The sequence below is a fragment of the Nelusetta ayraudi genome, unplaced genomic scaffold, assembly GCF_046127955.1.
Source record: "Nelusetta ayraudi isolate G7.1 ecotype Tasmania unplaced genomic scaffold, CSIRO-AGI_Nayr_v1 ptg000004l, whole genome shotgun sequence".
Lineage (NCBI taxonomy): Eukaryota > Metazoa > Chordata > Actinopteri > Tetraodontiformes > Monacanthidae > Nelusetta > Nelusetta ayraudi.
Genome location: NW_027466054.1, coordinates 15859227 through 15996884, shown reverse-complemented (window position 1 = coordinate 15996884; position 137658 = coordinate 15859227). Strand labels below are relative to the sequence as shown.

At 45.2% G+C, this 137658-nt stretch overlaps 10 protein-coding genes across 18 annotated transcripts in view; 4 read left to right on the top strand and 6 right to left on the bottom strand.

Annotated features, from left to right (window-relative positions):
• Window positions 1-18229: 18229 nt before the first annotated feature.
• Window positions 18230-20911, bottom strand: rps15a (ribosomal protein S15a). Its single transcript, XM_076038153.1, has 5 exons — window positions 20803-20911; window positions 19850-19987; window positions 19589-19668; window positions 19249-19334; window positions 18230-18365 (listed from the first exon to the last, which is right to left on the bottom strand). Exons 2-5 carry the CDS (start codon window positions 19980-19982, stop codon window positions 18272-18274), a joined length of 393 nt encoding a protein of 130 aa, XP_075894268.1. The 5' UTR covers window positions 19983-19987; window positions 20803-20911; the 3' UTR covers window positions 18230-18271.
• Window positions 20912-22035: 1124 nt separating this feature from the next.
• On the bottom strand, window positions 22036-26909 carry notum2 (notum pectinacetylesterase 2). The gene is made up of 11 exons (XM_076041196.1): window positions 26564-26909; window positions 26245-26297; window positions 25830-25925; window positions 25649-25709; window positions 24998-25128; window positions 24790-24892; window positions 24255-24443; window positions 24063-24163; window positions 23632-23779; window positions 23471-23518; window positions 22036-22556 (listed from the first exon to the last, which is right to left on the bottom strand). Exons 1-11 carry the CDS (start codon window positions 26866-26868, stop codon window positions 22253-22255), a joined length of 1539 nt encoding a protein of 512 aa, XP_075897311.1. The 5' UTR covers window positions 26869-26909; the 3' UTR covers window positions 22036-22252.
• A 6759-nt stretch (window positions 26910-33668) lies between these two features.
• On the bottom strand, window positions 33669-36153 carry coq7 (coenzyme Q7 homolog, ubiquinone (yeast)). Its single transcript, XM_076038141.1, has 6 exons — window positions 35968-36153; window positions 35203-35381; window positions 34518-34632; window positions 34168-34307; window positions 33990-34058; window positions 33669-33885 (listed from the first exon to the last, which is right to left on the bottom strand). The coding sequence occupies exons 1-6, from the start codon at window positions 36038-36040 to the stop codon at window positions 33808-33810; spliced, it is 654 nt and encodes a 217-aa protein (XP_075894256.1). The 5' UTR covers window positions 36041-36153; the 3' UTR covers window positions 33669-33807.
• A 13555-nt stretch (window positions 36154-49708) lies between these two features.
• On the top strand, window positions 49709-75481 carry abcc6a (ATP-binding cassette, sub-family C (CFTR/MRP), member 6a). The gene is made up of 31 exons (XM_076038130.1): window positions 49709-50230; window positions 52829-53005; window positions 53324-53449; window positions 57859-57996; window positions 60497-60619; window positions 61657-61718; window positions 61828-61959; window positions 62897-63103; window positions 64607-64784; window positions 64948-65109; window positions 65190-65282; window positions 65847-66050; window positions 66592-66738; window positions 66816-66903; window positions 67473-67542; window positions 67637-67763; window positions 67858-68034; window positions 68704-68871; window positions 69098-69281; window positions 69377-69461; window positions 69572-69689; window positions 70108-70315; window positions 70570-70880; window positions 71164-71363; window positions 71497-71623; window positions 72005-72106; window positions 72221-72367; window positions 72460-72618; window positions 72823-72989; window positions 73134-73328; window positions 74115-75481. Exons 1-31 carry the CDS (start codon window positions 50189-50191, stop codon window positions 74221-74223), a joined length of 4533 nt encoding a protein of 1510 aa, XP_075894245.1. The 5' UTR covers window positions 49709-50188; the 3' UTR covers window positions 74224-75481.
• Window positions 75482-75818: 337 nt separating this feature from the next.
• cep20 (centrosomal protein 20) lies at window positions 75819-78595 on the top strand. The gene is made up of 4 exons (XM_076038118.1): window positions 75819-75945; window positions 76565-76762; window positions 77164-77248; window positions 77584-78595. Exons 1-4 carry the CDS (start codon window positions 75861-75863, stop codon window positions 77711-77713), a joined length of 498 nt encoding a protein of 165 aa, XP_075894233.1. The 5' UTR covers window positions 75819-75860; the 3' UTR covers window positions 77714-78595.
• A 3829-nt stretch (window positions 78596-82424) lies between these two features.
• On the top strand, window positions 82425-104709 carry myh11a (myosin, heavy chain 11a, smooth muscle). 4 transcript variants are annotated; one of them, XM_076038075.1, is made up of 42 exons: window positions 82425-82576; window positions 85721-86085; window positions 86177-86333; window positions 89250-89277; window positions 92393-92492; window positions 92624-92650; window positions 94396-94488; window positions 94604-94667; window positions 94817-94915; window positions 95022-95165; window positions 95250-95345; window positions 95473-95591; window positions 95678-95830; window positions 95911-96084; window positions 96166-96339; window positions 96468-96582; window positions 96811-97004; window positions 97178-97299; window positions 97397-97466; window positions 97581-97741; window positions 97922-98030; window positions 98153-98284; window positions 98402-98608; window positions 98704-98841; window positions 98972-99095; window positions 99221-99392; window positions 99504-99716; window positions 99844-99988; window positions 100102-100308; window positions 100415-100519; window positions 100649-100801; window positions 100949-101410; window positions 101516-101728; window positions 101809-101970; window positions 102185-102313; window positions 102403-102491; window positions 102574-102697; window positions 102778-102986; window positions 103072-103180; window positions 103301-103473; window positions 103770-103798; window positions 104279-104709. In XM_076038075.1, exons 2-41 carry the CDS (start codon window positions 85744-85746, stop codon window positions 103792-103794), a joined length of 5832 nt encoding a protein of 1943 aa, XP_075894190.1. In that variant the 5' UTR covers window positions 82425-82576; window positions 85721-85743; the 3' UTR covers window positions 103795-103798; window positions 104279-104709. The 4 variants fall into 4 exon arrangements, with proteins under 4 accessions (XP_075894190.1, XP_075894179.1, XP_075894160.1 ...); XM_076038064.1 differs by having other exon boundaries at window positions 103770-103802; XM_076038045.1 differs by lacking the exon at window positions 103770-103798.
• Window positions 104710-105539: 830 nt separating this feature from the next.
• On the bottom strand, window positions 105540-109860 carry LOC142896427 (nuclear distribution protein nudE homolog 1-A-like). 3 transcript variants are annotated; one of them, XM_076038098.1, is made up of 9 exons: window positions 109686-109860; window positions 109207-109312; window positions 108949-109102; window positions 108333-108481; window positions 108113-108249; window positions 107599-107772; window positions 107432-107517; window positions 107014-107174; window positions 105540-106920 (listed from the first exon to the last, which is right to left on the bottom strand). In XM_076038098.1, exons 2-9 carry the CDS (start codon window positions 109290-109292, stop codon window positions 106827-106829), a joined length of 1041 nt encoding a protein of 346 aa, XP_075894213.1. In that variant the 5' UTR covers window positions 109293-109312; window positions 109686-109860; the 3' UTR covers window positions 105540-106826. The 3 variants fall into 3 exon arrangements, with proteins under 3 accessions (XP_075894213.1, XP_075894221.1, XP_075894204.1); XM_076038106.1 differs by having other exon boundaries at window positions 109207-109308; XM_076038089.1 differs by lacking the exon at window positions 109686-109860 and having other exon boundaries at window positions 109207-109634.
• Window positions 109861-110332: 472 nt separating this feature from the next.
• Window positions 110333-115329, bottom strand: LOC142896408 (pannexin-1-like). Its single transcript, XM_076038033.1, has 6 exons — window positions 114676-115329; window positions 113284-113405; window positions 112549-112748; window positions 111823-112324; window positions 111575-111731; window positions 110333-111491 (listed from the first exon to the last, which is right to left on the bottom strand). The coding sequence occupies exons 1-5, from the start codon at window positions 114854-114856 to the stop codon at window positions 111588-111590; spliced, it is 1149 nt and encodes a 382-aa protein (XP_075894148.1). The 5' UTR covers window positions 114857-115329; the 3' UTR covers window positions 110333-111491; window positions 111575-111587.
• An 855-nt stretch (window positions 115330-116184) lies between these two features.
• marf1 (meiosis regulator and mRNA stability factor 1) lies at window positions 116185-132500 on the top strand. Of its 3 annotated transcripts, none has more exons than XM_076038020.1 (27): window positions 116185-116309; window positions 116830-117042; window positions 117602-117850; window positions 118646-118805; window positions 118971-119185; window positions 120544-120661; window positions 120746-120918; window positions 121881-122414; window positions 122925-123079; window positions 123192-123353; window positions 124009-124195; window positions 124310-124488; window positions 124600-124680; window positions 124769-125008; window positions 125154-125273; window positions 125380-125558; window positions 125655-125875; window positions 125959-126101; window positions 126218-126351; window positions 126449-126651; window positions 127182-127409; window positions 128072-128311; window positions 128400-128651; window positions 129087-129147; window positions 129320-129421; window positions 129515-129634; window positions 130074-132500. In XM_076038020.1, the coding sequence occupies exons 2-27, from the start codon at window positions 116884-116886 to the stop codon at window positions 130250-130252; spliced, it is 4794 nt and encodes a 1597-aa protein (XP_075894135.1). In that variant the 5' UTR covers window positions 116185-116309; window positions 116830-116883; the 3' UTR covers window positions 130253-132500. The 3 variants fall into 3 exon arrangements, with proteins under 3 accessions (XP_075894135.1, XP_075894121.1, XP_075894127.1); XM_076038006.1 differs by having other exon boundaries at window positions 117602-118510; XM_076038012.1 differs by lacking the exon at window positions 121881-122414 and having other exon boundaries at window positions 117602-118510.
• A 2877-nt stretch (window positions 132501-135377) lies between these two features.
• Window positions 135378-137658, bottom strand: part of bmerb1 (bMERB domain containing 1) — a 16088-nt gene continuing 13807 nt past the window's right edge. The window contains exons 4-6 of one of the 2 annotated variants that reach the window (XM_076037986.1): window positions 136817-136931; window positions 135840-135922; window positions 135378-135741 (exon numbers count right to left, since the gene is read on the bottom strand). In XM_076037986.1, the coding sequence (XP_075894101.1) occupies window positions 135623-135741; window positions 135840-135922; window positions 136817-136931 (317 nt within the window). In that variant the 3' untranslated portion in view covers window positions 135378-135622. The remainder of the gene's footprint in view (window positions 135742-135839; window positions 135923-136816; window positions 136932-137658) is intronic. The other variant, XM_076037995.1, reaches the window with a different exon arrangement.

Sequence of the window (137658 nt, the reverse complement as noted above, 5' to 3'; positions counted from 1 at the left end):
AGGGGCAGTTTAGCCGACTGTCTCAATTATTCATTCAATGATCGATTCAACTCACAGAGCGGCGAGGAAGGTTAGAGGGGGGAGGGAGAGAGAGAGCGTGTTAAAGGATGAGAGAGAAACGAAAAGTTCCGGTTACTTGCTTCTAACTTTACTTTTTTTTTTCTTTCGTTTATCTCAAATTTCCTTCAGGTTCCATATTAGGAAAAAATGTTTTCTGACAACTGAAATGTCAGTGAACTCCATCCTCGTTAAGTGTCTTAAAACTGTGCAATCAGCCCTTTGTGAGGTCACGAGGTGCACTGACACCTCCCTCAGGTTTTTTTTCTAAACGTGTTGAAGGTAGTGTTGAAAGTGTCACTTTTAGTTGGATGCCTATCAGTTTTGTGGGAGGCTGCAAACAAAGGGCTAAATTGCGGTTTTCTTGAGATGTATCGCATGGAGGTTTTTCGGAAGGCTGCAGAAGATCTGAGAATATGCATCAGAGAGTTCAGACTGCAGTCAGTGGAGGTTTGGCTAGAACTGAGACGGTTGGTGGAACCTCATGGTTTTGGTGAAGAACATCAGAGCAGGACAACGGGCCCAGCCGGGTCGCCGCAGAACTATTTCAGCTCTAAACAGAATTATCTGGACGTGTTAGCCTGACTTGAACAAATCCAGCTGGCTTTGGTCCAGCCAACACAATTCATCCTTTACTTTCCCTCATGTAAACATCATTAGCGCTGCCGTCTTTGCTGATAGACTGGAGTCTGTGAGACAGTAAAAGGCGGTTGTGTTTATTGAGTCCAGATTAAACTGAGCAAACACGATTTGCCTTCCTCTCTTTATTTTTATGACCGTATCTCCGGTAGAGCTGCTGACTGTTGAATCCTCTGACCTGGCCCTCGCGCCCAGCCGCCCCCCCCCCCCCCCCCCCTCCCTCTCCCCTCCCACCACCCTAAAGTTTACCGCGTGTCCGGCGGGACGGATAGCGACGGATCCTCTACCTAAATGTCACCAGGACTGATTGCGGGTGTGTTAAAGTGCGGCGACGTCATCGCCTCCACGGCTGCTGCTGCTGCTCCACGTCGGCCTTGTCTGCCTTCACCCGCTGACATTTTCCGCCGCCCGTGTTTACGCGGTGCGCGCACGCCGGCCAAAATGCCACGGCGAGATTTATGGCTGCCGAGCGCGAGCTGCTCGAGCGCGGCAGAGGTGCACTAGAGAGAGAGCAGGTGGCGACAGAAAGAGAGAGAGCGAGAGGAGAGAAGAGAAGAGAAGAGAAGAGAAGAGAAGAGAAGAGAAGAGGAGAAGAGAAGAGAAGAGAAGAAGGGAAGAGAAGAGAAGAGAAGAGAAGAGAAGAGGAGAGGAGAAGAGAAGAGAAGAGGAGAGGAGAAGAGAAGAGGAGAAGAGAAGAGAAGAGAAGAGAAGAGAAGGGAAGGGAAGGGAAGGGAAGGGAAGAGAAGGGAAGGGAAGGGAAGGGAAGACAAGGGAAGAGAAGGGAAGGGAAGGGAAGGGAAGATAAGAGAAGGGAAGGGAAGGGAAGGGAAGGGAAGAGAAGGGAAGGGAAGAGAAGGGAAGGGAAGAGAAGAGAAGGGAAGGGAAGGGTAGGGAAGGGGAGGGAAGGGAAGGGAAGAAAAGGGAAGGGAAGGGAAGAGAAGGGAAGGGAAGAGAAGAGAAGGGAAGGGTAGGGAAGGGGAGGGAAGGGAAGAGAAGGGAAGGGAAGGGTAGGAAAGGGAAGGGAAGGAAAGGGAAGGGAAGGGAAGGAAAGAGAAGGGAAGGGAAGGGAAGGGAAGAGAAGGGAAGGGAAGAGAAGGGAAGGGAAGAGAAGGGAAGAGAAGGGAAGGGAAGGGAAGACAAGAGAAGAGAAGAGAAGAGAAGGGGAGGGAAGGGAAGGGAAGACAAGGGAAGAGAAGAGAAGAGAAGGGAAGGGAAGAGAAGAGAAGAGAAGAGAAGGGAAGAGAAGAGAAGGGAAGGGAAGAGAGGGGAAGAGAAGAGAAGAGAAGGGAAGAGAAGGGAAGGGAAGAGAAGGGAAGGGAAGGGAAGACAAGAGAAGAGAAGGGGAGGGAAGGGAAGGGAAGACAAGGGAAGAGAAGAGAAGGGAAGGGAAGGGAAGAGAAGAGAAGAGAAGAGAAGAGAAGGGAAGAGAAGGGAAGGGAAGAGAGGGGAAGAGAAGAGAAGGGAAGGGAAGATAAGAGAAGGGAAGGGAAGAGAAGAGAAATGAACGTGAGCCGTCGTTGCTTGTCCGTCTCCCCACTTTCCTTCTTTCTTACATTTCGTCTGCCGCTCCCCCTCACCACCTTGTCGTCTCCGCTCTACTGTGAAATTCTCTTGTTTTTTTTAACCAGATTTTTTTTCTTCTTCACCCAACTGGTTCTGTTCTATTTTTCAACCTCCTTACAGACGCTGCCTCTCTACACGACGCCTAACGTGAATAAGATTGCAATTTCAATCACTGGGTCACATTTTAATTATATACAGTTTTTGAGACAAACTGAACTCAAGGAGAAACACAAACTCATTTTAGGAAACTAACACTTTTACCGCGACGATAATGGCAAAAGAAGTTGGCTACATAAATTTGGTTGTCGGGGCTGTGTTGTGTCCACCTCCTCGTCCCCGTCCCTCCTCCTCCTGCTCCTCCCCCTCTTCTTTCTCCTTCCCTCCTTCTCCTCCTCTTCCTCCTCCTCCTTCACTCTCGATCTGTTAAAAAACAACTCATCAAGCGACAACCAAGTTAAGCCATTCAGCATTAATGCAAAGCCGAGTGCAAAGTCCGCTAGCTGAGCTAACTGGCGAGGAAAATTTATTTTGTCCTGTTTGCTCTAATTACGAGTTTTAAAAAATGGCGCAAAAAGTTGTGGGCGTGGCTACAGTTCAGTAGCTACAGTGTGCTCGGCTTACCAGCAGGTGGGAGGGTGTTAGAGCGCATGTCACGCTCAGACCTCTGGTCCCACCCACACATCCAAATCAGGAATCTCCCGGTTTCCAAATGAACTCGGAGCTCAAGGCAGCGCTGACTGTGAAACCAGGACTGGTATTAGCCAACCAATGGGTGATGTTACAAAGACTCCGCCCATCTTTACAAACAGTCATTGGTTTAAACAAAGATTTGAACGTACATTAAATTTGCAGTCCTATCATTTCTATCACAACATGATCCTCGCAATGCAGCCGAACCTTCGTTTGACCGGCTGCAGTTCCCTCCCGCTCATTAAAACACCCCTAGCAGCGACCAGTGAGACGCACCTTCAGTGCTTGCCATGCTCCCCCTCCACACCTGCGGAGGCAGCGGCGGGTCTGCGTGACCCACATAAACCAGTCAAAGGGGAAGTGCGCTCGCTTCGCCGTGTGTACACACGTCGTATGTCACGGCCCGCCAGAGTGTCATCAACCATCGCCGCGGCTGCTGGAGCACCTCCGCTGCATAATGTCCAGAGGAGCGTCATCCCTCAGCCGCAGCTGCTGCTGCTGCTGCTGCTGCTGCTGCTGCTGCTGCTGGAGCCTCCATCCACCTCTGTCTCCAGGCCAGAGGGGGCGATCCGTCACGATGGCAAGGTGGCAGCGGCGGAGTCCCACTGGTGTAGGAGCTGCCAGGCTGCTCTCCATCTCCTGCTCCTCTTTATGTAATGAACTAAATCTCACCGACACTCTGTGTGTGTGTGTGTGCGCGCGCGCGCCTGTGCGTGCGTGAGACGCTTTGCTCTAAATATATTTTTAATCTAACGGCAACACGTCGCGTCAGTGCTTTTTTTTTTTTTTTATTGCTACACCGCTTCCCTTCTTTTTTCCACCAGGATTTATGGATCTTGGAGGTGAAAAAGACATTTCTGACATTATTAAATCAGCTTTGGGAGATTTTTTACAAGCGCAGCGGGACAGGTTAAAACGTCTGACACGCGCTAGTATTTATATCAAGGGCCTGGAAACAATTACAGCAGTCTTTCAGAAACCTTGTTTTCACTTCCCTGTACAGTCGTGAGCAGGCAGGCGAGGGTTGCAGCAGCTCTAAGTTCACAGTGCACGTTTACCGCAGGTCTGAAATGAGGAATATGGGATAAGTTTTGTGGCAAACAGGAGAGATTTTCCAAAGATACAGATTCGCCATTTTGATGCTTTTGACCATCATGGTCTTTGTCATCATCAACATTCACACACAACCCAAGATTCTGGAAAGGTTTTTACTTTTTATATCAACAGATACAAAGAAAATGCAAACACTGTGCAAAAGGATGCGATGATTAACTGCAATTCAAGCAAGTTGGCCTGGATGTTCAGTTCACTGATTCACCCAGTAAAGAGGCAGACACAATAACTATTCTTCCTTCCAGTGGAGGAATATTTTGCAAGTTAAATAGCAAATAATAACAGCATCAGCGTAACGAGGATTGTAGCGTCTATATTCTGTCTCTATAGCAACACTTGTTTTAAAAAGTCCTCCTTTATCCCAAGCATTTGGAACGAACGAACGACAATTATGTAACCTAATTGAATTGTATATTTCCATTGATATTGTTTGAACACCCAGACGTTCAGCCAATACACTAAACTCGTCACTTTGAGAAAAATAATGTAAAAGATTTAAAAATCCAGCACAGTGTGACACAAAGCTTCTTCACAGTGGTGGCTGCAGCTCCTGTTGAACTTCTCGTCCTTATTGCGACACAGTGTCCTCCTTCCTTCCTTCCTTCCTTCCTTCCTTCCTTCCTTCTATCCTTCCTTCCTCCCTGCCTGCCCGGCTCCTTCAGTCTGTCCCTCTCTGTGGGCTCGGAGGAGACGCCAGCCGTGATGAATGGGCAGCGGGGGCCCGGCCCCGGCCCCTGCCATTACCCCGTGACAATTTATTACCCTTTATCTGTAGACACAATTAACCCAGGCCCAGGAAATAGGGACTTATCAGTCCTTCATTACCAGGACCTGCCCGTGTTCCCATCCCTCCCTGTCACCTGAGGCACACACACACACACACACACACACACACACATTCTCACACATACATTCTCACACAGACACACTCACACACATCTGAGTCAATACAGGGTTTAAATATGGCTGACTCCCTTTCATTCAATTATTAATTATGACTACAGACTTTTTCTTTGCCTTTTTCCGTAAGACTTTTCTCTTTTTCAAAAATGTTTTTGTTTTGTTTTTTTCTTTCATGTTTTTTTTTCCAGGCTGCATGTGCGAGCTGTGGTTTTGTCAGCCGTGAGAGTCACACATAGTTGAACATAAGTGGCTGAAAGCAAAAAGAGAAAAGAAAAAAATCAAATGAAAAGAAGCCGAATTATGTGCAGTTTTCACAAACCACAGTGAGCTGACTTTAAAATCTAACCCTTGGCGAAACCACGTTCACGCCGTTCTTTCTGTTTCTGAGAAACTATACTTGTCTTTTCTTTACTGGGTGTTAGAGAGCAAGAAATTTAAACCCAAGGAATAAACTGAAGAAAAAACTCAAACTGACTGACTTTCAAACAACATCAGGCCACAAAACCTTGAATTTGTGGGTGCATTAGCCAAGCTTCACCTAAGCAACCAGTCATGAGTGAGAATATTTTTATGCATACGTATTTTAACAACCATAAGCTTTTCCCAACAATAAACAGCTGCATGTGGCCTGCATGGCTTGAGTCCTGCAAAGCCGCAAGTGGACAGATCCGACATTAGACCCACGGGTGAACTGAACCCATTTGCGACAGCCAGAGAGAGACAGTGAGCCAGAGCACCAGGCCCAGGTGCTGACAATTCATCAGGATTGAAACTCCGCCCCTCTAGGCACCTGCTGCATGAGAGGGACCTTCCTTCCATTGACCAACAGGAAGAACCACAGCAGAGCATAAGGAGGCCACAGCAGAAGTGAGGTCAGACGATAAATCTCCCCTCCTTCCTTCTGTTTTCTATGACTGCCACGAGGTTGCTGGCGTAGCCGTTGGAGGTTGAAGGTGGGACTTTCACCCTGGACAAGCTGCCAGTTTATCACACGGCCATCATGGAGAGACAAACAAGCGTCCACACTCGCACCTTGAGAGTTGCCAGTTAATCTGCGCGTCTCAGGAAACTTTAGAACCTGGCGAGAACCCACACTGACACAAGAGGGAATCATGCAGATCAACACACAGAAAGACCTTGGGGCCCAGGAATTGAACCCACAACCTTCTTGTTACCCAAAAATCTCTCTTGTTCTCCCTAAAAATTCTATTAGCACCTGATCTATACAACACATATTGGCTCCAACAAGGCAAGTAAAGACCTGATTGGCTGAGAAAGTTGCACCTAATATTGTGGCCCCCTCCAAGTGGCTCCTCTCCCCTCCATGCGGCGACGCTTCTCTCTCTCCCTCTGGATGACTGACAGCACTAATCTGTCCACATTATCCCCGCACGTCATGGGGATATCCGCCTGGTGCTCATCCAGGCCCTCCGCAACAATGGCCCCGCTGTGTTACGCCACAGACCCGGCGCTCGCCATTCAGCGCTCGCTGGTTCACTCGTTTGCTCGCGCCCGGCCTTCAGCCTGAGAGCGATCGCTGCTGGCAGCCGCAACTGGCAGCGACGCTCGAGAGCGAAAATGGAGGAACGGCATAAAAGCAACAGTCAATCAGGAGAGCCTGAGGCCGCTCGGCCAGCTCTCCCGCTGCGAGGCTCTCTCGGCCGCTCGCTCGCTCCACGGCCAGGCTGCCGAGTCCAACGCAGACTGCAGAGACTCAGGAGCAGAGCAGGACAGCAGGGCCACGACTGCTGGGCCCAACAATAGGGCTGTTTAGACTAGACTGTGAGTGAGTGCGTGTGTGTGTGTCACATAAAATGTGAAAATTAACCCTTTGTGATGTCACAAAGGCAGATAAAACCTTAGGCTGTGACTACGCATCCAGCAGTCTTTTCATTTTCGCCACTGCAACTGCAAAGACATGCTATTTTTCTGGAGTTTTTGTTGTTGTTGTTTTGAAACTATGCGTCGGCGTGCATTGTGATGAATAAAAAGCATAAAGCTGGCTATTAAATGAAACATGGAAAGTAGAGATAGCTGGTTATGACTGGGCTTTAAAGACCAATTTACATACGGATGTTTCTATGTATTTCTTTATCTGTTATTTAATTCATTTAATGAATTCAATTGAAATTCTTTTTTTTTAAAACTTATGTTTTTCTTTAGAAAATATGGAATAGGAAGTGTGTGTGTGTGTGTGTGTGTGTGTGTGTGTGTGTGTGTGTGTGTGTGTGCGTGTGTGTGTGTGTGTGTGTGTGTGTGTGTGTGTGTGTGTGTGTCTGAGAGGTGTTTCAGATTTTTGGGGGGCCCTCCAAAGACAGCAAAACTAAGTAAGATGTGAGAGTGAGATGAGTAAGATGAATGACTTCTGGAATTTTCTGCCCTTTTCTCCTCAGTTCTATTTCTTATCACTTTAAAAAAAAAAAAAAAAATCAAAAGAAAAAATCTCCAGCTGCTCATCTTCCTATACAGAGCTGTGGCCCTGTGTGTTTGTGCGCGTGTGTGCGCCCGCGTAGATTAGAGTCACATCGGTATCTAAATCCGTTTTGACAGTGATAACTTTTGCCGCCTAAGCCGGCGGTGGAGCCGGGTGCTGGAAAGCCGCCGGGGTTCACGCGGGAGTCGATTGTGGGGAGATGCGGGATGGGGAAAAAAAAAAAAAAAAAAAGCGGAAGGGAGAGTCGGGAGAGCCGAGACTCCTGCTGCCAACTGATAACAACGTAAACAAATGGCAACGGCGGCGGCGGTTCAACGTCCTTCCCTGCAACCCCACTGTACGCCGAGGACCCGTCTGGGGATTTTCTAATGGAAGAGGGAGAAAAATGAAGAAGAAGGCTCCAAGACTTCAAGGGCAGAGAAGTGCGCTGCCGCATGAACGCATCCACCTGTAAGACCCTCCCACCACCCTTTTCTCTCCGCCTTGAAGGAATCCGCTCAATAAAAACGGCATTATGGAGTCGCCCCCCACCCCCACCGTTATCTCCGAGGGGGGGAGACAAAGCCGAGACAAGCATCTGAGAGAGCAGCCAGTCAGCCGTTCTTGGATTTAAAAAAAAAAAAAGGATGAATTCAACCCCGAGAGGACCTGGAGCTGCAGCAGCAGCAGCAGCAGCAGCAGCAGCAGCAGCAGCCCTCTTCTAACAGAGATGTTTCCTCAAAGGCGCAGATGTACCTTCAGACAATAAGAAAAAAAAGAAAGAGAAAGAAAGAATGAAACTCCTCAAACGTCGACGTTTGGAGCCGCTCTGTAGAAAACAGCGCTCATAATAGAGCGCTATTCCCGTGCCGGGGAAAATCTCCGGTCTCCGCTGAATACAAAGAGAGGATCTTACAGCCCGTCGCTCCCCTCTACACCCGGCAGCGCCCCGCAAGACAGTCAACCAACTTGTCGGAGGAAGGGGAAGTTTATCAGGCTCGGGGGCGGGGGGGCGCCGCGGGGCCCACAAACAAACGCTTTTCCGTCTTTTTTGGCCGACTGGCGCTGGAGCTGCATCTTTGAGCAAAGATTAGCGGTGAGGATTTGCGGATGCTGCGGACGCTCCTCGGGTCTCCTCGGCAGCGCTCGACAGCGTCCGTCCCCCAAGCTCCCTCTCCCCCTCATCCTTTATGCTCATTAGACAGACGGCAGAGAGAGATGCGTGATCAAGTGGTGAGCAGAGACGGCGGGAGGGGGTGAAAGAGGGAGAATTAGATTCTTCGACACCGCCGCTAATTGAGCCGTCTCCCCTTTTGTGCGCGGCAGCGGCCTGCCAAGTTTTAATTAGCCGCTAATCGAATCAATACGGAGGCTGCCGAGCGAGGAGCCAAAAGGCGCCCAAAAACAGCGGTGGGACGGCTGCCGGGATCACGGCTGTCGCTGACCTTTGAACCCGAGCGGCTGAGTTTTTTTCAGGAACGGCTCTGAGAAGTAAACAGGGAGGTTTGGAAAATCAAAAAGTCGGCGGAAACGTGGAAGCTCCGCAAACACTCGTGAAGCAGCAAAAAACTGAGATCAAAATGCCACGAATCAAACGTCGGGTTTCCCTCCGTCCTGTTTTGCTGTGCATTCTGCTGTGATGAAAATGTCCAAATTCTGATTGAGAAAATCAATCAGAGTCGCAGAAACGTCGTCACGCTAGCATGACGGCTGTCAGAGTCCCACTGGTTTCTGCTTTGATCAAATTATTCACGGCCGGCTACTAGTTTAGCCTGATTAAATCTAACTTCTGCGAGCTTCTCATCCATCTTCTTGTTGCCAAGGCGACCACTAGTTTTACTTATTCATTTATTTTTTTGCCTGCGGTTCGAAGCGTCGACCCCTTATGCATTTCCCTGCATTTGCCACTTTCTGAGACGTTGCCCGTCTTGATATGTTCTGACAAAACTGACTTTGGAAGTTAGTTTTGCCCGTGGAAACGCACTAGAATGTGCAGCTCTTTCTCTACGTTTCCACAATCTTTTTAAAGACTATTGAGAATCAGACTATTGACAGATAGCACACCCCACACCCCACGATGACCCCTCCCCTCCTCCGCTCATCCTTCGCCGATCCCTTCGGGGGAAAAAAGAGAGTTTAATTATGCCGCAGCCCTGACGAGATGAGCTGTGCCATCTTCACGCGAGCCACTTCTGCTCTGTCGCCCGCCTGGGGAGGCTGTCGCCACGTCCTGACCTCCCCCGGAGGCGTCCAGCTGGGTCTGACGTCTTGTGTGTGTATCCCCCCCCCACACACACACTACCACCACCCCGAGGAGCCCCCCCGGCCTCAACAGCTGCTGCCTCTCTTCTGTCCCCTCTGTCAAACACGCTCGCAAAACATATATAAACACGCGAAGGTCCAAACATTTCCACGTGCCCCGGAGCGCCGTCCGAGCGCACGTGATCCGGCTGCCGTGCACGCTCGCGTTAGAATACGTTATCCATCGGTTTTGCTCGGGGCCCCCTCCGACGTTTACGCTCCTTTTCCGCCACCACAGAGTCACAGAGTGACGCGACCGGGAGGTGATGTCACCTGCACCGAGTCGGCCAGCAGGTCTGAAAAGCGCCAGAGGCCCGACTGGAAAGTCTCACCGCCGCTGAGAGTCGGTCCGTCTGGCTCGGCGGGCGGGAGGAAGTCAGTCAGCTCGACGTTCGCTTCCCGCGTGTCCCAGAAGTGTTTTTCTGCAAAGCATCGGCGGACTGAACTGTATCGGCTGTTCAATAAAACAACATCCGTAGCAGCAGCAGTAGACACTCAGGAATCGAGAGCAAGGCGGGTGGGGGAAGCTGCACACAGCCGCTCTGTGCCTCTGCTAAATTTCTACGATTCTACTATGCCACTATTTTGTTTAAAGCTCCCATTATCTTCCCATATTCTGGACTTGATTTTTCACTTTGGCCTCACATGACTGATTGTCCAAAAAGTCTTGACATTGCTGTAAAGCACCAAATTTAGCCCTCTGTTTGCAGGTGTCTGCAAAAATAATTTTAGCCTGCAGTTTTGATTGTGCTTCCTGTTGCTTTATCAGACCATCCACACATTGGGGAAGGGACCAACACTGCTGGACGTAGCAGTGAGGCGTTAGTGCTTCTGGTGATGTCACAAAGGGCTGATGGTGTTTGATCTATTTTTGTCAAAACTGGAGCGAGCAAAAAGAAATGTGGAGTTTGTTCACATTGCAGAGATGTTCTGGGGAATAAACAGCCTCCGGCGTTGCTGTTTTAATTTCTTTAAATGTTGTTTTCAACATCTCTGCCGACAAAACGCTTCTGTTCCAGCAGCAGGGAAGGAAAAGAAAACAGACAAAGGTTGTTATACATAGAAAACACCGCCGAGAGGCAAATGATTCACCACCTGCAAATAATAAAGCCGGCTCGAGATATCAGCAGATGGGCTCCTTGGGCGCCGACGGCAAAGACAGTGTCTATCAAGTCCAAGAGAGGGAAAACAGAAGCGGCAGAGTCACCAAAGATGCATCCGACGGGCTTCTTGAGAGCTGGGCGAGATGTCTCCCACTGTAGGTGCGTTTCTTCACGAGCACGACAAGGACCTCCCATCGAATTGTGCTGCTTTCGTCTGCATGACTCCGGGGAGGAAAGAGCGCGATGGAGAAACCATGCAGGAGTCTTTTGGAGCAGGTCAGAGTGTGTTTGAAGGGCGGGAACACCAAAAATGTTTTAAAAAAGCACGGCTATCAGCCGCTATCTGACGCATTTCCCATGAGTTTCATCATTCGTTATCATCGCGCTTTAAATTGAATTTCCTGACAAATCTTTGCTTTGCAAAGAAGTTTTGCTCCTGTCCTCTACCGATACGACTTTAGCTTAATTAGTCCACGGAGAATAAAACAAGTGAGAGTCTCATGAGGTCGAGTTTTCCTTTAAAGAGGGAAGGGAAAGCTGCGCGCTGAGGGTTGAAGCCAACCTGCTTTTTATCGTTTTGGCAAACACAGGATAGAGAAATATCTTTAATGATCCTGATGGTTTGTTGCTAAGCAAATATTTTCACATGACTGAAGGCATGGGCCAAAAATTCTCAAGGAATGAAATACATTAAAATTGACTCAAATGGGACATCGGAATACTGTGATTAAGCATTGCCGCAGTCTGATTCCTCACCACAAGATGTCACTAAATCTTCCACAGTGGGCCTTTAAATGTCAGGATTTAATGGCACCCAGAAGCTTTGTCCTGCAAAAAAAACCAAAAAAACTAAGAAGCTGAAGGTGCCGCCACCGCCGCCGCTGCTCCCGCTACCGCTACCACCACCACCACGACCACCGTGTTGTTCAAGGTGATCTACAGCGGACAAATGAGACACCTAATTAATAACGGCGGTCTCCTGCTGCCACCCGTTGGCCTCCCTATTATTAAACGTACATTAGCAGCTTGCACCCATTTGCCTGCTAATTCACCCACGCCGAACGAGCTACAAGTGAGAGGAGAGAGAGAGAGAAAAAGCCACGACCCTGAGCATCATCTCCAGACGCCGTCAGGAACTCCTCTCAGATGGAACCTGGGGGAAGCACGGCGCCCTTGAGGAACACGCAGGAGTTGGGGGCTGGAATGGATGCTTGTATTCACGGCCATAAATCCCCCACCCACCCACCCCCGCCCCCCACACCTCCCGCTTCCTGAGTCTCTCATTCATCACCTGCACTGCTGTAAATGCAGAAACACACGCAGCTGAGTTCTCCCCACCCTCGGCACTCGATACGTCCTGGTAAATAAGGCATAAAGGCGGAGATAGGGCCCTGAGCGTGGGGAGGGGGCATAAAAAAATAAATAAAAACACCAGATAAGTATATCAGTGAAATGGCCATTTGACAATACACAGACCTCCATCTCACCTTGGGGAGGTGGGAGTTCTCCCATTGGTTCCTACAGAAGAACATTTTCATATCTTCCTCTCAGCTGGTCGCCGTTTATTTTTCAGACTTCCAGCCGTCCCTCTGTAGATAGGGCTTCCAGCAGGGTGGCGGAATAAATCACGCGGCTGAAAGTAGGAATGCCACACGAACCGTGTGATCTCGCGCGCGCGCAAAAGCAGCTTGCTAAAAAAAAGCAGGTACGACGACGGCGACGTTTGCTTGTTCTCGTGTGTGGAGCCGCACAGCCCAAGGCGCTACAACCTCAGCCAGTTAAAAACCCTTTGGTGGTTCTTCCTTGAAGCTTCAGATTCTACTGTTGCAAGTGCAGTTTCACTGAAGATGACAATCGTCAGTGTGAAATAATTATCAGGGTTTACTCATTGTTTTAGAGTCACCAGTATGTAGCCTTTTAAGTCACTGAAAGAAAAATAAATAAACAGATGTTTTTTTATTCAAAACAACAAGCCTTTCTGTTTTCACAAAGAGCAGTCCTACCTCTTATAATGCTGCCTCATTGCAACGCGACATATTTTCTGTAACCCAAAAGCCAATCTGCTCACAGCCAGGAACGATGTGAGATAGTGGCGCATCAGTAAAATGAGATTAACTTTAAAATGTTTGCAATGTACCTTTAAAGATAAAGAAGAACACCTGGTTGAGTCTTTCCGACACTGTCTGTGAATTTTAAAGGCACCCTTAACTCAATACAACCAATACAAGCAAATTAATTCAATTAAAAGGGTTAGTTGGAGAGTTCGGATCAGGGTTAGACTGTGCCTAGAGTTGAGGTTCAGGTTAGGATTAGGATTGGAGCTGGAGCTAGGGTTAGGATTGACGAGGAAGACTGTTCTAAGATAGTTTGGTATGAAAAAGAGTGATAGAACACAAAATCTCAATATGTCCAAAAATTGTGAGGGAGTTTTACTATACACTGTCTGGGTTTTTTTGTTTTGTTTTGTTTGTTTCGAGTGCCAAAAAGGAAAAAGTCACAAGTGAGCCCAAAATACGCAGGGGAGACTGTCCTATGACAGTTTGGTGTGAAAAAGCAAAGAAAAAAAACGAACAAAATCTCTACATGTCTGAAAATTGAAGAAACAAAAAGTCATACTATACGCAGTCAGTGCTGAAAAAAAAAAGATCAAATTCACAGAAGACTGCAGATGTATATAAGTACTTCAAGCAAACATAGATTGGAATAAAATCTTGGATTACTGTTGCCTCAAGCAGGAATTGATCTCTCATCTCCTGCACCACAGTCTGCACTCTAACCCAACAAGCTATCTGAGTCTTTCGAAGTTTGCAAGTACCTCCAGGAAAAAAAAAAAAAAAAACATACTGCAAAAGGATTCAGAAGAAGTTCTGATGCCTGGTACAGGAAGCAAACCATTGTCTCCCACATGACAGTGAGTGGTCTAACCCACTAAGCTATCCAGCTCTTTGACATCAGACTGCAGAGGTGTCTAAGCACCTCAAGCACACATAGAATGCAAAAACATTTAGAGCAAACATCAGTTGCCTAAATCAGGAATCCCTCCTTGTTCAAAGCAAAGGGAAAGAAAAAAAATGCTAAATTTAAGCCCTAACCCCAACTCCAACCCCAACCCTAACCCTAACCCTAACCCTAGTCTCTACCGTAGTGTTAGGGTTAGGGTCGGGGTTAGGGTTGGAGCTGTGGCCAGGGTTAGGGTTTGCTAATATTCCTCTCTTTTATCCCTCTGTCATGTAAGTGTGCACCAATGTGAGGTTGAAAGCAGGGTTTTAAAAAAGGACAAAAGGGGTCTTCTATTATAAGCTGAATCCAGGGTTTTTTTTTTTTTTTTGCTTTTACTGCTTCTCCAATATTAATTCTGTTATCTTGGAATCAATCTAAATTACCCTCTAAGCTTGCTCGACCAGCCCTGCCTGACTGCTGAACGATCCAGGCAGCTGCTCATGAGGCATTGTTCTACTGCCCTCAAGTGGTCACAAAAGAAACATCAACGGATTTTTCCCGCCTCAATTGTATCTGGCTCAAATACACCATCTATTATCCCCAGAAAAGCTGGATGAAGGGGATTTATGGGAACTGATGCCCCGATATCGAGTGGCTGGTGAGTTTACAGGGCACACTGGTCACTAGTGATCGGACTTCCATCACCTCTTTTTAGTGAGCCGGACCATTTGTCTCGACTGACCAAGCAGAGCCAACTCTTTATATTCCCCAAAGCTTCTTCATTTTAGTATCCATACATCCAGGTGAAGGCAGGGTCACACAATGAACAAGTCGCCAGTTTATCTCAGGGCTCTTCATTTTACTGCTTGTACTATTAACAACTTAGTGAAATTAAACACTTTCTACTTTGGACAATGAACACATCTATCACTTAAAAAATCCAATACATCCGTTCAACCTTTGTAAAGCTAATTATTTTGTCATTTTAAATAAATTACCATAGACAGTTATTTTTCTTTGCATTTAGAGTCGGTTTTCTCCAGCCAATAAAGGAACTGACTTGTATAACCTCTGCTACAGAAAGCACATAGAAATACAATCATTTTAATTTGATTAAATCCAGAATTGCGTTGCGTGTCGGTGATTTGTGTGGTTCCTCTCAGAATCCACAACCAGCAGCGCTGCCATGTTGCTGTGAAGAACAAGTTTGTGCTGAAGCTTCTCCCTCCTTGAAGATGTTAAACTCCCAAATCGAGATCAAGCTTCTCCAAAGAAGGGTATCAGGGCGCTTGGATGTCAGGCCACATGATGTGAGGCTGATTTTCAGATTTGAACTATTTGAAGTCAGACTTTGATTGGCTCCTTGATCGGATTCTTTAAGAGAACAGCTGAACCTTGAGCCCTTTTTAATTTTAATTAATTGACTCTTGGGTTTTCTCTATGATTATTTGGCGTTGAAAAAAAAAACTTAATTTTCAATTAAGACATGAACGTAGAACACATGAATGAATAACGGTGTCACAGGAGTGGCTTAATGATAAAACGCATCCTGTTTGACACACCATGTCATTCTTGATATTATCTCATTAGAATGGACATTGTATTAATGTAAATAAAGAATCCTCAATAAAAAATATGTTGAGTGTCTTTTACAGAATGTCATTTGCAACATTGTACCTGGTTTGAATCCAGCCTGTGACCATGTGACTGAGCCTCTACTGCAAACTGTGTAGGGCAACAAGCACCAAAATTAATTTTAAATACTGACAAATATAGTTGTGATTTTGACACTTATTGTAAAAACAGTGACACTCATGGGAGTCAAACCAACAACCTCTTGATTCACAGTTCATATATCAATGTGCTGATATCACTCGCAGGGAAGTGAGCCATCAATATGATGGCTGTAAAGAGAGGGCTAAATATTATAACAGCTTTCTGAAGATCTACAGCATGGGGCTTTCTATTGATTTATTATTTATTATTTAACCAGGTAAAAGAAAATGAGATCAAGATGTCATTTTCAAGGTCAACAAGTCACATCATGAAAGATTTAAAAGACGTACGACAAAAAATGTAAACTATAAAAATTAAAATTAAAACATTTCTGCGCAGTAGCTTTTGTTAAAATGGTTACAAACAATAAAAACTGTCTTTAAAAATACATTTTAAAGCTGCAAAACAACCATCTTTGACTAGATTAATCACAACGATCAACTTCCTGCATCTAAAACAGGAAAAAAAAATATGCGCCTTTCAGAGAGAAGACCGACTGATCTTTAACACCCAAAGTCAGTGTTAAAAAAAACATCTGCTGATGAAGGAAATCCATGTTTTCCATGTCAGGTGATTCATTTCGGATAAAGGAGCAGAACAAACAGCAGCGGGAGCGGCCGCTGCCTCTGGCTCTGGGAATCCCAGCCAACGCTGTGTTTCACTATTAATGTATTCTATTTGTTTTGGAGCAATGCACATCTCCCCCCACCTCCACCACGGCCCCTCAGGGACATCTCGGAGACCCAGCGGGGACACACACGCAGTGGTGGCAGCAGGAACACTGCCAGGCTGCGGCGTTCCCATCATCCCGCCGCCGGCGCAACAGATTTGTCTTCAAACACGCTGTCGCTGCAGAGCTTCGGGTGGAAGCGGGAGGCCTTTCTTCCAGGCTGCTCCAGGTTCAGTGTCTTCACAACCAATAGCTTTATGCTCTCATTCTAGAGAATTAAAAAAAAAAGTGATATCACAAGTTGTGAGCCACTGAAAGAAATAAACTGACTACATGGGAGAAAACCATAAAATCATAGGACACCTCAGGATAAAAAATATAGAGAGATAAGACACGAACCTGTGTCTTATTCAACTCAGTTTTTAGATAAAAGGATATTCCGTGCTATTTCCTGCTTGAAGCAGTACTGGAACTGCACAGCTCAGGTGCTGCCACTCGATAGTAGATCTTTCTAAACACCAAAAAACTAAAAGGTCTTATCCCACTTTCTTTACCTTTATCACTTCATTCACTTATGACCTTTAATTTCATTCTTTGAATACTTAAACTAATGTACAGCTTACTATTGATTAGGAAGCCTGATGATAGTATATGATTATTTTTTGGATGAGGGGTGGGATCGAATAAGTTTTGCTTCTCTCCATTCATTTCCAGATGTGTAAAATCAACTCATTTGTTGTTTTCAATTTCATGTTTTTGTCATTTTGCTCCTGTGTCCACTACTGCATGATAGTTATTCATTTTCTTCTTTTTTTCTTTTTTTTTTACAACTAATAATAATACTTGAACATTTAAAAATATTTAAAGTATTTTAATTTGTGGTTTAAAAAGCCCAACACCTACAACATGCACTGTTTTAAATCCGGATATTCATTTTGGAACAAAGCATCTCCACCTTGTAGGTTAACAAAAACCCAGAAGTATTCTCAAGATTTTAGGCCTCAAAAAAGAGACATCAGAGATTGGATGGAAGGACATTTTGCAGGCTCGACAGATTCAAAACTCCTCTAGAAAATTATCAGAGTGTTTGTTGGCCCAAGTGCTGCCCAACATCTGAGCACCTCTCCGGGCAATTCCAACACGCCGCTTTAAAAGCCCTCTGCAGGCACAGTGAGCTGTTTACAAGGCCAATCTGTGTGCACTATCAAGTTTACTCGCCGGAGCCGGGACAGCCGACCCCAAGACGGTTAAATGTTAAAAGGCTCAGAGCCGACGTAGCATTAGAGCAGCACTTTGCTCCCGTCTCTCTCCAATTGCTGTAGCGGCACAACTTTGTTTTTCTCCTTCCTACAAGGCAGAGCTTAAGTGCTGCGAGGGAGCCGAGTGGTCTCAGCCCACAAGGAGCGCACGGACAGAGGTGATGCATTAGCAGGCTGTTAGCGCTGCTCCGCGGGGCTCGGCAGCCAGACTCCTGAGAGGCTCCCAGATAAGACAAAACATACCGAGGACTCGTGGAAAAGGTCACACACACACACACACACACACACACACACACACACACACACACACACACACAGTCGGTGTGTATGTAGGTGTTTGGTTATCACTGAGACCGTCAGGTCGGAGGGTTTTTGCCACTTCCACTAATAGTTTTCAGTTGGAACAAGGTTGTCTGTGACATTTGTGAGCGGCTGGAGTCAATATTGGGGGACGACAGGCTGAGTGACGAGTTGGATGCACAGCTACAGGAAGTTAGAATTTCATGGCTTGTTACATTTTGCTAAACTGTGCACACAAATGAGCAATCTTTTTTCCAGTGTTGTTAATTAAAATCAACACTTTATAGAAAAACAGTCTACGTTCCATTTTTCTTAAGTTGTCCTTTACAGGTAGTACAAGTAGCCTTTCCTGTCCTGACATTTTTAAAGACAAATGTACTAGCAACTCATTGCTTGGGAAAAAAAAGTCCTTCAACAGCCTCTTCTGTGTGTGTCCGTGTAAGGTGTACATCATAAGGATGATGAAACACCATGGGTGAAACAAAACCACAGCACACTGGCAGATTTTCTCCTGGCTGTTTTTTTATTAGCAGTTCTTTACATGTTAGAAAAAGAATCCGAGGATTTTGCCTCCCGTGTGTTTCCGTCTGGCTTCTTCGTGGTCCATGATGCCAGCTGAGGTGGTGAGCACAAGGTATCTGGAGACACAAAACAGGCTCGTCAGCCGACAAAGCAGCAGAAACACAGGCGAAGGGTGCAGGGGACAATGAGGCAGGTAACTGTAACAGGACATTCACAGCAGGTGGGCGTCATGTGAACGCTCCCAAACTGGTGGCAATTCAGATAAAAGGAGGTGATGGAACCCTGTTTTGATTGAAGTCCATTTCTATTTTAATACTCACAGGCCACCAAGATTATCTGTGTATGTGATCACGTCACAAAAGGTGCTACTTGTTAACGACAACATGAGTGGGAAACCACAAATCAATATGGCCACTTAATCCAGGGTTTGTGAAGCGGACAATCTGATTCCTTCGTTTAAAAGCGTTCAGATTACTATAATGTGGCAATGTGAATGCACTTACTGGGGAAAAACAATACAACCAAAAACCATCGGAATCAAGTAGTCACACAGTACACATTAATGTGCGCCACAACCAACGGACCGTCTCCCATCAGTCTACAATGACTTTATGACTATGCCAAGGGAATAAATCACAATCAAAGATGAAGACTGTTAACTGCCATCAAAAACTGCCTTCTGTCATTTTGTCCAGTGCTGGAACATTGTTCAGCTGCGACTAACGAGGAATTTCAAACAGATTGCGTAGAATCATTGACTACACAATTTTGAACTCCCCACTGAAAGCTCTTACATTCACACAAATAACCCAAGTTCCTTAGCAGTTTAACAGAAACTAGAGCAACAATATCAATACATAATACTGACACGAGACAGTGATCAGAGCGCCAATCAGGCCATTGCTGAAAATCTGTCTAAGAGGAAGGACGCAGACTTTCAAACCCCAATATTGTCCTTCATTGTCTTCCAGACTACACCACTGCTGAAGATGCTCTTACCCGAACAGTCTGGAGGGCAGCAGGTTGTTCTGCCACTTCTCCAGGTCCTTGAGCTGAAGATCAAAACGTGGACTGATCACGCCACACTGGAAGAAGAAAAGGGATGGAAAAACAGTTGAACTTTGTAACTGCACAACAGGTTAGAAAATATTTTTCAAACTATTTTTGAAAAGCACAGGTGTAATAAGGGATTACATTTTTAGTGAAATACCAACTTCTTATTTTTGTAAGATGCCACATTAATAGAAGAATGTGGAGGACATGACTGTTGCATAGATGATAACCGAAACACTGAGCTTTGTGTAATCTTGTTTCCAATATTCAAACACAGTCATCTCACCTTGTTCAGCCTGCCAGTGAGATTGACGACAATTTTCCCGGCTCTGTGGTCGTCGATAATCTCAAACTCTCCAATGTAACCTGGACAGAGGAACAGTGGAAAAGTGAGTTAACCCCATGAAAATCCATTCACCGTAAGATGCTTCAGGTGGAACACTAAGCCGAGCGTCTATTGTTGCTCAGAAGACCTCCTATACTTGAAGGCCAACCACGCTCCAACAAAAGCATGCACTCCGTGTTTCCAGACTGTAAGCCCACTTACCGTGTTTCATCATGACGGTCAGGAAGCGCACAATGACCTTGGAGCAGGGTCTAAGGAGGACCTGGCGTTTCCCACGCTTCTCAGCATTGTTGATGCATTTCAGGGCATCTGCGAGAACGTTCATGCGCACCATGATGCCTGCAAAGAGAGGGATGAAAGTTCAAGAGGGAGACTAGCACTATGGGAACTTCTACTCAGTGTTCTGCGTCATCTACCAATGAAGAGATAACAAAAAAAATCGTCTACACTAGTAAGACAAGAGCAAAGTTAACCTTTGTCACATTGACTCTGGGCATCAATCTAATTGAAAAATTGTAATGATAAAATAGCGAATGATACAATGGAAATGTCTATTGACGTTTGATGCTAAGATGCTAAACAAGTGAAGGCTAATAAGACGTTTCTACCAAGACGCTATCAACGACAATGTTCCTCTAAGCACGCATATCACCCACCGCTACACAACGCACATAGAGTAGAAAAAGGGCTTCTGGCGCTATTAAGCGTTCACAGACTCCCAGAAGATCTACCACGGCATGGCCAACATAGCCCTTTAGCATTGTGCCGCTTCGTTAGCTGGCACAACACGTACAGGAGATTCTCCAAGGCTCCACCGACACTGTCAAATCTTTGTATACTGTGAAACGTACATACGCTGGTGGTATATTTATTTATTTTTTAAAAGAAATATCATTTCTGGTCGTTTACAGTAGAGACATCATGAGAAGTCCTAGCATAGGACGCACCGCTTCCCAGGGCCAGACGGGGAGGGCTAGCGTCTGGAATCAAAGAGCCAAACTGTGCTCAAGTGCTTCAGAGAATCACAACGATAATCAGCTCAGATGATTAAGGTACGATTTTACTCCAATGTGATCATCGTGTATGAACGTTTTGCCCTCAGATGCTTAAGATCCATGGAAGATTGTGAGCGATAGAAAAAGGGAGCATCTTACCGGTTCTGCAATATGGCGGAAAGAGGAAGTCGGAAAGGACCGCAATGCATTATGGGTGGAAGACCAAAGACATTTTCAAGGCGAGATGAGTGCTGCGCGTTTACTGAAAAACGTAACCAACCATTTACAGTTGGTAACAGCACAAACACTTATAGCGGTATGAAGAAAATTGACTGTCTATAATGTTTTCTGTATTGATAAATAGGTATGTAAAAACATGTGTATATATAGATATATATAGATATATATATTCAAATAATATTCTTTTTAAAAAAAAGTTTTGTAAGAGCCCAAACTTTAGATTTAATGATTTAATTTTAAGTAAGTAAAGCGGTTTTCTAAAGCGAATGCGTTTATGAAAGTTGCTTCACCTTTTTACAATGGTAGAATTTTAATAAATATCGTAGCCTGATAATTTCCACGACCGGATTCAGAACGAGCTCGGTAGTACAGTAGCGCCCTCCCGTGGCGTTTCGAGGATGAACATATACTTTGCCCTTTGCCCTTCCGTGTATTGCGCGAAATGCCCCTTAACAGCATGTTCAGCAGGAGTAGCAGGACAGACAGACCGAACAGAAAAGTGGTGGGATTTCAAGTTCAGTTTAATACGGCACATTTGGTTTTTATCTTCACTTTCATTTTCAGCTTAACTGATGTTTCAGTTGAACAACAAAATCAGCGAGCAAGAGTCTTGTCTTTATTACAGTGTTGTCATTATTATTCATCTTACATGACGCTGACAATCATTTGAGCATATTCATGAAAAAAATAAATGAAGGTCTGCATTGCAACAGCCATTATGGTGAAATATGCCATCTGAGAAACTGAAACACAGCCAATTTACAGATGGCTACATCTTTCAAAAAACTTTCTTTTGATTTCACACTTTGTAGACAGAAACCGTGGTCTATGAACAGCAACAGTTAATCACACATTTGTCTGGCATGCAAAAAAAAATTGCTTAAATATATATTTAATGGACTAACATACTAGCGTGTAAGCTAGAGACTAGAAAAACTCATCAACGTCACATTCTCATCTTTAGAACAAAGTGTAGAAGAGATTCTTGCTTCAAAGTAACAGTCAATATGTGGCCAACCATGAATATCTACTATTGACTAAACCTTTAATCAAAGCTGAGTCAAGCGCTTAAGAGCTAAAGTACATAATGTGCTTTTCAGGCCTCTGTATAGGCCTGATTCCGTAAAAGCTATTGAATCTGGTGCATTACTTTTGATGTTTTCCTTTTATTTATTTTCATGGGCACTGATGGGGATGAAAGTGTGTGGTTGTAGGGATGCTGTGTCCAACAACCTGATAAAACTCAAGTGTGGACCCCCTCCTGAGACATGGTAACTGGATTTCTTTTCTCATTCTGCGATTATTTTGTTCTATCATATTCTCCCCGGCCTTGGCGTGCTACCCCTAAGCCTGCTATACAATTAAACTCTTAGCCACCATTGCTGACCATGCTGGCCAGAGAATCTGCGTCTCCCTGGCGATTCACTCCCAGCTTGTGGAGGTTGAGTCCCATGGCGACCAACATCTGGAGGAGGGTGAGCTCCTGTTGGGTGGCCTGGTCCACCAGGGCCGGGCAAGTGGGGTTGCACTGGGGCACTTGGCAGGCGTCCAGCAGGTGGAAAGGACACCCTTTAGCAGGGGTCTTGTTGTTGCGCGTTGCATCCAGGCTCCTCTCCCAGCAGTGCAGGGCCCGGGGTAGAGAGGTGCCTCTGAGCTGGAAACTCACCCAGTTGCTATATGAGAACAAGTGAGGGAAGTTAAGAGATATTTGATAAAGTACAGGTAGTGACAAAGTCCAATTTTAAGCTTCTAATGGATGATGGGTGCACTGTTTAGACGTGTATTCGGCAAAAAAAAAAATTAAAAAATGGTATTATCGTCATGCATTGGGGACACAGTGCGCTTTGTTTCTTTTTGCATCCAAAGTTTAAAGTCAACAGAAATTAGAAAATGAAAGCAATTTAGAGCACAGTCAAAAACGGTTTGCTATCTCATTAGCCCCCTTTGTTAACATAATTGATCAACTTAAAACCACCAGTGACAAACCCCAGCCTCCGTTGAAAGCAAAGCTTGGCTGCCCTCTAGTGGCTCGGAGTAGCCTTACACTAAAACGCGAAATATGGCTCAACAGTAAAATAGCTCAAATAAAATAATGAAAGACACAAGGTGAGATGACGGTATTTTTAAGTGCCCTCATTGTCATGTCATGTTATCATGTAATGATCTAAGAACTGAAACCTTTGCTCACTTTTTTTAAGGCAATAATCCGCCTGCTGCTGTGGAATCACGTACCACGACCTCAGACCTTTTGCTCATCCCATGAAAATTCGGCAGAGCCAATAAATACCCCGAACATAGCCTGAGTCTGGAAAGCCAGCTTGGGGCCGCATCGCCCCATCAATCCAACCGTGCGGCAAAATGATGACTGTGTTCACAGGGGCACAGAGGGGTTAGGGAAAGTGTGAAATGGCATTCGGTGACACGGAGAATGCCGAGTGATGGACGAGTGGACGAAAACAGCAGCATGAGCTCACTCAGTAGAGATAGATTATTGGCGGGAATGAGGCGGCGGGTTAAAAGTGCAGAAGCCCCCTTACAACCGCAGAGGGCTCAGATGTCTTCTCTTTTTTTTCTTCTTTTTTTTTACCTTTTGGTTATTGCTGTGTGGGAGATGCAGGAGGGAGCAAACACAGCCCTGGAAAATACAAAGAAAAAAACACAATCATTTTCAAGATGCCGGCTACGCACTTTGGGGCAACACTGTAATTGTGTGTTTTCTCTCTCTGAAGCAGGTTTGCAGGGACCTACGTGACGTCTCTCAGGGAGTTCTTGAGCTCTCGGCCCAGATTGCGCATGTACTGCCACTGCTCCTCCGACAGACTCTGGCCCCCCATGTAGATGTTCTCAACTCTCAGCTGCTCCTCGTCGAAAAGCCACTGCACAACAAACAGAGGGGCTAAAAAGACAAAGAGACACACATTTAATACCATGTTTCTTTTTTAGACAGTGATCCAATTATTTTTTTGTTAATTGAAAAAGGTACACTGAGTTGACATTTGGCTCCTGATGCCGCAATGTCTCTCTTTTCTTTCCTCTGCTGAGCTTTAATTGCAAATTACTAATATCCTCATGTAGCGGTGAAAGCGTTATTCATTTTAGACAGGAAACAAATAGTTCTCCGGTGCAATAGTGCACTTGTGTAGAACTCAAAATACGGGTCATGCTGCATGTTCACTCACAGGTCAAGGTGGAATACAGCCTGTGTCCAAAGAAGCACTGCCACTCCTCTCCTTTCTTGTAGAGCTGTCGGCATCTGTCAGGCACAACCCCGTTCCATCGCCTGATATAAAAAACAAACAACCACACACACACATGTTGTCAATACAATCAAACAGTGTCTTCCCCTCAACACACTGTGGTCACCCTGATACCTGAGTCCCAGCTTGATGGCATCCTCGGGTGAGCAGGAGACACCTTCAGGGCAGTTTGGCGATCTCGGCTGCTTGCTCTCCAGAAACCAGCCAGAGTCCACAAGGCCACGGACCTGAGCCTCGGCACCGAGCTGCTGCAGCTGAGCGGCCACCCGCTCAATGTTCAACAAGACGCCGGTTCCGCCAGCGCTGCATGGGCCAAGAAAAACGGTGTTGAGTTTCACCAGAGGTATGAAAAACAGCAGCGCGCCAGCTGATAGCTGGGACTGAAACTGATGTGGGCGGGTCCGTCGCTGGCTCGGCGGGGTCCGCAGCAATGCTGCTAACCTGGGAGGAATGTTCGCCACTGCGGCGCAAGGCCCGGGCCCTTTCATAGACTTTATGTCACCGCTCAACAGTTGAGGGGAAACATCTTCATTGTTGACAAGAGGATGCGCTCAAAATAGGTGCTTGCTCGCTCACCGTCGGGTAAGCAGATGGACCAGGAGCTGTGGTCAAATGCAAAGCGCTATGCTAAGTGATAAAACACACTCACCTTGTTCCGGACAGCAGGACAACCTTGGCCTGTTTGATTCCCCTGGGCACCAGGTCTTTGATGACCTCGCGGATGATTAAAGATCCCATGAAGGTGTACTCGGCTGATTGCCAACAGAGAAGTGCCGAAACAAGCAGGCAAAATGAGATTTTTTTTGACTTACATCTTTTCTTATTTCTTTTACTACCTTATATCGTTCTATACGTACTCGCGCTTGTATTTGTACTTGGGTTTGTATTTGTGTGTCTCTCTCTTTCTCGTCCCTGCCGAGGCCTCGGGGGAGGGGTTGGGGTAGGTCCGGTGCCACTCCATACATCACTTGAGCAGTATGGGATGAATCTGAAGAAAAAGTGATACCCATCATTTTGTAAAACCATTAACACATTGTAATGAACCAAGAGTTGTTCGTCATGTGTCAGATAAATTGATTGAAAAAATTATTGATTCCAACTATAACCCTAAATTCCACTTGCTGTGCACCAACTAAAATTTGGAAAAAGCTGACTGAACATCTAGTATCCTGGGCACTGTTCCAGTGGGCAGATTCAATTTGTTCCTTTGGTCAAGTAACAAAGAACCAGCCGCTCATTGAGTCAACCATCCCATCAGTTGACACAATTTGGTTGCGAATTTGGGCCAGTCTGGGCCAATAGCAGGGCTGATAATTGCTGAAAACATCGATCCAGTTTGGAGATCATTGGCGCACAACAAAATGGAGAGTGACTTTAATTGAATATTGTTGTTGTATGTCTGGTGCCTTGCAGCTGTCATTTTGCATTTGAATCATATAAAAGGCCGAACCATCATAAGTTTCTGTGCAGCTGTAGCAAACAGCATAAAGGGAGAAAAAAATACCTACACAATATTGGTGTTATGCCAGTGTGGGTTCTCTTCTGCTTGAGGAGACAGTATTCCAGTTCCTGCAAATTGACCAGCCAGATGTCATGAAAATATCCCGATGGTCTGCCAGGGATTACGTAAAATAAGTAAACGGGGGGCCGTGTATGCCATCTTTTTAAAAACCCGGCCGACTGACCTACCTCTCTTTGTTTGGGGCCAGCCTGATGAGCTCATTAGACGGGGTGTATTTTGGTACCTGGAATCACAGGTCTCTCTGCTGTGGCAGCACCAGCCACCTAAAAATAATGGAGACTAATGTTAGAAACTCACATCAGTCATGGCGAGGGAGACCCTCACAGTCTCGTCTGAGATGCTGGAGCAGAGCGGATGGAGAGACAAATTCACTGGGCTCAGAACGCAATAACAAGTCCAAGTGAATTTCATTAATTTGTTGATTTTCTTTTGTCTCACCAAGGGGGACAAAAATAAGCAAAGAAAATTGGAACATGACAGGATACAATGACATCCCCTTTAAAATTCCATCAGGTAGGCGTCACTTTAAAAACATCTGACCTTTGGCGACAAAATCAACCAGTTGGACTTTTAAATACTTACCTTCCAGAAATAAGAGCCAGCGGCGGCTTCCTCTAAACTCCTTTAGGTAAAACCTGCAGAAGTGTAAACACATAGGAGAAAAAAATAATCAAGGGGCGGGAATTATCATTATTTATATATTAAATAATTGATTGCACAACGACAATAGTATGACAAATATACAGAGTTGGGCCTAAAGTTGGAATAACTTCTTGCATCTCACTTCTGATCAGGCACAATGATCATACACAACAAAAGTTTCAACCTTAGGAGCAGAAACAAATATCCAGCAAATACTTCCATCAGAAAAAGTGAGAGAAAAACGTGAAGGACATCTCACCCCGCTGCTGTTCCATCGTTACACGTCACTCTGGTGTTCTTGAGGAAGTGCAGCCTCATATCGTCGGTCTGCTGTGCCGCTCGACCACCTGCTGCAGCTTCCTGTGCTGCCTCGGCTGAGCCCCCGGAGCCTCCAGGCCCTCTGGAGCTCCCAGTGGTCTGATGGACCACAGGGGGAGTCTGACTCTCCGCTCTTTGGCTTCCACTCGGCTTCCTGGGGGATTTGGGGGTTTTGGCATTTCGGTTGTTCTGGCAGCAGATTCCACCGAGTAGAAGCAAAAAAGCAACGTGGCTCAGCAGTCTCATATCTGAGGGGACGTAAACAAGGAAAGAACGTGTTCACGGGTTGTTGTTTACTCATTGAAAGAAAACAGACAGAATTGTTGCCACATCAGAACTTTTCCAACCCTTAAAAGTTATTCAGTGTTTTTGGTGTAAATGGTGAAACAAATTGCAAGAGATGTTAATATATCACGTAAAGGATAGAACAATAGTGGCTAAAAGTGAGCTGACCTTCTCTGCAGGTTTGGACGGGGTTCCTCTGAGGCGCTGGTGCTGCTGAGGAGAGAGCGAGCTGGCAGGTGAGGTGAGAAGTTGGAGGGTGACAGGAGTGATGGAGCCTTGACCAGGTTTCGATGAAGACTGCCAATCACCCGTCGGCTTTATAGCGCCACCATGAGGATCAGATTTCCTCCCATTTTTTTCCCCTCGCCGGCCTGACACAAACGGCTGACGACACGCAGGCAAGGGGGTGTGTGTATGGATGGGGGGGTGCAGAGGGGGGTGGTCCCGGCTGGCCAGTGGTGTGGCGCAAAGTAGAGGCACGCGTTTCTCTGGAACGCATAACATGTTGCGCACACGCCCATCGCGCCGTCCGTCCGCCCTCGTTTGATGGGGTGGAGCCGTGGTTCAAGAACGGGCTCCCATGCCGCCCCAGTCTCTGATTGCCGGCACTTTGATTTCACCATCGACATGGTCAGAATAACTGCGAAGGCCCTTAGCGTGGTATGTGACCCCGCAGGTCAATGGAGCATGCACCTCAAACGCTTTCTGACATGGGAAGGAGAGGTACGGTAAGGTTCCCGCGTGCTCTCAAGGCACAGGTGGCGGACAGTCAAGTGTGCAGTCGGACCCACTGCGAAAGTAATCGTCAGAAAGAGTTAATGACTCTGATTCAGTCGGTGATTCTTTTTTCAACCAATGTTGTGTTTCAAAAGGCAGTTTTATTTGATGTATGTATGTATGTATGTATGTATGTATGTATTGTTGTAACTTTGGAACAATATTGTTTCAATTACGTTATAAAGTGACAGTAATTTATGAAAAAGAAATTGGGCTGCATCTTAGATTGCTAATAATCTTCTTCTTTTTTTTCTTTTTCTTTTTGGCTCTCTTCAGTTTCAAAATGAATTTGAATTCAGGACTTGACCAACTTTTCCTTCTTGCCTCTGACAAACGATACAAAGCCAAGGATGTGCATAATTCAAATAAAACTTTTTCCTCCTGTAGCTCAATCAAGAGTAGCTCAAAATGCAGAGTGTATAATTTGAATGAAGTGCGTTCCCTACAGATATGTGAACACAATAATGGCCACATGAGAGACCAGTGATGGAACAAAATCTTACTGCCTTGTCAGAAAAGTCTCCCTCAAGCACTTCCTGCTAGCGCTGCCTCTTTCCACGATGGCCATAAAGGAAACAAAGCAGCTCAAAAAATATGGCTGAGAATCGTGGGCACCGGCATGCAATATAAAACGGGGCCCCGAGGAAATCCACAAGCTGAAAGGAACCCACCGCGCAGAACAATTCTTCATTTCTTTTGTTGTCCCGTAGCGTTCCCTCCGCAATCTGTCTCCCCAGAAATCAATGTTGCAGCCTTACCTTAAATTGCTGAGAAACAAATATATCACCGTGTCGGTGCATTTCAAAGACAGACAGATGGATAGCTGCTATTTTCAGACCTTTTGTGTGTGTGTGTGTGTGTGTGTGTGTGTTTACGAGAGATTGAACAGGAGCTGTTTCTGCCTAGAGGCTGCAGATCAGAACTATTAAATGGAGTCCGTGTCAACACTCAGTGTTGTTTAACTCCTGCAACCTCCCACATGTGCAACATTGTAGCTTTGGCTCTTCAACATTGGAACCAAACGTTGGGCACTCATCGTTTGTCTCTTCGCTTTCAAAATAACAACATTTAGCAAAGAGCCATACGGTGCTGGTGGGCCACAGTGAACTTCACCATGACGGGCGGCCACCACGCTGACCCCGAGTGCAGCATGGGAGGCATTCTTTCTCCCATTGTGTTGTTATTTTTCACAGCCAACCTCCAAGGTCAGGACACCTAAAGCCCGGGTGGTCCGAGCACTTTGTCTGCTGAGCATGTGTGTCATCGCCAGCTCCGAGGGAGCCGAGAGGGCCGTGAGCCGCCAGCGAGAATGCCTGTCGACCTGATGGCTTCAAAAAACAACGAGCCAGACGCGGCGCACATGTGCTGCATTCTCACCAGCGGTGAGCAGATGAAGCGGCCGCTCGCAGGTTTGCGACCTCTGAGAAGTCAATACCAAAAAAGCATTGAGGTAAAATTGTTTAATAAAGGTACAGATAGGGTGTATGATGTGAAACATAGGGCCTTTTTGCAGCGACCCATGCTATGTTGCTTGTGTAATTTGACAATGTGTGGCAGTATTGCCCTGAATCTATATTGTCACCAGCTGTGTTGGGGGGGGTAACGAGTTCCATGTTTACAAGATAAAGGTAATCGTAATGAGTTATATTGCCGGAAAAATGTGTAATCAAATTACAGTTACTTGTGGAATTACTTACGATTGCAATTTTAATTACATCTGACCAATATTTACAAAAAACTACTTTGCATGGTTTTCTGACCTTTTGTCTTTCTTTTTTTCATTCTGCTGAACGCTCAACATTGTGAGGTCTAAACAATCAAGAACATTTTTTCAAAATGTAGAAAAGTAAAGAAAAATAGGATTACATTTCTAAATTCTGAACAAATGTTCTCCACTGCCTGTAATCAAATGGAATTAGTTACATTACTTTGATAAAGTAATTGAAATAGTTACATTACTATTACATTTTCAAGAACTTGTAATTGTAAGTAATCTCGCCAGCACTGGTCACCAGCTGTGCGGGGGCAAAGAGGCCCGTGATTAATAGGAGAGAACAGCGGCGTCTTTGCAAGGCACATGAAAACATGGCTCGGGGGAATCGATATGAGCCCCTGCTGGAGTAACTCTCTGTTCTCAATCAGCCGAGCTGACAGATGAGGTCTTAGCAGGAGCGGTGTGAAGTCCACCATCCCCCCCGGCTCTCGCTACCCTCGGCCACTGTATGAGGCTAGCAGGTGGGTGGGCAGAACTATTCCTTAAACCGGGCGTTAGGAGGCCTTGCGTGGTAACCTTCTGCAGGCTCGCCAATGAGCCTGAGTGATAGATGAGGGGGAGGCGGGGGGGGTCGAAGGCAGGGGGTGCAATGTGCTCGGGAGGCAGAAGGTGCGACAGCGGCGGCGGCGGCTTGATGTAACAAGATCCAGAAAACAGTAGCGGGCAAGTGAAAAAGTTTGTGCTGCAAGGAGATGCAGCAGATTCTGCGGAGGCCCTCAGAAGCAGCCATCGCTCAAGTCAGGTGTCCTTCCAGGAGTCACGCTGTCGTACTGAAAGTCTTAGAAAAGCAGCACACACAAGAAGCAAAGGAGTCCAACAACAGAGCCCAATGGATTGTTCATTGTTAATTTGATAGCTTGGTTACAAAACTGCTGGCGATCAAATTAGGAGTAATATTTAGGGCAAGTACATGTGCAAGTATTCTAAGTGGTTTTGGTATATTAAAATTTGCTTTTGTAAATTTAATAAAATGTATCTATCTGCTAAACAGCCAGTATAGATACATTTTTAACATACATACAAGCCCACTCAGAGCTAGCTGTGGTTCACTGGTTCAGTGTCATAGTAAAAAATGTATGTATGTATGTTGTCCACATGTCATGCCTTCAGTTTTGCAGTTTATTCTTGTTTTTTCGAATGTGAAAATGTCATTATGTATAGAGTCACTCCCTCTATTTTTTCCCCTGTTTTAAAAATGTGTCCAACTGCAGGTTGGCAAGAGGGATTAACAAGAGTTGAAATCCCAGCAATCTAGCTGTCATGGAAGGTTAAGATATTTATCGATAAAATAATTGCTACAGGTTAACGTCACCCAAAAACTAGAGCTCTGCAGGTTGTTCATTTGCCAGTGCCACCAGTTCTGGAGGAACTGTTAGCGAGTATGTGGATGGGGCATTGTGCAGGATAGAGGTATAGAGGTGCACCCTGTGCTTGAACAGGTCAGGTTCTAACATCTTTAAGTCTCATAACACATTGGAGCAGCATCGTGGCCTTGGACTCATGCTGGATGAAGCACCAGACCTGTCAGCGCAGTGATGGATATCAGCACCGGGGTCACATCGTGCACAACTCTGGCACTCAACAATAAGCCCTTTGCGTAAGTCTTCAAACCTGATGGGCAATGCAGCTACCACACAGCACATAGTGGAAAATGTTATACAAGCCCATCTCCAGAGGAGAGTAATACACAATACTTATAAACAAAAAGCTGGATTATGGGCACATTAAAAGAGATTTTGTTATCAGTGCCGGCAATTTGAAGTATCTTCCTTGATGGTCATATAAAACAAACCCACAGTGGCCACAAAATTAGACACGAACAATTAGAAACCTCTTGCCGGCAGTGAACTTTCCTCAAAGACTGACCTTGGTGTGTGTGGGTTTTTGTTTTTTTTTCTACCACTGGTAGGTGGCACAGCGTGACAGGCCATAAATCACAGATTCCAGCTGAAGTGATGTCAGCCCCCTTTGCATCATGTGTTATTGCTGCACACTGCGAAGACACGCAGGCACGTGATCACAGCTCTTTCAGGGCACGCAACAAGCTAAATCACCCCGAAGATCCATGGCAGAGGTGCACAGGAACGTGTGCACGCACGCATTGCGCATATTTTATGCAAGATCACTTCACTTTCAGCATAACGTGAACCATTTTGTTCCCTCACGTGAACTCGTAGAATATGGTGACATCAGCCCACAGGTATTTTTATGTATAGACGTCCCGCAGAGTGTTTAAAAATATTTACTGTTTACTATTTATAATGTCGCTTGTGGCTGTTTTTCAGCTCGTGCTAGTTGTATGTGAATAGTTGACCTGGATAAACAAATACACACATGAAAAGCTCTACTTAGCGAATTCAAGCTAATATGGTCCCTCACTTCTTGGAACCTCCTGTTAAAGGGTCGTGACTGGCGTACTCCAATAAGCACGCACATGATTTGCCCCTGGGAAATTTATGGTGACATGACAGTTAGCATCTGTGTTAGCTTTATCGCCCCTGCGGAGTCCACAAGGTTGAGCTCATCAGACAGAACATCCAGGCATCAAGCTTCTGGGGTTTCAGGTTAGATTAGTGTAGCTTGTCATGTGGACAAACAAAAGTCAGACTTTCCCCATCAGTGACGGGAGCATGGCATTGGATCGAACTCCCATTAGGCCGACCGACCATTAGTCCGAACAAAAAACGGCCATTGGTTCAACCTCCTTTGAGGTTTAATTCCTTTGACAGGAGGTAAGTAAAAAAAAAAAAATAATTAAACACCTTTGTTGGTCTGCTGTAAATATAAAGCTACAGTCAGCAGCCTTTTACCTTAGCTTAGCGATTAGCTTAGAGGATTAGAAAAAAATAAATTGCTCCAAGAGGCTGGTACATAAACACATCCCATGATGAAGCTGCGTGGCGTGTGGGTGTTATGTATATAAATTGTCCTCATCGCTGCTTAACACCCCCCGTGAAGACTTCAACACTAAATATTTATCTTTAGTTAGGGTGGCCAAACGTCCTCTTTTCCCTGGACATGTCCTGTTTTCACACCCTGTCCTGGGCGTCTTGTTTTTTCTGTTCTTTTTTTTCTTCTTATTTTGTAGTTGTTGGTTTTGCATGTTTTTCTTTTAAGAGATGAAAATGTTAGAAAATAATGAAAAAAATGTCCATTTAGGGCAGGACTTTTTTTTCCCCTTAAATATTGATCTTTGAGTAAACTTTGAGTATTACTTGAGTATATAATTTGCCTAGTCCTGGCTTTTGGTCATCCAAATATGGCCAGCCTATCTTTAGTTTCCTCATACCTGAAGTCCACAGTGAAGACATTGAGGTAAACTTTAGTCTTTTCCAGATAGACTGACAGACCGACTCAGTGAAATTCCAAATGTCTTCAAAGGAATACCTGATATTAGAAACCAAACTCTTCCTGTTCTTTGATTTTCATGTCACCTTAACTGAGCCATATGGTGGAATTTCATTTACTCATACATCCTATTAGCTCCACTACTGGCCATAAATTGCTGTATCACAGTGTCCCAAACCCTGAACCAAAAAAAACAACTCAACATCATGGATACAGAGGCCTTGGGTGTATGGTCTATGTGCAGTGGGGACAAACTGATATTGACCAAGACGGGAATGAACACCTTGGTCAATCTGCTGAAAGGCCTAATGGGGCCCCGAGACAAGCCCCCCTTGTCAATCCTATCTTGTCTGTGACCTAATGTTCCCAGAACAGCTGTGAGGGGGCGATTAGTGTTTAGGCCAGGATGACAAGTCATTGCTCAGCTTGATATGTGAAACAGGAGAGTTTGCTGAAGGGTACGGCGGCTGCGAGCGTGTTACAGCAGTAACGAGATGTCCTCATTTCATGTATTTCAGGTATTCATCGTTCAGGCTACTGTCAAGCAGGAGAACTTTGACTGACAACTTGAAATGACTTTTTGTGTTTCGCATTATGTGACCTCTTTTTTCGTGTGCAAAAAAAAACAACAACCGGGCATTTGATCTGCATGGAAATGAAGGCAATGCAGGGAGGAAGGTCTTTGTTACCTCTATGGAATCTTTCTAATGTATTATTGGACCAATAAAGCATTCTTGATGCAACACTAGACTCAAAGAAACTCAAATTCTCCTCTGTACTGTACAGTATGTGCTCAACATTTAAGTCTCTTCAACAATTTTTTTTTAATCTAAAAATCACACTGCTCATACATAACGGGATATTCCATTATAAAGTGCTTTATTTATTTACAATAGAGCCAATGGAACGACAAATTCACATATTCAATCAATGTATTTACACACAATGAGAGAAAATATCAAAACAGATAATGATGAAAAATTTCATATTTGAAATGCATTTTAAATACGCTCAGAGGCATAAATTGCGGCTTTGCAGCCTAACTGTATTGCATTTTTCAGCAACCAGAATCCAGGTACCTAGAGGCAGGGGGACAAAAAATGAAAAAAGCATTAGGAAGGCATTTATTTCACGTATCCCTTTAATGACCAATCAAGGTTCAGAACAAACTAATTACACTTACACTTTCAGCCTCGTGCTGCAGACCTGTGTCATGATGCTCCATTTCCTCGTCACGGAACTCCTTTATGATCTTTCAAAATAAAACGCATCCCAGTTTGTTTTGTTGCGTGTTGCAAACTGTCACCCATAAAACTTCTCTGGAGGCAAAGTGGGGAGGGGGTTGCACAAGGCAGACTGACCTGTAACAGTTCAATGTATCTCTCAGGGTCCTTTTCCATCAGAGCTCTTATCTGGCTGTTATAATGCTCTGAAATACTCTCCTCCACAGCCACCGTGCAAGCCATGGCACACTCTTTTCCCAGCAACGCAGTGGAGGCACCTGGTGTGTGTAGAAAAAGACACAACTGCACTTTTAATGATGAAATACCTAACGAGGAGCAGGCTAACTAAGAAAGCAAAAGGAAAAAGACTAGAAATAACCAATGATGTGGTCATCAGTGACACAGACCATGACTCTGTGATGTGTTTGCATTGCACTCTTCCTCCCATATTGTTACAAAAGGAATGGCTCTCAACAAGCTTTACCTACCAAGCACAAAACCAGCGATGTTCCAGAAGGGTAACAGCACGGTGGGGCGCACTCGGCTTTCTGCCAGAATTTCATTGAATTTCTCGAGGTGTTTCTTTTCTTGATCCCACATTTCCTAAAGAGAAACAGAGATGTGAGCATTTAGAAATAAATTGTGTAAAAATAGGCTCTGGTCATAACCAACTATTTCTATTTTAGCTGATCTATATCAGTGGTTCTCAAATGGTGGTGTCAGCACCCACATTTTTTTCTTCATCATGAAGTGATCCAAATTTATTCTACAAAAGTGAAAATGCTAGCCCACTTTCTATCATGTCTCGTAAATAAATGATTGAAATTATTCACCTGAATTGTGTGCCCTGCAAAATAAATGCCTAAAACGTATTAACATTCTCTATAAATATATATATTTTAAAATCCCACCCTTTTTTAAAAAAAGAAAAAAAAGGGGTGGGGGGGGGGGGGCTGACTCAAAACAGCTATGCAACCCACTTTTGGGTCATGACCCACCGCTTGAGAAACTCTGCTCTATAGGATACCCATTTTCAGATCTTGATTTTTTTCAACAACAATTTCAGGGGAAAAAAGCATCTCTTTACAGTTGCCTGCAAAAATTAAAAGCTTGCTGGGAGTGTTGTGACACACACACCACACACACACACACACCACACACACACACACACACCTGGATGAGAGGTCCAGTTCGAGTGCGGCCCAACACTGCCATCTGGCCGGCGTAGATGCGGTTGGCCCCGTACTCGCCTGCGTGGTCCACGCGCAGGATTCGATCCAACATTTGCTTCTCGTCGCTGTCGCGTGGGGGCGGAACCACACCGTAGGCACGCGACGTCAGCTTCAGGGGTGCTGTTAACGAGATGATGCACAGCACAAGAACACACGTAACCACGTTAAAATCCTCTTATGACCCTAATAATACATAGGCCGTCTGGACATATTTTCATTTTATTATGGCTGTAGAATTGTCCAAAAATGTGCAATGAGTGAGTGTTTCAGCTCCTCCTCCTCCACGCCCCGCCCCCCTTTTTTAAGAACATGTAACAACATATATATGTATTTATTTATTTATTTATTTATTTTTAAATGGAAGAAGAACAAAAAAAAAAGCCTGTTTATACAGCTCGTTCTATATTATTTCTATATCATTAGTGTTCAACAGCCCTTACAGACACGGCTACCTTTATAAGTAAACAAAATATTTTTGACTGTATCTATTAGTGAATTATTATTAGTTTTGCAGCGACAATGTGAAAATATCCAGACCTCATATTCGTGACCTGCCACCAAGATGCTCTTGCTCTGGTAGCGTTCCGCCATAAACAACAACGACGTACTACAGTTTGGCGTAGCTACATGAAGATGTGTGCCCTGACAGCTCCTTCGGCAACGCTTGCGCTAGCTCCTGTAGCTTCACCAGTGACAGTTGACTCACCTCTGCATTGTAAACACTGACGAATCACCGCGGAGCCGACGGTGTAAGACGCTGTGTGTGCGGCTTTGTGCATGGTGCCGAGTTTGTCCTTTTACAACCTGTTACTAAAGGCGCAAGGGAAAACATATGCGCAAACTGTCATTGACAGTGTCAGAAGTCTTCTTTTTTTTTTACGCACGTCGCAGATTGATGACGTAACCGAAGTCCGTCTTGCACAACTGCGCCCCTCCCATTGTTAAAAAAAAAAAAAAAAAAAAAAAAAACAAAGAGGGGAAAAAAGACAACAACGCCGTCTTCGTGGAATCTTTAAGAATTATTTTGACCGTCGATCAACAATGTATTTTTTCTCATGGTATTGAAAGAGTTATCACATATACATTGGTTGGGCTTATGTTTACCTAGCCAATGTGCAGATCTATTAAAAAAAAAAAAAAAAAAAAAAAGATTTTGATGCGTATTAGCAATACATTGTAGTTTTCGATCTGAGGCAGAAGATCATGGCTTTCCATAGACAAGGCTTTTATATACTGTATGTCTGTTTTGTCAATTTTTGTCTTTGTTGTGCAGAGTGGTCTAAAATTATCATCATGCCCAAGTTGGTTGTTAAGTTAAGAAGAGGCCTAGACTGAAGCTTATTATTATTTAAAATTATTTACATTAGTGTGGACATTAATGGGATGGAACACTAGAATTCGCCACTGTTGTCGCTGTTATTCTTTATGATTGAGGAGGAGTCGCTTACGCTGACGTCAAGAGTTGTTTATCCCTGCACAGGATCAACATCCTCAATGAGTTGCCTTTTTACTGTTTGAGGCTATTATACAACACAAACAACTCCACGCGTAAGAGGTAATTTGGAGTTTATGTAATTGATCTGCATATCTTTGGCCTGTGGGATGAAAACCAAACATTTAAAATAAGTGAAGCAAATATAGAAAATTACTTTTTGGCTGTACACCCATGGCCTTTCTGTGTCAAACAAACCAGGTCCGCTTTTATTGTTAAGGCCTGTTATGTAAAAGGCACAAAGCGCAAGAAAGTGAAAAACACTCAGAGAAAACAGAGAGTGACTGTTAGTGGCCTCTAGGTGGCAGTGATGCGCAGAAAAAAGGCCTTTATTGGGGAAGTCTGTCAGGCCAACAGTCTGGTACCTTTTAAGATAACTACTGTTATTATAAGTTCGATTGTTTCTTTCATTGCTCTGAAACTACAGTAACGCAAGTGAGAAGTGAGAAAACATACACATCAGCTGAAATGCAGAAAAATGTTTGCTAAGCATTTGAACAAAAACTGTGTCAAATATTTAGCCTCTCAAAAACCTTGTGATATTAGTCAGCATTATTCAGTGTTACGCATAAGCGTTGCCACAGTGGAGCGGTGGGGGGAGGAACACAACACAATTATTTCTGCAAAGCACATAAAATAGTCCCTGGACGCAGGAATCTGAGGAATGATGGGGTTGACTGCTGCAGAGCTGTAATGGACATGAGTAAACAAGGCCAAGGGCTGTGAATGACGGGGTGTGTCGGCCTTCTGCGTGTGTGTGTGCGCGCGCACGCACACCCGCGTGCGTGCGCCTGCGGTGAGACACCGGTTATGCACTTTCCTATCTGTCTGTCTGACTGCGGGTGGCGACGTATGTGCGGCTGCACATCAGGATGGGTGGGTCGCCCGCATGAAAGTGTCCATAGGTCACAATTTATCTCAAGGAGGAAGCAAAATGTTGACCGGAGTTGACTGCAAGTTGTGTCGCGCATTTTTGTTTACTGTTTCGTGTTTGTTTCCTCCTCGCACCTAAAACAATAGCGTCGTAAAAAGCCTGCGCAGTGTAATCAAAGCCTCCAGGGACCTGAAACTTTTCACAGTTCTAACAGGAGTTTGCTGTTGATGGAAGCAAAATGCTGTTCGGATGAGCTGCAGGCCTTGAAATACATTCAATACACAAACTGGGAGGCGTGTCTGCTCATCGCCCGCAAACCGTTTGATGCCGATATGAGGGTTTCATCAAAACCAGCTGGTCACTGAGGCCGAGTGAGATGAGCCAGTGGGTCAGACCGCTAATGTTCTGAAACTTTCTATAATCTGAACTTTGGTTGTAGATTTAAATGCTGCCATTTTACTTTTACATAATCAGGTTATAGGTTGTTTTTTTTTCTGTTTTCTGTTTTTGTGTTTGTCTCTTTTAGAGCCATTGACATTTCCCATAAAAGCAGCCACAGTTATGGAAAAAAAAAGCACATCCTGTTTGTGCAGCAGTGAACTTTTGTGGTAAAAAAAAAAAAAAAAGGACAAGTGGGGAAAAGGGAAATGTGTAAGTCGTGCGAACATCTCACAAAACTCTGTAGATCACCAGAAAACAGCATATTTAGCCCTCTGTTTACTGCCTGGTCTGAAAAAATACTCTCAGAGTTAGCGTCCTGCTAAGACAAATGGAAGGGAACCAAAACAAGACAAGACAAGACATTTGGATACAACACCTGCCTGGGGATGTCGATGTTGATGAACTGGGGAGGTAACAGACCCCTTTGTGACATCACAAGTCTTCCTGAACAGCATGCTTTTAGCACACAGTTTCAGAAAGGTGGAGCCAGTGAAAGATGCAAAGAATTGAGAAACTTTTGCATGTGAAGGCAAATATGTTTTCTGCAGTTTTCACTGACCTCTTTATTGGGCTTTTGTTGTGACCACCCTTTGAAGTGACTCTCCTACAAAGCATCCCAGACGTTTTCATCACAGAACCTTGTAATCATTTCCGTAGTGAAACTTGTTTTTGGGTGTCTTGTCCTTTTAATGGACTGTGGGCACTTTCATTAAAGCACAAAAGCAGGGAAGGAGGAGCAGCAGCAGCAACAACCCTTAGTATGACCAGATTAATCCAGAAATGAGCAGTCAAAGGATAAAAACTTGAACCTTGTTGACTATGATGTCAGGTCTAGCTGGCATAGAGGGTGGTCTCGGGATAGTGTCTGCAGACAGAGCAGAGCTCGTCTGGCAACTGTCAGAACACACACACACACACACACACACATACACACACACTCAGAGGATTAGTAGGGAGAAAAACTGCATCCCCTTTGCATCTCATGTGGTTTGGCGGAGGCTTTACAGTGCTGTCTGACAGGTGTACGCTCACCACCACAACAAGCAAACACTCGTCATATCAGCCCGTCATGGGTACAACCAAGTATTCAATGCTCAGATTTCACAGCCACTGCTGCAATTGAGGGGGAGCGCCGTGACGTGAATGATGCACATGCCGGCTCTTAAGGCTACATAGGCCATAGGCGCATATAGTGTGTCCTGCCGTGTTTGTGTAATGTTTGCACGCGTCGGGCCGAGGTGCGCGTGTGAGTCTGCGCACCCTCCCGCGCTCACAGGGCTCTTGGTCAGACAAGTGCATAGCTGTGGTGGGACCGAGGCTGGGCACCTCGAGACTGAGGTGAGTCAACAGCGTCTGCTCTCACCGAGATTAGACATGATCGGTCTTGTCTCATTTGGCCCCTGCGGTGGGACAGTGTGTGTGTGTGTGCGTGTGTGTGTGTGTGTGTGTGTGTGTGTGATTTAGGTACGAAGTTAGTTATTTAGCGTCTGCAGCTACACACACACAATATGGTTCTTCAAGAGACTGCGTGCGTGCACGAGTGCTTTTCGTTACCCCAAATGAGAGAGTTCACCCGAAATTGAAAAGTCACCATTTCGATGGGAGGCTCCAGTGATGTTTTCTAATCCGCGTGACCATTCCGGGGTTCTGCAGTTTGATAATCCACCAGATGGGAGTGCAGTATGTCGTGACCAAATAATCATATGTCATAATACAGTGACAAGTATGAAAAAGCATGTAACATGTCACCATATCAGTATTGTGGTTTCATTCCAATCCTTCTGGGCCAACCTTGTAGAAAACCTCACCATCCTTTAACGTGGAAGTGAGCAGTGAAGTGGGTGTTTTTTTAAGATAGGGCTGGAGATAATTTATGCCATATTAACACACCCATCGATTTTAGAAGTAAGAAATAAGTGTCTCAGTTTCTCAAGCGACGACGCCACCAGCGGAAAACACTACAGTCATCTCGGCGTTCGCTGCCGCTCCCTGTGACAAGCAAACCACAATTGATGCGTAAATTCAATGGAATCCAAGCCTGTTATCCAAAATAAGCGTAAAGCCAGATGTACATATTCATCAGCTATCCTCATTAAAAACAACATATATGGACCAGAGCCAAGACAGATGACAGTGCGGGGGGGAAAAAATATACAGTCATAATTCTGATCATAAATCTGACTGGAGATTTTACAGTTTTGCTGTCCCAACCAGACAGAAGGCCTTTTTCTTAAACAGGAAACATCAACACAGGCTCCAAAAACAATAAAATAAAACACCATCAACTTCTGCTATAGCTGATTTCTTTTTTTTGGGGGGGTGGGGTGGGTGGTTGATTCTGAAATGTCAAATACCACAAATAACACAATGTCAAAATATGTCACTATTTGAGTTCATGGTCACGTTTTGAGGTTGGCTTCAATCCAAAGACAACACTGAAGTTCATGCCTAAGGGTAAAAAGTCCATATGAACCCTAGTACAGGAGCTCAGAAAGAACTCTTGCACTGTGTGTGCACCAAACCGCATTCTCCTTTGCACGTTATCCCTGTTTTTTTTTCCCAGGGTGCACCAAGGACACATGCATATCATTTTCACGTTACTGACCAAGCAGGGGAGCTGCGCTGCACAGCCCAGGCTGCTGCTTTTGTTTACAGAAGACAAGTATTCTCCGTGAGAATGGAAGGAAAATTGAGGGGGAATCGCTTCAAATTCTAAGTCATTTTCCTTGATTTTCTGTGAGATTACAGCATGAGAAAAAAGGGCTACTTTGGAAAGATTATTTGCTTATGTACATCTGTGATTTCCAACCAGTCAGCTGCTTGTTGCTCATTGTTTCGGTTTCAGGGTGAGCACATTTGTGAGAATAGAACAAAGATCAAATAAACCGATGTAAAGCTGCACTATCTATCTATCTATCTATCTATCTATCTATCTATCTATCTATCTATCCATCTATCTATCTATCTATCTATCTATCTGTCAGTGTGGACTTCACAAAAACCTACATGTGTCCTCATGTAACATCACAGACTCTGAAGACGCAATCAAGAGAGAGAGAGAGAGAGAGTGAGAGAGAGAGAGAGAGAGAGAGAGAGTCCCAAAACCACTTTCTGGCTCCACTTTCTTCATTTATAATTAACAGTCTGGGATTAGAAAGAAGAAAGGTTGGTGTTTGGGTTGAATCAGCAAGGGCTGTGTGACACTCAACCATACTGACGTAGGGAGACTATTATTGACGAGCTTAGAAAGTGGGGGGAAAGTAAAGCTGTGTACTCTGCTTTCCACAAAATACACAAAATAAACCCTTCCACCGCGGGGTATTCCCCTCTAACGCAAGTTATTCATCCCAATTTGTGACAGAAATAGCTTGAGGGAGAAATGAATTGAGTTACATAAGGAATTGTTTCATGGTTTGGAAACCAATGTCTCGTAGTATCCAATAGTGTAATAGTGGCAACATAAACATTTTATGATTCACAGGCACCCAATTTCCTTTAAATCTCCACCTAACCCCCCTATTTTCAAATGACTGGTTGCACATGATTAAAACAAATGGAAAGTGATTCACTTGTTTTCTTAAAAACCAAGAAATAAAATTTGTTTGCGCCATACAGACCTAGTTAAATCCCCCTCTTAACCGCCCGCTGTCATGGACAGGGAAGAGTGTATTTAGCAGCGTCTGGTACAAGTTAAATGGCTCTTCTCAGTCTGGCACAATTTTATTCCGCCGTTGTTTTCGACATGAGAGGGTTCCGAGGTGAACCCCCGGATCTGTTTGCTATCGCGATGGACGTGTGCGTGTTCAGGCAGCGCCGACGCCGAGACACGCTCATTTTTCTGAATGAAGTGGCGGGATAATGAGCCCGCCAGTCCTCGGCGCACGAGGAAGCCCGCGCGGAGAGAGGGAAAACGTTAACGAGACGGGCAACGTGAAGGAAATGTGTCAACAAACTCTGGAGAATGAGTCAAACACCGTCTACAAACCGAGTCAACAGAAATTTCATAAACCTCAGCGGCAAGCTCGGGCACATCAGGCTGTTTACAGAGGGAAGGAGTGTTTTCTGAGGGATCTTTCCCCTGGGTCGATGGATTTTAACGGATTTATTTATATTTATCTAGTTATCGTTGATTCCCACTTCTGGCATTTAACATTTCTCACATAATGGTTGATCCATATATAGGGAAAGGACCCATTTGGAGGGTGTGAGGGAAATCCGGGCCAGCCCTCATTTATAAAAACATATCATTTCAGCTGTATTTCCCGTCGGCCACAGGATGTGGCTCCCTCCTTGCTGTCCTCTATGGTTTTTCCGGAAGTCGTGCGTGTACTCTTTGATTTTCATGGTGCAAAGTGCAGGTTTTGAGTGTCTGAGCGCCCACTCAAGTACAAATGGGTTCGCGCTGCAGGAAATGAGCGCCGCTGTTGACTTCTGGGAACATATATATATGACTGACTTCCGTTCATGGCCACAGCTGTTTGTTCTGTTTTTATTGTATGTATGTATGTATGCATGTTTTAATTTACTTTTTATTTTACTTGCTTTTTATCTTTAAAAAAATGATATTTGGTATGAATGGATAGTCCATTACAGCATGACTTTCAAATGTAGATTTAACCACAATGGTTGGAATCCAAGATGCAGTGCAAAGTATGAAAACAAGCCATTTAATGGTAGATTTGACACTCCCACGAGTTAAACAAGTGCGAAAGAGCTGGCAAAACACATTAAAACAGGCGTAAAACAACAACAAAAAAAAGAACAGCCTTTAAAACGCGGTTTAATTTCTGCGGCAGCCGGAATGTTAAACATCAACAAAATTCAACAACGCCATATTGCGTTCGAGCAATTTGTTGGTTTTGAATAGGGCAGTGTTCTCAAAGAGGCAAAGGGAGGGGAAGGTTCCCTAATAAATGTCGCCGGCATAATCTTGGCCTCCCACTCATCGCAGGCGCTATTTTTAGGAGGGCTCTCTGTCCGCAATCCACAACAGAGGAAAGCAGGAATTGTTTTTTGTCGTTGCTCGATGCGCCACATCAAGTGGCCGTGTCCCATGATGAGCCGCTGCCTCCACGCGTCACCGGAGACCAGAGTGAGTGGGAGTCCGGCTCCACAGTCTATTAAGGCAGCAGCCAGGACTTGTTACCCGGGTTATTGGGTAACGAATGACGGGGTGGGGGAACGTCCTGCGCACTTCCACTCGCTGCTATTTTGGGGCGGCTGCAGGCCTGTTTTGACTTACGGTAGAAACCACAATATCCTATTAACAATTGCTGAAGTAGCCAGCCAGCGTTTCACTCAGAGGGGCGGCGCAAGTTGTAATGCAATTCTCAGCAGAGGCGAGCTGAGACACACTGGGGCTGTGCAGGGAAACATGGATGGACGGCTGGATGGATGGATGGATGGATGGATGGATGAACAGATGGACGGCTGGATGGATGGATGGATGGATGGATGGATGGATGAACAGATGGACGGCTGGATGGATGGATGGATGGATGAACAGATGGACGGCTGGATGGATGGATGGATGGATGAACAGATGGACAGCTGGATGGATGGATGGATGGATGGATGGATGGATGGATTGGCTAATGATTTGGTGGCGGGATGCAATAGTGTTCCATCATAAGCAGTCTACAAATTACAGTGAGTGTTGAAGGTAAATTCCTCATGTTTAATTCAGCTTAAAGTGAAAGACAAAAGCCAGAAAAAAAGCACAAGCAGTGTTCTGTCATCTTGAGTTTTTGCAGGTATGATCTTCAAACACAAGTGCAAAAGACAAAAAAAAAAAAAAAAAAAAAAGATTAAAAAAAGTGAAGTCAGATTAGTATCCATTTGTCACACTTGGCCAGATGCCCTAATGAAGAGCTGGATCCTGTCGCATGGTGCTGCACAACATCTGCCTCCGTCAATTCTTCCTCTTCTAAAATATCTAAACAGATTAGAGCACAAAAGATGGCACCCCTAAAAAGATTTTGGAATGCTGGCAGGCAGGCAGGCAGTCTGAGCAAACGTCTCATTTAGACCCAAAGATTATGATGCACTTCAGGATTCAAGCTGCCAGGTTTGTTTTATTTGTTTGTTTGTTTTTTTGGACAATTGATTGTTCATGGTGTAAATGAAAAAGTCACAAAGACTAAGCCAATTTGTGATCCCAGGACAAACATCAAGATTATCGATTATCGATCGATTAAATTCTGCCATAAAAAGTCAATTTTAAAACAAAAATAATGGTCCTGGTTCTAGAAGTTCTAGAAGAGTCGGAAGGTTCTGATGCCAATTTCATTTTTGGTTCAGTGTTTAAAGCGTCTCTGTATCTGAGTGATTACTGGTTAAAAGCTATTTTGACGCTTCAGTTGCTGCTGTTTATGTCAAAACGTTCACATTGTTTTCATTGTTGCTATTGTTATTCTTATTTTATTTTATTTCTATTTTTTGTGTGTGATGCTGAAGTTCCCAACAAATGCCTCTGCCACCCCTGCCATTTCTCCGTCTGGCTGTCATCCCGAGTGGTTTTCCTCTGAGGGGTAATCACAGCCTCAGTCAGACACCTTCTGGTTCCAGGGCACTTGGGAAAATGATGGGAAGCCATCTGCCGTCTGAGAAGAAAAAGAACATCTTTACTGTGTCTGAGGTTTGGAGATGTTGGGTTAAGATGAAAAAAAACCTTGAAAAAAGAGAAAAAAGAAAGAAAGAAAAACCAAGGCTATGGTCAACCATTGGCTTTCTAATTCTGAATTAGTTGCGCAACTGACGTGCCAGTAGTTTGGCTGTGAAAGGAGTCCGCAGCCTCGGGATGAATGTCAGGCCAGAGAAGGAATTGTTAAAAAAAAAAAAAGAAATCATGTCCATTTCTGACGAGTTCAAGAAAATAAAATATGTTATTCTTTCACATCCTATTGGTCACTGACAAACAACTGATATAGCTTTGTGTATTAGCCCTAATATTTTTCGCACTCACACTTGTAGTCAGTCCCAAGTTATAAATATTGTTGTTGCTGCTGTTGTCATTGTTGCGACCTCCATAACCAGAGAAATGCCCACATGCTGCTCTTGTTTGTTGCTGAAGGGCAAAGATGCATAGTTGGGTCAGTAAATTACAGGCTGCATGTATGGATTAAAATGTGCACACTTATGTATATGTGTGTGTGTGTGTGTGTGTGTGTGTGTGTGTGAGTGTGTGTGTGTGTGTGTGTGTGTGAGTGTGTGTGTGAGTGTGTGTGTGTGTGTGTGTGTGTGTGTGTGTGTGTGTATGTGTTGTAATTGATCATGTACATCGCACTGTGCTGTCACAAGTTTACAACCTTTCTAAAAATGCACTGGATCGCATCAAGGGGCAAACAATTCATATACCACTGACGCCTCCGCGGCTAGTTGGCCCGGACGAACATCAGCCGAGCAGAAGCGGAACATTCATGGTGATGCCACGCTGGCTTATTTGCCATCAATCTGCCTTTGCCCACTCTGAAATAAACCTGAAACATTTGATGATGTTGACAACATGAACTTAAGAAACTTGAAGGGGGGTTGAGGGTGGTAGAGGAATCGAGTTTTCTCCTTTCAAATCTTTTTATTATCTGATTCCACCCACAACACAAAAACAACAATGATACACTGAACATGAGTATTGTATACCAGAAACATTACAAAACCTCCCCCAGGAGGGGCTGTGGAGTGTCGATGTTATCAAAAACCTGTTATCTTGAAAAGGGAAAAGAAAAAACTTGCAGAACAGAAAATACATAGATGTTTTTGTAAATTTGCAAAGATCTTGAGGTAAAACGTTGAGCCTACCTGCCCACCCCCACCCCTGGCTTCACACAAGTTGAGTAACAGGCACACTCACAAAAAAAAAAACAGGAGTAAAAGACAGTGGATTTTAAGTAGAAGAGAAAATAAAAGTAATTGGCAGCTTCAGAAATCCAAGTGTTCAAAGGGCCATACCATGTTACAACCTATGTTGTATGAAAAACTTGAAAGTAAGTTAGAAAGGGTTGCCAGGTCTTATAAAACTTATCCTAAACCTTTAAGTGAAAAGCAGCCATTCCCTGTTGTCGTGGGTCTAAGCTGGGGTCATACCTTGGACAAGTCACCCGTTCATCACAGGACTAACACACACACACACACACACACACACACACACACACACACACACACACACACATTGACACCCACCGACTTTTTAGAGTTGCTAACGTACGTGACTATGGACTATGGAAGGAACACAAGAAGCTGAAGAGAAGCCATGCAGTCCACCAGTGGTGCTAAACAGTTTCAGAATTAATCAACATTTTCTAACGTCCCATTGGATCACTTCCCTTTCCAGCTGTGATGTCCAGGAAAAATCAAGAAATTCTGAACAGAACCACCTCCAAGGCTGGTGATGCTAATCACTGCCTCCTGACTAGTGGATTTCTCTCTACAGGCAAATAACACACACACACACACACACACACACACACACACACACACACACACACACACACTTGCATGTACAGTATGACCTACTTCACTCACTCAAAGTTAAAGGATCCATGTGAGACTTGAATGTCAAACTCTGCCATGCAGCAAAGCTGCAGGACGGTCCGAGGAGGCATTGTGGGTAAAATCTGCAAGGGGACGGGGCGGGGCGGGGCCCAGAGACCAGTTCTAATTGCTTTGCGTAGGCTGAGACATCTGCATTTAAAGGGCCGCATTGTTGGTGCTGCGCAGCTCGTTAAGGAGCGCAGAGTGAAAATAAAACAGGGCGACATTCTTTACCCACCTGTTTTTTCACGCGTTTTTTAAGCCCCTCCCTGCCGCTGTCGCCGCTGCTGCTGCTGCTGCTGCTGCTAAATTTATCCCCCCTTTGCACACACACACACACACAACGCCAGGAGCCAAAATGACAGCATTATTTTGACTAGACTGTTTTTCCCTCCCGGGGGAGCGAGGGCCCAGCGGAAGTGTAGGTGACCTAGACTGGTTAACCGCCGCTCTACCACCAGCCGGCCGGGGCCACTGCCACCCACGCAACCGCCCTCCGCATCCACCACCCGCTGCCAGCTGCCAGCTGCACATTACTACTACTACACGCCATGGCCACAAGTGGCGCCGCTCCATGGACGGCCTCCCATTGGGCCCTCGCTGGACAGCCTTTTTTTTTTTTTTCCTTCTTCTCTCCTTCCACTGGTGTAAACAATCGGCCGTCTGGCCATAGTCTGGCACACAGCTCACTTAGGCGTATTTACAGGCCGAAGCGTGTGCATGTGTGACTGTGTGTGTGCGTGTGTGCGTGTTGTCTATGTTAAGCCACCTCTGGTGCTGCTGCAGCAGTGGTTTGCACAGTTTCAGCTTGTCTCTGCTGCACGTGCCCAATCCTGTGTGTGTGTGTGTGTGTGTGTGTGTGTGTGTGTGTGTGTGTGTGTGTGTGTTATCTTTGTCCTACTTTTTCACCTCCTGCTATTTTTCTTTCTTCCTTCCATCCTTCTCCCTTACTTCTCTGCGCTATTGCAACATTTCCAACCTTAGACTCCTGCCTGGGACTGATCAGCTGAAGAGTCTTGGCACAGAGTGAAGTTTTCACTCTGGACGGATATCAAATCCGTCCTCATAGCATCAAAAAAACTGAAATTGAACATCGTGTAAGTGCACATTTGCATATGTTTTTCTATTTACTCGCAGACCCTTTACGGAGACAAACTACAAATGTGAAACGCAACAATTACATTTGAGCGCATGTTGTAGATTTTCTTTCGGGGGGGACCACATTGCACAAGGCCCAAGAGAGAAATTTGCATAGAAAAATGTCCTACTTCTGCCAAGTGCCAGATGTTGCCGTATATCAACGGCTGATTGGAAAACACTAGTCCACCAGGCAGAGACGGATGAAGGTCAAGATGAGAAGAAGAAAAAAAGCGAGTGCAGTCTTTCCTTTCATCGTCTTTTCCTCGTCTGCACCGTAAACTTCTGCAGTCTGAGCTCTGCACTGACGCAAAACGTCCCCCACACTGCTGCTGCGTGGACAATGCCTGAGGTGTGACACGCCACTGACTCGGTCTAGGGCACGGAGACATAACACAAGAGTTGGTCAGGTGTCTTGTTTTTTGTTTAAATCTTCCCCCTCGCGGCTACGCTTACGCTGAGCTTCGTTAAACTCATTTATTTTAGTCCAACCTCCGGCAGGATAAACGGTGGCGGCAGCGAGCTTGTTTTGAAGGTTTCTGATCCACAGGCGGCACCTCGTGAGCCGCCCACACCCATAATGCACTGGGGCACCAAATATTTATCCCTGACCTTTGTGTCAGCCAAAACTGTCCTTCCCGTTTTTCTCATGACACCTCCATTCAAAACACAACACACAAAAAATGTACTTGTATTCAAATAACGTCACGAGTCAGATTACATAATTCCGAGGCAATTCCGAGTTGATGTTCCGAGTGGCACGCGGCGCTGCCGGAGGACGACATACAAAGTGATGACTCACTTTTGAAAGAATAATAATATTAAAAACACTAATGATGTGATATTTGCACATGGCGGAGACGCCGGACCTGGAGGTGGTCGGCCGTCTCCGCTGAGACATTCCACGTTTCGTCCCTGCGGCAGCGGCGGTGCTCGTCCCCGGTCGAGACGCTGTCAGACTTTCCTGCGGTGCAGCTGCGCCCAAGTTTCCTCCACCCTACCCCGCCGTCTCCCCCTCACCCCACCACCACTCCGCCCTTTTGACCGTCATCATTCCATGATGCCGCTCAAACCAACTTCAGAGGACATAAAGTACACATTCTCTTGTTTTTCTCTCGGGTCTCAGCACGTCACGCAGGCCCACGCGTCCCTCCGCTACTCTAAACAGCCGCACGGCAAAAATGTCAGCGTGCTCCATCCTCAGCTGAGCCGTGACTCAATGGTCTTTCTTCACAGCGGCCACGGGTTCAAAACTGTGAGCCCACTCAGATCACCGTGACCCTCAGTGATTCAGTGGTGCAATCAACTCGTTTCACCCCCCCCCCCCCCCACACACACACACACACACACACACACATTTTCCACTGACACTGCAACTTTCGCCTCGATAGGATGACTAATTAACTCGGCCGATTCTTGTTTTTCAACTTATATCAGCAACTCTTTTGCAACGTCCGGAAATGCATGTGATGTTTTGCATCACTCATGCATCTCCCTATGTTCGTATTTGAAAATCAATAAATGATAAAAGCACATTTGATGACAAAAAACAATATTCAATATGTTCTAATCAAAGGCTGTTTTCGAAAGGGGTTTCCACGCATATGCGCGCACATGTCGAGCACCTCAGCGACTGCGACAGGAAGGTAAAAATATCGGCGGCTGCTTCTGCTGCTGCATATTTCAGCAGTTGGAGTTTATCTGTGTTTCTCTGGCCCCAGTTTTAAAGGTACACCTGAGCACAAACAGACACTGTGCGGTCAGACGGCTGGTGGTTTGGGGATGCAGGGAGGGGGCGATGAGGAGGGGAGAAAAAGAAGGAGCCAAAAAAAAAAAAACAGAAAGGAGAGGAGGTGAGGGGCAACGAGTGAAAGTGGGAGGAGTGTGTCCGCCGGGGTGAGGGACCGTCAACCGGGAGTCCAGTAGATGTGGGAGAGAAAAAAGTGGGGTGAAGGAGGGAGGGAGAGAGAGACAGAGAGAGAGAGAGAAATAGAGAGCGAGAGAGAGAGGGAGAGATTTCCACCCACCCATCAGGAGGAAACACTCTTAAAACAGCAGGCAAGACAGAGTGAGAGTCAGAAAGAAGCAGGCTGTGAGGGCAGCAGGGGCGCACACAAACTGATCCGGTGAGAGAACATGTTTAGTTAACGGCGGTGGGGAGTTAACAGGGGGAGAAAAAAAAAGGGACTTGGATATATGATAAAATAAATAGTTGCACCCAGACGCACAGGGCAGGCAGAAACACGCAGACGCAAAACATATAGTTCTATTTAGCTACAGGGGAGCAGTTTAATAGGGAACACATACCTTCACCCTCTCTCCTGTCTGACACGCACACACATACGCCGGCTGCGGGTGCTGAGAGTGCGTGTTGTCATCCGGCGTGACAACAAGGGCTGATCAATTCCCACCAACCAGTGGAGCATCACTGTCGGGAGAGAAGACGGCGGCTGGATGGATGCCTTCTGCAGACTCAGCGGCCTGGACCCTCTATGGGTGAGTTTGGTGACGCGTTCACTGACCCTGAAATCACGTCTGACTGTCACGTTTCTCTGCGTCCGGTACCCACATTACGCTCAGGTCGGGTTTTCCCTGCGGAGTGTACAGCGTCAGGTTTGTGCTGCTGCTGTGTGAAGTTGGTCAATATTGAGGCAAAAGTGCCTGATTACGTTGGTGAGCCTCAGGAATCAGCGTCAAAATGCATTTGAAATGATTGACACACTGATGTTTCTTGGCTTTTGCTCTTTAACTTCAGTTGATTTTAAGGTAGCAATGTTTAGCAGGAGGTCCATTCATGTTCCTGTGTGTGTGTGTGAGTGTGAGTGTGTGAGGGGGGAGGGCTCATGTGCTGATGAAATGCTTTCTGCAGGCTTCAATTCATAAATAATGTTTTTGCGACGGTAACTTGGCTTCTCCAGAAATGTTGCCGGCACTCCGCAGTGGTGGAGTGAGTGAGGGGCTTGAACAGAGTTAGAGCGCACCTGATCCCACATAACTCACCTCGGGGTTAGAGTTGGGGTTATATTTACTACAGTTGTGCTCTGTCAGCGCTGCAAGGTGCTGCAAGGTCACACTGACTGAACTACTGTATGTAGCTGGATGGGATTTTTTTCTTCTTCTTCTTCTTCTTCTTCCTTTGCTTCGCTTCACTCCTACATTAGCGAGCCTCCACATCTGAAACTAGTGGCAGTGACCCAGTGCTTAAATCATTTAACACACTGGCTTCCCAACCTCTCAAACCCCCACCACCCTCTTCCTCTTCCTTCCTCTCCCATTCTGTTTCTTATTATAGTCCTTTACTGCTGAGAGAAAAAGACCGACCACCGATTGCTGCCAAGACGGAGACATTAACCTGCATGTCAACCTGTCTTCACTTTGCCTATAAAAGTATTAAAGAACAGATGGAAAATTCCCAAGCTTAATGACACTCATCCAGCGAGTTTTTGCCTCATCTCGCCTTCAAAGAACTATCAGTTATTAACGCCAGTAATCAAGCGCACACATAGTTGGGGAACAGCATCATTGCTCACTCATTAGTCATAGCCTCTGATGGGTGTGTGTGTGGGGGGGGGGAGGGGGGGGGGGGGTTTATGTAGCCGTCATGCTGAGCCGAATGTGTGCTATCCAGCTTGATGGTGGTGGATCTGATCCGGATTCACACAGCACACCTTTTGAAGGTTGACATCATAAAAGGGGGGCAATTTCAGGAGCCCGACGTGAATCTGGATTTGTTTGTTGTTGAGCTGAGCTACTCTCTAATTTGGTGAGGAGAACGAAAGTAGGAGTCACTGATAGTTTAACTGTGTGTTGCAGCGGCTGAAGTTGGTTTATTCAGCTTCGTGGAAAATGAAGCGAATTAAAAGGGCAGTGAAAAGCATCCAGTGCTCAGTCGCAGTTGAAAATTCAACATTCAGCAGATTTGCCTTCACATCGCTGTGTGTCTTTTCGGCAGAAATAGACTTCCTGCAGCAGGCAAACAGGCCACTGGCACTGACTAGCTACCGCAACCACTTGAGCCCGGGGTGAGAAATGGGGGCATAAAACGCACAAGAAAGTACTTGAGTTTTGACAAGTTCGATGTCTCACATAAAAGCGCTTTATTCGCCCATTTGCCGTTGACCGCAGGAGTCAGAGGAGCCTGTGAAAGCTCCCTCCCACTCGGTGCCTTGTGAAGGATTTATTGCGCGAAAAGACTCTGAACAAATTGCTGGACACATACGATATATTTGCAAAAAACTCAAAAAGTGTTTGAGCTGATTATGTAAGCCCAACCGCCTCTGATATGAGGAATCATACGAGAATTTCCACAACCGTGTGAAGAGGCCACTTTGATGTCACAACGTGATTCAAAAGCCTTGTGGCACCAAACGGGAGTGACTGGCGGTAAACATCAATCAATCACCACGCATGCCAGGACCTGCCTGAGAGTGAGCACCAGCTCATCTGCCGTAAACTCCTCACCTGCCACGGTCGACTGGCGGGACTGTGGCTGGACAGTCGTTACGTAACGACCCACAGGTTGTGGCCTCGCCGCCGCGGCCCATGTGGGAGTCTTAACCGCCGGGGGCCAGACTCCTCCGCCGCATGCTTTAAAAAACCACTTCCTGAGGGGACTTTCTACGAGTAGCCTCGTTAGCGCTGCCAGACGCCCTGCCCCTCATTAGGTGGCAAACAAGGCGAGCAAGACAACAACAAGTCTGGAAAGTGACCCGCCGTTGGCCCCCGACAGTCTTCACGGTAATGACTGCCAACCGATCCGGGCCAAGCCTCGGTTATGTAACCCACTGGTAGCTGTGGCTCACTGTTTATTGGCATGATTATTCATGGTCCTGTTTACAGAAGACATTGTACTAACTAAACTAGAGCGGGAGAAAAATAAATAAAACAACAAGTACCAGCACAGAGAAATTATGAAACCATCTCACCCTTTCCCAGAAGTGGGCAAAGACCCAGTGTGTGTTGGCTTACACAGGTACTACCTGCGCTGGCCGCAGGCTCCCCAGCTCATTAACATCTAAATCAGTGTGTGACTCCAGATCAAAGCCGTTGTTGACTTGAGCTTGTCTGAATATTTGATTTCTCTCTCCATCGCAGGACTGGAATCGTACTTGGTACACGGCCAACCCGGACTTGACCCAGTGTTTCCAGAACACAGTGCTGGTGTGGGTCCCCTGTATCTACCTATGGTTGTTGGCCCCTTTCTACTGCCTTCACCTCTACTGCCACGACCATGGACGCATCCGAATGTCCAGCCTCTGCACTGCCAAGATGGTGAGAGTTGGGTGATCTTAAGCTATCGTGGAAGGTTCCTCGCAACCACTATAGGTGGCAGGCGTCTAATCTTGTTTTCAAATCTGGAGTTTTAGGGGAATGGTCTTCTTTCTTGGTTACTTAGAGATGTTCTTCAGTTCAGAATTTAAAAAGCCTGGGTGATGCTGGGTAAGGTTTCTTCAAACAACCAAGAAAGAGGCTTTGCACTTACAGACTAGAATGACTTTGACGACTGAGAACCTTAACAATCTTTTCCTCACGAGGGTTTCACTTGGATGCACAAGGGAGTTTCTTCAATCGATCACTTGTCTTCTACAGGTGTTGGGCTTCCTTCTCGCCTCCTTTGGCTTTGTGGAGTTCTTCTACATCCTGCTGGAGAGAAGCCAGGAAATCGAGCAGCACATGGTCTTTCTGCTCAGCCCCATCATACGCAGCATGACTGTGGTAAATACTGCCGCTAATTTTTCTATTTTGTCTAATTTGAATATCTTTGTTTTCTTCTGCTTCTTGGAGATAGTTGACCAATAAGTGAAATTTCATATTTGCTACACACTCCAATCTCAGCAAAGGCACTGGTGACATTTTCTAACACATAACTGTTGAGTTTTACATAGGGGCAGATGTTCCGAGTACTTTAGACAAGCGCTGGGTTCATTGAAGTACGGTGGGTTTAGTTCAAGTTCTACCAAAACCTCATGTAAGGTTTGATGTGAATGTGACTCCTGCAAAGGAAAGGGAGGTGGAAATTTATTGGCTGAAAATAAGTGGATAGTCACATGATGCAAGTGCTGTGTTTTAGTAATTTTCATCTGTTGCTTTTCTAATGTTGGGTACTTGGCACTTCAATCGTGATGGAATTATTATTTCCCTCTGTAAAACTCCAGAAAGGTAAATTGGATTGGAAAATATCCCACCATTGACTTTGGGTGGAGTAAAGCAGGGGTGACACGTTTATTTTGTGTTGAGTAGCTCTTGAAAAACACCCTTCATTTTTCTCCAAATGACGTCATCAAAAGTGGATCTAAACCACTTTGAAACAAAGTAACATACTACATCTAAAATAAATGAAAAAAAAAAAAAAAAAAAAACATGGCTCATGTTTATTGGATCATGCTAGGGAGGCTACATTTCACAAATACAACATCTAGACTTGACTTGATCAAATGGTGGAGCTGAATGTATGCATTCATGGTTCCTGCAGCTTTACTGCCAAGTGCCGCTGGCCGCTACTACAATCGCTCATCTGACGTCCCAGGCGACTGGGTGATGGAGAGCTTTATGGAAACCTATCATCCCCCTCTCCTGTTGGCGCGCATATGAAAAAATATGTAGTCCACCTACAGAGTGCTGGCCATGACTCAAAGGTGCAGCGGCGCACAGCCGAGGACAGATTTACCGTGTTGCAAGCACGGCAAATATTGCAGTAACCCGTAAACACTCGCCCGAGTGCTGGGCAAAGTACAGGCGTTATGACATCACTTACTATTTGATGTGGAGTCAGCGAACGTGCACACATGGAAAGTTTCAGCGAAATAAAAACGTTCGATCGCCCGCCGTTGTGCAAGCGAGAGACAGTGTGTGTCACAGGTTCACGTCCAAACTTTTCAGCAAACGACGACATTTCTCATTCCACCCCACATCACTGCCGCCCGCAGGACAATCAGTTCGAGCCAGTGAAGTCCACAGGAATCTCTGCCAACATTTTACTTAATCTTTGGGGGTGGGGGGATTACGGTTAACCACCACCGAGTACAATTAAGTCAAATTAAGTCTTTATAAAGGCGGACAGTTGAGCGGGAAGATTGAGGCTTGTGTCTTTTTTGTTTTGACAAGAAAGTTTCTCATCCGCATGCTGCTGTGTCTCAGCAGAAAATATTGTTATGGTTTTAAAATTAATCATGGGAAGCCACTGAACCACATGCTTGCACATTGATTGTCTTGGTTCAGCCAAAAAGGAGGAATTGCAGAAAATAAGATGACTATCTTTTCAAGTTCTCCAACAAATCTTGCACCAACGTGCAACGCATCTCTCAGTTCTATCACTTCGTCACATCACGCATGCTACAAGACTAGAGCAGTTTCTAGAGGATCAGGGGATGGTGCCATTGATTTTATCTTCCCCCGTGTTGATACAAAGAGCCCTCAATGTTTCTCAACCCCACTTATTTTCAGTGGATTCTAAATGATACTTAAATGTTGGCTGGGAGCAAACAAAAGTGGGACGCAGCTTTGTGCAACATGGGTGGTGAGGCAAGTTCAAAGCGTTGTTTATCCCCCCCAACAGTGGCAATGCAAGAATTGCTGGGTGGCGCGAGATTGCTGTGTGCAACAGCAGCAGTCGCTGGGTTTGCTGCAGCCTAAGGAGCCTGAAATGTTCTTTCCTCTCTCTCTCCCTCTCTCTCTCTCTCTCTCTCTCTCTCTCTCTCTCTCTCTCTATCTCTCTCTCTCTCTCGCTCTCTCTCTCTCTCTCTCTCTCTCTCGCTCCACACTGATGCCCGTATAGCTTTGCTCACAAAGCCTCCTTTTCTCTGCAGCCGTCAGCTCTCTGCAAGTCAGACAGACTCCACCACAGCTGCTCTTTCTAGACTCCTGGGTAAATAACATTAAAATGTAGCCTAAAAATATGCAGACATCTCCTATATACTTAAACACACGTTTCGTATAGTGTGATTTTTTTTTAAATTATCATTTATTTATGTATTTTAAAAGGGTTTCACAACATGAATACCCACCAAGTCACATTATATGCGAATCCTTGGACCTTGAAGTCTCGGAGCTACACTGTGTTTTACTGAAAGGCATCTTGTTGTTGCTGATTGCCGCCGCCCACATGCGGACAACACCGTGCCCCTGTTGCCCCGACCGCCTGCGGTGCTGTTACCTAAAGTTAATTCGACAGCCAAGTTCGCCCGAGTCACATCGGCCCCAACGAGCAAATTGTGGTGGCTATTGATGAAAAGTGCAGACAGGCCAACTGTCTGTAATCAGCGGGACATAAAAGTTCTTTGCCGCACACTTCCCGTCTAATTATACAGTAGACTTTTCAGTCAAGGGGGGGCTAGTGATGGACTTAGTTCCACCCACTGACTTCTGCAAATTTATGGGCTGAAAATCCAAAGTCAGAGCGCACGGTGAGGACCAGGAGGGACCCACCCGAACGTCGTCGGTGATACGTTTTCCCACGTTTATATTTGGATTGGAGCTTATGGAAGCACACGTGGTGCAATAGAGAACATGGTGTTCTTTCCACAGAAGTGTTTCTGTACCAACGCCTGACATAATATAAGTGGGATTCATGGGGAAGACATACCGTAACACAGAAGACTAGAGAACCGCCCCCTTTTGTTTAGCTAAATAAAATCAGGCAGCCAAGACATAGATTTTAAGACTGTACAAAAATTATTAAGCTTCATAAATGTTGACAATAGTTACTGGCAATGGACTTGATTTTGATTTAGTGTGTTCAGTACACTGCCAGTTTTTTGTTTGTTTGTTTTGTTTTGTTTTTCTTGAAATGCACCCATGTTTCACTAAAACTACTGCTTATCTCACCAAACAGCCAAGCCCAAAAGTTAACAAGTATCTAGTTGACATCAGGGGTATTTAGTGATTTCGACAATGCTCATTTATACAGACTTTGTGAAAACTAAGGGAAAGCTTCAGGCGAAATAGAAAAAATGCTTTCTCAGTGGTTAAAGTGAATTTATATATCCATATTGTGTATATATATATACATACATATACATATATATATATATATACATATATATATGTATATATATATATATATATATATATATATATATATATATATATATATATATGTATATATATATATATATATATATATATATACATATATATATATATAGATATATAAATTTATTACACCGAATATTAGGATGTTTGTGTCCTTAGTGTTTTCATGTTGACATCGCCCTGAGTTTCAACACCCAGAAGACGTCGAGTTGGGTTAACTGGAGACTCTAAATTCCCCACAGGGGTGACAGTTCCTATCTGCGAGTGCTCTTCCCTTGCTAGAGACAAAGATAAGATTCACTGTGTGGGGACAAAAAAAAAGAAAAAGTACCCCTGCCATTTATTTTAAACAAGAATAGAAACAACGTCCATCGCATTACCGCACAGGATTGTGTGTACACAGCCACGTTGAAGTGTTTGCTTGTTGAGGTGAAAAATTTACATGGCGCTTACACAACGGCTATATAACAACTGATAACAGGACAGCCCTGCGGCTCGTCCCAGTCTAAGCAAAGTGCTACTCTCTAGGAGCTGACGTGACAGCGCAACCTAACCAACAATTGCGGCAGGAACTGCGGGGATGCGTGAACTCCATGTGGGGAAGCACATTTGGAAAAAGTCCTCTTTTTTGTAAGAAAAATAGCAGAGTGCTAATTTGTGTTTCCTCGCGGAGCAAGGTATATAAGAGCGTATGAAATGTGTACAGAGGTCGCACACAAATTTTTCTTTTCTTTCTTGCTTTTTCTTCCCTCCCCCAAGCCGACATCAGGAAATCACAGCCCGCCTGTGGTGAGGGAAAGTCTCGGAGTCTGAGCCCCATTTCAACTGATCCATCAGCTGCAATCAATCAGAATAAACCTGATTAGAGCCAGAGATGCTTTGTTTGCACTTTCAAAAATTATGCTTTGAGTTAATCTGTTTTTCTTGGAGGAGCATTTGTATTATTTTATGCAAGGGTTTAGTCACTGTGAAGTCCGCTGGAACGAGTTCAACGGGCCAGCCGATCGCTAGGAAATTGTGTATTGTGACTATTTTCCCTCCTGTGCGGATTCTTAAACAAGGGTCTCTGTGCCTCTCTGCTGGTCTCCCTCCAGATCCTGGCCTTGTGCATCATCCAGTTGGAAAGGGTGAGGGGCTGCCGCTCCTCTGTGTTCCTCTTCCTCTTCTGGGTCTTAGCCGTCCTGTGCTCCCTGGTGCCGCTCAGGGCCAAGATCCAGCTGGCCATGGACGAGGTAGGTCCTTAATCCTTGTACACTCTCAACTTACACCTTTTTGAATTATGTGACACATCATCAGAAAAAGTGTAAGTGTTTGCAGGTTGAACCCGATGAACCCGGGGGCACAATGCGCAGCGGTATATAATCAGCTCCAAAGTCTAGACGCAAAGGTCAAGCAGGAGGGCTCAATATGTATGTCAGCAAAGTGTTTCTGTGTCGTCCCCGAGCGTCACCTAAAGTGATCTAAAGTTAAAACCGAGTGGTGAAGGATGGCCCTGCCAATTCTGGTCACGCCTGTGTGTGTTTAAGTGATCCTTCTCTTCCGGCGTCTGCCGTCCCACACTGCAATCATTGTTGCATCGGACCATGATTCTATTTTAGCGCGCTTGGCTGCGGGGCAGGCACGTTTGCATTTCTATAAAAAACATGCAAACACGCATGTCCATATTTCTGTTTTATCGTGCACACTATGACATTACCACACATTGGATGGTGGGAGGGGGTGCTAATGATGGGTCTGGGTTAAACTCCGGTGAGAAACGGCGCAGGGTAAGACCCGAGGAGGGCTGAAGCGCTCTGTTTATGGTCCTATGGTGCTGTAAACACAGCCAGATGGAAATCCATACGTGCAAAAAAAGAAGAAAGGAAGAAAAATGCGGGTGATTCAAAGTTTAAGCACATGTTTTCTTTTCATACAGCCCCACTCGTGCACGTTGGAGACACACGTGAGCCCCCCTGCACATTTCTCCACCACATTTTATGCGCACGTCGTGGGAATTAATGGACAATCGTATATAAGGGAACAGAGCAGAAATCAAATAGTTGGCTGTGGAATGAGGTTGAAGCCCGTGCAACCGCAGAAGCACGTGGCCATCCGCGCACAGCGCTGCTCCTGCTGCTTCCGTCTCGGTGTGGTGGTTTTGTGTTGTAGAATATTTTAAAGATGGAAGTCGAACGGCGGGCTGTGATTTAGTGGAAGAAAAGGCAGCCAGCGGTAGAACATTAGGAAAGAGAGGACAAGTTCCTCCTAAAACAGATTTCAAGAGGAAGTTGGAAAATTGACTTTGACTACTGAATGTCTCACTTAATAACATTTTTCTTTGCTAATTGCAAAAAAAAATTGTGTGTGTGTGTCTTGTGTTTTTACTGGGAACACTGAGACACCCTCCTCCTTCATAAAATTCAAAGCTGAACTGGAACTCTAGAGGAGTTTCATGACTGATTTTTTTATCTGTCACTTATCTAATTTTTTGACCTGAACCTTACCCAATACTTTTCAAAGGAGCCTTGGTTTTTCCAAAACATTCCCCCCTTCTGAGCATCGAGCGGTTGCATATGCTTTCATTTAGCAGCGGTAAGCCGTGTGCAGCGGCGGAGACTTTGACACCTTTGCTTTTTTTGGAGGACATTTTATAGGAAAAGTCAAAAGTGTCTTTCCTAAAAGTGATGCAACAGGTGGGAGAAAAACCAAAGATTTGTTGCAACATCACATGGGAGCTGCGGCCACTCCGCCGCGCACATGCGCAATGGCATCTCTGATACAGTTTTAAAATATTTATTGAGAGAGTTTCTAATCCACATGGCATTGTTGACACATCAAGTTGACAAAGTTCATGTTTGTCCACCCTTGACCAGTGTCAGTTGTTTGACCTACATTTTTCCCAGCTACTCTCCAACCACACTGGCCTTGTTTTTCACTGCGCGGCCAGATCCATTTGGCCTCCTCGTATCGTCTTTCTGGGCATGGCACCAGGTTTTTCTTCGTTTTCTTTTTCTCCCTCTTTTTTTTTAAGAATAAGGTCATTTCAATGTTTACCATGGCTCTAAATGCCACGCACAGCCACAATGCTTCAATACATGGGTTCCAGGGGTGCAGTAGTAAACAATGCCCCTGCCAAAGCTAACAAAGTCTCAAGAATAACACCAGCCCGATACAAAAGTCTTTGAGTGCTTCATATCACAGCTGCTCCTTGATTTAATGCAAGTGTGCTGTGTCGTTTTTGGGCTTTTTTTGTGAAACCACAAACTCCCTATTTATGAACACGGGGTCGTGGCGTGCCTGAGACGTTAACTTTTGCTTAATTTACGCAAGGAACACAATGAAAGACTTGAGGTTTTCGCTCTGATTCGACTTGAGGGTCCAAAACACGTTTAATTGTGTACTGTGTGGTTCAGCCCATATCCTTTTCCATACATAATGTGGTTAACGAGCCATGACGTGAACGCAATGTTGTTGTTGTTGAGGAGATTGAGCGGTGGGTTAAATAGCAACGTAGACCGCAGGATGTTGTGCGATTTGTCAAGTGCCACTGAAAGACATGAAATAAGACACCAGAATAGATTTTAGTCCCCTTTGAACAGATCATGGGCTCATTTTTCCACGACTGCCGCATAGCCACAGAGCCAATTAATTGCTTCCCTGGCTCAAAATAAAAGGCTCTCCATAAAACAAACAACGGGGAAAGTTTATGTTGTTTTCCGCCGGAATAATCCTCAGTGTTTACTCTTCCCACAGGGCTTCGCCTCTGATATTGTACGATACTTTGCATTCTTCTCCTACTTCACCATCCAACTGGCTCAGCTCTTCCTGTGCTGCTTTGCCGACCAGCCTCCGGAGGGAAAAAAAGTCCTGGAAAAGGTGAGCATGGGAGTTTGTCCAGCGAAAATGTATATGCAGCCTTTCTATTGGTTTTCCACTTTTCATTGAGAGCTCGTCAAAGAAACTTCTCCCCTTTAGAGGAAATGATGTAATTCCCCTTCTTCCTGTACCAATCCAGTCGCACCAACTTTAGCCTCCTTCAGACGACGGTGTGAATATGAATATGTTTCACGCGATGATCGTCTGCATGCCATCCGTGTAACACTCTCACGTCAGTGCCGGAAAACATGGCCAGGGCTGTTCAGACGTTGGACCACACCACAGTGTAGGCGAGACTTTGTACTGATCACACTCTCCCATCAACTCAAAATAGTGAACGAAGCTGCCAGCTGTCAGGTGAATGAAAATGAGAGTGCAATCAATCAAACAGATGTGTGACGTAACATCTCCCTGGTGATAAACGGTGGAAATAGCCAGAAAAGTCCCCTAGCAAAGCAGTGGCACGGTGGCTGACGGTGTCGAAAGCCGCAATCTGGTGTGGCGGACACACCCATTGGTTGCTCCTTTGGTATGTCCTCCTCCTCCTTCTTTTCCTCCTCCTTTCGTCCACTGTCTTCCTTCAACCCCACGCTCTGGTCAGAGTTACTCACAGGAAGAGAGGAAGCGCTGGGATAAAGAGTGAGAGTGTTGGTAATAGGAAGAGCAAACACACAAGTGAGGGGGCGGCTGAGTGGGGAGGATGCCATAAAGCGTGTGTGTGTGTGTGTGTCTGTGTCTGTGTGTCTGTGATGATACATTTCCCCTCCGTCTGCTCCAGACCTCAAAACGTCATCTTGAACTGTGCACCGACACTGAACTCTTTAATTCCATCCCACCGGAGCTCTCGGCCTCCGCTCCCCACAAAGCTCCCACCTGACTGCTGCCGGACGCCATCTGTTCTTTTTTTCTTAAGAAACAAACGCACCATTCAGTACCCAGATGACAGCCTCTGCAAAGCCGCGTCTCGAAAATGTTTTGAGTGGTTCACGATTTGCCAAAAAAACCCAGAAGTGAGCGTGCTCTCCAATCTGTTGCAGAATCCGTGTCCCATCCGTGATGCCTCCTTCCTGTCAAAGATTCTCTTCTGGTGGTTCACCGGGTAAGCTGGTTCTTCCAAAAGCCCTCATTTTCTTGGCTTTTCATGAGTCACCCAGCAACAGTGTGTACTTGTTTACACGCTCTCTGTTGTTGTTGACTTCTTCCCGCAGGCTCGTCGTGAAGGGATATCGCTCCCCGCTGGCGGCCGAGGATCTGTGGACCCTGAGGGAAGAGGACACATCACATAAGATCATCTCTGAGCTGCAGGAGGAATGGACAGCTGAATGTGCCAAGATCCAAAAGTAAGAGCTGACAAAATTTGATATAAAAAAGGAACCACTGTTGTTTTGTGCAATGACAACCTTATTGTGCTTCCCAAACATTGAGGACCTAAAACAATATCCAGCCTCGATTCCTGGTTTACAAGAATGCTGTTTTCATGTTGAAGTAACCATGACAAGGCCAGCTATACCCAGGGCCATTTGCACCCAATTAAAGCTGTTTTCACACCTCAGATGTTATTCCAAAGTAATTTTGGCTCACTTCATTTGGACAGATGCAGAACCAACCAATCACACCTGAACAAAAGATCAAGATTGTTGGTGATTGTGTCATGACAGTATCCCAAAATGCTAAGCAAGAACGACACACATGAGGCAGTAGTATATGAACGAGGGTGCCAAGTATGGCCAAGCCAAGTATGAACATTAATCTGGAACATATCTTCTCTTTCTGAGCATGGCAATGGGCTCTAAGGTGGAGACTCAAGTCCAAGTCCAACAGGGAGAAAACATAGCGGGACATGCACATGTGTCTTTCATGCTCCCTTTGGCTGGTATGGCAGTCTTTTTGATGGTCTGCAATGTGAACCAACTTTGGCAGGCTGCTGGTTGACTCGTTAGCCTGAGCATTGCACGACTTTGGCGTGACTGCAGTTGGGTTGAGACCTGGGATGATTCCTCAACAGAGCCCTTCTGGGCCAAAACAATCAGCCTGCGGCATTCTAAAGAGAACATACAGCGCCGTGCTGTCACCAACCGAGCTTGTGTCGTTTTTCAAGGCTGGTTAAAATGATTCCACCCTTTGATGATAATCCAATAACTGTCAGCAAATAATGTTTTTTATACCTGGCAGCCTGTTCTTAACCCACGTAGCAATGGTATGAGTAATAATATATGTATTTTTATATCCATTCTGAAACAGCTGTATTGTCTGTAACTGTGTTGTCTCTTTTGGCAGGCAGGAGAAGGCCTTGGCAGCTGGCGCAGCACTAGGCAGCAGACTGCCAGACCAGGCGCAGCTCCTGAGGAAGCTGCAGAAGGAGCAAAGCTCTGGCTTCTTCCTGCTTAGGACGCTGGCGCGCAAGTTTGGTCCGTACTTTCTGACTGGAACCCTGTGCATTATCTTCCACGACGCCTTCATGTTTGCCATACCGCAGGTGCTCAGGTGAGACAACAGACAACTGCATCCATGCATGCCCTCACACTGCCTGTGGTGGGTGTAGGCCAGCAGTGCTGCCGTTTACTTGTATCAAATCACATTATAGGTCACCCAAAATTAAATTTTACCCATTTACGTCTCATCACAATGGCAATAGCGCAGTGGTACTCCACTATACAATATTTTCTAATAAAAGAGGGAAACAATTCCTGCAGAATGAATAGTAAGTTGTTTTCCACAATAGAGGCTGTTTGGTGGCTTCCAATGTGCCACCATTACATGGGATTATTTCCCACTCTGTGATTCACAATATGGTTGTGCAGATTACAAATTGTCAGTGTAACCAAAAATTGAGTAGAATTCAAGGGAACCCTATAATCAGCAGGTGTTAAAACAGAAATCGGCCTTACATTGCATGATGACGGAAACAGGTCAAATCTGTTTTGACGGCAATGGTGTCACAATAAAAATCTTCAGAAGACAGTGGGTCTATCTTAAGTAACTGTGTCATTGTATTTGGAAAGATAAGCTGTTGTTGTTGTTGTTGTTGTTGTTATGACTTCCAAATTTAACTTCCCAATCCTCTGATTCCCACAAAGCCAAAGGCAACGAGTTCACAGTACAAGTGTTCGCCACCAGCATTTCTAAACCCCAGCTCAGACTGAAATTACCTGCATGGTCTGTTATCCAAGCAGAGTAAAAACAGTCTGCCTTGTGTTTGCTTCAGAGCAAAAGTGTCCAATCCAATTTGGAGCTTTAGGCGAAAAGAGGTTATATTTTTCTTGTGCAATTTAAAGAAACGTGGTTGGACTGATGGTGGCATAACGAAAATACCACGGTCTCAACTGTATAATGCGACTCCTGGGCCATCACCTCAGACAATGCACTCATTGGCCCGTTGGCGATGATTTATGACAGCGGTAACTCAACAGGAGCTGGCACCAGTGAAAATAGGTCATGGGCTGACCCACCACCCTCTGCACCATATCTTGGGCCAGACTGGAATGTTGTTATTGATGCTCGGCACTGTAGCCGTGGAAGTGTTAATTACGGTCACGGAGTTGTGAGCAAGAAAAGGAGGCGCAACCGCAACGGCTCTGTGCTCCTGCAAGCGTAGCAGGCCGGACGGAGCAGAGGAGGCTGTAAACAGCAGAAATGTTGTCGGACCACAATAAGGCAGCCGCTGGCCAACTGTGAGGGCAGCCCAACCACAGGCTATGCTCTTTTGTGCAACCAGCAGCCACAGCAGCTCCAGGGCAATTGGTTTAAGGCTTACACTGTCAAAGTCAAATAATAGCCGTTCAAACTTAAAAAAGCACAATGAGAAAATCTTGTTGACACTGTAAGACAAAAAAAACCAAAACAAAAGAAAATACAACCCGTCTCCGCTGACCTTCCAGGGAAAGCTGTGCATTGAATTTTTGCAAGTGTAGTCCCGTGGGCAAACTCAAAGTGACCACTAACTGTGGCAATATCGAGAATAAGTTTTACTCCTCTCCCTCCCTTCAGCCTCCTTCTGGGCTTCATGAAGGACGAGGACGCACCGCTGTGGAAGGGCTACTTCTATGCCACCCTGATGTTCCTGCTGTCCTGTCTGCAGTCCCTCTTCAACCACCAGTACATGTACACATGCTTCACGGTGGGAATGAGGGTGAAGACTGCCGTCATGGGCCTAGTTTACAGGAAGGTGGGTGACTCAATGCGGCCAAACCTCCAGACATAACATATGATGTCTGAAAAGCTACAAGTAGAAGCTTTTACTCGCGGCAGACAGAGAGAAGAAGAAAAAACACAGCGCAGGAATTACACATAAATGTAGAGTTAAATCTCTTTTGTTTTTTTGCACACAGTCCTTGGTCGTCAACAGTTCTGCCAGAAGGACATGCACGGTGGGCGAGATTGTCAACCTGGTCTCCGCAGATACCCAGAAGCTCATGGACTTTGTGGTATACTTCAACGCCGTGTGGCTGGCCCCCATCGAAATCGCTCTTTGTCTCTTCTTCCTGTGGCAGGTACTTTGCGATGGTGCACGCCCGTCTCCTGCGAGGCTGCAGCTGAGCTTGGGACTGATACTGTTCCTCTTTTCTTTCAGCACCTCGGCCCATCGGCCTTGGCGGGGATCGCCACGGTCATCCTAATTTTTCCACTCAACGGAATCATAGCAAAGAAAAGAAGCAAGCTGCAGGTAAAAAAAAAGAAAGAACGAAAGAAAGAAAAAAGAAAGAAAGAAAGCTGTTGCAGGAATGTCTTCTGCTTTTGCTCCAGTTGGCCTGACATCTGCTAGGTTATGTCAGGGCACCGCAGCTGGGTTTGATACGGTTAAAGAGCCATGTTGCCTGAATGACACCTCCCCCTTTTGTCCTTTTGATGTTGACGCCACATAACTTGCTCAATGAACACTAAAACAAAGTGTGGGTGAGAAAATAAATCACTTTTAATTTCACTGGAGGGACGCAGCTCTGAACATTTGAAAACCTGTTAAATTGAACTTTCGTTTGAAAGCAGTAACCGCAACCTTGGCCCCTTTTTCTCTTTTCCTTGCCATAAAAAGGCAAAGTGCAACCAGCAATAATTCTCACAAAATTAGACCAATTTGGCCAGGAAAAAACTACAATGGTTATAAAAAGAGCAGACAAACCCAAGTATTTGCTTTGTGTCTGGTAATCGCCACTGTGGTCCTTGTTTCAGTTAAGTGAAGCATGTTCCAGAAAACATAACAACCTCAAAACCCTCTTTGTCTGGTCCACAGGAGATTCAGATGAAGTTCATGGACAGCCGCATTCGGCTGATGAACGAGATCCTGAACGGGATAAAGATCCTCAAGTTCTACGCCTGGGAGAAGGCCTTCCTGGAGCAGGTCTTGGGCCACCGGAAAAAGGAGCTGAAGGCCCTGAAGAAGTCTCAGATCCTTTATTCCATCTCCATTGCATCCTTCAACTCCTCGTCATTCTTGGTAGGAACTCCAGACTGAAGGCACTTGCTCGTTAAAGCTCCAAGGGTGGCATTATGCTTTCTATTGTTAGGAAACTGGGAAAACACCAAAACCAACTGTTGATTCTGCTGTGCACAGACACTGTCTGTGATTTAGCGGTCGTTTTAAAGGGAGCAAAATTCCCAGACTGAATGTCATGCCCATCGAGTCCAGTGATTTTCACGGTGGCAAACGTTTGCTATAAAGTCACGTCCCTTATCAAGCGGTTAAATATTTATTGTCCAAAAGTCATGCAGGGCAACATAGTGGATCTGCCTCCCCAAGAAGTGCCACATGTGTGGTATAAAGATAAAGACCTAAAACTGAAAAGGAAAAGATACACAGTATTGGCCATGATTCAAAGACTGCTGTTAGGCTCGTTGGATCCAATCATTGACATTGGTTTTGGTCTTTTTCTTTTCTAACTTTTTGGATTCACTAACTGGGAATATAGGAGCAAAATTTAGTATTGTGTTTTAAATTGTGTCAAAATTAACTTTTACACTCCCCTTGGATCCCATAGATCGCCTTTGCCATGTTTGGAGTCTATGTGACGCTGGACAATAGGAACGTTCTGGATGCACAGAAGGTCTTTGTGTCAATGGCACTGATCAACATCCTGAAGACACCGCTCAGTCAGCTGCCATTCGCCATCAGCACCACAATGCAGGTGAGTGAATTCGCAACAATATATATTTGTTGACAACGTGACAAATGCTGGTGAGGGCTAATGAATGACCGTTTCAGGCTTTGGTTTCCCTGAGACGTCTGGGAAAGTACCTGTGCTCAGAGGAACTGAAAGCGGAGAACGTCTCAAAGGCCCCGTCCACTTCTGGTAAGATTCCCCACCCTTTGCATAAACACATTTCCTGCAAGGCTAAACAACTTTGCCGTAGCGTTCAATCACACAAAATCTCCAAAATTTGTTTCTTACTTTTGCCTGAAGTTGCAGCCTGTCATATTGCAGCCCACAATATTTAGTTGTTTATATCTGTGGGGCACCACAAGGCTTGTATAGATCATGTGCTCTGTCACTTCCTGGGCGCTCAGGAGAGTGGTAGACGGGTTAATTATAGGATGTTCCCGTTTAGCGGTTGAGTATAAATCACAGCTTGAATTCAGACATATGATTCATCGAGAAATGAAAACAAAGCAAAAAAAAAAACATGACTGCACTCCTGTGACGGTGATCTTTAGAAACTTCCTCAGGGAGCTTGTGAAAAGGCAACAACTCCGTAATTTGTATGATTAGGCAAATTCACTTGTAATTAAAGCCAGACTTTGCCATGAGGAAAAGTACAAGAGGGAGATTTTGTTTTCTGAAAGTTTGTTTGTTTGGTCGGCCTTGAATGTCTCTCTATGGTCTTCATGAAATGTGATTTTTGTTTGCATGTGTGTTTTTAGAAGGGGAGGATGTAACGATAGACAATGGGACATTTAGCTGGTCTGCAGAGGGCCCCCCCTGTCTTAAAAGGTAGGAATTGTGGAACGGCGGAATTCATAAAATTGCATAATCCTGTACAAAACCAAATCTAGATTTAAAGGGCATTCCTGGCCTCTGTTGACAGGATCAACATCCATGTGCCACGGGGTTCCCTCGTGGCTGTGGTGGGACACGTGGGCAGTGGAAAGTCCTCACTGCTGTCCGCCATGCTCGGCGAAACGGAGAAAAGATGCGGCGCCGTTAGTGTCAAGGTACAAAGCTGCCGTTTGAGTGTAATCTATTGTGGCTGCCCGTGTAATCCAACTGGTACTCACTTTCCACCTGTACACTAATGTTTCCTGTCAGGGCTCTGTGGCCTATGTGCCCCAGCAGGCCTGGATCCAGAACGCCACAGTCCAAGACAACATCACCTTTGGCCGTGAAAAACTCAAGACATGGTACCAGCGAGTGCTGGAGGCCTGTGCACTGCTGCCTGACCTGGACATTCTGCCTGCTGGAGACGCTACAGAAATTGGAGAGAAGGTGCTGACTGGGCTCAAGTTTTTAATTGCCTTGTTCTAAATCCATGCTGCCTGTAAATTGCTACCTAAAAAAAATGCTGGAATTTTTCAGCGGGCCAGCCGTTTTCACATGCTGGCCAAGCCGGCAAATTTCCTGGAAGGCAGCATTTTCACTCAAAGTGCTTCTTTCCTAGGTAGTACAAAAACTTGTGCAAGAAGCTCCATTAACAACAGGAAACTGGATAAGATAAAACTGCATAAGATAAAATTTAAAGCAGTTTTCATTCACATTGTTTAGATCACTGAGAGCCATGGAGCCCGGTCTTCTGTTGATGCTGTAGATTATAAATACATTTTCAATGCGGTTATTTTCTACTACCAACAATTTGTCAAATGACCCGTCATTTAAGAAAATTTTAGCTACATGTCGTGTGTGTGTGTGTGCATCATACACAACATCATCACACTAGCCAGCAAAGTTGTCTTTGCTGTTTTCACATGCTGGAGGAAAAAATGCAGACCTGACAAAAAGACTAGGAATTTTCTCTCAGAAATATGCCATAATTTTACATTTCCAACAGTTTTCACATGAGGGGGAAATTTTAAAATGCCTGTAAATTACCTGCTTTTTGTTATGTGAAAACAGGGTTTTAATTACGTTGACTAAACAACGGGATTGTTGTTCGTGCAGGGCCTGAACCTGTCAGGCGGACAGAAGCAGAGGGTGAGCCTGGCCAGAGCCGTCTACAGAAAGGCTGATGTCTACCTCTTGGACGACCCGCTGTCCGCCGTTGACGCACACGTGGGTCAGCACATTTTCGACAAAGTCATCGGGCCGAAGGGAGTCCTCAGAGACAAGGTATTAAAACCCAACGCAACAGTCGGCCCGCTGAGTATTTCACAAAAAAAGTTGCAGCACTCGGTCGGGCGACACGTAGACTAGCCGCTAAACTGCTCCCTTTGTTTTTATTATAACATGGAAACGACCGCTTAGCAGAAATTTCACAAGCAAACCCCGGTTTTTCTGCCCCGGATTGCGCTAACGTCCTATTTTTTTTTCTGCACTCGTGCGGCTCGCCATGTAGACCCGCATTCTTGTGACCCATGGGATGAGCTTCCTGCCACAGGCCGACCATATTCTGGTTATGGCAGATGGAGAAATTACCGAGAGCGGCTCCTACCAGGAGCTGCTCAGCCGCCATGGCGCCTTTGCCGACTTTATCCACACCTTTGCCAACACGGAGCGAAAGGAGAGCGCCATACAGAGAGGTGAGGAGGTCAAAAAACACACGAAAGCGTGATAAAAAAAAACCCTGGAGTGAGCACAGCGAGTAACTATTACGTTCTAAATGTTTTCCACGCAGCCGGTTCAAGGAGGTCCAACGCTCGTCTCAGCATGGTGGATTTCATGCCATTCTCCAGAGACTTATCACAGGAGCAGCTTATAGGGTACATGTGAAACTGTAAAACTGTCAAAAAGATGTTTGGCATTCCAAGCATGAATTATTTTTCTTTTTTTTCCACAAAAACTGACCTTTGGCCCTCCCCATGTCAACCAGGGGTGACACCACTAATACCAACCTGCAGAATATGGAGCCTGTGTCTGAGACCGATGAGGAGCAAGTACCCGAAGACTTGGGCAAACTCACTGTGGTTGATAAGGCACGCACCGGACGGGTAAGTCTGAAAAAAATGACTGGACCTTGAATAGTGTGAAATTATGCATTCCGGTTTTCGCTCTAAAACGCAGCGCCTCGCGCCTCTTTTTACTGAATCGCTTTTGGTTTTGCAGCGACAGCTCGGTCAGCCGCACACTAGTAAGGGAGACTTGACCCTGAATAAACAAGAACCTTCCGCTCTTGCTCCTTGTTACACAACCATTTCCAAGACAGCAGTTTTGTTTGCAGCCTGTTTTTGTGCATTTACTGTGTAGCCCAGAGGCAAATGTGGCTAAAGCGGTTTGTGGAGCAACGAACAAGAGTGGAAATGCCGCCAGCGTAGCAGCGCATTAAGTTATCTAATTCCCTGCCGCTCAGATTTTTTCTCTCTTTCTCTCTCTCTTATTCTCTCTCTCTCTCTCCCCCAATAACAACAGGTGAGGTTGGAGATGTACCAGAAGTACTTCAAGACGATTGGCTTGGCCATCATCATTCCCATCGTCTTCCTGTACGCCTTCCAGCAGGGCGCCTCGTTGGCCTACAACTACTGGCTCAGTGTGTGGGCCGACGACCCTGTCGTCAACGGTACCCAGATCGACACAGACCTGAAGCTGGCTGTGTTTGGAGCACTGGGCTTTGTCCAAGGTTAGTGACCATCACAGATTCACCCATAAATTGAAATATTGCCACTTTGGATGTGTGCCAACTGCACTTTAAAATACATTAAAGGATCCACGTTATGCAAAATTCTCTTTTTGAACCATAACATGTCTCTAAAACTGAAAATAACAAAAGAAAATCACCTAAATCTTATTCCCCACCGGTTCCTCTCCAATGATAGTGGCTAGTGTGTGGTTCATCGGACATGAACTGAATTTTTAATTCCTCTGCTACTCCAGGAATCGCCATCTTTGGCACGACAGTCACCATCTCCATCTGCGGCATCATCGCCTCCCGCCACCTGCACATGGACCTGCTCGTCAACGTGCTGCGCTCGCCCATGTCCTTCTTCGAGTGCACGCCCAGCGGCAACCTCCTCAACCGCTTCGCCAAGGAGATTGACGCCATCGACTGCATGGTGCCCGAGGGCCTCAAGATGATGCTGAGCTACGTCTTCAAGCTGATGGAGGTCTGCATCATAGTGCTGATGGCCACTCCCTTTGCCGCCGCCATCATCGTGCCCCTCGCCCTCCTTTACGCCTTTGTTCAGGTACATCACTCTTCTTCTCACCCTTGCTAGCTTCGACTTTGATCCCGATTATTTTTTTTACGAAGGCGCTCTGTGGAGCGTCACTGTATCTGGGCTCAGTTCCAGTGTTACCAGAGAGCCTGCAAAACCAACCCTGCTGACTTTGCCATTTGCTTGTGTTCCGCTGTGCCCCCACCTGCTAACGCACATCACTATGAATTGTGGGGAAGTCCCTCAGGGCTCCCCGTTGGTCCCGCTCCGCTCGTTAAAACTCTGCGTTTTACTTTTCCACTGTGGTCCACAGGGCTTCTACGTCGCCACATCCTGTCAGCTGCGGAGGCTGGAGGCCGTGAGTCGCTCGCCCATCTACACCCACTTCAACGAGACGGTGCAGGGCGCCAGCGTCATCCGGGCCTTTGGCGAGCAGTCCAGGTTCATCCAGCAGGCCAACAAGAGGGTCGACTTTAACCAGACCTCGTACTTTCCCAGATTTGTGGCCACACGGTGAGACGTTTATTACAGGGTTTTGGGTTGCAACTGTACATACAGTCATTTGCTAATGGTGATTCATCAAGTTACCACAATTTCTGGGCATGGAACGGCCCCATAGCTAAAACAGTGTTACATCCATCCACAGATGGCTGGCGGTCAACCTGGAGTTCATTGGCAACGGCGTGGTCTTGGCTGCTGCCATTCTCTCCGTGATGGGGAGAAACACCCTGAGCCCCGGCATCGTTGGTCTGGCAGTGTCGCACTCCCTTCAGGTAACGGACACCAGCCACAGAGTAACCAACACACCAAGTAACACGCCAACGCGGCAAAACAGGACTCAGCCCAGGCACATGCTGCATTTGGCAGTTGGTATTATTATCAAGTTAAATCAAACATGCATTGCAATTCACACGTTGTTCCCACTCCCCTCCTGCTTCAATCAATCAACATCACATCACTTAGTCACAACACACATTTTCCAGATGGCTGACTTATGATGATGGAATTATTTTACTCCGATGGATTAAAGTACACCAACTGCCAACTGAAAAACCCTGCTTTCACTTAACCAAATGCAATACCCATCATCTTCATCATCTGTGTAGTGACCAGGCAGCTGAAAGTGAACCACGGTGTTCTGATTTTTTTCACAGGTGACTGGAATCCTGAGCTGGATTGTGAGATCATGGACGGATGTGGAGAACAATATTGTGTCTGTGGAGAGGGTCAATGAGTACGCGGACACTGCCAAGGAGGTCAGCGATCCCAAAGCGCACAAACAACATAACGACGCTGAAGCCATCACTAAGCACTGCAACGGAGTTTATTATAGCGCTTACTTCAACCTTTGCTGTTATTGTTCCCTTCAGGCCAGCTGGACTATCGAGGGCAGCACTTTGCCGCTGGATTGGCCCCAGAAAGGAACTCTGCAGTTCCAGGACTACGGGCTGCAGTACCGCAAAGGCCTTGAGCTGGCGCTGAAGGGAATCACCTTGAATATCCATGAAAGAGAAAAGGTGAGTGATCTTTCCTGATTAAACCAGTTTAAAATCATATTGTTCTTCTGCCATGTCATGTGAAGTCACACCGATTTTTTTGGGGGGGTTAGGTTGGAATTGTGGGTCGGACCGGAGCCGGGAAGTCTTCACTCGCCCTGGGGATCTTCAGAATCTTGGAAGCGGCAAAGGGAAAGATCTTCATAGACGGAGTTGACTTGGCCGACATCGGACTGCATGACCTCCGATCGCGCATAACCATCATTCCTCAGGTACCACCACAGCAGCGGCAGCAGCAGCAGAGGGCGGGGCCTGGCTTTTGTCACATAAACTATTTGCACTAGCTCCAGTCACCGAGCGAATCATAAAATAAACCATCAGCCTTATTTTTCTCCTCACTCTTTGCAATGACTTTGTTTTACCAAAGCAGACAGTCGTTCGGTGAATAACATCTGCTGTCCTCCGTCTTCATCCAGGATCCTGTGCTGTTCTCGGGCTCCCTGAGGATGAACCTCGACCCCTTCGACACCTACACCGACGAGGAGGTGTGGCGCTCCCTGGAGCTCGCTCACCTCAAAAACTTTGTCTCCAATCTGCCCGACAAGCTCAACCACGAATGCTCAGAGGGAGGCGAAAACCTAAGGTGCATACGAGGACACGGACGCTGATCCGTCAGCAGCTGCTGTGTTATTGCACAAACAAACAAGCGCAAAAAATACCACGATGCACACAGTATAGAATCTAACCTGCGGTTCCACCACTTCCCTCCCCACCTTTGTCTGTGCAGCCTGGGTCAGCGTCAGCTCGTCTGCCTGGCCAGAGCCTTACTGAGAAAAACCAAGATCTTGGTTTTGGATGAGGCCACGGCTGCTGTGGACCTGGAGACAGACACACTCATCCAGTCAACAATTCGCACACAGTTTGAAGACTGCACCGTCCTGACCATCGCCCACCGTCTCAACACCATCATGGACTACACAAGGTGAGACGATGATGAAAGTTGTCAGCAAGTTTTTGTTCTGCCACTTTGGGAATCACCAAAAGACAAAAAAAACAGCAACAAACAAAACAGGTCACTGATTCTCTCAATATACCAAATGAGTGACAGTTGCCGTGGTCCACTTGCAAACATGGGCAGATACTTTTAACCACTGTTTTTCTTGACGAATACTTTTAAAAGAGCATATTTTTCAGTGGAAGACAACTTTAGGCAACGATAACAGAGTTTTCTGAGTTATTTTCATCAACCTTGGTTGCTGTATATCTTGAAAACTTGCAAAATTTCAAAAATGCATTTTCTGACCAGCCATAGCAGTTTTTTAAAAATAAAAAAATTGATACAATGTCAGTGGTAGTTTTACTATTCTTTAGATAATTTACCACGATACTTTGACTTGTAACTTAGAATATCACACCCATGCCATCGTTTTTTGAGTTAGAAAAAAAAAGCATAATGTTGCTTTAACAAATTGCTATTGCCTCCAAAGAGAAAAACACCATGAATATTCTTCTCCGGTATCTAGCCCATTACTACCACCTAGTGGTCAAAGGTACTCTTTCGATAGTATATATATATATATATATAAATATATATATATACATATATATATATATATATATATATATATATATATATATATATATATACATATATATACATAATTGTAGCTAAAAAAAATACATGGTGTCAAACGTTTTATAACAAATCTGAATCATTACCAAATGCTGGATTTAAAATGCATTTCTTTGCTTCTCTGCTCTGGTCCAGAGTGATCGTCATGGACAAAGGACACATTTCTGAGATGGACTCTCCAGCCAACCTCATCGCACAGCGGGGACAGTTCTACCGAATGTGCCGGGAAGCAGGGCTGGTCTAGGGCTTCAATGGCCTGCAATTCCATTAAACTAGCGTGCACATGTGGCACCTTTCTTGTCTGGCTCTCCGAGACCCACTCCAGCGGGCCGTTCTGAGCTTTGTGGCAGCTCAAACCTTTCTCCTCAGACAAAACCTGTCAGCGAATGGCGTCGTCCTCGATTCCTGTCTAAACACAGAGACGCGCTGTGCTCCGTCATTGAGGAGACAATGTCAACCTCATATCATGAACTTTAAAAAAGACAGCTGCAAGTCTTCAAGTTTTAAAAGTGTTTTATATAAGGCCACAAGCTGAAATGAAAGAGTACCACAAATCGTATGGATTTTCATTCTCTTTTTGTATGGATGTGTATTATTACAGGATTTTTGTAGTTTTTATAAGAACATGACATAATTTCTAATGTTGTCTCAGGCTTCAACGTAGATGTTTACTCACACTTTTTTTGAGCCTTGTATAGAAATAAGAGGCTGTTTTGTAATTGTAAATCCGTCTCAATCTATTTTCATCTCTTTTTTCCTGTCCCAGTTTCTGGAACAGGAAATTCTCTGACACACTAACCTTCAAAAGGTTAACCCTGGCAAGTTCAGGGGAAGTGAGGGTTTTTTTGGCCTTCCAATTCTGAACTGGACGGAGAGCAATTTTGTGCTTTTTTTATGCCTGAGGAAAAAGAGGGAAAACATTGAAGTGAGCCAAGATGTTTACAATTGTCCAACTATGTTGTGGCTGTTGTCTCTGTCTGTCAAAATAAACACATAAAAAAGTCAAACTTGCTGGTCACATTTAGCCTGACGTCGGTAGTGAAAACCACCATGAATGAAGAGAATGCCTCAAAACAATTGTGATAAATCTATGTGTGACTGTTGTTCTGCCACACAACTCAGGCTGCTCGACACACATTCATAGAAGAGAGGAGAAAAAAATCTATATTTTTCTTGCGGTGCTGACAACAACAGCGTAAATAGTTTCTCTTTGACCTCCATCCACGACTCGCAAAAAAAAAAAATTCCAATGGACTTTTCAAAGAGAAGAGGCATTTGCTGTTTTTGTCTTACTGGTTTAGACAATGTATTCTGAGAGAAACCCTATAGTTTTATTTATGTCATGTGACAAAATGTATTAAGTGTCCTTAAAATTGAAAGGATTGTATTGTATTTATACTGTTTTTGTAACAAGCTTGTTTATTTTCATTGAACGGTTACTGTTCATGTACTGTCTCGATCTATACACCATGCTGGATAATAAAAGTGTATTTGAATCTAAACTGGGATGATGAGTTTTGTTACTTTTTACCAGTGTAGTCTCATATCAATCAATGGTGGAAATTTCTCAAGATTCCAAAGAAATGTTTAAAGTTTCTGTTCTCTCTGGTTTGACCAAACAAGTAACAACAGCCAATACATTATATTGATTAGTATCAATTATTTATTATATAATAATTATTATTTTAATATGAATTAATTGATCAATTATATATGCCTGATTCGTCATCATAGCATACTTGACCGCTTGGTAATTATTGCACAAATCATCTGTTGATACAATTTTTTACCGTAATAAGATATTTTTTATTTTATTTAAAAAAAGAAAAATGTAATTGCTTACGGCACCAATCATCTGTAGTAACACAATACGGCCACTAGATGCCAGGCGTGTATCTTGTGCGAGATGACGACTTTCGCTTGTTTACACTTGTTGCAATGGCGACCGTCACCGAACTCAAGAGCGGTAAGCCTCCGTCATTATTCCCGCGTTTCTGTTATCATTAAAAAATAATAATAATAATACTAATAAAAAAAAAGACCCCGTCAACCAAACCTGACTTGGTGTTCAGTAGACTGCAGTTTATACAAACCGATTCGCAAACGAAACCACGTCGCATTTTGCAAGCAACGTTAACGGAAGCTTCATCTTAGCAACCTGGCGACTGCTAACAATGCTCCATTCAGAAATTATTTTACTTTTTTGAAACTATGAAATAATACTTTTATCGTTACGCAGCACTATCTTGAACAGTAAAAGCCATATGTCAATTCGGCGTATGCTAACACATCTCAGGTGTTTTATAATCCTACCTTTTCGGGGAAACACTGTGTGGAACGTAACTTCAGCTGTAACCATCTGTCCCAGTGCGACCTAGCATCACTAGCTCTGCTTGTTTCCCTTTCAAATTAAAATGTCATTAGGATACTTCGGTGGGTGTGGACCGTGGTTCCACATGTTGTGTAGGGAAACTTTATTGATCATATATTTCTTTCTTCTTTCGTGTGTGTGTGTGTGTGTGTGTGTGTGTGTGTGTGTGTGTGTGTGTGTGTGTGTGTGTGTGTGTGTGACTGTGATATTTCAGCTTTGAGAGATACTCTTGAATCCCAGGGTGTGTTGAACCAGTTGAAGGCTCGAATTCGGGCCGAGGTGTTCAGCGCTCTGGATGACCAGCGTGAACCTCGACCTCCGCTGTCCCACGAAAACCTGCTCATCAACGAGCTCATCCGGGAGTACCTGGAGTTCAACAAGTACAGACACACCGCATCAGTACTGGCAGCGGGTGGGTGTGAACATGCTCGGACAACAAACATCAGCACTCAGAGTCATTTCCACTGTGACATGATCATGATTGAGGATTGAACTGCACATTTTGACATTATTTTCTATTGTCTCTATTTTGTTTCCTTTTTATGATGCATAGATCATAACATACCGAGCAAAATCAATGAAATATTTGTTTGTTCTTTATGTTTTATGAGGTTAAAGAATGGTTTTCCTGATTGGATTCATGCAAACCTTAATTCAGTTCTGCTTGGTGCTGTTTTTTGTCCATAGCCCGATATATATTACGCATATAACTTTATGATCAGCACTCATGTGAATGCTGCAGTGGTAGCAACTGCAGCTGGTGAGTCTGAACCGGTGTCTAAGCACATGTCAGCACATTGTTTGTTTTACCAGAGTCAGGCCAACCTGAAGTTCCCTTGGACAGACAGTTCTTGGCAAATGAGCTGAGAGTCGCAGAGGATTCGAGTTCCAAGTCTGTGTAAGTGCCGCCATCTGCAGCGTTCAAATATACTCAGCCGTCTGGAGTGCATGATTACAAAGATAATAATGACAATAATAATTGGTGACTCACCCATGTTGTCATTGTTGCTTCATCAAGAGTAAGCTTGTCTCCACCACAGCTGTAGAAAAAACACAGCTATTAATTTGTGTTGTAATGTTCTTCCATGGTGTGGGTCAGCTTAGCACGCAACTCTCCAAAGACCCATGTGACGAGATGTCATGCGATGACATGATGACTTGTTTTCTGTCTCTGTATCTTTTTGTTATATGTGTCCCTTCTAAAATATTGCTCACATTTTTTTGCCCTTACAGACCTCTGCTATATGGCTTGGTTTCCCACTTTGTGAACAGCGGTGATGGAGTCGGGAAGGTGTTCCTGCGAAGTTCCTCTATGCCAGGGAGCACCATCGGGAACAACAAAGCACCTGCACCTGATACTTAATGATTATATCTTATTGCTCCTGGAACAGGGTGGACTGAAAAGACTTTTTTACTGAATATTGCTATATTTTATTGATACAATGTTTTGGTTTTTGTTACATGAGTCCAGTATCCCTGATATTGATTTTGTGGTGTTGATAGTAACACACTTTTTTGTAAATGATTACCTTAACACGTTTTTATGTCTGCTTGCTTCTTTAAACGTTTGGCTTTTTTTTTGTCTCTGTGCCCCTTTATTCCGTATTTCTTTCTATTTTAAAACGTGTTTTCTACATTCAAATAAAATGTTTAAACCTGAATTTCAAAATTTGTTGCTCTGACCACCTGGTGGCAGCACTAACCCGGGTAAGGCTCAGGGCTACTGCTGTCAGCTGACTGAGGAGTGACATTTCAGTTACCGGTAACTGTTGTGACTCCATTCTGTACCATAAATAGTTTATTATTAATGCATGTAGTTGGTTTACTTCACTAGTAAGACACATATTGTCGATAGCTGGTCATTTTTCAATAGTATGAACTGCAGGCTAAGAGTTTTAAATACATAATCAGTTTGTTTGTGACACTGCTGCTGTCAATGTTACTAAGTAGGGTTTTTTTTTTTTTATAAATACACATTCTGTCCATTCCCTCCATTTGTCTCGACATTTTGGCTCCACATTTGGCAGCCTGTTACTACCACGCCAATAATACCCCCCCACCCCCCAGCTCTTGTGCTGAGCTGTGGATGTTTTTCAAAGTAATCCAACAGGATTATAGTGATATTTTATCTTGGCCTGATTTATCTGATAATCCACATGTCTATGCCAGGTTGAATTGGCCATCTTCAGGTTTTATTTGTGTAACTTCTCTACTACTTGTCCACCACTTTGCTGAGTTTGTGGGACAGCTTAAGGATCGGGTCCTAATGACCTCTGAATTTAACTGTAATAGTGAATTTGTGAACTTTATGGTAATTTAGCGGTATCACAACATAAAAGATGTGCCACTTACCCAGACATTTTGTACAACTTTTGTACAGACTCTGCACCCACATGTCTGGTCACCATGTAAAGAAACTGGACATCCTAAAAAAAATTAAATTCTTGTACTTCTGAAACTGACGTCTTTACCAGCGACATTTTGTTTTTCTTCTTGGTAGTGCTGCCTCACTGACTTGCAGCCCTCATATTATCTGTAACATGATTGTCCATCATAATGATGATATATAGTACTACCCGAAAAATTAGAATATCAAGTAAAAGTTGTTTTACTTTGTCAATTTAATATAAAAGATGAAACCAACTAATTTTATTGAGCCATTACACACAAATTGACATCTCAAGCAGTTCCTTGTTGTAACTTTGCTTATTAAGATTTTCAGCTTATTAAAACCACAAACCCACAAACTCAGAAAATTAGAATACTGTGAAAAGCTTCAGTTTTGTACGTTCAAAGAGTCCAAAGAATCCAAAACACCTGCAAAAGGGTCCTGAGCCTTTAGAAAGTCTGTCTTGGGTTGGCTCAGAAGAGTTCAGACATGGGGAAATACAACAACCTTTTCGGGATATTCTAATTTTTTGGGTAGTACTGTGCATTGGTTTTAGGTTTCAGATGTATTAGTTTCACTGGTCATTTCTGCATCTCCACTTTTCTCATTCATTTTTGACAAAAAGAACAAAGTCACAGTTGTTTCCCAACAATATAATTTTCTGTGGGACAAAACTTTGTCAGCCAATGAAAGCTGCAGCCCTGAGGTGCTCAGCCCACAAGCAACACCATCTGCTTCCCTCCGCGTTTTCCTCTGTACAGGCGAAGGAATCTTGCCCAGTAATAGGTTGATCTTACCCTCTCGAAAAATGGGGTTGTGTGTGGAAACAGACAGCTGTATAAATAGCACCGCAGAAGTCGTCCGTCGACTGCAGCAGAGTGAAGTGATGTTTTCCCCCGGACTCAAATTAGAAGGCAATTGCATTCCACGAGGGTCAAACATATCCATAAACATATTTTCTCTTCATTAGATGTCCATCTATGGACATGAGGATGTTGAAAAAACGTTCAACATGTGGAAGGACAGACGCTATAGGCTTTTAATGTATAAGATAATGACTGTATGTTGATGATCCCCTTGAACAGTTGTGCCGAGGGAGTCTCTGCTTCCGTCTCTTGTCTTTATCATCACCTCGGCATGTGGGTTTGCACACTGTTCTGAAGGTTCATCAGGACATTTCTCGGCCTCAGACTTCTGGAAGAGGACAAAGAATTTGGACGGAGCTCAGGGCAAAGTCATCTCTTGAGCTCACGGTGCCCCTGTACTTTCACTTAAAGGTTCCCCAGACCCATGCATCTCATGACAAATGAGAAATATGGACATGAACTTTCCTCTGACAGAAGCCTTGCGGTAATGATCCTTTAATGTGGTAGTGGAGAATTAACTCTGGCTTTTTGTTTGCAGTTTTGTGATGGCAAACAGTGCATTTCCTTGTAGCCTTGTTGTTGACAGAGATTAGCCTCAAGCTATCAATCTGTCACCAGGAGCTGCAGGTAAAGAAACATCTTTGTTTGTTTAAAGAATGATGTTGCCGCTGGACCATATTTAGTCACGGGGCCTCGGGGGTGTTCGCCGGAGCAGGACTTTGAATGCAACACAGAAAGTTGCCGAGCTGCCTTCCACATAGACCCCACTGTCCTTATATGGCACAAAGTGAAACCTCTCTGCTCAGTGTATCTACGACTTTGTCTCCCTCCTCCTCCTTCTCGTCCTTGTCCTCCTCCTCCTTCTCGTCCTTCTCCTCCTCCTTCTCGTCCCAGCACTCCTTTGCCTTTGCCTCTCACCCCCGTCTCCCGAACTTTTTCAAGTACAGCTACTCCTGCTGATGAAGCCACGCCGCCTGCTTGATGATGGCCAGAGGAAGCCCCAGTGTCCTCCATGTTAGTCTATCATGAGGTTTCCTAAACACACACACACACACACACACACACACACACACACACACACACACACACACACACACACACACACACACACACACACACACACACACATTGGCTCAGTGCTGTCCCAACGGAGGACAGGACCCAGCAACCAGTGGCTTGATTTATTGCAGCAAATAGATTGTTGTCCTTATATAGGAAGTTCCATTGGAAAGGAGCTGGAAAACTGTTCTGATGAAGCGGGAAGAAAGAAGAGGGAGGGGGGCGGGGGGTGGAAGGGAATGCCTTTTGAGTGTTTGCAATAAAAGGGTGATTCCTGCTCCATGGACAGCTTTGCCTTGTGAGGCTCAAAAGCAGATTGCGTCATTAAAAACAAGCCCTATACGGTGTGAAAAAAAAACAGTGCTAATTAAAACTTTTATTTATTTATTTATCTTTTTACATTTTGCTGTAATTTAAAGCGCTAGTTTAAGAGACAGTTGCCACAATTAATACAGTTCAGTGTGCATGCAGGATCATGTTGTACTGCGATTGAGGAAAGTGATAGTGTCCCAAAGTTCTCTGTAATACACGTGTTTAACAGTCAGCTGTCAATCAGAAACTGAGCAGCCAACATCAATCATGCAAATATAAAGTGTAAGAGTTTTCTGTATCTCTAGACCAGGGGTGGGCAAACTTTTTGACTGGTGGGCCACAATGGGTTCTAAAATTTGACAGAGGGGCTGGAGCAGGAGCAGATGGATGGAGTGTTTTGATGACCCACCTCATCGGAGAAAAAATTAAATAATGGTATATCTAGAAAACATGTGCTTTAATGTCAATTGAAAATGAGCAGAAGCGTCACAAAAAAATATGCATCTTTGGAGCCCCACAGTATTTAGCTCTTTAATGAAATGACTCTTCAAACACTGAAAAAGTGGCTGAAATACAGCTATTTTATTACTTACTGACTATTAATATCAATATTAATATTAATATTTATTCAGGTTCGGCAGGTTGGATTAAAAAGCTTCACGGGTGGCATATGCCCCCGGGCCGTAGTTTGCCCTTGCCTGCTCTAGCCTGACAGCAAATTCTCTAAAATGAACAAAAATTGATTTCTTACTCTTTTTTTGTACTTGCTCTACATTCAGAGAGTGTGTGCTAAAAGAAAAACACCCCTCTACTTCTCGCAGTTAGTGGCAGCTCTCCCAGCCAGGTGTTCCATCCAGACTCCTTGTATCCTTCCACAAAGTACAACAAAGCCTCGATTATACATATATATATATATATATACATATATATATATATATATATATGTATATATATATATATGTATATATATATATATATATATATATATATATATATATGTATATATATATATATATATATATATATATATATATATATACATATATATATATATATATATATATATATATATATGTATGTATATGTACACTGTATATATGTTTGTGTATATTAATTAAAACTTAGAGGTTATAAAGGGATAGGACTTTTTCTGTGTCTGCAATGAAAAACATGTATATCAATATATAGCTTTAAGAACATCAAACACAGCCTTGAACTCGTTACAAGTCACCACAGTCTGACAGCTAGTTTGTTTCATCGGCGAACTCATTCAACACGTCTGCGCTCACATGGCCACATCCTCCTGTTTCTGCCTCCAACCGTATATCCGTGTTTGCACTGCGCATGCCCGCTGCCTCCGGGTGCGCTCATGCACCATCCTGCACGGGAGGATGCTGCGCTGCTGCGGGAGGAGGAGGGCCTGCCCGCGCGACTCCACCCTCGCGCAGCAGTGCGCAGTTTAAATGGTACAGTTGCGACGGCGACGGGGGTCTTTCTGGACTTTTCCTCCCCGGGGGTAGCTCGTCGTCGGCAACCTCGTCCGCAGACCCTCGTGTCTCCACGCCCAGAGCTCTGCCAAAGACCTGTTTCGGCACTTTGTGTGAGTATGTGCGACAGAATAAGTTTATTTACACGGACGGTGATGCTGCGGTTAGCTTGCGGATAACTTTATTTAAAAAGTTATTACGTCGGGAATTTTTATTTTATTTTATTATTATTTATTTATTTATTTATTTAGGTCGTGGTTACAGAAACACTGAGGAGATGGAAAAAACAGCGCAAACACTGAAACAGTGCGTGAAAAAAAAATTGTTTGTGTTTAAACACTGTCACAAGTTCATTTTGACCGTTTGTGTATTAGTAACACTTGTCAAACTTTCACAATCGTTATTCACGTAATTTATTAATAAGAGTTTTTTGTTTTTGTTTTTTGTCTGAAGTCCTTCTGTCCATTCTAACTGTAGAGACAATTGTTTCTCTGAGGCAGGTTATGGGGTTTTGTGGTACAGTAAATTTGCACACTGACTTCCTGGCTGTGAAAAGCCAAACTGCATATATGCCTAACTTGGTTTTGCATGACAGTTGGGATGATGTGACATTGCTAAATGTTTACAGTGTGTATTTACTGCTTTCACAGCACCACACTGTAGCAACACAACTCTCTAAACAAGGGAGGAGACAAGTTTTGAATGTCTCAGTGGAGACGCACTCATCAGTGTGATCTTCCTGTTTTCCAAATATGGTCTGGTAATGCTGACGGTCTGTCAAAATGTGGCCCGAAGATGCATGCGCAGTGCAAGTGGTTGAAACAAGTCCTGGCTGCCTTGATGAATAAACAACCAGTGTCTTTACTGGACAGTGAAGTGAACTTTTCTCCGAGGGTTGTGGATTATGCATTGGTACTTGCTCATGCCATTTACTTTCATCTTGCCTCCTTTTATCGGTAACATGACAAGTTAGCCAGATGATCAAGAAAAATATTATTGTCTTCAACAGTTGGGTCTGTAGCATCTGTTGTTCTGAAATGAAAGGCATCTTTCATGGGACAAACCAGTCATCATCATTTCATCTGTTAGACAGATGTGGTTTTGTTATTTAATTCTAATCATTATGTGAAGGGATGGATTAAATGCAAGATTGTTTTGTTTTGTTTTAATTTTCTGAGATAGGAAATGAGTGAAAATATTCACAGGACCTGCTTGTCAACTTCCTCTACTTGCGAATAGAGAGGTCAGTCAGTCTCTTGGGTGAGCTTGTTTATTTATTTTTTTGAGTGGAGACTCTGAAATAAAGCTCATTTTGATTTTACCCAAACATTCCTCAGCTCACAGTGTTAAATGTTTGGCTGAGTTGACGCTGACCTTAAAGGTCTGGATAGCGACAACAGAAATGTGGTATGGGGGCAGTCGGCTTCAGTGCCGCATGCAAAGCTTTTCGTTTACTGTAAGATTATTTCATTTGTGTTGTGCTATTAAAAACATCATTTATAATCCAGGAAGTTTAGTTTGTTCAGCAAACGTGACGAGCAGCGTTGTCGTTGCTCTGACCCCGTGCCACTCTTTAAATTTGTAATCCCCAACTCGGACGGCTGCCTTCAACATACACCGGCTGAGCAAGTAGCAGTGTTGACATAACAGAGGGAGCCGGAGAGAGAGGAAGGCTTTGCTAAGATGTTAAGCCGCGGTGGTGAGGAAAGCTAAAGAGGATGAGATTGAGAACCCTGGTGTCAAAGTCTGTTTGGTTTTATTCGGAGAAATAACAGATCATCAAAGCATTCGCCCCTCCCTCATTTCTCTACAGTCTTAGCCTGGACTTACTTTGCTCTTCAGCCTGCTTAGCAGTTATTCAATAATTGGACTTGTGCCACATGCAGCTAACATTTATGCGCCATCTCAGAGGTCAACCCCGGCTCATTTTTTGCGATTTTGTTTTTAAATGGTTTCCAGTGAATGTGTGCGCGGGCCCTCTTTGCACTGAGCGGAATGGGAGGGGATTTAATGAAGCAGAGATGAGTGACCCGTCTTTGTCTGTAGCGCAGGAACTTTTGTAACTTTTAACTGTTCAGAGGCCAATCTGATGTCATGAGAAGCCACAAGATGATTTTCAAATGGCGTGCAAAACCCACCGAAACTGGTTAATTTGCAATAGTATGAAAAAAATTGCCTATTTAAATATAGTTGGTATCAAGTATTTCTATGGTATTTTCTTAGAGCCTGGCAGGTATAATGTTTTCCTCTGTGCATGTTGCAGTATACCTTCCACTGCAGGTACTGCTTCTACGCATGTCATACTCCAAGAGAATGCGTCACTTTTGAAATTTCGCCCTGTGCATATCTGCATTGAAAAATTAAATGCCACTAGGGGCCCATATGAAGCATGCTTGTTAAAGCCCCGGTCCCCCCCCCTCCCAAACTCTCTGCCTCGCTGTTATCATACTGGAGTAAACGACGGGGCCAGCAAAGAGACATACTATTCCCTATATGGGCTTTGTTTGGGAGTTCATTCTCCTTGCTGTTTAGCGCCGCAGAAAAGAGTTGTGCTCCAGAGAAAGGGGCCCTTATATGGTCATCACAGCACGAGACTGAAGACTCCTAACAGAGAGGCAGGGAGAGAGAGAGAGGGAGAAATGGAGGGAGACAGGCATAAAAAAGTGGAAGTTGTTCATTAGGCATTGGATGAATTATTATGCCTTGCCAATAACTTGCTGAGGGACATTGCAAATTAAACTGATGCTGACAAAACACTGTTGTCTTTGTTTGCTGTATTTCTTTTTTTTTTTTTTTAAATAAAGTTTCCCAGCTTTAAACTTTATCTCAACGGGGAGGGGAATTGTTGTTCATTTCCCTTGTGGCATATGTGAAAGTGTAAGAGGGGGCGGGGGTCTGTGAGAATGGCAGCACTCTGGAACTCCCCAATGGATGAAACATTTTAACTCTTTCAGTTACAGTCACAGACAAGAGGGGACATGGTTTGCATGGCTTCTCTATGGAAAGTCACAACAATATACACATATGAATATTATAAGATAATATTTGTACGTTGCAAACAAGGCTTGTGCCTCACATGTTGTTATGTTCTGTGCTGCGCTAACTTTGTAGTCTTGAACTGTTCTTTTTTTTCTCCAGCCTTCCTGCATTGCTTTGTTCTGTCTTCCCTTGGCCCTTCCCTTTCCCTTACTTACTTCCTTTAATCCACTTTTAGTTCATTCTCTCGCTCGATTAAAATAGCACGCTCTCTCCAACAGTTGGCTCTCCACCTTAGTCCAAGATGTCTACAAAGGCCGTGTCAGAGGACGAGAAGTTCCTCTATGTCGACAAAGACTTCATCAACAGCCCCATGGCGCAGGCCGACTGGGCGGCTCGGAAACTGGTGTGGATCCCATCAGAGAGGCACGGCTTCGAGGCGGCCACCATCGTGGAGGAGCATGGCGATGAGGTGCTGTTGCAGCTGGCAGACAACACCAAGAAGGTGACGGTGAACAAGGACGACATCCAGAAGATGAACCCGCCCAAGTTCAGCAAAGTGGAGGACATGGCGGAGCTCACCTGCCTGAACGAGGCCTCAGTGCTGCACAACATCCGCGAGAGATACTTTTCTGGCCTCATCTACGTAAGTCCACAGTAAATATACATGCAAATGTTCCTCCAGTAACATTTAGTCACGCTCTCTCATTCACCTTGTTGTTTTTTTTTTCTCCTAGACATACTCTGGCCTGTTCTGCGTGGTGGTGAACCCCTACAAGATGCTGCCCATTTACTCAGAAAAGATCATTGATATGTACAAAGGGAAGAAACGACACGAGGTGCCCCCTCACATCTACTCCATCGCTGACAATGCCTACAGGAACATGATGCAAGGTAAGATTTCCACCGCCTCCATCTGACGTGATGCTACTCAGTGGGAGTCTTGCAGTACAAAGAACAACGGCTCAAAAACAGAATCAGATGTAACAGCTATTTAACTCAAGGGTCCGTTTTAAGGTAAAATACTTCTGTAATATGCTGTCATTATTTACAGAGTTACAAGCAACAGTGAACAAAAAAGTGAAAATGCTGAACAAATCACCAAGATGCTTTCTTTACAGCGTCGACTGTTTTGAATTAGCCTGGTCAGGTTAAGAGGTTTGGTCTTTAGGTTGAGAAGGTCGCTTCAGATGTTTTTTTCTCTGCTTAGTCTGAGTAATAGTACTTGGCGTCGTTTAGCTGCTTTTAAGTGGTGAATCGAAACCCCAAATAGTATTTGACCTGGTCACCTGGTATGAAAAGAAGGGGCACAAAAGGGTCTTTAATGGCTGATTTGAGAGCCACTGTGTCGTGGAGGTGACGATGGTGTCCCGGTCAGAGTCGTGCTTACAGTAAATGGCCCCTCGGTGCAGCTGGAGCAGATTCAGAGCAGCCGCTTTCCCATAGTTTCTGCTCTTTGTGCTTCCAGGGGCTCCGTGTTGACGTGAGGATCCTCTCTCTCAGAGGAGTTGATGTCTGATTGGTGGGTGGAGGGCGGTAAAATATTTCCTGTTTCTGAAACCCGCGCCTATTTCTTACTCAAACTCTTAGACTTTGTGTGGGTTTTTTCCTGTTTTCTGATCAGTATGCGTGAGGCGTGTAAACTTAAAGACACTTTAGGGGTTGTTGAGTACATACAAACTGCTGAAGCCGTCAACCAAACACAACAGGGCATCAAACTCGGAAGAAGAAAGTCACCTCTTGTTTGTCCACAGTGTGAACTTTTCTCCACGCAGCTCTGAACGTCAACTTCTCGCTTTGCAAAAAAAAACAAAAAAAAATCTGTGAAACTGACATTGCAGCATTACATCAGCAGTGTTTTTAGAGCCACCGGACTGGTCCACAGGAAGTTAACGCATCTGCTGCTAAAGCAGCTGTAAACAAGAAGAGGGAGGCCTGATAGGTGTTTGCGTGGGCGCTTCAATAACATTTCATCGGGCCAGCTCTGCAAAAGAACCCGGCGAGGTGTGACTTGCAGTCTGGGTTCAGTTTACATGAGAATTCCTACCACCCGCACCTCCATCCCCATCTGAGGCAATTTTTTGGGAAATTTATAGACAGTTGCTGATGTTATTGCTAATGTTATTTGGAATGAATATTGCGATTCAAGCTCACGGACCACCCATTCAGCTCTCAAATTTAATACCCTCTGAAATGTAGACAACTGGAGCAGCCAAACCAGTTTATCAAGTCTCCCGTGAGATTTACATAATTTAATGCCACTAAAGGCAAGTCTAGGTCCAACTAATAAAAGGCAGGCAAAAAAAACAACATTTTATCGCAGACTTGTACAACAAGACATTTAAAAACTGAAATCACTGATGTCCTCAATCCAGAAAAAGACAGAGACAGCTACTAAATACCTAATGTGTACTCAGATTTCTTAGAATGCAAAATCAAGCAGTTAAGTTGGGGAAATGCATGTATAGGATATGAATCACTGAGTCAGTCTTTGTGGGGTATTTTCACACCAAAACGGATAACCTTCAGGCAATAAATTGTATTTACGTCATCAAAAACAGAATGGGAGGTGTTTTTTCCCTTCCTGTGAAACATCGAGGCTGAGACGGTTTTTAAGGAAGCAATTAAGGATGAAAGATTCTTGTTGTAAAATAATTAGCAATTCCAGGTAAATAAAGGTCTCTAACATTCTTAGTTAAGTCCTTGCAGTGTTGAAGTTGAGAGTTCGACAGACAAGTTTCGAGAAAGCATTTAGCCTTTCTAATCTTTAGATAGCTGAGTCAGTGATGCAAAAATAGTCCTTAATATTTTTGCTTTGACGTAGAAATGCCTTTGTTGCCATCTAATCTCTAGCACAAGACAGACATTGTTGGTTTTGGATGTTTTACAAAAGCTTGACCAGCTCTCTCTCTGTCTCTCTCTCTCTCTCTCTCTCTCTCTCTCTCTCTATCGCTCTTACTCTCTCTTCATCACTCCTACTGACTATTTGCCTTAGTAAGGAAGTGCAAAAAGGAAAAAGTCTACATCTTCCGTGAACGTGAAATGCCAGTTTAGCCATAAAAAAAAATAACATCTCTGAGTGTCTCGTTCTTTTTTTTTCTTTGCTGTACATCCGGTTGTGCTAAATGTGGTTCCATCTGGTCACTAGTTCCTCTTTTGCATCTACATCTACAACATCTACATCTACAGAGTATAGTATACTGTATATATGTATGTATGTATGTATGTGTATATATATATATATATACACATACATACATACATACATAGATACATACATACATATATATGTATGTATGTACAGTACATACACCCACCCACACACACACACACACACACATATATACATATATAGTAAACAGCCTTACATGGACTCTGGGGAGTGTTTCAGTTCACTGCGTGAGGACTTTTTGCTCAACACATTCAGAAAAAAAATCATGTTCATGCTTTAAAATTGTGGGGGTTATTTTGGGCCATTTCATGTTTCTTTAGAGACACCAGGGAGCCCTTTTCAAATCACGTAGGCTCCCCTAAGACTGACACTCATTCCTTGCTGCTGTCTTTGGTTTGATACTGATACAAGCAAGGACTGTGCTTTCACACGTGGAATAAAGGCCGATCTTCTGCGTTGTTGGTCATGACCTAACGTGCACTAGCAGGCCAAAAAGTTGTGGCTTGGCTTCGTGTTTGAGTTGGTCTTGGCCTTTGGAAGTCCTTGCAAGAGCAACGGCTCTGAAATATTTCATATTTATGAACAAACTGCCCTAGAAACAAAAATGTTTCTGACACTTGCATTCTCCCTTTCTTCAGATCGTGAGGACCAGTCAATTCTCTGCACGTAAGTAAAATCCTGCCCGTCGAAACCCAACATCAGTCATCTTTCCTCTTTTCTGTGTTCCCCACTTGTTGCATTCATGCAAGTCAGAAGCCAATGTGCACATACATGTACAGTATGTGTGCGACTGTGCGGAGGAAGGGTTGCATAATGGTTGTGTAAACATAGACTCTTTGACGGGCTTGCCTCTCTGGCCTTGCAGCACTCAGCTTCAAGGACCAAATAATTATTTATGGCAAACATCTTCATAAAAAATTCTCACAGTTGATTGTTTCCAGTTGGTTTTAATCGGATTAGTTCAACTACGTTCCAGGAAATTGTCTCCTATTCTCATGAAGGTCAGTGCTAATGTGTTCTCAGCACTCCCACCAGGCCGCGACCCCACGCTCCTCTCACAGCCTGCTCAGGAAGTATGCCCTGCATCCTGATGGGAGAACCAGATTAGCACTTTAAATGTTTGGACAGAATTAAGGTTGTTTGTTTGTTTTCCAACTAATTATTGAGAATCTGGACTGCGGCATCAGGCGATTAGGAACAGCACCTCCTCTTTATGCCGAGAAGTAATTATCTTTAGACTTCAAAAGAAATTAGTTTCATAAATACACTGAATACATGTAACATTCACTCCCTTCTGCTTTGAGTGCCAATCAGTCACCAGATTGACCATGTTAGCCATGGTTTTATTTGAGCTGCTACATTCACAAATTAATCATTTTTCCACTCACACATACTTTATGTGCAGCTGGCGTATATTCCAAGATTAACTCCACTTCTTCTAAAAAAAAAATTCTGTATGCTCACGTCATCAGATGTTCAAGTGGGGGACTGAAGTGCACTCAATCACGTTTCAGCTTAAACCAGATATGTACAGCACTCAGTGTACCAAGTGGATGTTTTAGCAAATATTGCCTTTTTTTATTTCATTGCACTCAATCAAAACAACTCATTAGGATCAAAGAGGAAGATAGTCACATGCATTGCATTTTGTTTTGTGTCAACAGTCATGGTCCCCATTGCCCTTTTGTTTGCTCGGAAGGAAAGGCTCAGTCCATTCTGTATCAGCATCTCAGGATAAACCAAATTCTCTAATCACATTCAGCTATTTCCTGAGCTTTCGGCATCCTTGTCCAATGCAAACCTTAAAAAAGTTGCGTTCAATGTGAGACTTGATTGTACTTATCAAAAGTATTCAAATGGAAGTGGTGCAATAGAACAGTAATTAATGAGGCCCACGCTGTCAGCGTGGTCCTAGTCTGGGCAGCAACTCGTCTGAGCCTGGAGACATATAAGGGAGAAATGTTTTTGCAGAGATCCGTGGAATGTCATGTCTGACGTTCTCCTCCCGCTTCAGTGCATGCCGCGTGTTGCCTTGGCAGTATTGTTTGCACAGCGCATCCATCAGGCTTTGCATCTCTGTTGCATAAAGTTTAAGGGCCATTCACCAGTATTTGTTAATATGCTGCCACAGAGGACATGCGTTGCTGTGATTTCAGAGATTTCCTGTTTAAATTCCCTCGGCAAGGTTTACTCTGTTCTGTTTATACAGAAACCATGTAACATGCAGGGAAACTTGCAAATGCATCGCATTCATTGGGCGGCAAGGCTGAAAAGGAATTTAAAACAGAACAGCGCACAGTGCTAAGTTTCTTTTGTGGTTTCACAGCATATAAAAGTTTTACCCAGTCCCCCATATATATAGTCTTTACTACAGTTTCTTTAGTCTTTGTTTGTTTTTTCAACATAGCATGCTTTCTTTTTGCAGAGATTATATTCCTCAAACTTCTCCTTGCCGCTCCTAGAAAGTACCATGGGAAATAGCTTGGAGCCAAATTCATTCTTGAGATGTTGACATGTCATTTCAGCAGGGTCACCAGTTTCCTGGGTCCGATTTTCTCTGTGACTGCGTGGCTACTGTCTGTGTGACTTTGAACAAATGTCGTAGCCATCCTGTGTGCAGAGTCACAGCTCTACAAATGACACTACCAATCCCTTTTTATTTTATCCCAGGGTTTTTATTCTTGTTAATAGGCCTCTCAGTTTATGGTGTAATATCAATACACTTTGTACATTTTCTTCATCACCATATGTATTTGGCAGGACTGCTGGAAACTTGGATGAGTAAAGGCAGGGACTGTAGAAATAGACAGTTTAACAGGCCACTGAGTGAACAGAATCTACCAGAGCAGCAGCAGAAGTCTGGTTGTTGTATGTCCCCAATAAACCTGCAGGACAGACGCACTGGATTCCTGTCAAAGCTGACGAACCCTCACACGGAGAGGGAGCATCCCGTGCCTTATATGGAACCACTTTCACGGACGTGTCTGGGTGTCGCGCTGCCTCTGTTATCACTCAGCTCCGTCCCAGGATTTTATTTTTTTTAATTTTTAATTTTTTTTAATTGCAAGTGAGTGTATTGGAGCTTCTGTCCCCAAGTTTCTTTCAAAGGATACTAAATTTCCCTGAGGTTTATTTGACTAGTTTCAGAACAGCTATTACATAATTGCCAGTATTTGTGTCAATATTTTATGAAATCCATCTTACTGTGCTGCTCAGGTGGCCTTTTATTTTAAGTAACAGGAAAGGAACGGCTATGTAATTTTAGTCAGAACAAATTAGCCCAGCATAAGGACTACAAACATGTCTAGCTCAATTAATTTCATTCCATTTTACAGTTTGTTATCACAGTTTCTAAGAAGCCAAAAACAAAACTTGTAAAACAAGCGACTCCTACTATTTTCAGTCTCCAGCCATGCAATTAAAACTCCAAAAATAAGTCAAGTGAGTCCAAAATTCAAAATGTTAAAGCCCCCTTTTACAACCCGAAAGACAAAAGGGACTTAATGACTTGATAGCTGCAAAGGGGATTTTGGAATACTGGGGATCAGTGTATAGTAACCAGACTGAACAATAACATTATGCTTTGTGTCAGATGTTGGTGCAGTTATCTTTGCTGCACATGATTTCTATTCAATTAAACTGGGCTACTGGACTGTGAACAGAGTAGCTGTCAGCCCCGCTTACTTTCCCATCCTCTCCCACTCCCTTCCACTCTCTCTCCTCTCTGCATCTCCTAATCCTCCTCCCCCCCTCTTACTCAAATTTTTTTTTTCCACTCAAGTGGAGAGTCGGGTGCCGGAAAGACGGAGAACACCAAGAAGGTCATCCAGTATCTGGCTGTTGTGGCCTCCTCACACAAGGGCAAGAAGGACAGTAGTACTGTAAGTGTCTTTACAATGAGGTTGTGTTGTTGTTGTTTTTTTTCCTAACCTGAAAGCCACTTCCCTCACCCTACAATGTGTGTAGGCAATGTCACAGTTTAACCCTGTATATTGCCATTTCCTCCAAATAGCAACAATCAGGATCACAATTTGCCTACGTGAGTAAAGGGGAATGCCTGGAGTGTGTTTTTTGTGTGTAGTGGTTTTTGTGTGTGTAGTGGTTTTTGTGTGTGTTTCTTCCTTGGGTTTTAGAAAAGTGCATGAAGACCCGGTTACCTTCAGAAAAAAAGAAATCTTCCTCCTCTGTTCGTGGACCAAGATCTCAAAACTTGTTGTTCTTGGGTTCGAAGGTGTTTTATCCTCCTAACATTCGCCACTGATTTAGGCTGCATGATCCTCGTAGTTCTACCAATTTTGCCGCCACTTTTAAGTTCAACTTTTAAGGACGTGCCGCAGTGCATTCTTCTGAAGTGGTTCCTCAAATTGAGATTTGTGGCATCCTTTAATGAAACACCCTCTCACTGCCAGAAGAGATGAGATTGCAGCCTCCCTGGCAGTGAAAGGGTCTCTCACAGATCGATGAGCACAGTGTGAGCATGCCCATCTCCTCTACTTATTTCTCAAACACAGTGCGCCCCTTCCCTCCTCATTATTCTTCTTTTTCCTCCCTTGAAATCCTCCCTTTTTTGCTTTACTGGGCAGGGTTGGTAATGTGCTGTAGTCAAATTCTGCTCGGCTAAATAAATATTTTTAATGCCTGCAGACAGGATCCTACCTGAGTAAATATTGATCCCTGTCTAGATGTTGGTTTTTGTGATGTAACTCTGTTGTTTCTGCATGATGTAAAACCAACAAGAGCGGGCAGTATCCTTTCAGCTGTTTTTATCCTACCCTTGTCTGTAGCTTTTGCCTGAGCATTTTATCTATTATTCAAAAAAAAAGTATCTGCAAACAGTCCTTTCCACCAGCAGCTTTGCTCTTTTCTTTGTTTTTTTTCCTCTTTCCTTCTTCCCAACAGTGACCTAAATCATTAAGGCACTCCGCTCTCTGCTCTGCCAACTCTGTCTGAACTCTGTCTGAACTGCACCTCTCCAGCTGGTCTGTATCGAACACAGTTTTTCGTTCCACATAAAAAACAACATTACACTCAAGGCGTCTCGACGTTTACTTTAGCACTCTGAATATGAGGTAGAACTCATGCCATCCCTATTTTCCCGACTCCAGCTCATCTATGCTACACTCTGGTGCTCCTAGGTAGTAGAGTGGTCGAGGTAGAGATCTGTGCAACCTGACCTTGATGCCAGCCTGACACACAGCACTTTGATCAGGTGGATTAGCTCAATGGAGGGTGACAGGGTGTCTGCCTCACTGGCTGACCATCGCCCACATCCACCCCACTGGTCCGAGGGCTCTACAGTCACGCCAACAGCCGCTATTAGCCAATCAAAAATCATTTAAATTTTCTGACACGTTGGATGCTGAGGCTTTGGGTGGATTCATCAAAGGTTCTGTGATGTTGACATTAACTGAATGACCCGACCATAGCACTCTTATGCTCCTCTTCTGTTTCCACCACTTCACCAGCAGCTTGTAACTGTGTCGAGAGTGAGAAACCTCTACATCAAACATCTCTTGCGTAATGTACTGAAGACAGCGAAGGAACATTATGAAGTCATTATATTGTTGTAGATTTTTCAGGGATAGGCTTTTTTTTTTAGTTCCTCTATATTTAGGCAATTTGCTCTTTTGTTGTACAGTATGCACATGCCAAGGTAAGCTTTCTCAGACTTTACCCCTCCTGAACCATCTCATCCCAGCCAATCACCACCTGTGCTAGAAAACATTTGGAAACTAGAATTGCACAAGGCTGATTGAGGCCTGTTCATGTTACTTTTGTCACCAGGGGGAGTTGGAAAAGCAGCTGCTGCAGGCCAACCCCATCCTCGAGGCCTTTGGAAATGCCAAGACCATCAAGAATGACAACTCTTCCAGATTTGTGAGATGGCTAGTTTTACTTGCAGTTCTGGACTAAATTGTTATAAAACATATTTATATATTTTTTTTAAATATGGTTTACAATATAATATTTTCCCTTCTCATCTGTCCTGCAGGGTAAATTTATTAGGATAAACTTTGACGTCACCGGCTACATCGTTGGAGCCAATATCGAGACTTGTATCCTCATACTGTGGGTTTTTCTTGCCCGCAGGCCCTTATAAGATCGTTAAGTTGTTTAGTTCTCATTTTCTTCACCACTCTTCAGCTCGGTTGGCTGTCCGTCCATAAGTCCATACATATATAAACTTAACAGCTAAAACTGTCAGATCTGCTGGAGAAGTCTCGCTGTATAAGACAGGCGAAGACAGAAAGAGCCTTTCACATCTTCTACTACATGATCGCTGGTGCAAAAGACAAACTGTCAGGTAATGTTTGCAAATGGTGTTAGACAAGAAAAATATGTTTAGATATGGAAATAGAAAAGGAAAAATTGGAATTTTGACTGTTCTTCTTTGTGTGTTCTCATATCAGAGGAGCTCCTTCTGGAACCCTTCTCTAATTATCGCTTCCTGAGTTTTGGCCATGTTCAGATCCCTAGCCAGCAGGATGATGAGCTGTATGAGGAGACCATGGAGGCCATGAACATTATGGGCTTCACTGAAGAGGAGAGGATTGGTAACTGAGATATTCCAGGGTGGACTGAGGCTTTGTTGAATGCCACAGCTTTTTCTCCTAAAAGTCTTAATCTGTATGTTTCAGATATCATGAAGGTCTGCTCCACAGTCATGCAGCTGGGAAACATTGAGTTCAAGAAAGAGAGGAATCAGGAGCAGGCTACTATGCCTGACAATACCGGTTAGACAAAAAGTGACATTTAGTAAATTTGCAGACTTAATCATTGATTTTGAGAAGATGTTGTAAACCTGAGAATAGATCATTTGATCACTCTTGTATGCACCATCGCATGTCCTCCTCTCTCCAGCGGCCCAGAAGGTGTCCCACCTGCAGGGCATCAATGTGACAGACTTCACCCGTGCAATCCTCACCCCTCGAATCAAAGTGGGCAGAGAGGTGGTGCAGAAGGCACAGACCAAAGAGCAGGTAGTACAAAGCGTGCACTTTTGAAACCTGAAAACAATAAATGGCACAGTTTTTTAATCTGACGACTCTTTGCTTCTGTTGACTAGGCTGACTTTGCAATCGAAGCCCTTGCCAAGGCTATCTTTGAACGACTGTTCCGCTGGATCCTGTCGAGAGTCAACAAAGCCCTGGACAAAACCAAACGACAGGGAGCTTCCTTCCTTGGTATCCTTGACATTGCAGGCTTCGAGATCTTTGAGGTATGAAGGTGTTGACTCGTAAAACAGACCCAATTGTCGACACGTAAGGAAGATTTTAAGATTTCTTGTTTTGTTTGCAGGACAACTCCTTTGAGCAGCTGTGCATCAATTACACCAACGAAAAGCTGCAACAGCTGTTCAACCACACCATGTTCATCCTGGAGCAGGAGGAGTACCAGAGGGAGGGCATCGAGTGGAACTTCATTGACTTTGGCCTTGACCTGCAGCCCTGCATTGAGCTTATCGAGAGACCAGTGAGATTTCTTTTTTAAGAGACCACCAACATTATTTATGACTTAAAGCAAGGTGTAAGTTCTGCACATTTCTTTCTGCAGAACAACCCACCAGGTATTTTGGCCCTCCTGGATGAAGAGTGTTGGTTCCCCAAGGCCACGGATGTCTCCTTTGTGGAAAAACTCATGAACACACAGGGGAACAGTGTCAAATTTGCCAAGCCAAAGCAGTTGAAGGACAAGACCGAGTTTTCTGTATTTCATTACGCTGGCCGGGTACGTTCCAGAGCGGGAAGACATTTCTAATTGAGCCACAATAAAAGGCAGTATTTTACTGATGATTGCTAACAAGTTGTGAAAACACCTGTTTGTCAGTTAAGTTCAAAGAGCTTTTTCTTGATTAGGTGGACTACAACGCTGCAGCTTGGTTGACAAAGAACATGGATCCTCTGAATGACAACGTCACCGCGCTGCTAAGCAACTCCTCCAGCCAATTTGTTCAAGACCTCTGGAAAGACAGTGAGTCAAACATCCCATAGTTATAGTTGACTAAAGAAAACTCCCCATTTCATTCAAGCCTTTTTAATATCTTTCCGAGTTTAAAAAAGTTAAGTCGTAGCTAACATTTAAAAAATATATGTAATCCTTACATATGCTGCCAAACAATTGAATTGGGTAGGAAGTAACAAGTGCTTTGGCATTAGGCCACCTTTATGTCTTTAAGCTGATGTTATGTTTCTGTCTCAGTGGACAGAGTGGTGGGTCTTGACACGATAGCCAAGATGTCAGACAGCTCAATGCCGAGTGGCTCAAAGACCAAGAAGGGGATGTTCCGCACAGTGGGACAGCTCTACAAGGAGTCTCTGGCCAAACTCATGACCACACTGCACAACACCCAGCCCAACTTTGTCAGATGCATCATTCCAAATCATGAGAAGAGGGTAAGCTTGTCCTGTCTCTATTAGCATGTTAACATAAATGACAGGATAGAATATATTTATGGAGTTTATTCACAGTACCATGATTTTACTATCGTCCTAAGCTCATAACATGTAACATTTATTTACCCGTGTGTCTCGAGTGTTAAAATACCAATGGTCTTTGCTCCTCTAAGGCAGGAAAGCTGGACGCTCACCTGGTTCTGGAGCAGCTGAGATGCAATGGTGTGTTGGAGGGCATCCGAATCTGCCGACAAGGATTTCCTAACAGAATTGTCTTCCAGGAGTTCCGTCAACGGTGTGTTGAACACTACGAGACCAATTAAATCATAAAGTACATTGAAAGGGTTTAAGTAACCCACTCAGATGTTTTCCTCCTCTTCCTTGTGATTTAGCTATGAGATCCTGGCTGCAAGCGCTATCCCCAAGGGTTTCATGGATGGCAAACAAGCCTGCTGCATCATGGTAAACACCACTTCGAAATCCTTTTCCGCTGGATATGATCTAAAGTTACTGCCATTACTGAGGTTTTGTCATCACGCTTAAAGACCGTTTCTTTCCAACCTCACGTCTGTTTAGATCAAGCATCTGGACCTGGACCCCAACTTGTACAGGATTGGTCAGAGTAAGATCTTCTTCCGCACAGGAGTGCTGGCCCAGCTGGAGGAGGAGAGAGACCTGAAGATCACTGTGATCATTATTGCTTTCCAGGCACAAGCCAGAGGATTCCTGGCCAGAAAGTACGTAAAGACTGTCCAAACATTGATCATTTACTGAGAAACTATCATCAATTTTTTTGTGTTACTATAATTAGTGTATCAGTTTGTTTTGTTGTCATCACAATTAGTGGAAGATTTTCTGGGTTGTTGTTTCTTTATACAGTTCATGATAGTTTGATTGAAATGTGATGCTTTTTAAAGGGCTTTTGCCAAGAGGCAACAGCAGCTTACAGCCATGAAAGTGATCCAGAGGAACTGCGCTGCCTACCTCAAACTAAGGAACTGGCAGTGGTGGAGGCTCTTCACTAAGGTCAGTGTAGCATAGGCATAAAAGTTCATCAAAGGCAACTTCTGAAATATTCATTCAAGTTCTCAGTGTAAATTCTAAACACTCCCCCCTAAAAAATTGCTCCCTATTCCTGTGAACCACAGGTCAAGCCACTGCTGCAAGTGACCCGACAGGAAGAGGAAATGACTCTGAAAGAGGAGGAGCTGCAGAAAGCCAAAGAAGTTTCTGTAAAGTTTGAATTTGAGCTGAAGGAGATCACTTTGAAGCACACATCGGTAAACAAATCTGCAGCGGCGGCCAGCACATGTCTGAGCTCTGCTCACATGTGATTGAACACAACCACTTATATGCATAAATTATTACATGTCATTTTTCTTGCACCTCTGCATCAGGTTGTGGAGGAGAGGAATGCGCTGCAGGAGCAGCTCCAAGCAGAGACAGAGTTGTATGCAGAGGCCGAGGAGATGAGGATTCGATTGGCAGCTAAGAAGCAGGAGCTGGAGGAGATCCTCCATGAGATGGAGGCGAGACTGGATGAGGAGGAAGAGCGTGCTCAGGTCCTGTCATTGGATAAGAAGAAGATGCAGCAACAGTTGCAGGTACTCAAAGTTATTTCTTGCAAATTATGTCATTATATATTGCTGTTTTATGTGCAAATGCGCTAACAATGTGGTGAAAAACGTTTCTCACGTAGGAACTAGAGGAACATTTGGAAGAGGAAGAGGATGCTCGCCAGAAGCTGCAGCTGGAGAAGGTGGCCTCTGAGGGGAAGATCAAGAAGCTGGAGGACGATGTCTTGGTGATGGAGGATCAGAACAACAAGCTTCAGAAAGTAAATGAAGACAAACTTTATTTTTTTAGGGAGGCCTTTCATTGGTTATATAGTACAGTATAGCAATATGACATAGTATAGTAATTGTAATAGATCTTTTTAAATGATTTACCTGCCTGGTGTTTTGCAGGAGAGAAAACAGCAGGAAGAAAGGGTTGCAGATCTGTGTTCCAACCTTGCAGAGGAAGAAGAGAAATCAAAGAACCTCACAAAGCTCAAAAACAAACATGAGTCTATGATCTCTGAACTAGAAGGTAATTGCTCGTCATGTCACGTTAAACACATACAGCACAACACCCCCCGAATGACACAGTCGGAGTTCTTGCCATCACTTTGGTGAAAACGTGATTCGTCAAGGTCATATCTGTTATTTATGCAGTCCGCTTGAAAAAGGAAGAGAAGGGTCGACAGGAGCTCGATAAGGCAAAGCGCAAGCTGGAGGCTGAGTCAAATGACATGCAAGAGCAGATCGCTGATCTTCAGGCCCAGATCGCTGACCTCAAAGCCCAACTGGCAAGGAAAGAGGAGGAGCTACAGAATGCTTTGGCCAGGTATAGTAAAGATTTGTGTATCCCACAGATCCATAAACTATTAATATAACACATCAACTCCTTACTGGTGTGATTTGTTGTCCTGCTTGGTGCTTTTGTTTGGACGTGCAGGTTAGAAGATGAGACCGCTCAGAAAAACAATGCTCTGAAGAAGATCAGGGAGCTGGAGGGTCACATATCAGACCTGCAAGAGGACCTCGACTCTGAGCGTGCAGCCAGGAACAAGGCGGAGAAGATCAAACGTGACCTCGGAGAAGAACTTGAAGCACTGAAGTCTGAACTGGAGGACACTTTGGACTCCACTGCCACACAACAGGAACTAAGGTCTCGTATGCATAAAAACATTAGCAAGTGCAGGAGTTTTTTAGGGGCATCTCAAGTCAGTCAGCTGGAAGAACACTATTTTGAAAATCAGTAAATGAGAGAAAACCCGTCTCATCCTAATATCCAGGGCCAAACGCGAGCAGGAAGTGACGCTGCTGAAAAGAGCCATGGACGATGAGAACCGAACTCATGAAGCCCAAATTCAGGAGATGAGACAGAAACACACGCAGGTGGTGGAGGACCTCACAGATCAGCTCGAGCAGACCAAGCGGGTAGGCTGCCTGCGCCACCTCAAACACAACTAGAGTGCCTTTTGCTTTATTCTTTGTGCCTTAGTTTTTTCGAGGTGGACATTATTACATTGACCCTGTTTTCTCTGTTTCAGGTTAAGTCCAACCTGGAGAAGGCTAAACAAGCTCTGGAGAAGGAGACGTCGGAATTAACCGTGGAGATACGCTCGTTGACCCAGGCCAAGCAGGACGGGGAGCACAAGAGGAAGAAGCTGGACGGTCAACTGGCAGATCTGCAGTCGCGCTTCACCGATAGCGAAAAGCAGAAGGCCGAGCTGGGCGAGCGCTGCTCCAAGATCACAGTAAATTACTTTTAGCCGCTACATCGCTCCTGACGTCAAAACAGTGCGTTTTGTTTCAGGAACGGCAAACCCACTCAAAACTTGACTTTGCTTTATGCTAACGCAGATCGAATTGGAGAGTGTGACGACGCTGCTGAACGAAGCAGAGGGCAAGAACATCAAACTGAGCAAGGACGTCAGCAGCCTCACATCCCAGCTGCAAGACTCACAGGCAAGTCTGTTTACCTCGTCGTTGTCAACTCTGACAAGTCGACGAGTGTCATTTTCGGTGATGACTGAACATGTGGATCAGTCTCTGATCAATGGTGCACTGAACGTCGACGTGGTCTCGCTGCAACAGGAGCTGCTGGCTGAGGAGACACGGCAGAAACTGCAGTTCTCCACAAAATTGCGGCAAGCGGAGGATGACAAAAACAGCTTGCAGGAGCAGCTCGAGGAGGAGATGGAAGCCAGGAGGAACGTGGAGAGACACGTGTCCACCCTCAACATCCAGGTGAGGATAAGAGTAATGGAAGTATGGGGCCGTCTCCAAGTCCACAAATAGACATGTACATATTTATCCTAGTTCAGAAGGAAGAAGTTTGACAACCACACATGGTGCAAACATTTGTATCCTAATTGGATCTTCTTTTGTTCACAGTTGTCAGACTCAAAGAAGAAATTAGAAGAAATGACAGGAAACGCTGAGCTGCTGGAAGAGGGTAAGAAGCGACTGCAGAGAGACTTGGAGGCAGCAAACACCCAGTACGAGGAGAAGGCGTCGGCGTACGACAAGTTGGAGAAGACCAAAAACCGTCTGCAGCAGGAGCTGGAGGACACGCTGATGGACCTGGACACCCAGAGGCAGATTGTCTCAAACCTGGAGAAGAAACAGAAGAAGTTTGACCAGATGCTGGCTGAGGAGAAGAGCATCTCCAGTAAATACGCGGACGAGAGAGACCGGGCCGAAGCCGAGGCCAGAGAGAAGGAAACCAAGGCCCTATCTCTGGCCAGAGCTCTGGAGGAAGCCCAGGATTCCAGAGAGGAGCTGGATAGAGCCAATAAAGCCCTGAGGACTGAGATGGAGGACCTGATTAGCTCCAAGGACGATGTGGGAAAGAATGTAAGTTCTTCTGAAGCACTTGTCATTTTCATCCAGCTGGATTTCTTGCTGAAACGTCTTTAATTGACTGGTGCTATTGATTGAACCACTTTGCACGGATGGCAGGTTCACGAGCTGGAAAAGTCCAAGCGAGGCCTGGAGGCCCAGGTGGAGGAGATGAAGACCCAGTTGGAGGAGTTGGAGGACGAACTGCAGGCGGCTGAGGATGCCAAGCTACGTCTGGAGGTCAACATGCAGGCCTTGAAGGCCCAGTTCGAGAGGGACCTCCAGGGACGTGACGAGATGGGAGAGGAGAAGAAGAGGCAGCTCGTCAAGCAGGTAAACGACCCGCCATTTGATATCCAAACTACCATCCTTCCATCAAACCACCTCTAAGCACCAGCACCAACTCCCTGCAGGTTCGTGAGTTGGAGACAGAGTTGGAGGACGAGCGTAAGCAGAGAGCCCAGGCAACAGCGGCCAAGAAGAAGCTGGAGACAGACATGAAGGATCTGGAGGGACAGATTGAGACAGCCAGTAAGGGACGGGACGAAGCCATCAAACAGCTCCGCAAGCTCCAGGTGAGATGTCAAACACTCTGAGTGAACTCCTGTCTGGGTGTTTGTTTTTAATATACCATACATACCATTAATATACCATTATCATTTTTTCTTTCTGGAACCTCAGACAAGACTCGGAAGTTTATTTTTAGGACAAATCATGTTGAAATATTTTATAATAATAACAATAACACTATAATAATGACTGTACCTATATGGATCTATGCTGTATCAGGGCCAGATGAAAGACTTCCAGAGGGAGCTTGAAGATGCCAGAGCTGCAAGGGAGGACGTGCTGGCTACTGCTAAGGAGAGCGAGAAGAAAGCCAAGAGTCTGGAGGCTGAACTCATGCAGCTGCAGGAGGTAATATTTTCTTCATCTTCAATGCTGTGGCAGGACATTTTAGTACAGAGGCTTAAAATGTAAGATTTTTTGCTTTTTGCTCTATTTAGGACCTGGCTGCAGCTGAGAGAGCAAGGAAGCAGGCCGAGGCCGAGCGAGATGAGCTCTCTGATGAGCTCGCCAGCAATACCTCTGGAAAGTGGGTGGAGATTTTCCTCCTGTGCATTCGTCAAGATGCTACAGATAAAATACATATTATTGTATGGTTCTCATGCCTGTAGGTCAGCTCTGGCAGACGAAAAACGTCGGCTGGAGGGAAGAATTGCCCAGCTTGAAGAAGAGCTGGAGGAGGAGCAGGGCAACATGGAGATCCTCAACGACAGGCTGAGGAAGAGCACACAGCAGGTAAAGTGGTGGGAGCTGACGGTCACTCAAGGAGGCAGCCAGATCAGACGTGTGATTCCGTCACTTTCCCCTTTCCACAGGTGGACCAGCTGAACAACGAGCTGCAGACGGAGCGCACCACCGCCCAGAAGAACGAGAGCGCCCGGCAACAGATGGAACGGCAGAACAAGGAGCTGAAAACCAAGCTCCAAGAGATGGAAAACCAGGTCAAGTCCAAGTTCAAGTCCTCCATCTCTGTCCTGGAGACCAAAGTGGCTCAGCTGGAGGAGCAGCTGGAGCAGGAGAACAGGTTGGGCCCTGTTATTGTACCTTGATATTTCTATGCTCCATGTGTGCTCCATATATAACTCCAACGATCTCTGCTGTTGTCTTAGGGACAAGCAGGCAGCTGCCAAGAGCGTGCGCCAGAAGGACAAGAAGCTCAAGGACTTGATCATGCAGGTGGAGGATGAGAGAAAACATGCGGAGCAGTACAAAGACCAGGTACCGTCACTGATCATCCTACCTCTTTCTGCTGCTGGCTGGATGGATGTTTGGCATCCAGGAACCAACAGAGGAGGTGTGTGCTGCTGGTCGAGTTTTCCCGTGTCTCTCTCCCACCAGGCAGAGAAGTCAAATACCCGCATGAAGCAGCTGAAGAGGCAGCTGGAGGAGTCAGAGGAAGAGTCCCAGCGAGCCACGGCCGCCCGCAGGAAGTTGCAGCGGGAGCTGGACGAAGCCACGGAGGCCAATGATGGCATGACCCGCGAGATCAACTCTCTCAAAAGCAAACTAAGGTGAGGCCAACTGCCAGGGAGTGAGTCTCGTTCCCGGGTGTTCCGCTGGTTCTCTCTTAGTTCACAGGTAGACGCAGTCGGAGCTGTATTTAGATGGAAACTAAACTATAAAAAAGGGGGAAAAAACACACATCTAATCACAGACATTACATGCAAACTGTTCTCAGGATAGCTATATTCCATTTTGAAAGGCCACAAAGTCACAACAGAGGGTGACAACATTCAAGCATTGGTAAGATGTCACACGCTGGCCTGACTGAGCACAAGCAAAACAATCATGTCCATCTCTATTCCAGAGGCAACCCTGAGCCCAAGGAGTAACCCAGTAGGTACCCCGGCACCTAATGGTTACACCATTGCTCTCTCCAATCAGCTTATACCATAACCTCTCATTCCACCACGCACTTCTGACACCCTCATCTCTGTCGTTTAGCCTTACTGAGAGAAATATGGCTGTGGCATCAGTGGTTATTTCTTTTTAAATATCACAAAGTATCAAACCTCCATCAGCATTTCGATCGTCAATTTCCAAACACGGTGGCCATATTTTTCTTGGTGCTTGGTTTAGTTGCCTTAAACCAAACTCATTTCCCCCCCCACCCCCCCGAGGCTGGAGTCAAATGAGTTCCGACGATAACCGGCGCGCTTCAACCTTTAATCAAAGCACAATCTGTGTTTCATCTGCACCCCTGAGTGGTTTTCAGTTCAACCCTAACTGCCTTTCCAAGGTTGACACGACACACTCTGGGGAATTTCTCCATTTCTTACTCCTGCTTGTCGGCCCTTCCCCTCCTCCCCCTTTCAGACGTGGAACCGAGCCGTCCTACGTCAGCACACCTCGGCGTGTGGGCGGCAGCCGGAGGGTGGTGGAGGAGGCCTCGGAGGAGGAGGCCGACTCACAGGGCGACTACAACGGAACCAGATCCACCGACTGAGGGGCGTCACATCACAGTGCGAACACGACGAGCTCGCAGCCGCGAGGTCTGCTTGCCACCGCAGCGGAGGGAAACATTTGAAGCCTGAGCGTGTTTTCCGCTGCTTCCGTATCACCACTAAATATTTAGCGTCTCCAGTTTCCAATCACATATGAAAGCTATCTTCCTGTCTTGTCTCAGAGCACTTTCCCCCCACACACACAATTATCAGGGCTTGTTTTCTCCTTTTGCTGCAAGATGTGTGTTTTGCCGTTGTTTAAGAAAAAAAAAAAAAAAAGATGCTAACACTGTTTTTTTTCTACACTGAATAAAAGAATCTGTTTAATAGTACTGGGTTTTATACACAAGTAGGTGCCTCTCATTGCTGCACAAGCCTTTCAGCGTGGAGCTTTGAGCAGAGTCATAGAAATCTGTAACTATTTACAGCGACTGTCTTCCTGTTGCCTGTGACTGCTGTTCCAGAGCAGCGCTGAAGTGACCTGAACAGACCGCAAGGAAATTAGATTTTTCCGACTGCGGTCTGAGCGCTCACAGTGCTGCTCTTTTTACCCCTATTAATGAATATTCCCTCCCCAAATCACCTTTTTTTTTAATGTTGCTTTCACCTTTTTAATGACCTAAAGTTGAGATAACTAAATAAAACATTTAGATGCATGAGAGAGATTCAAGTATTAGGCACTTAGCAACACTTATTAGGGATCACCAAAGTCTGGGGAGGTCATTCAAATTTATTGTACATTTTAAAGAGGCCCCGAAACACCTTAAACCAACTCAGTCTTTATGGTTATGTTATATAATCAACCAATGTTTACATGCCACCCTTTGTATCTATTACTTGTTGAACCACTTGCACAAGAAATAAAAAAGATATTTAAAAAAAAAAACTTCAGTTTTTCATTTTTTCCTTTTATTGTTTCTGTGTTCATCAGCAATTTGAGCAATTCAAAAGTGGGACTTTACATCAGAAATTGATTCTCACCCGATCGCTTCCTGTACATTAAACACACACGCAGAACAATGTACACATACTGGAGCGACAAAGTAGCAAGACCAGACAAACAAAGACAGCAGTTGACATCTCGACGCTGCTTGCAAGATCGGCGTCAAACACACTTTTAAAAAAAATTGAACATCGAGGAAGAGCGGGAGAAAATCAAAATTCTGATTTTGCAGGAACCACTGAGCTGATCCATACAGTGCAACGTATGGCAAACTTTTGTTTCAATGTATGACTTGATGTTACCGTCAAAACTGACAACACACCAGAAACGTTTCAGGGAAAAAGTGACGGACGACACAAAAACTTGTTTCTCACCGATCTCTCACTAAAGGCAGGAATATTCAATATAGGCTCTTTATCACCTACACAAATACTGTAGACTATCGGCTGTGCTTGTCTGTGGCGACACGTTAGAATCTGTTATTGCTTTGCATCACCCTCTCGCATAAACAAAAAAACAAACAAAAAGACAACCCTTCGAGTCGGACAGGAGGACTCGCATACATACAGGAATCAGGACTGTACATTCAGTGGTGCTAACCTCGCAGCGTCAGCGTGACTCGGATCTCCGGGGCGAAGACCCGTCTTCGTCCCATAAGCTGCGCGTGTCAGGCAGAAAGTTATTTGTTTGTAACAGCAGGAACAAGGTGTTTGGACGAGGACTGGATTAAAAAACAACAACAAAAAAACAAACAGCATTAACCAACATTAATGGAGTTCATCAGTGTCACGTCTGGGGGGATTTTAATGACCTGAACTCTAAGAGCAAAGCAAGGCCTCCAAACTGAAGAGGTAACGCAGACGAAGGCAGCAGTGGCTACAACCCTGACTTCCTGGAAGCTACTCAACCCGTGGATTTCAACTAGGGAAAAAAAAAAAAGATCTAAGCATTTAAAATAATTTCAGCAGTTTTAAAAGCAAAGCTAGCGCCCCCTGCTGTTCAATGCTACATTATTTCAGCCAAAAACTAAATCCTGTACATGCACCTCCAAACAGATTCAACAAGATCATTTTTTTTTGTCACCAGGAATGTGCGTTAGAGTCACAGCCAACCGGCCGACAGTGTGTTCAACAGCCCCGTCACGCCCAGCAAAACAACTCAGCAGAGAAGAAGAAGAGGCTGTGATGCGACGCTGCGAACCTCAGAGCCACAGATGCAGTAGGGAACGTAGTGTGATCCGCAGGTTGTTCTTTGATTTCATACAGGCTGGTAGATAAGACATAATAGTAGCCTCATGCCGAGAAAGTCCACGTGCTGTTGACGGCGGGGAAGGAGAGAGAGAGCGAGCGGGGGGGGGGGGGGGGGGGGGTCCTTGTTCAAGCAGTTCAGCCGCGACGTGAGCTGGCAAAGGAAGAGACTCAGTCTGGAGGGTTCAGCTCAGGGAGGTGGGGGCGGTTTGCTTTGGGTTAGTTCTCTCCTATAGAAGAATCTTCACTCCTCCCTGAGGAGACTGTGAGCCCTGAGTGACGCCTCTAGGGGGAGCTGGTCCAAACTCTAACCGCTTCACTAGACTGTTAGGGGACATAAATAAAAAGAACACAATTAAAAAGAATAAATCAATAAAATTGGATTCTGTTGCTGACGTTTTCTGTTTTTCTGTTCACCTGTCGTACAGAGGAGGGGGGCTCATGCTGGTCCCCTGGACCCCTGACTCAGAGCCCCTCTCTAAAGCAGTGGGACTCCCGGGGCCTACTGAAAGTGCCGGTCTGCTGACAGAAGTTTCGCACACAAAGTCTCGACAGGAGGCCAGTTTAGACTCCAGATTCTGAGAGAGAAAAAAATCTTGTCAGGTATTGTTAATAAACTTGAAGAGTTGATATTCAATGATGTAACATTCAGTATCTCGTGACTCTAGCTCCCCCATTTGGAATAAAAAAGTAATGACACCAGCACCTATTGCAGGACCCATTCAAAATCATGACTTGTGACAAAATAAAACATTTTCATTGAAGGTCTTGCTGTTGTGGGACAGACATAGTTTCATGCAATCACTGTAAACATTAACTGTTAAACTGAACTCACCCCAACTTTCCTGAGCAGCTCTCCCACAATGTTGAGTGCAGATATCCTGGCCGATGTGGTGAGGGGGGTCCCGGTCAGATTGTCGCCTGCAGCAGAAACACATACGACCAGGTGAGATCGGCGAGCAGTTAACGTTCTGCAATAATTCTGTCGTTACTTCCACTCACCCCTGCGGATGATGGACGCGGGCGGTGTGGAGAATGTGGAGCTGATGGGTTTGGAGGGCGTGGCGGGAATGGATGGATTGGCAGCGGACGTCGCGTCCCCTCGATCGCCGTCTTTGCCGAGACTGCTGGACGGCCGGCGCTCCTTCTGACGCACAGCCAGCTCCTGCCGCAGGTCTGACAAGCAGGACAGGAGGGTGGATTGAAGCAGATTTAAAGAGTGAAGACACAAACTGGCAGATTTGAAGGACACCACGGTTAAATAATCTTGAGTCATGCCAATGCATGCTTTTAAAAAGCAGAATCAAAGATCAGGAATTCTGATCAAATATGTCACAAGGTGTCAAACCAACAGACAACTGAGCACTCAGTCATTTAACACACAGGGAAACAATAAACAGTCTGAACTCTCTGACTTTGGGAATTTACCGTCTCAGTTGTTCGAATCATCAACATCAATCATCAACAGGAAATATAAGAGTGAGCATCATGCTAGCCCTCCGTTGACATCTCCTACCTCGGGCTTCGTCCTTGAGCCTCTGGACCGACTCCAGCAGGTTCTCCTTCTCGTCCAGCTCGCTCTCCAGGAAGGCGTTTCTCTCAATGACGTGGTTCATGCGCTGCTCAAAGTCCTCCAGAGACATGATGGTCGCCCTGAGATCAGAGGAGACGCCATTCAATCGGAAATACATTTCCGAGCACGACGACGACACGCACCGCTCTCATCCCACACTGACCGCTTGGTCCTCTCCAGGTCGTCGTTGGACTGCTCCAACTCCCGGATGTACTTCTGCAGGTGGTCCCTCACCGCTCTGGTCTGCGACAGCTCCTCCTCCAGGGTGGAGATGTGGCGAAAAGCGTCCGAGTGCTGGGTCTCGAATTTCTCCTGCAAAACAGTGGCAACACGCGGGCATCAAAATCCATACGCGCAACGTCACAGTGCAGCAAAACTGCAAAATATGGTGGCCAGAATAATGCACCGGAGAATGAAGCTCGCTTTTAAATTTCCAGATGAATGAACACAATCTTTGTGCGCTCTTAAAGACCTTTGGTACTGCTGGGGATGTGCAACACAATCTTGCATTCATATTGTCTATTAATATCCCCCTCCCCATGGAGAAGTGGAACAGAAATAGCAGTCAGCTGCCTTCCAGTCGGGCAGCGATTTCCTGGTGGCGGTGGAACTGCTACGCCGGATCATTGCTGGCAGGAGAGGGAGCGAACTGTGAGTGGGTGTGTCGCTCTGCCTCGACCACGGAAAAGTCAGTCAATCCATATTAACGCCGTCACAGTCTACCACACCCCGCTGGGAAACAGGTGCACGCCGAGGCCTGCGACGTGACGGTGTATTACCTTGATGTTCTCCAGCTCCATGTGGAGCCTGTTGTTGTCTAAACGCAGCTCCTTGTTCCGACCCTCGCATTGCTTCAGCTCCGCTTCCAACTCGGCCTCGTAGTCTCGACTCATCTGCTGGAACTCCTGCAGCTCGGCCTGAGACTCGTCCGCCCTGCAGGCGACACGCACGACTTTAACCGGCTAAAACTAACCAACTCACACGTGCTGGAATGCCAGTGGTCAGCTAAGTTTAGTTTGTGGTTGAACGTCTTTCACCTTTGTTGGTGTCTCTCTGCCTGCTCCTTCCAGAAGCACAGCTCCTCTTCCAGGGATGCAAACTTGTGTGCAGGTGGCTCAACCATGACTGTTGACTCGAGTCTGTCTGATTCAGAGTCGAGTATCATGTAAAGGAAGAAAACAAATACTATAACACAACGTTTGGTAGTGAACTTTTTGATAACAGAAACTTCTCAACTAGTAGTCCTTCTGGTGTTAGCAAATGCTAAACAAGTTAGCTAGCTTCGGTTTGCAACTGTTTTGATTTCGACAAAATGGCCTTTTCGAAAACCAACTTTTAACAACATCGTATCCTTCGAGCAGTAACCGTAAAAGCGACGTAGGAGCGGATTACGACCTCACTTTTTGAAGCTAACCGACCCCCCTTGAAAGCTTCTCAGCTAAGCTAACTGAGCTAGCTGAGCCACTGTATTATCCCTGGCCCAAAACAAGGAGAAACATCAACAATACCAACCTACCTGCATATAAATTGATCCTTAAAACATATCTTAGTGTAAAAAAATAAACATTCGGTAAAGGTTGATTTCCTCGATTCTACTATTGCCTTATTATAACTACCCAAACAACACCCGCTGCCGGCCCGAGACTTCTAAACCAAATACAAACCAAGCCTCAAGTCTGCTGCGCCATTGGTTGGAAGGGGTGACCTAAAGAAATCTTCACCCAATCAAATTTGTAGTGTTGCAATGTCCCTCCGTTGTGGGCGGAGCTATTATAACGACAACGCACGCCCTCTTTGAGGTACCGTTTCTTATTTATCCCTTTATATAACGTTGAACAAATGGAGGGCTGGGGGCGGGTAAACAGCTCAGATCTCTCATGGTAGACATTAAATGTTTTTCTTGTTTAAATATATTTTTTTCTTCTGTTTTATAAATGATTATATTTTTAAATGGCATGTGGTACTTATTTTTGTCTTTTATGGAGTTGTTTTCATGTTTCTGTGTGTCTGATCTGTGCAAAATGACTTTCCCTCTTGGGACAAAAGCTGAATCTGAATCTACAGCAATTGCAAACGTAAAGTATGGTAATGTACGTGGAAAATGTATGATTATATGATCTAGAATCATAATCCATATCTGTAAAAACACTTAATGGCAACAACTGGTAGTGACATTTTATTCAGCCCAAAAAGTTAACATGCACACATTCATTATACTCTTAATAAAGATGGTATAGACAACAATTTCAAGGTAGAACTGAAAAAAAAACAACAACAAAAAACACAGTCCATAAAAGTCATTGTCACATTCATTGTACTTTCGAGGACCCTAGATAGTGAGGAATCTCCAATGCTGTTTCACCAGCAAAGGAGCGAAACAGTCAATGTCAGTGTTGGCAGCATTTCCTCAGATGTCAAAGCTGAAATATGAAAAGAGGCTGCAAAACACAATGTTAAGGTGATTTGTTTCTTGCTGTATAGATAACAGCATAACATCTAATCCAACATCTTAGCCGAAACATCTAAGAAAAAAAAGTATGACTCAGCACCTCGACAAACTACTCAAGTCCATAATGTCTGAATTTAAAAGCTATCACTAGTTAGATTGTCAAAACAGAATTATAGAATTATCAGGGTCACAAACTAGTTACATTACATTTATTGCATTCAGTTGGAAGTTATAATCCATTAAAAGGTGACTATACAAACAGGATTTTTTTAAATGAATGCAGATGACAAGTAGTTATGTCCAATAGACAGCCATAAAAATGGAAGGCAACAGTGAGTGTGATGCCTGCTGGCTGGGAGGTAGTAAGTGTTGTCCATATCACCTTTAAAGTTTGAACCAGTTTGGAAAACTCACCGCCTTGTTTGAATTACAACATGCACGCATAGTGTTACATCAGATGCTAACAGCACCTTTGAGTGCAAAGAGGCCACAGCCTTAATGGGTAAACAAATCTGTTGTTTGTTCATTTCAAATGACTTAAAATGGGCAAAGCTTCCCAAGTCACACTTTTAGCTTAGATTTTGGTTGCTTTCACTTGAAGTACAGAAAGTAAGGCAACCCAAATCCTGAGATAAACACAATGCTTAATAGGATGCAATACAAACACATTTTTTGTATAAGGTTTAGAGGTTAGGAAGCTGATTGCCTCAAAGTCCTTTTGAGGATTCAAGGTCAACCAGTATTATTAGGCCTCCCTAGTTCATCATATGAATTACCAGCAACAACTTTATATAAAGGTCAGTGCACAAGTATTCTTTTCCAGCTATTCTTGTTCAACAAGGGTCTTCATCGGGACAATCAAGGCAGCGTGAACTGAAAGATAGTGAAAGGTGAATTGTAACAACAAATATTTAGTTTGAACCGCCAACTAATAAAGTTTCAATGTTTTACCTTACCTCACAAGGATTCTTATTCAGCTTTCTCATTTTCTTTCTTTCCGGAGGAACACGTCTTCTTACTATCCAACACATCGGTCTTCACCTGACCAAGTGTTTGTAGGAGGCACATGGTGTCAAAGCCCTCATCTCCTGCTTCTTGCAGCAACTCCAGCACCTGGAGGAAAAAAAAAAAACTTTTAGGTATATTTCAACTAAAGGTGACATGACATCACGCACACTGGACCTCCTCGATCGATAGGACCCACCTGGAGACACTTGTACGATTTCAGGTGACTCAGGTTCTCCTGCAGGAACAGCAGGTAGATGCTGAGGTCGTTGTAGAAAGGCTTCACCACGCCCAGCGAGCCAAAGCCCGGCAGCATCTCGTAGGGCCGCAGGAAGTTGGAGCTCTGGCGCGCTGGTCCGAGGGCGGCGTACACCACCAGCGGGGCGAGGAGCACGTACACGGCCAGGTTGATTTGGCTGAGTAGGCCAAAGACGCCCACCGCCACCAGCTTGCACTGCACCGTCGCCGGGACCGTGACGTCATCCTTCAGCAGGCCTGTGCGCAGCTCGCAGGAGAACTCGTCCGTGGCCGAGGCCAGGCGGATGTAGTAGCCGAGGTAGACGCAGGCCAGAACCAGGGTCAGGAAGGTCAGGACTCGGCACGCCAGGTACTTGGCCACCAGGCTGCGGGAGAAGCGCTTGGTCTTCAGATACTGCTCCACCAAGGGGTATTTGAAGCAAGTATCGGCCAGCTCTAAAGCACTGGAGGAGAGGAAGGAAAGTAATTCATCAAAAGACTGACAGAAATACAGCTCCAAAGAGCCGCATGCAGAGCAGGAAGGCTTTCACTTTGCCAGTTTCATGGCTAAACTGGCTTTGACCAGGAAGTTTGCACCCTCCGATCCCAGCACCACCACCACCATAGCTGCTCCATGTAGTGGCGCACTTTATTCCTGAGCAGGCAGTGGGTAACTGGATTTATTTACTCGTGGGTCTCCTCTGGTACATCATTGCCGTCCAAGGCTGCCAGATTCCTGGCGAATCTGATGCTGCGATTGTAGAAGCGGTCCAGTTCCTCCATGATGAAGCCGAGGTCTGAGGAGATGTGCGGCGCCGCCGTGAAGCGCCAGAGCAGCGCTGGAATGTAGAGGAGGATGGCCAGTAGGAGCAGTATGTAGGGGAAAAACTGAGCAAAGGAAGACGAGGGCACGATGAGTATGAATTACTCCCTTTAATAAAGAATCTAACTAAAGCCTAGTGCACTAGAGCACTTCATTATCATTACCTACAGGCATTTTATATTATTGCCAATGGCTCTGTACAAAATCACCCATTTGTTCCCTACTCACTTCCCCTATATACTGTAGGAATACATACATATATAGTGTACTTGTTAGCGTCATATTCAAAGTCATCGCTGTCCCATTATTAAAATGTCCTGTAATGTAACAATTAATTTACACACATGCACACACACACACACATATCTATATCTAGATCTGTATCTGTATCTGTATCTACATATTTATCCCTGTGACCCTGAGTTAAGGCTTAAGCGGATATTAATATTAACAAATATTATATGTGTGTGTGTGTGTGTGTGTGTGTGTGTGTGTGTGTGTGTGTGTGTGTGTGTGTGTACGTATAAATATATATATATATACACAATATGTCACTGCAACCATATTGATGTGTGTCACATGTTGGCCGTAGGTCAGTACCTTGTGCAGCCACAGAGGTAAATCACCATCTTGTCGCTGAACTGCCGCCCAACAGAACGAGTCTATGTACACGGCCTGTCTCATGGAGAGGTTGGTGGGGGGGAAACAGGTGATCTGGGTACCTGAAAGACACACACGTGGAGAATGAGTCACAGTCAGAGCTGATGGGCTTTTAGGTGACTCAGACAGACAGAAGGCTGCGAGAAGCCATCTGCCCACCCTTTCCGGCACCCTGTGTCCTTAATTGGCGTAACTGGGTTGTGCGTTGTTTTCAGCTGCCTCGCTACAGTGAGTGCCATTCAACACTAGCCTCAATCCGGCACGTCAGATTCATGAGTGACCCACATACTTGACGGACAATAACAACTGATCAACAGGGCCTGATTGTTTCAACAGAGTTCTCATTTCCTTTTTCCCCAATTTATCATCAAAACTAGTATATCGCAGGAGTCCGGAAACAATGTCTTATGCACCACTGTAAGTGCAAGTGGAAACTGATGATGCACCACACACCACAACCTAGTTTTGTTTCATTTTTTGTTTTTGTTTTTCTATAACCACTTCTCCTGCACTCTGAGTTACAGGGGCTGGTGGAGCCTTATCACAGCTCTCTTCCGGCTGAAAATGTTGCTGAGTTATTGCAGCGTCACACAGACAGACAGACAACCATTCTGATTCACCATAACCCGGTGCTGTCACGTTTTCATTTCGTCTTACTCGTCTATTTGTTCACGATGCAAACTCACTAAGATGTTCTCCTGCGTGTCTTTCTTTACACGCCCACATGAAGGTGCAGGTATGTCTTGCAGCCACAAATTTGATTTATTTACACCGAGCCTCAATGACGTCCATAACGAGAGGCCAAACCAACTACTTTGTTTTTCCTCTCAACTCACTCAAGTTATCTTGCAGGGTTGCAGAGACACCTCCATCCCTCCATTTTGTGTGAGCGTGCCTGGCCTCTCTGAAGACAATAACAACCTCAACAGACTGTAGGTATTATTACTTAAGGAGATTATGCTGTTCATTCCCCCGGGATTTTTTTTTTTTCACAGATTACTGTAGAGAGACCGTCACTAGGAGAAACTGGCCACGCCCATTATCCCACCTCATCCCATTCTACGATACACAACAAGCAGGAGGCTATTGACTCTTCTAATGATGCCTCCTTCCTCTTTGTAATTTAAATATTTTCTAAACAGCATTGCCTTTTGCAGTGATATCGTACTTTCTTATTCACCAGTAAATGTCGATCAACAAAATGATGTATAATGAGGGTAGCCGGGACCGCTTTTGATTGGAGAGCTGTATCGAATGAATAACAATAAGAATAAATAAATAAATAAATAAATAAATAAAAAACCGAAAGGTTTTGAGGATGCAACAACTCACCCACCGACACCTCCTGGGCGAAGGCGAGCGAGATGAGAAACAAAGGCAGCCCCACCGCCAGGAACGTGACGATCTTGTCCACGGCGAGCTCCAGGCGCACCCCTTTGTACTTGGCTTCCGTGGGGTCCTTGAGCAGAAAGTCCGAGAACACGTACTCGGTGGCTACGTGCGCGATGGCCATGGCGTGCGCGAGCAACAACAAGCGCAACAACAGCAAGAGTCTGTCTGGATTCTTGTGGCCGTTGGAGTTTAGCAGCGGTTATCGTTGACTCATGTCGGTTGTCCACAGGCTGATGCTCGCACCTGATGTCCCGCCACACTGACCCACAACGGGAGCACAAGTGGCGGCGGCAGGCGGTGGGTGTCGGCCGCGCACCGGCCGCTAGGTGGCGCGTCCAAAGCCCATGCAAAAGATATTGTGTTACATGTTTACACAAGGTCTTTATTTTTAAAATTGAGGAGAGAGGGTGCAGTCCAGTGCACTTTGAGAACGCGGTGCTTTCCTGTGACGGTTAAATTAGTTTACTGCAACATCTTCAAAAACCACAGCCATGCGAGCTGTGGTTTCATGTTTGAGGTAATAACACAACTAACTGGGGAAAGAAAATGAGGGTAACTGTTCTATACAAAACACAAAGTCGCTCAGCTGCTTAAAGAGTTCACCAGACACTCTAAAAACTACTCAGAAATCGGACTATTCTAATAACACTACTCAGAGACGGAAGGTTACACAGTGTTTGTGTGAGAAGTCTTCTAAATGCAGTGTGTGCAAGATTTAGCAGCATCTTATTGTATGTTTATCCCCGTTGTCTGATGCTCTTCATCATCTCACACCTTTCTTAAGCCAGCTATGATGTCAAGGTAAACTCACAGAACCTTGGGCAGATCCACACGTCTGGGTCAGCCTGGATACATGGCGTTTATAAAAAAAATTTTTTTTACATGTATGCAAATGCTTTTTTTTGGATGCAAATTAAAACAGAAGATTCAATTTTAGCGACTCCAACAAAAACTGCACAATTGTTGATATTTTGTGCCAAGAGATGCCTCTAGATTGTTGCGCAATGTGAAATATTAATGTAACAAACAAAGCTAAAGTATGCAATGCACGTGTTGTATTACATTAAGGAACAGTTGATGAGGCTTCCACAACACTTACAGCAGGAAGCTAAATTATTAAAACTGAGGTCACGGCACTGTGGTTGAAAGAAAGGGAAGTCCTTACTGGAAATTGTGAATTAACGCAGCGTGTTCTTGTACAGCAAACAATTGATATATGCATATAAAACAGTAATAATACGTGTTCACACCAACGAAATCTTTAATTTATTTTCCGGTCTTTGTTTTCGGTGTTTTCGGTCTAAAATCACAGGGATAAACGCGGGCGAACTGATGCAATTTCTCCATGGCACACATTTGTAGTTATGCTTCCCGGACAACGAGCGGCAGTACAGCAAGAAGGAGCGAGAAGGAGTGAAGAGGAAGTCGAGGACAGTATTTTTGCGACAGCTTGGCGCACTTTTCGGCAAAGGCAGGTTACAAAAGGTAGGGTTCGCGGGAGACGGAAAGGAGGGGGAGCGGAGCGGTCCTTAGAGGGAGATGTAAAAGTCATATAAAAAAAAACAACGTCCCAGGTAACTTATTTGCTATTTGATTGAGGGGTTTAATATATGTCATCAAGTTGTTACGATCTTACATTGGCTTGCTCGTGAAGTGGCGTCACTATGTGTCGGATAAACAAGCTAACAAACGGTGTCCTTTGTCAATTCAAATGAAGTTGTAGCCCTGTTCGAGCGGTTGAGAAGGTTTTTTTTTATCCAAGTTGCGAAAGTGGACCAGTCAGCTGACCCACTGAGTTCACCGTTTGGCAGGCTGTAGTAGCCGCCAAGTCTCCGTAAACATTAGTCGGCACGTACCGCTAGCTTATGTAACGTGAATGTTGATCAACATCCTGCCCGCGTTAAGTAAACAAAACCAAACTTCGTTGGCCTTTAAACAAGATAAGGCTCCAATCCCTCGGTTGATTTTTTTTTAATTATCTGCTAACGGGGCTTGTGGACGGTCGTTGTCGCGTGAAACCACACCTGCTCCTTCTCCACTGACGTAACTGCAATCAGCCAGCGTCAACTTCAAACTTTCGTTTCCGCCTTTCAGAAAGCATGAGAGAGGAAGACGATGGGTTTACGATGAGAGACCTGCGCGGGTTGTATGATGGACGGAGTGGAAAATGAAAGGTACACATGCACCGCCAGACACTACCCATGGCTCAGCCAGCCCGAACCCGAAGCCTCGACTCTGCTCTGGAAACTCAAAGACTGTTTCTCCGCCAGCGAGACAAACTCACTTCGTCGCAGCGGAGATAAAAACGTGAGTAGTTGTGTTCGGTTTCCCTTATTCGTGGAAATTCTAATGAATTGGTATCAGTATCTGATTATTCTGTCTGGCCATATATGTTTGATGTAAACATCTATCTGGTCACATTAGCTTCGGTGAGACTTGTGAGAAAAGTTTTTTTGGTTTTTTTTTTGGCATGTTACACAGCAGTGCGAGTTTTCCTTCTTTCATGGCATTGTAAGGATGATTGCTGTGAATCTGTGTGTTTCTCACAAATATATTAAGATGCCAGTGGGAAGACAGAACAGCGTCTACTTAACTGCCATATGCTGTCCTCAGGATTTTGTTTTAGCAATGTCTATCCATCCATCTGTCTATCTATCTATCTCTATCTAGCTCTATCTATCTATCTATCCTTGTTTACATTTTGATCCTGCACAGCAAATTTGGTTTCTGTTTGGAAGAAAATCATTTTACCCTCACTGATAAAGAATGTATTAATTCAAGAAAGAAAATGACCAAATATTATTACCTAATATAATTTGTTTTGTTTGTCCCCCCCGCACCCCCCCCCCCCCTTTCCACCACCCAGTACCAATACATGGACGCCAGAAAGACGGTGCTGGAATTAAAAGATGTCCCTCCCCCACCCCCACACCATGCGTCCTCCTCCCAGTCATTGCAGCCCTTCCCTTTGCCCCCTCTCCCTTTGCTCCCTCCCTGCTTGCCTCCCGCTCCTCATCTCACGCAAGATCCGCACCAACAACCACCACCACCGCAGCCGCCGCCGCCGCCGCCTCCGCTAACCGCACAGCACCAACAGGAGGGGGCTAGCCCCAAAGTAAGCATTTGTCTTCAGTGTGACTATTGCAGAGCTGACGGCTATGGGTTATCAGCTGGCAGAGGTGTTGTCGGGAGCAGTAGCAAGGCGGTGGGTGTTGGCTCGGTGTGTATGAGCCTGAGCTCCGTGGGATCGCCGGCTAACGGCGGCACCCTTGCCAGATCTGGGCCTTGCTCTGCAAGCTCGTCAGTTTGTCACTATGAACACAGCGTGAAGGGACTCGGAGGGCAACTTCTCACTCCTTCGCCCGCTCTCGCTTTCAAACCTCAGCCTCCTTCTTCTGTCGCTACCTCTCAGCCTGTTTCGTCACACCCTTACCTCACCTGCTGCTCAGGCGTCCTTCACGCTTACCCGCCTGTACCTCCGTCTGTACCCAGCCTGTTCACCTCCTCTGCCCCTATGGCCCCCTCCTTGCCCTGCGTCTCCTCTGTCCCCGCTTCCATGAGCGCCTCTTGTTTGGCCACTGGCTACCCCGCTTGTGGCGTGGACTGCTGCCTGTCAGCCAGAAGATGCCAGAGGAGCGCGCACGGTGATCACCCCACGAACACTACCACCACCACAACCTCCTCCGCACACTTCTACTCCAATTCTATGCACTTAAATGTAGGACACACTGTTTGTGTGAAGGGGGCGCACTGCTGTCAGGATTGCATGCTGAAGGTGGGTAAAGCCTTTTTTGTGTGAAACTTTCATAAATGTGCCTGGATGACTTAAGTCTAATAAATTAAGAGTGGATTTGAGTTTGTTTTGAAAGGTTCTTGAATTGATTTTTACTTTTCCTTTATCACTATTCAGCCTTTAAATGGTCTGGCGAGTGAGTCGAACAGTGTTTGGCCCGGTATTCCACTTCCCCAGACTGCTGCTATCCCGATCCCCATCTGCAATGGTTGTGGCACCTCCTCTGATGGTATGATGCTCATGTCATCAAGCCTCAGCAAGACTGTCCAGAAGTATGGTTAGTAGCACCATTTTCATTTCAGTGTTGGCATCAAGTGAGGAGAAAGTTGGGTGAATTGGGGGGGTTTTGAAAAATTCTGCAGACTTGTAAGTATAAACCTTAAGCTCTGATTGCTTTTATCACTCAGATTGTTTCTTTGCTTGATGCAAACTTCTCCACCAGGTTCTCCAGAGTCCAGTGTTCCTGAAAACCTCCCTCCAGTGGGCGTCTTCTGGGACATTGAGAACTGCAGCGTGCCCAGCGGACGCTCCGCTGGGGCTGTGGTCCAGCGAATTCGCAGCCGCTTCTTCCAAGGCCATCGGGAGGCAGAATTCATTTGTGTGTGCGACATCAACAAGGAGAGCAAAGCTGTCATTCAAGAGCTCAACAACTGCCAGGTATCTCCCGAGCTGTGTCTCGTTTTCTTTATGTTGAATGTAAGGGATTGTGTCAGTCAGCATCTGCACGCTGTAGGCAGGTTTGAATAAATAGGTAAACAACTAGGCTCAATGTCTGTTAAGTGTTGTGTTGCGTTCTAGTGTTGCTAAACTATACAAGTTTACTTTGCAAAAGAAATCACAACTGTAGACCAGAAATTGTTGATGTTGCTAGATTTTTAAAGTGGTCAACGCTGTCATGCTTGGCACACGTTTTTAAAGGTCCAGTGTGTAAAATTTGGCTTGATTTATGATTTCTATATTGGTTGAAACTTAACATACTGCCCATGAATAGATTCATTAATTGTATACTCTCAGTACATTAAAAGCTTTTTGGGTTGCCTACCCTTAGAATGTGTTGTGGAAAAGAGTAAAGATACTGATGCAGAAATACTGAGTAAATAAGCTATTTAATGAACAAGAATAAATGATCGGAGCTCCGAGACACAAGCACAGTACAAACAACCAAACAGATGCAACAAGTGCAGGCGCTCAGGTGAATGCCAGTGCAAGTGCAAAGAGATAAGGAAGATGAAGGTCCTTTATACCTTGGACCGGGTGGGGAGAGGATAAGGAAAGGAGAGGGGAGGATGAGAGGAGACAAAACAAAGCATATAAGACTAGCGGAACAGATTTACAGCTCACCCTGGCGGGACAAGAGGAGAAGGCTGGAGAAGGTCAACCAGAGATAGGGTCAACCCCTAATGTCCTGCACAGGGCAATCATGAAATTCCACTACAAAAGACCTAATAGATGTGACGAGGCACAACGGATGTTCACATGAGTTGCAGCATATACAACAAGGTGAATACGATGTGCACATGTGTAGCAGATGACAGAGGACTCATATAAGGGTAACTACAGGCATGGACGCCTGAGCGTCATGTGCACTACTTGTGGTCACTACATGATGGCCACATGGCTATACTATGAAACTAACAGATTACATGCACTAGTAGTGATCATATAACATATGCTAAACAGAAGAAAAGAATAACACAAGAATACTTATTTTCCATTACAAATGTTTATTATGTATATAGGAATTGCATCTTTAGCTAGTTAGCTGCCATCTTGCGTCGCCATTTTCTAAGGAAGCCGGCCTGACAGTGGCCTGCATACGAAACGCGCTGTCAGCCGGGCTTCCTTAAAAATTTTACACACTGGACCTTTAAATGCACGTCCACAAATCAAGGCCAGAACTCTTTCTGCTCTGTGACTGACGGAGTTTCCCATTCACCATCTGATAATCTCAATGGGCTGATGCTGGAGTGCTACATGGATTGTGTTTTGTTTTGTTTTTGTCTTTATGTCCCCAGGTTACTGTTGCACACATTAACGCCACAGCCAAGAATGCCGCCGATGACAAACTCCGCCAGAGCTTGCGTCGCTTCGCCGAGACCCACGCTGCACCCGCAACTGTCGTACTGGTCTCCTGTGAGTCTGACACGGCTGCATCATTGTATAAATGCAGAGAGAAATCAACTGCGAACACGTAAGGATTCCAATTATTGTCCACAGCCGACGTGAACTTTGCGAGCGAGCTGAGCGATCTGCGCCACCGCCACGGCTTCCAGGTAATCCTCGTCCACGGCAACCACACGTCCTCGGCGCTGATGCAGCACGCCAACGTCCACGTGGCCTTTCAGGACATCACCGCCGACCTGCCGCCAAGAATGCCTGTCAAAGTGCAGGTAGGTCCCACCAGTCCTTCTCTCTGACCTCAATGAATATTTTCCAAATCTCTCTAGAATAAATAAATAAGGTGAGTAAATGCAGTCAGAGTCGGCCTAGAACCATAGTGGCAGAAGTCCTCCTGGTTCTCGTCACTTAAATCAGTGCCTTGAATAATTGTGTTTTGAAAAAAACCTGTCTAGGTATGGCTTCAACTTCGAGTATCTTTAACTGAACCTAAAGGTCCTTGCACACCGGCAAAAGGCGAAGCGACGAGAAAATGCAAATTTTTCGCGAGCAAATATTTTTTAAGCGCGATGCGAATAAGTGTATAACATTCGCTAAGCGAACAAAGTTTGGGGCTCTTTCTGTCGCGCAATGGAGAAACAATGGAGTCGACTACATTCTCAAGTGATGATGTCCTGGTGATGGTTGGATTTAAGAAGAAAAAGAAGGAATAGAAGTCTTTTGGTTCACCCAGTATTGTTGCAGCCGTTAAATGAAAGGAATGACTTTCGTGCTTAGAACCCTAGTTTACAGTGGACATGTGTATTCTGCTTATTGTATTGCTAAAATGTTTATGATTAGTATTATTGTTGTTAGTATTATTAGTTTTTTCTGTCTTGAGAGGGCGTGTTGTGTGCGTGAGGTGGATATATAGGTCAGGTGATGAAGCGGCAGTGCAGGTGGAAGATACGAAGCAGTGGTTACAGTCTTTTTTTTGACCACATTATTTAAGTTCCTGTTGCCATAAAACATTTTTTTCCACTTTCCTTTGAATGTGCTCATCATTTAGAAAGCTTTTCGGAACAGATTTTAAGGAAAGAATAAAAGATATGATTTTTTTTTTAAAGTCCGGCAACCGAGAAGTTTTGTTTTTATTCGCCTAGCAAATTCACTCCCGGTGTGTAAGGACCTTGAGACTTCTTATCCATCAAGTGAGAATCAAACAAGACAGGGCCGCTGTCTCTTCCTCCCTCAGCCCAGTTTCAACCTCCTCTATGTGCACAACCTCCCCGCCAACCCCGATAAGAGCCTGTGGAACTGCGTGAAGCTCAGGCTCCGCCGCCTCTCAGACAACTGCGGTGGCAAGGTGATGGGCATGTCCCAGGGCACGGCGGTGCTCCGCTTTGGCAGCCTCGAGGCGGCTTCGCGCGCCCGCAAGCGCATGGAGAACGAGGATGTGTGCGGTCACCGGATCAGCCTCTCCTTCTCCCCGCGGCCCCAGGACGACGCGAGTCCCGTGCACGCGCCTCAGTCTCGGCCCCTCGACTCGCCTCACTCGCTGCCCCACCACCACCACCACCACACTTTTCAAAACCAGGAGTCCGTGTTCGATCTGGCCCCTCCCATGCCCTCCTTCCCCTTCTCACCTCTGGAGAAACCCAGGTCACCTAGAAGGCCACGGCGAGCAAGCCGTCCGTGCCAGGCTGTCGGCCCAGTGGCTGAACGGCCCTACAGCCCCAGGAGGGGATGCAGTGGGCCTCCCGGGGGTGTTCCAGCCAAGCCCCATCAGGTCAGCAGACTCGTTGGTGCGATGCGATGTGGTGCCTGCCCCTCCCTCCCTCCCCTCCGCCGCCCTCCCTCCCCTCCGCCGCCCTCTTGTTTAAATTGTCCCGCCGGCAGTTTGTCCCATTGCTTTGCTCGACTGTTTGTAGCTGCTTGCTAACCCTCTGTCTGTCAGCATTGTGCAACACGCATGTAGCATATAATGACTGCGGTAAGTTGTGTGTGTGTGTGTGTCGGCTCTGTGCTGCAATGTGCTTCGCTCGTTTGCTGTTGGATTGCATGAATTAGTGATTTACTTTTTTATGCTTTCAATTTTCTCCTGGCTGTGTTCTGTGCCGACGTCGCTGCTTTATCCATAATGGACCTCGCTGTCCCAGTCTGTCTAACCCTTCAGGTTACTCTGTCCCTGTCTGTGAGGCAACATGTGGATCGGGCTGCTTCATTTTTGAATTAACGTCCCTCATCAAAATCAGTCGGCCTCCGCGTTCTAAATGTCTGCCGCCTCTGTCTGATCCAGGAGGCGAGCAACGTAGAGGCCAAGCCTAGGCTGGCCTTCCACCATGCAGAGAGGGGGCGCTATTGCTCCTCTTCCCCCCACAGTAACGGCGAGTCGCCGCTGCCAGAGCAGTTGTCCAAGGCTGGACTCACCGGGGAATCCGCGTACAGAAGAAGGTACAAACAGAAGAAGAAGAAAGCGTTCGACTCGCCGACTCCTCAGAGTCGCGTACGCGTACATGTGCTCATCTGTTTTGTTTGACACCTCCCTGGCTGCCCTGCTGTGTAGAGGAGAGGATTCAATCCCCCGCAGTGTGACAGAGTCCCCGACAAAGTCCAAGGACAGGAGCTCAGTGGAGTTCCAGATCAGCACACCGTCGGCCTTCAGCAAGTTGGACCTGCACAGGAACTTCAGCCCTCCTGTCCTGTCTCAGGGCTCCTGGTCCTCCAGGTAGCATGTTTGCTTTCAATGTCATTATTATATATTTATTAGTGATGTCCGATTCCGACTTTTTTACCGATATCCAATATCCAGTTGTTGTCCAAACCCTAATTTCCGATACGATATCAACCGATACCGATATATGTGGTTGTGGAATGAATACATTATGGCTAATTTATATTGTGATGTCCTGCTGGATGCAGAGATAATGATAAATGTAACAATTTCAAGGTTTTCCAAATAAAAATAAATATTCTGGTCAAAATAATATTCGTCAGTTACGAACAAGCTAGTTTGTTAGCAGCCAGTGAAACCACTCTGCTGAAACATGCGCGCCGCTTGCTGTTCTGCTTCGAAGCGCTTTGATGACATCATCAAGCATAGTAAAGACAAGTAAAGTATTATTTACTATTTAGTAATACCAGGAAATTTGAGGAATTAATTCTTTGGCATGACTACTAAATTCGTAAGAATTTTTTAAAAGTAATACTTGTATAATATTTTTCCCCCAATATTTTCTGATATTATTTTTTATTGCCTTTATCGGCCGATAATATCGGAGTTCCCTCACATTTATCATTGTATAAAATCCCCTAACTGGCATATTGAACAAGGTGAATGTTGATTTTACTATGACTTTAATCCCTACCTACTCTAATGACAGGAGCACCTCCCCCTGCCTGTCCAGCCGGTCCTCGCCTCTCCTTGCGACACCCCGCAGTCCGTGTCCCGAAGGTCCTTCTGAGCCGTTCTCTGACGGGGCCGAGATCCAGGTGGCCAACCTGGACTACAGAATGTCACGCAAAGACTTGCAGCAGACCCTGCATGACACCTTCTCTCGATATGGCAAGGCAAGGGCCGGTGTTCATATACAAATCAAATGTGTCCTGGATCATTCCTTTTCCTTATTGTTGTTGTTAAATAAATATCCTAACTTTTTCTTTTTTTCAAATTGTTGCGTCTAGGTGAAAGCCGTGGAGCTCAGCCCTCACACCGACTATCAGCTGAAGGCCACCATCCTGATGTCTAACCTGCGACAGGCCATTAGTGCCGTCAGCGGCTTGCACCGCTACAAGATCGGATGCAAACGCATTCAGGTGTCCCTGATCACCGGCTGCAGCAACAAATCTCTGGCCCTGCTCAGGTGTGAATCAAGTGATGCTCTGCGTAGCCGAGACGCCAACTGCTACCACCTGAAAGACGACGGTTGGGTTTTGTTTTCCGTGCTCAAATTCCAACCTTATCCACTCTGCAGCACGGAGATCATGAGCATTCTTCAGGACTCGCCTGCCAACTGCCTGCCCCTCTTCAAGTTAACTGAGATCTATGAAAAAAAGTATGTTGTGTCTAACTTAACACACGAGGTGCGTGTCCTCGCCGATGCTCGTCCCAACACACCTGATACATTCTTTGCGCCGCTCCAGATTTTCCCGCAAGCTCGCTGTGGCGGATCTGTACAAGCTGCCAGAGGTCGTGTCCGTGCGGGAGCAGGGAGCGTCGCGCCTGGTGTGTCTTCTGCCCAGCAGCCAACTGCGTCAGAGCCCGGTGGGATCGTCCCTGTCCCAGGAGGCCTCCTCGTCAGCCAGTGGCAGCCCCGTGGTGTTCGAGGAGCTGGAGTACCACGAGCCCGTCTGCAGGCAGCACTACTCGCAGAGTGACTTCAGGTTGGACTCGGTGCACCTTTTATTGAAATGCACATTTTTAAAACGTGGACATGGAAAAGTCGGTTCGGCACCGTCCCTCTGATGTGGTTACTGAAACAACTGACTGTCTTCAGCTTCCATAGTGATGCTTATTCTCCATTTTCAGTGAGGCCGACTTCGACCCAGACTCCTACAAAATACCATTCGTCATCATGTCTGTGAGCAATTTGGCCTCTGAGGTCCACAGTTTGTTGCAGTCACACGAGGGTTCGCTTCCGTTACTCAGGTGACAAAAGGCTATTTATTTATTCATTTATTCATTTACTTATTCAATTTTTTGAAAAATTAACTCAAAAATAAATAAGCCAAGTAAATCACATATTTCTTTGCAGTTTTCCTGACTGCTACGCAGCATCATTCAGTCCAATGCAGCTGGGCAATGAGACACTAGAGGGCGGCATTCCCCTGGAGCACCTCATCACCTGTGTTCCCAGCATCACAGTCATTACGGCTCAAAATGGCTATAAAGTCATTAAGTTGATCCACAGCAAGCCTCAAGCACCAAACTCTGGTAAACCTGTTTAAAACAAAACATCTTCTGTTGGTGACCTGCAAACACACCGTGGTTCTCTTCCCATCCTAAACACTCACATCTCTGCTCCTGCAGAGCCGTGGATCCAGCGCTGCAAGAGTCCTGTGGGGAACCCGCAGCTCATCCAGTTCAGCAGGGAGATCATCGACCTGCTGAAGAGTCAGCCGTCCTGCATCATGCCCATGAGCAAGTTCATCCCGTCCTACCACCACCACTTCGCCAAGCAGTGCCGTGTCTCCGACTACGGCTACACCAAGCTGCTGGAGCTGCTGGAGGCCGTGCCACACGTGCTGCAGGTATCCAGAAGGACAAAGTTTACTCGCCTTGTTTTTGTTTTATCATTCTGCTTATGATTTATTTATTAACCCCTCTCCTGCAGATTTTGGGCCTCGGTTCCCGGCGGTTTCTTACTCTCACCCACCGAGCTCAGGTGAAGCGCTTCACCCAGGACCTGCTGAAGCTGCTGAAATTTCAAGCAAGCAAAAAAGTTGCAATCAAGGACTTCATGCAGGCATACCACTGGTCAGTCGCTGCTGTCTGGTTTTGGATTTTTAGTTTTTGTAATTCCGTTTTCTTATGAATTTGTCTTTTCAAGTCATTGGTGGTTTTTCATTAATTTGTTGTTGTTCTTTCGTCAGGTGCTTCTCCAGAGACTGGAAGGTCGTGGACTACGGCGTGTGTGACCTGATGGACCTGCTCACGGAGATCCCCGACACCACCATCACTGTAACTCATCAGGACACAGACATGGTCATCTCCATTCCCAAGAGAGGTCTGTTTAACGCCGTTTTTTTTTTTGTTTTTTTTTGACTGGAGTGACTCCGATATGATTTCTTGGTTGGTTAAGCGCGGCCCGTACTTCCCCGCAGAGCGCACCGTGGAGGAGATGGAGCGCACCAAGCAGTTTGGAAAAGAGGTGGTGGATCTTCTCCGCCACCAGCCCCACTGCCGGATGTCCTTCAATAAGTTCATCCCGACCTACCACCACCACTTCGGCCGCCAATGCAAGCTCAGCTACTACGGCTTCAACAAGCTCATGGACCTGTTTGAAGCCATCCCTGAAGTGCTGATGGTGAGTGTGTGTATCCGTATGTGTGTGCGTGCTGATGTCAAATTAAAGCTTAGCATGCAAAGTCTCTTTTTCTATTCTTTTTTTATTATATTTTATTTTAATTTTCAATTACTTACTAAACACATTTTCCCACCTCCAAACAACACTAAACTAAAATCAAACAAAGACCGACAATATTTATGACAAACAACAAGCAAAAACCAACAACACACATCAGGCACAGGAGCGCAACCTCCATATCTTTAGATGTGGTCATATATGTAAAATACAGTCATTATAAATACATAAATGTCTGTATTATAATAAAAGATAAAATAGATAAATGAATAAAGGAAACGCTTAAAGCAGAAATAGCCAAGTTATTTTTCCCCATGTAACTTTGATTTGAGTTAATTTATTCTTTTCAGTGCCTTTGGTCCTTTCCGTATTCAAATAATAACCCATTTCTTTTTTTTTTCCCAGTGTGGTAACCTAGTGCAATGTGTCTTTTTTTTTTTTCCCTCCCTCTCTGTGTGAACCTGCTCGTCCAGGTGTTGGAGTGCGGCGAGGAGAAAGTGCTGGTGCTGACGGAAGTGGAGCGAATCAAAGCTCTGGCGGCTCAGCTGGTCAAGCTGCTGCGGGCTCAGAGGAGCTCCAGCCTCCCCGTCAGCCAGCTGCTCTCCGAGTACAACAAGACCTTCGGCTACGGGCTGCGCCTGCAGGACTACGACGCCAGCACCCTGCCGGCGCTGCTCGCAAAGCTGTGCCACGTCGTCAAGGTGACACAAACCCTGGCCTTGTCAAATGGGCGGTGTGGGAGCGAGCTTCAGAGGGAAGGAAGGGCCTGAAAGACTTGTTTTGATTGGATCGGGGAGAGAACTGAACATTTCATGTGACGTGGATCTGTTCTGCTCCGTTGCCACTACAGTTGGTCAGAGAAGCCGTTAAACACGGATACGCAGGTGGTCAGAAACCATCACGTGATTGATCAAAGATCATCGCAGGATGTGATATTGCCTGATCAGCACACAGGTTGTTTTGTTTTGTTCACCCAGCACCTGGATACCAGGGCGCTGAAGAGAAGGTGTACAACCAGTTTTCAGTTTGTCATTTGTTTGACCAACCAGGACTTTTTAACACTTTTTGTGTCACTTCTTTGGTTGTTTGTATTAAAACAAAATCTCTGCCGCAAACCAGTGCTGTGTGCTCTGCGTGGAAGCTGCGAGCGAATGAAAGGACGCAGCCTGACAACACATACAGTTGTTCTATTGGTTGGTTTGGGAAAAGAAATATTCTTCCCCTGTGAAACCAAATAAAATTCCATTTGGCTTAGACCCGTTTATTCTGATTGAGGTGTTCATATGGAGCACAATTATTGAAAACAATCGCAATATTTGGCTCCGTCGGTCTCATTTCACCGGCCTTCTCTCTCCGTCTGAAGGTGGTGGACGGCTCGGAGGGGTGGGAAGTGCAGCTGATCAACAGGAAGTCGCTGCGCTCGCTGACCTCCCAGATGCTGGACGTGCTGATGTCCCAGGAGGGCAGGCAGGAGGCCGGCAGCGTCCGAGTGGATGAGCTGAGCGAGCGCTACCTGCAGCTGCACGGGGCCCCGCTCAACCCATGTGAATATGGGTTCCTGTCCCTCAGCGAGCTGCTGAAGAGCATGCCCTACCTCGTGGAGGTGAGGAGGAGTTGGGTGGCTGCTTCTCTGGAGATTCTCTGGAAAAACCCTTCATTCGCTGTGGTTCATTTTCTCCTCCCCCTTGCAGTTGTACCACGAGCAAGGTGACGAACGCGACGATGACGAGGCCTCGAACGGCTCCGGTGGCGACGAGCGGATCAGGCTGACTCAGCTCTACCAGTTTGCCCGCAACGTCCGAGCCCTGCTGCACACCTACCACTACAACCAGATCTTCCTCACTGACTTCCAGGCGGCCTACAACAAGTTCACGGTCTGCTCCCTGGACTCGCGCTCCTACGGCTACATGACCACCGACGAGCTGCTGAGTGCCATCCCTCAGGTCAGTCGCACAATTCAGGACTCACACTCGCACTAGACAACCTGGCTCGGGGCTTAGATTTAGGCCCCGTTTCCACAAAGAAGGCATTATTTTGAAATTGATCATTTTCACATTTACACGAAGCCGTCTTCAAAAATGTCCATGTCTACACGGAAACGGGGGAAATGTGACATCATCGATTCCAAAAAAGATTGGTTTCTGCATTTACACGAAGCCAGACCAGGCTTTCCCGCCTTGGAGAGCATTTTCAAACATCTGCAGTTTCAGTGAAATTGTCGGCTTCATGTGACCGCAGGGCCGAAACGTTGTGAAAACCATTTTCAGAGAAACCCATCTTAGTGTAAACAGGCCCTTTGGGTCTTTGAGGCGTTTACAAGCTCTGACTTAATTGTATTACCGGATCTTGCCGATTCCCTGATTTCTCTGTCTCTACAGGTGGTGTGGATCAAAGGTCACGGCCGCAAGAGGATTATCGTGCTGAAGAGCGATATGAAAGGTAGCTACAGTGTATGAAGGGGATTGATTTCTTGATGTAATGCTTATCATTGATTGGAGCAAAGACTAGAGAGCTCTGGTCTTTTCAACAGACACCACTTGAGTTCATTAGCAGTGCCTGGCCAGTGATGAAAACACTGCACCGTGCTAAATTCACTTCTGTTTTGATCCAGCTAAAGGAAGCTCCGCCCCCAGCAGCCCTCTCACCACAGAGAGCACGGAGAGCCCCAGAGACAGTCCCGTCGGCAGCAGCCCCTCCAGAGCCCAGAGCCCAGGTCAGTGCTGGCCCCTCCCCTTTCCCCCCTGAAGGTTCCTTACTGCTTCCCCTACTGAAACGCTAACATTGTGGCGTCCTGCTGAATTGCCAGGCGAAGACGCATCAGCATCAAGCGTGTCGCCGGTGGACCTGCTCTGTGGCCCGGTGCCCTCCTGCCTGCCGTCACCTCAGCTCCGCCCCAACCCTGCAGACGCCACCCAGCCACCTACAGGTTGCTTTGAGTCATTACATTACATCATTGTGTATGTAGTGTTATTTCTTAAAACGGGATGAATAGAATTGTTGTGCCGTGCAGCTTTAAAATGGACCCTGCTCACAAAACTTGAGGAATATTTGAACATTGCATAAAATCTATTGAAAATTAACTTGAAAAGTTCATGCCACCGGGATTTTATTATGAGAGAAAGGCATTTTAGAAGAAGCACGCAGTTCACTGAAACATGGTTTAAAGTCATCATGTGACGACACCTGCTTTGATGTCGAAATATGAACGGCATCATGAAAAGCAGGAACCAGGACAGTTCGGACACAGCAGACACTGTTTCACTATACAGTTGGACATGTCCATTCAAACATTTAGAAAAAGATCAAATTAACTTCACCTGTAAAGGTTATGATGCATTTGAAGTGTCTTGTGTCTTTGTCTCTAGATCCACAGAATGATGCCGGCTTGTCTGACCCGCCTGAGCAGGACGGCACGGCCGCGGCCACCAGAGGTCACCTGACCTCTGACATGAATGCCGCCGCCACCACGGGCAGTCCCGGCAGACGAGGAGCCCGCAGCAGAATTAAGATAGCAGCCAACTTCTCCTTTGCAGGAGGTCCCTGAAGTACCCACACTTTGCCCCAGCAGTTTACACATTGGTGTAACTCTAAAAGTTAAGAGTTGATCAGCTACACTAAGAACACACACACACACACACGTGTAACCTGAGAGGAACAACTCCCGTCTCCTCTTCTCTCCAGCGGGATGTTGCAGTTTTTCCGTTTCTACCTTCTCGTAGCTCAGCGGCCGCTTGGCTTCACATTCGCCACTTCCTCCTTCTGTTCACCTTTGTCAGGCTGTGACTTTGACCTTGCAGATCTCCTGCAATACTTTTGATTTGCCAAATGCAACGTCCTGAACGTTTGTTTGTTTTTAACCTGGGGGAGTTAAATCGTACTTTGCGCAAAGTGCCGCCTCAAGTCAACCTCATTGAGAAGAGTCGGAACCAGAACTCGACTACTGGGAGGTTTTGGTCCACGTTGCCACGAGCGGCGCTCCACAGTTTTGTTCTTCCAAGTACATTTGGGCCTAATTTGTAGTGAAGCCTCAGACTCGGCACGCCATTTAGTTCCCCGATGAAGGCGGGAAAAGCGGAGGTGGGGCGGCGGGGGAGGGATTTCTTGAATACTCCAGCCAGCAGTGCGCTTGGATGAAATGAATTCAGCTGTACTTTGGTTTGATCCAGCCAGCAGTCGGTCAGTTGGTCGGTCAGTGTGTCCGTTTGGTCTTGGCTCCGTTTCCTGTCGGCGTAGGAGCAGGTTTACACTAAGGAAACAGGCGGCGTGAAATATGCATGGTGTGCATAAATTACTTAATGTGTGGTGTAAACCTGGTGGGCTCAGGAGGGAGCTGACGACTGCGTGACGACTTCTTTGAAAATCTGTCTTTTAGTTCCGCAGGAAGATTTGGCATCAGCGCTCAACCGTGCAGTTGCAAAAAAAGTGAAAATAAATAAATAAATAAGGCTCGGGGGTGTTGTTCTCTCCCCTGTGACTGAGCCTTACTGCTGCTGCTGCTGAGTTGAAGTGTTTCGACTGGAGCGATGAGAACTCCTGACTTCCTTTTCTTCTTTTCTTTTTTTAAAGACCAGGTGAAGGGTAGTGAGTTTTTCAGGGCTTTAGAGACGGTAGTGGGCGGAGGTCGGCTCCCTGCGGAGCACCATGGCTGATCCTGGAAGCCTCCTGAGCAGTGTGACAGACCCTCCAGAGGCTCTCTGGATTCTACCGGGCTTTTACAATGGCTTGTATTTGCCACGGTCCCAGCAGGAGGCGCCACAACCCTTCCCATCCTTGGCATTCCACCACGGAGTTTTTACTTGCCTACTTTTGCTTGTTTCTCTTGGTTTTTTTTCTTACCTCTTTTCCTCTTTCTCTCCTTCTCGAGTGTCTGTAAGGCTGCTGGTTGACTGGTGTCTGTCAACTGACTTTGGCTCCATTCAAAGTTCAGCTGAGGACGAGCGCCGTACATGTTAGCAGGTTGTGGTTTTGCATTCCGGCAAATATTTCAAGAATGGGTGAAAAGGCCCATTTTGTGTCCACGTCAGTTTTTGTGCCCGTCTGTTTTTTTTGTGTTTTTTTCTGTCTCTCTTTCTTTCCTTCTTTAGTATTTCATTTTGTCCTTAACAAGGAAATGGAGAGATGGCTCACAATCAGCTGGCGCCAGTGTCTGAAGTCTCTCCTGCAGTCTCTTAGCGACTGCCTGAAGGAAAAAAAGAAAAAAGAAAAACAGTATGATGGCATACACACAACTCTGAGAAATTAAGTTGGAATTATTGGTGCTGAAGAGAGAATGTGTGACGCTCGTGATACATGTACCAATTTACCATTTCGGCAGTGAAAAAATGAATTGAATGTGCTTGAAAGTGAGCGGGACCCCTGCTGTGGCAGCTGACTGCGCTCAATGCCTTCACCCCCCCCCTCCCCCCACCCCAAGTTTTCTCTGTTTGGCTTTCATCACTGAGAAGCAATAGAGCTGTTTAGATTATGCACTTCTGCATAGGTTTGGTTCATGTAATTAGTTTATGGCCATTAAAAAAAAAAAGAAAGAAAAGGAGTCGAACTGAACTGTATTCTTGTCTTAAACGTCGGCGTCTCTTTGTTTTAAATGAACTTTCATATTTCACTTTGCACAATAGTTTGTCTTTATGCTTAACCGTGTTCTCAAACTTCTGTCCTTTTGCTTTTCTTTTTATCCATTTGTTTGTTCACCTGGCCTACAAATGTCTCTATTTGCCTTTGTATTGCACATGAAGTGGTAACAGTCTAAATGTTGTTGAAAGGACCAAAAAAATGAATAAACCTCACAAGCATTACTTCTGCCTCTCAGAATGTTTTTTGTTTTTGTCTGTTTGATTGATAAGGAGACAAATTATACATGTTAATAAATCCTATATCCTTATTCGTTTTATTCTAAACTCACCGTTGGTTCTGTAGTTGCAGTCGCTGTGGTCTCGACCTATGTTGTACCATTTGTTGTCGTTCTTCCCATGACTTGCAGGCCTCTGGTAGGCACCGCTGTCTTGAACCCTTTAACACTTGGCCCATCCTGGTACGGGTACACACGGGTATCAAAATGCACCAGACAACATTTCTGATTATAGTGTATAGGTCACATAAGTTTTCATTAAGGCTGCACTATGATCAACATTGAGGTTTGTGATGGCGGCCGGGAGGAGGAATTTCCTGATGCGGCTGCTCATCATTGCGTCCACCGTATTGCTGCAGGTTTTAAGGGCTTCCAGGATGTGGAGAAGATGTGAGGGTTTGGGTTTTCTTTCAGTTGGGTGCAGCTTGGCACGACTCCTCCTGCTGGACTCGGTCCAGATCAGCCCCAACAACGATGCTATTTCTGTTTGCCAATGCGAACACCCTCTCCTCTTCACAGCAGGCCACTCAAAGAGCAGAGCGCTGGCCACCACCATCTGGTGCTCGGAGGAGCCCAGCAGATGTCTAATGACCTCGGCCTCCTTAAGAATGCACATGGACTGTCAGACTTCCCGTGCACCACCTCCTCTCGATGCTTCTGGTCCAGTTTGTTACTGCGTAGTGCACTGCGGTAGCTGGAGAACATTTCTAACTGGACTCCTGGAGGTTTGCTCACTACGGACCTGCTCCTCTTCTTAAAATCACACAGCCACCTCCTCAGTTCTGCAGAAGGGTGTCTTCAGTCTACAAACCCCTTCAAAGTTTTCCTGTATTCCACCTCACTTCTTTCCACATTTAATCCAACAACTGAAGACTCGTGGGAATATTTTTCTGGGAAATAGCTGTAGTGTTTGTCAGGTTTCACCCTTCTTTTCTTTGGACTTTTTAAATGGGAGACTTTCTATCCTGCACGTCTTCAAAAAGCCTCTGAAGTTCAGATGTCTCCTTCAATCTCTTTGCCGACTGCCTGAAGGCTGCTAAGATATTGGAAAAAGCAGCTTGGAGGGATTTGTTTGATTTATCAATGCCTGGAGAGCAGTTGCTTGTATTAAATGTCTAGATTTAACTTTTGTAGCCGGCAGTATCGGGTTTTATGAGGCGGAGCAGACCTCTCACCTCGAACGCTTTGTGTGCCCGTTGGTGGTATGGAGACCAAATAAATTCTGAAAGATGCTCTTTATTTAAACATGTATATACACTTTGTATCGATTCGTTTTCTGCATATTTGCTCAGTATTCAACACATTTGCACCTTCATGGATTGACTACTACAGAAGTTATCAGAGGGAAGGTCAACTTGCACTGGGGCAACACTAAACAGGAGTCACTAGAGTCATTAATGCACTCAAAACATACACAGTCTATTACAGGCATTTACAAGAGAGAGTTGCATTCATTTCCTGTTTTTTAACTTAAAAAAAAAAAAAAAAAAAAGCAAGAGCCTAATTTCAGAAGATGTGTGTTGTCTGCAGTGTCTATCTGTTTTACAGTGTGGGACGACAACACTGACAGTTGGAGGAAGTGTTGGTGACACTGGCGAGGGAGTGATTCAGCTCGGTCTTAACTGGTGGTGCCTCACAGGTCAGGATTCAGCCCTCTGGGGTGGAAAACACTAAGGAAAATAATCTGGTTTGCTGCATTAATGTACTAAAAACGGATGTTTGGAAAGTTGACTGTCACTTAAATTGTACCTTTTGCATGGTTGGATTTAATCGGATTATTCCAGAGAATTCCTTATCCTTAGAGCAGCTACATGCGAAAGTTTCACCACTAGATTGAAGTCGTGGTTCTCCGCTGCCTGAACATCCAAAACAAACCAGTGCAGACACGTCTACTGGCATAACCAGGATTGAACCTCCCACAGGCCAATGGGTATTTAATAGGACCATCAATTTCAAGTGCTAAAGTAAATGCAGCGCAGTGAAAGTGAGAGCACGTCCCTCTGGGTTCTGCTTCCGGCTACAATGCTTTTCATTGATCTTGTTAACTGGTGGAGCCAGTATTGGTGTTTTTACTCATCAGACTTTGGGTTCTAATAAAGTGGATTGTGTGTGTAGCTCCTTAAAGTGAAGCTAAAATGATCGTGTTTCACAGCTACTAGGGAAGGACATGTGGTATCTTTTTCGTCCATGAGAAAAGTCTCTACACAGCACGACTTCAGAATGTCTATCTCCATATTTTCATTGATCTAATCTTGTTTTTTGCCCTCAGGAGTGGTGCATTTTCAAAACAAGAACACAGTATCACAAAGCAGCAGCTGATGCTTATCTGTGTGATCTTGATTCATTTCTCGAGCACTTTTGATGGAATTGAGGCACCTCAACTTAAGCTCAATGGCGAAATCTTTGCTCTGTGGAGAGACTTGTTGGTTTAGTCACAGCTGTGGGCAGCAACTGACACTTAATGACGCTCGAGGGGAGCCATAATCAAATTAGCTGTGAATGAAAATAGCCAAAGTGGAACAGCCCACCCACCCCACCCGACTGTCAGTCATATAAGTGACTATATTTTCTGAACCAACACTTGGGTTAAACAGAGATGCTTGTGGATCTGCTGAAATGGGAAAAAATAAACAGACCAATGTGATGGGGCGATGACTGGCAGGCAGTTTCTCCTCTTGGCAGATGGGACACCTCAGCACTTCACCGCATGGACGTTGTGCTTGAATTTCTCTAAATGTTTGCCATTGCGTGCTTCTACAGGAGACGCTCAAAGACCTCACCAGTGGCTTGTATTTACATTTCCCTGTTCACTGTCCCTCCTGCCCCCCCAACCCACTAATTTGTTGTATCTCCCACTCGAGACGTGGTCAGGGATCAGCTAAATCAATAAATAAATAAATACATAAATTATCTGCACACTGATCCCTGAACAGTTTTCAAGAGTGAAAATGCTGCTAGGACAGAGGTTTTTCTGAGTCACGGGAGGTTGATGTGAGGAATGCTGCGTGACGTTGAGCATGTTGTTCAAAACGGCGGCAGTGGGGGCGCTAGGCGGTCACCGTGGGGTCTTTACATGACGGCACACTGGGTGGCGCCGCAGCAATCCTTGATGATGGCCACTCCCGACTTGGTGATGGACGGCTTGTTGGGAGGCACCTCCAGGATTTGTCTCTTGGGTTTCGGAGGGCCTTTGGGGGGGAGGTGCGGCAGAGAGGTGGAGTGGAAGTTGAGCGAGTTGTACCAGGAATTGATCGATGCGACTTGGAAAAATGAAGGTGTTACTCACTTTGCATGGTTTTAAGTTTCTTCTCCAGAGGCATCAGCTTCAGCCGGAGGAACTCGGCCATCTCCTTGTCCTCCTCTCGCTCCCTTCAGGTCAAAATGTAGGATTCAGGAAATGCAAACACAATCAGGGATCGTGTAAACTCACTTCAGACTCTGTTATTGAAATTTCCAAGTCACAATTCTGTAGCAGTGAAATGAAAGAATGCTAGCCCAGTAGACAGATGGTGAATATGGTCCCAAAAAGGATTCTAACCAACTCAGTTTCCTAATATTTAAATACCAAGGACCCAGAACGGCCACAAAATGGTCCACCAATCCCCGCTTTTATCCTCCAAGTCCCGTGTGATGAATAAATCTAGTTCACAGGGAAAACTACTTTGAAGACATTGTATCTTTTGGAAGATAACGGAGGAAGTGTTCAGCTTGTGCGGCGTCTCTGCCTGCAGCCGAGCTGCTGACGCGGCTTCCATACTGTAAGATGTTGTTACGCAAGCGAGCGTACGTCTTGGAAAAAGAACCAAAACAAAAACATCCCAGAATCTCATCTGATGACCCACTTTTAGTAACACAGATCCTCAGAAATACAATACTTAAGATGAGCTCATCATCTGATTCACATGGTTTTTGTCTCACAAAGTGTGTGTGTGTGTGTGTGTGTGTGTGTGTGTGTGTGTGTGTGTGTGTGTGTGTGTGTGTGTGTGTGTGTGTGTGTGTGTGTGTGTGTGTGAAGCCACAGTCATCAGTCAGCCTCCAACAAACACACACACAGATAAACACACGGAGCAGCCAGCACTGTGACGATGGAGTGCTTCTCTCCGACATCCTCTCATTAACTCCACACAATTTACTCTCCCGCTGCTCAACCAGCCGCTGTCTGTCACACAAGGAAACAGTCAGTTCACCCTCTCCCCCACTGCCGCCCACCACTACCCCGACTCTGTAAACTGCAGTCTGCAGCCTCTTCTTCCCCCACCCCACCTTAATCTCTCCACCTCTGCGTCGTCCACCAGGAAGTCCCTCTTCTGCACCAGCTTGTGGATCTTCAGGATCAGCTCCTCCTCCCGCTGCTTGTGTTTCTTGGTCTTCTCCCTCTCTAGCGGGGGGTGGGAAGGGCGAGAAGAAAAAAAAGGAGACAAGGAGTCACAAGTGTGTCGTGAAAAAAAAAAAAAACATTGTAAGTGTCGAAAATGGGATGGAGACATTTAGGGGCCTTTACATAAATACATTTTTTTTTTTTTTTTGTTTTTTAAGCTGCACATTTTCGAAACCGCACTCTGAAAAACCGAGTTTACACAAAGCCGAATTCAAAATAAAATCCCGTTTACACGAACACGCTGGAAACAGAAAGAAAGCTCACTGGTGAAAAGACGGTGTGAATAAACGACAGAGTTGAACTTCTGCTTCAAGTTACTTTCAAACACAAAGCCTTAAAAGGTCTATGTTTAGGTTGACTAGGAGTTGTACCAATAAAAGCTACAAAACTGTGTGTTATTGTTCACAATTGTCTGTGGTTTGCTGTGGAGGTAAATGGGAAGATTGCAGGCTGATCATTAGTAGCAGTCTGCTGCTCAACGTGGTTGTTGTTGTTATGAGTGGTCGTCTGCACCTCACAGCCGTTCAGGTTGGAGGGCGGGGGAGGGTTTAGAGCTGTGACATCAGCGTTTCCAGAAAAGATCGGTTTTGGCGTTTACACGAATCCCTGCAGGTGGCGTTTTCAAAAAAATCCAATGTATGTATCCAAAAGTATGGTTTCAGTCTGTGTGGTTTCAGTGAAAACGATGGTTTTGTGTAAACACAAGGCTAAACCTCATAAATATGTG

What these genes read in the sequence shown, in the direction of transcription:
- myh11a (XM_076038045.1), top strand. Translation starts at nt 85,744, where the DNA reads ATGTCTACAAAGGCCGTGTCAGAGGACGAGAAGTTCCTCTATGTCGAC. An exon ending in AGATGCAGCAACAGTTGCAG is followed by an intron (nt 98,609 to 98,703) that starts GTACTCAAAGTT and finishes TTTCTCACGTAG; the next exon opens with GAACTAGAGGAACATTTGGA. An exon ending in AACTCATGCAGCTGCAGGAG is followed by an intron (nt 102,314 to 102,402) that starts GTAATATTTTCT and finishes TGCTCTATTTAG; the next exon opens with GACCTGGCTGCAGCTGAGAG.
- cep20 (XM_076038118.1), top strand. Translation starts at nt 75,861, where the DNA reads ATGCCAGGCGTGTATCTTGTGCGAGATGACGACTTTCGCTTGTTTACA. An exon ending in CGCATCAGTACTGGCAGCGG is followed by an intron (nt 76,763 to 77,163) that starts GTGGGTGTGAAC and finishes TTGTTTTACCAG; the next exon opens with AGTCAGGCCAACCTGAAGTT. An exon ending in GATTCGAGTTCCAAGTCTGT is followed by an intron (nt 77,249 to 77,583) that starts GTAAGTGCCGCC and finishes TTGCCCTTACAG; the next exon opens with ACCTCTGCTATATGGCTTGG.
- LOC142896408 (XM_076038033.1), bottom strand. Translation starts at nt 114,856, where the DNA reads ATGGCCATCGCGCACGTAGCCACCGAGTACGTGTTCTCGGACTTTCTG. An exon ending in CGCCCAGGAGGTGTCGGTGG is followed by an intron (nt 113,406 to 114,675) that starts GTGAGTTGTTGC and finishes TGTGTCTTTCAG; the next exon opens with GTACCCAGATCACCTGTTTC. An exon ending in AATCGTACAAGTGTCTCCAG is followed by an intron (nt 111,732 to 111,822) that starts GTGGGTCCTATC and finishes TTTTTCCTCCAG; the next exon opens with GTGCTGGAGTTGCTGCAAGA.
- marf1 (XM_076038006.1), top strand. Translation starts at nt 116,884, where the DNA reads ATGATGGACGGAGTGGAAAATGAAAGGTACACATGCACCGCCAGACAC. An exon ending in ACTGAGATCTATGAAAAAAA is followed by an intron (nt 124,681 to 124,768) that starts GTATGTTGTGTC and finishes GCGCCGCTCCAG; the next exon opens with ATTTTCCCGCAAGCTCGCTG. An exon ending in GGTTCGCTTCCGTTACTCAG is followed by an intron (nt 125,274 to 125,379) that starts GTGACAAAAGGC and finishes ATTTCTTTGCAG; the next exon opens with TTTTCCTGACTGCTACGCAG.
- rps15a (XM_076038153.1), bottom strand. Translation starts at nt 19,982, where the DNA reads ATGGTGCGCATGAACGTTCTCGCAGATGCCCTGAAATGCATCAACAAT. An exon ending in TCACTGGCAGGCTGAACAAG is followed by an intron (nt 19,335 to 19,588) that starts GTGAGATGACTG and finishes TTCTTCTTCCAG; the next exon opens with TGTGGCGTGATCAGTCCACG. An exon ending in CTGCCCTCCAGACTGTTCGG is followed by an intron (nt 18,366 to 19,248) that starts GTAAGAGCATCT and finishes TTGTGTCTCCAG; the next exon opens with ATACCTTGTGCTCACCACCT.
- abcc6a (XM_076038130.1), top strand. Translation starts at nt 50,189, where the DNA reads ATGGATGCCTTCTGCAGACTCAGCGGCCTGGACCCTCTATGG. An exon ending in AGGGAGTCCTCAGAGACAAG is followed by an intron (nt 68,872 to 69,097) that starts GTATTAAAACCC and finishes CTCGCCATGTAG; the next exon opens with ACCCGCATTCTTGTGACCCA. An exon ending in GAGGGAGGCGAAAACCTAAG is followed by an intron (nt 72,990 to 73,133) that starts GTGCATACGAGG and finishes TTGTCTGTGCAG; the next exon opens with CCTGGGTCAGCGTCAGCTCG.
- coq7 (XM_076038141.1), bottom strand. Translation starts at nt 36,040, where the DNA reads ATGCACAAAGCCGCACACACAGCGTCTTACACCGTCGGCTCCGCGGTG. An exon ending in GAACTGGACCTCTCATCCAG is followed by an intron (nt 34,633 to 35,202) that starts GTGTGTGTGTGT and finishes GTTTCTCTTTAG; the next exon opens with GAAATGTGGGATCAAGAAAA. An exon ending in CATCGCTGGTTTTGTGCTTG is followed by an intron (nt 34,308 to 34,517) that starts GTAGGTAAAGCT and finishes TACACACACCAG; the next exon opens with GTGCCTCCACTGCGTTGCTG.
- LOC142896427 (XM_076038089.1), bottom strand. Translation starts at nt 109,334, where the DNA reads ATGATACTCGACTCTGAATCAGACAGACTCGAGTCAACAGTCATGGTT. An exon ending in TGGAGCTGGAGAACATCAAG is followed by an intron (nt 108,482 to 108,948) that starts GTAATACACCGT and finishes ACTGTTTTGCAG; the next exon opens with GAGAAATTCGAGACCCAGCA. An exon ending in AGCTGCTCAGGAAAGTTGGG is followed by an intron (nt 107,175 to 107,431) that starts GTGAGTTCAGTT and finishes TTTCTCTCTCAG; the next exon opens with AATCTGGAGTCTAAACTGGC.
- notum2 (XM_076041196.1), bottom strand. Translation starts at nt 26,868, where the DNA reads ATGAGACTGCTGAGCCACGTTGCTTTTTTGCTTCTACTCGGTGGAATC. An exon ending in AACTCCCTGAGAGACGTCAC is followed by an intron (nt 23,519 to 23,631) that starts GTAGGTCCCTGC and finishes TGTATTTTCCAG; the next exon opens with GGCTGTGTTTGCTCCCTCCT. An exon ending in CACACAGCAATAACCAAAAG is followed by an intron (nt 22,557 to 23,470) that starts GTAAAAAAAAAG and finishes GTTCTCATATAG; the next exon opens with CAACTGGGTGAGTTTCCAGC.